The 142,451-nt window shown below is 45.8% G+C and overlaps 14 protein-coding genes and 7 non-coding genes across 21 annotated transcripts; 7 read left to right on the top strand and 14 right to left on the bottom strand.

The window, feature by feature from the left end:
- Nucleotides 1-3,265: 3,265 nt before the first annotated feature.
- LOC148169275 (5S ribosomal RNA) lies at nt 3,266-3,384 on the top strand. The gene has a single exon (XR_015770659.1). It is a non-coding gene; the product is annotated as a 5S ribosomal RNA (ribosomal RNA).
- Nucleotides 3,385-10,635: 7,251 nt separating this feature from the next.
- On the top strand, nt 10,636-10,754 carry LOC148169274 (5S ribosomal RNA). The gene has a single exon (XR_015770691.1). It is a non-coding gene; the product is annotated as a 5S ribosomal RNA (ribosomal RNA).
- An 8,853-nt stretch (nt 10,755-19,607) lies between these two features.
- On the bottom strand, nt 19,608-20,075 carry LOC148169273 (uncharacterized). Its single transcript, XM_088043532.1, has 2 exons — nt 20,065-20,075; nt 19,608-20,022 (listed from the first exon to the last, which is right to left on the bottom strand). Exons 1-2 carry the CDS (start codon nt 20,073-20,075, stop codon nt 19,608-19,610), a joined length of 426 nt encoding a protein of 141 aa, XP_087899658.1.
- A 574-nt stretch (nt 20,076-20,649) lies between these two features.
- LOC148169272 (uncharacterized) lies at nt 20,650-21,414 on the bottom strand. The gene has a single exon (XM_088043531.1). It carries the CDS (start codon nt 21,412-21,414, stop codon nt 20,650-20,652), a length of 765 nt encoding a protein of 254 aa, XP_087899657.1.
- A 1,895-nt stretch (nt 21,415-23,309) lies between these two features.
- Nucleotides 23,310-23,428, top strand: LOC148169271 (5S ribosomal RNA). The gene has a single exon (XR_015770690.1). It is a non-coding gene; the product is annotated as a 5S ribosomal RNA (ribosomal RNA).
- A 3,545-nt stretch (nt 23,429-26,973) lies between these two features.
- On the bottom strand, nt 26,974-27,441 carry LOC148169270 (uncharacterized). Its single transcript, XM_088043530.1, has 2 exons — nt 27,431-27,441; nt 26,974-27,388 (listed from the first exon to the last, which is right to left on the bottom strand). Exons 1-2 carry the CDS (start codon nt 27,439-27,441, stop codon nt 26,974-26,976), a joined length of 426 nt encoding a protein of 141 aa, XP_087899656.1.
- A 575-nt stretch (nt 27,442-28,016) lies between these two features.
- On the bottom strand, nt 28,017-28,781 carry LOC148169269 (uncharacterized). The gene has a single exon (XM_088043529.1). It carries the CDS (start codon nt 28,779-28,781, stop codon nt 28,017-28,019), a length of 765 nt encoding a protein of 254 aa, XP_087899655.1.
- A 6,747-nt stretch (nt 28,782-35,528) lies between these two features.
- Nucleotides 35,529-35,647, top strand: LOC148169268 (5S ribosomal RNA). The gene has a single exon (XR_015770678.1). It is a non-coding gene; the product is annotated as a 5S ribosomal RNA (ribosomal RNA).
- An 8,207-nt stretch (nt 35,648-43,854) lies between these two features.
- On the bottom strand, nt 43,855-44,322 carry LOC148169267 (uncharacterized). The gene is made up of 2 exons (XM_088043528.1): nt 44,312-44,322; nt 43,855-44,269 (listed from the first exon to the last, which is right to left on the bottom strand). The coding sequence occupies exons 1-2, from the start codon at nt 44,320-44,322 to the stop codon at nt 43,855-43,857; spliced, it is 426 nt and encodes a 141-aa protein (XP_087899654.1).
- A 576-nt stretch (nt 44,323-44,898) lies between these two features.
- LOC148169266 (uncharacterized) lies at nt 44,899-45,663 on the bottom strand. The gene has a single exon (XM_088043527.1). The coding sequence runs from the start codon at nt 45,661-45,663 to the stop codon at nt 44,899-44,901; it is 765 nt and encodes a 254-aa protein (XP_087899653.1).
- A 1,901-nt stretch (nt 45,664-47,564) lies between these two features.
- Nucleotides 47,565-47,683, top strand: LOC148169265 (5S ribosomal RNA). The gene has a single exon (XR_015770680.1). It is a non-coding gene; the product is annotated as a 5S ribosomal RNA (ribosomal RNA).
- Nucleotides 47,684-55,906: 8,223 nt separating this feature from the next.
- On the bottom strand, nt 55,907-56,374 carry LOC148169264 (uncharacterized). Its single transcript, XM_088043526.1, has 2 exons — nt 56,364-56,374; nt 55,907-56,321 (listed from the first exon to the last, which is right to left on the bottom strand). The coding sequence occupies exons 1-2, from the start codon at nt 56,372-56,374 to the stop codon at nt 55,907-55,909; spliced, it is 426 nt and encodes a 141-aa protein (XP_087899652.1).
- Nucleotides 56,375-56,948: 574 nt separating this feature from the next.
- LOC148169263 (uncharacterized) lies at nt 56,949-57,713 on the bottom strand. The gene has a single exon (XM_088043525.1). It carries the CDS (start codon nt 57,711-57,713, stop codon nt 56,949-56,951), a length of 765 nt encoding a protein of 254 aa, XP_087899651.1.
- Nucleotides 57,714-59,614: 1,901 nt separating this feature from the next.
- LOC148169262 (5S ribosomal RNA) lies at nt 59,615-59,733 on the top strand. The gene has a single exon (XR_015770669.1). It is a non-coding gene; the product is annotated as a 5S ribosomal RNA (ribosomal RNA).
- Nucleotides 59,734-67,623: 7,890 nt separating this feature from the next.
- On the bottom strand, nt 67,624-75,229 carry LOC148169259 (uncharacterized). Its single transcript, XM_088043522.1, has 2 exons — nt 74,837-75,229; nt 67,624-67,681 (listed from the first exon to the last, which is right to left on the bottom strand). The coding sequence occupies exons 1-2, from the start codon at nt 75,211-75,213 to the stop codon at nt 67,624-67,626; spliced, it is 435 nt and encodes a 144-aa protein (XP_087899648.1). The 5' UTR covers nt 75,214-75,229.
- On the bottom strand, nt 67,687-68,091 carry LOC148169261 (uncharacterized; the record flags this gene model as incomplete). The annotated part of the gene is made up of 2 exons (XM_088043461.1): nt 68,081-68,091; nt 67,687-68,038 (listed from the first exon to the last, which is right to left on the bottom strand). Coding segments are annotated over exons 1-2 (363 nt in total), but the record flags the coding sequence as incomplete, so codon positions are not given.
- On the bottom strand, nt 68,667-69,431 carry LOC148169260 (uncharacterized). Its single transcript, XM_088042649.1, has one exon. The coding sequence runs from the start codon at nt 69,429-69,431 to the stop codon at nt 68,667-68,669; it is 765 nt and encodes a 254-aa protein (XP_087898775.1).
- A 565-nt stretch (nt 75,230-75,794) lies between the features above and the next one.
- Nucleotides 75,795-76,585, bottom strand: LOC148169258 (uncharacterized). The gene has a single exon (XM_088043467.1). It carries the CDS (start codon nt 76,548-76,550, stop codon nt 75,807-75,809), a length of 744 nt encoding a protein of 247 aa, XP_087899593.1. The 5' UTR covers nt 76,551-76,585; the 3' UTR covers nt 75,795-75,806.
- A 13,327-nt stretch (nt 76,586-89,912) lies between these two features.
- LOC148169257 (uncharacterized) lies at nt 89,913-90,677 on the bottom strand. Its single transcript, XM_088043942.1, has one exon. The coding sequence runs from the start codon at nt 90,654-90,656 to the stop codon at nt 89,913-89,915; it is 744 nt and encodes a 247-aa protein (XP_087900068.1). The 5' UTR covers nt 90,657-90,677.
- A 1,944-nt stretch (nt 90,678-92,621) lies between these two features.
- On the top strand, nt 92,622-92,741 carry LOC148169256 (5S ribosomal RNA). The gene has a single exon (XR_015770686.1). It is a non-coding gene; the product is annotated as a 5S ribosomal RNA (ribosomal RNA).
- Nucleotides 92,742-112,561: 19,820 nt separating this feature from the next.
- LOC148169255 (uncharacterized) lies at nt 112,562-114,762 on the bottom strand. Its single transcript, XM_088043520.1, has 2 exons — nt 114,236-114,762; nt 112,562-112,569 (listed from the first exon to the last, which is right to left on the bottom strand). Exons 1-2 carry the CDS (start codon nt 114,624-114,626, stop codon nt 112,562-112,564), a joined length of 399 nt encoding a protein of 132 aa, XP_087899646.1. The 5' UTR covers nt 114,627-114,762.
- Nucleotides 114,763-142,451: the final 27,689 nt, after the last annotated feature.

Raw genomic sequence — 142,451 nt, 5'->3', positions numbered from 1 at the left:
AAGGACAGTGTTCGATACTTGGGTGTGGAATTCCACAGATACGGCTCCCTTTCTTCTCCCGATCTCAAAAACACAATCTCCAAGGTCAGAAAAAGAGTTGGCTTAATTTCCAGGTTAAGGGGTGGACTCAGGGGGTGTTCACCCCCAACCCTCCTCCACACTTACAAGATGTACATCAGACCTCTTTTCGAATTTAAATCAGCCCTTTTAGCCTCTCTTGACCGATCCAGTTTGGAGTCCATCGCGTCGTGCGAAAGAAAAATCTTGAGAAAAATTTTCCGCCTAAGTCCTAGGTACCCTTCAGCCCAGTTGCCCGAGATCACACGGACCCAACCAATCCTGGAACGTCTCATCAAACTCCAGGCGTCGTATGTGCAACGCTCCCTTCGGAGCAACAGCGCATTGGCGAAGAACACGATTTTTGAACACTGGCTTACTCCATTTGCTCCCACAGGTCGCGACCAGAGGAGATTTCCAGTCAAACCAAGGCAGAAGAAAATCCATCTTCCCAGCGCCCTCATTCAGGCACATTCGCTCTTTTTCGAATCTTCTCCAGGTTTAACTAACATCATTGACGAAACTCCACTTTCGTTACGCCCTCCACAAATTTTCGGGGCAAATTTCCCACCGCCCCGAAACAACAACAGCTGAAAGCAAACCTAAGCCGGCCCTGTCCACCTCGGACAACGAACCTTCACCGCTGCTCCGCCAGCGTAATTCCACAACCGCATTCCGATCGTGTGTAATCCAACACTCAATCCAGCGCCAAGTCTCTCTCTCTCTCTGTTCCACGACGCAAGTCTCCCGTCTCACAAATTCAATTTCTCGCCCGATCGCCGCAACGGAAAACAAGTCGACCAAAAACCTCGAAGCTGCACTTCCCATCTTTCCTATTTCTTTCTCCAATTCATACTCTTTTCTCTTCTTTTTTCTGCAGTTTCCATAAACACAAAACCACACACACACACACACACACACAATCTTGTTTTCTGTTTTCTGCCGTTTGTTTTTTGTTCCAGTTGAGATTGCCACGCCGCGCAGGACAACGGCCGCCATCCCCGAAGCCACCCAAGGTCGTCTCGACGTCCAAGGTTGGCAACAGGAAGTGGCGGAGAATGGACAGCGCGACCATCGGCTTCTCGGAACCCACAAACAGCCATTCTTCTCTCAGTTTCCTCATTTCACCTTTCTTCGCTGCATCCGCGAGACGATTCCGACATAGGTTTTCCACGGTTTTCCTATGTACTCTGCGCAAATGCGGGAATCACGTCGATAAGTCGGCCGTGGACGCTTCAGGATGCACCTTCTTCTTCACACGTCACCGAAGACACCAAATACACGCAATCAATCAATTAATTTTTTTTTTTTTTTGTACTCTGATAAACATGTTAATTTTTTTCTTTTTTGTACCAACACAATCACCATGTACACAGCGCTGAAGAGGCACAAGCCTATAGCGGCGCTTTCAGCAGCTTGTTTTTAACATCTTTTGTCAATTTGTATCACATGACTGTACAACTGCTGAATAAACTACATTTTACTACTACTCGAATCCAGCTTTCGCGTGATGGCATCGTTCTCTTTACGCGAAGATCACCGCCTCCGGGTGCGGGAACGTGAGCGATTCGGTCGGCGATGGCCTCCTGGATTACCTCAAGTTTTCCCGGACGACCAGCCGACCTCCAAAAGCGAACGGGGACCGATCGAACGTCGACTCGAACAAAGACCTTCCGAAACAAGGAGATGACATCCAAGTTCGACGTAGACGTTACGCGTTTTCCACGAATAACAGGAAAGTTACGCTTTCGACCAGACAAACTTGGAACCATCCTCTACAAGTTTCACGAACGAAACGGTCGAAAAGTACGTGCGATGTTATCGAAAATCGCCTCGCAAAGAGACGCAGCACGGATCGGAACGACGACCGACGAACGTGCAGAGTGTAGGAAAAAAATTCCCAAAAGGTCGAAGATGACGTCCGAAGAGGTCGAATTTTTTCAAGAACGAAGATAAAACCGTCCCCTTTCGTGTGAGTTGATTTTTGAAAACGATCTTGACGAACAAGTCGGAAAAAAAACGACGTCAATTTCGGACTCGACCATGAGAAACGAATTTATACGACGAACGGACTTTTTCAACGACTTTTTCCGCTAAATCGGCATTTTTTTCTCAAAAATGACCTCACACGACAAAATCCGATCATCGAAGCTTGACCGAAAACAGTTTTGACGGCGAAATTCTCGTCAATTTAACGAAAATAAAGAGAAAATCAGACAGACGACCGTCGAACATCGAGCGACGGGAACGGACGAGATTTTTAATTTTTCTCGGCAATTCATTTCGAAAGAAGCAATTTCTCTCGAAGAAACCATTTTATTATCCAAGAAAAAATACCCAAACACCACAAACCAAAAAAAATACGAAAATCTTGCATTGTTTGCATTTTACCGACACTCCAAACAAAACTACGTCGATGTCGGCGGATTTTCGGTCGGTCGTCGGTCGACAGAAATCGAACGAAATTTTCATTCGTTCTTGACAAAAACGAAAAACATACAAATTCACAAAACATTCCCTCTCAATCGTCGACATTTCGAGTAGAAACGACGTACGACGAACGTTTTTAAATGAAATATGTACTCACTTAAACGTTCTTGTTTAAACGTGACGACGACGACACTTTCGACAACACATCACTATGAATCGAACGTCAGAAAAAGAATGAATCGAAAACAAATCATGAAACAACAACACCTCGCCTCGCCCGACCAGAGTGGTGGGAATTTCGATGAATGAACGGACAAAGAAACCGACCCTGTTATCAGTTCGCAGAAAGAAAGCAGGTAGCGGCGGCGGCGGCGAACCTTCAACCGTACTATTACGGTCAGTTCATGAATTAACCCCGTTCGGGGTTCATTTATCTACGGTCTGTGTCGGCGTTTACATCAAGTGGGTGCCGTTTTCATCTAAGCAAGTAAGTAAAATCAATTTTAAATCAAATTTTAAATTACGTTAATCGCAAGTGATTCGTACAGATCATCGTCAAACGAACAATTTGACGCCTGATACGACGAGTTCTTTCTCGTCATTTCGTCGCAAAAAAAAATACTAGAAAAGCCACTCGCAAAAAAGAAAAAATTTAATTTCTTCTTTTAAATCTTGTATATTTTCTGAAATGCGTACCATCGAAGACTGTCACATTCAAACGATAGAACAATCACAAAAAATCGTCAACGACGACCTACCATATTGGAAAATTTTACCAGGCAACGGCCATACCACGTTGAATGCACCGCTTCTCGTCTGATCAGCGAAGTTAAGCAACGTCGGGCGCGGTCAGTACTTGGATGGGTGACCGCTTGGGAACACCGCGTGCCGTTGTCTCTCCTCTTTTCTTTTTTAATTAACATTTCTGATGTCAAACTTTTTTTAAATATATATATATTTTTTTTTTTTTCCATCGTCGTTTATATTCTCTCTGAGGAACTTATAGTTTATTAAGACAAAAATTTTTAATTCGTTCGAGTTGAATTTGTGGTTCTGAAAAGAACCGATTTTTTTTTTTTTTTTTGTTGTTGTTTTTCCAACCAACTTCCAAGCTGCTCGAGGAGGATTTTTACTTTGAACTGGTGTATTTGGTGACGGCCTTGGTTCCTTCAGAAACGGCGTGCTTCGCCAATTCACCGGGCAAAAGAAGACGCACCGCCGTCTGGATCTCCCTGCTGGTTATGGTCGAACGTTTGTTGTAATGAGCGAGACGACTCGCTTCGGCGGCTATACGTTCGAAGATGTCGTTCACGAAACTGTTCATGATAGACATAGCCTTGCTGGAGATACCGGTATCGGGATGGACCTGCTTCAACACCTTGTAAATGTAGATGGCGTAACTCTCCTTCCTCCTGCGCTTCTTTTTCTTGTCGCTCTTCGAGATGTTCTTTTGAGCTTTTCCGGCCTTCTTGGCCGCCTTACCGCTGGTCTTGGGTGGCATTATATACTTTTTTTCTGGTCGTAGAGTTATAAAAACGTTTAAAAAAACAGAGAAAACGAGACAGACACGACGTGCACGTTATGACGAGTATACTCGATCTAAAACGCCGCACACCTAAAATCCCTCTATTTATAACGAGCGAGCGTCAAACAGACGCTCCACCTTAGTTCGTCGTTCGACCATTGCCTTAACGAGATGGCGCTGTACCGACCATATAAATTTCTAGCCTTCCACGCTTTCGGCATTTATTTGAAGCAGTACGTTTGTCCGTGCGCTTCGTGTCGTCAGTCGCAGTAGGTGTGGTGTTTTGGCTGTTTAACGTAATACAACAAACAACAACATGTCCGGAAGAGGAAAAGGCGGTAAAGTGAAGGGAAAGGCGAAGTCTCGTTCCAGTCGTGCCGGACTTCAGTTCCCCGTCGGCAGAATTCATCGTCTTCTGCGTAAAGGAAACTACGCCGAAAGAGTGGGTGCAGGTGCTCCCGTTTATTTGGCAGCCGTTATGGAATATCTCGCCGCTGAAGTACTCGAATTGGCAGGAAACGCCGCCAGAGATAACAAGAAAACACGTATCATTCCGAGACATCTTCAATTGGCCATAAGGAACGACGAGGAGTTAAACAAGCTCCTTTCCGGCGTGACCATCGCCCAAGGCGGTGTCTTGCCTAACATCCAGGCGGTTTTGTTGCCAAAGAAGACCGAAAAGAAGCCTTAAATTTAATTCGTTCGTCGTCGTCTTCTCAAACGAAAAACAAAAACTTGTATAAAAGACCATCTTCACATCGGCCCTTCTCAGGGCCAAAAATTCAACTCGAACGAATTGATTTTTTCGCCAAAAAAAAAAAAAACAACAACCTACCTATGAGAATCATGTTAATAGTTATTTACAGTCGCGTGTGGTAACTTACATTTTACAGCGCGAAATCAGTTTGAAGCACGACGGCGTAGCCCCGGAGTGCTTTAATCATTGAGCTCTGTAAAATGGTTAACGCACAAGAGTTGTATTAAACTTTTTGGCCGTAAAATTTTAATTTAAATAATTGGATTTTTCAAAATTTATGGGAACTGTCACATCTGACATTTGTAAATTTCATCATCTGTCAATTCTGTCAATTTTGTAGTTGGTGCACAAAAAGTACACAAGATGGCGCTGTATAAAAAACGTTTTAATATTACTTAAAAAATAGAAATATTGTCTTAATTGAGATAATAATTTAGGTAGATTCCACTTTGGTGATCAATCTTCATTATGGGTAAAGTGATTTTAATTTATAAACGCATGTGAAGAGCAGACGATTTGGGCAATTTTTTTACAGCACGGCGTGTGTAAACGTCCAGGGCGCTTGTAAATCTAGTGTTTCCGAAGCTGTCAATTGAATGTTAATTTGACGTTTACAATTCATGAGACCAAAAAAGTCTTTTCGATTTCACTTAGCCAAACGTCGTTAGATTTAATAAAACAAACGCATAAATATCGGAATTTCTGTTACTTTTTTTTTTTTTTTTGATCGAAAGAAAACCTAATAATTTATTCATACTGATTTATCGAAAAAGATCCATTTTAAGAAGTTAAATCGATTAATTAATTAATTCATTATACGAGCGCAGACTGAACGGAAAATTTTCGATTGCGTTCAACCAAGAAAGATGATTTTTACGACTTTTTATCGTAATTTTTAGAAAATTTCAACGCCCGACGAAAGCACGAACTCGACAAAACTATCTATTGATTATTTAATTCAAGAAACATTCCGATTCGTCGTAAATTTTTGCACATTTCCCACATGAAACTGTTAAGAACGCATGCATGCATACAGACACCGATGGTAGCCTATACGTGCTCTCCGTCTCGAACATCCTAATACAATCAATCGTTTTATTTTGTGACGTAGGCGGCTATGAGATTTTGTTTCAAGTCACGTCTGAGAGTAACTTCTACCCCACATTTGACATAACCTCAAATTTACTCATCATGGCAAAAACATTCTTTTTTGAAACCTCAAGCTATTTTAGTGTCTTAATGACCGACCGGATGTAACGATCGTCATTTGATGAGAGGATTTATTTATTACTTGTCAAAGTTTTTCGCTTTTTCCAGGTTCTAACCTAAAACTGTTAAAATTGTCAAGGCCACCTGGATCACAAATTAAAATGATCACTCCGTACGTTTTTTTTTTTTTTTATTATTATTATTTCGAATTAAAGACAAAACACATATGAGCAACATATTTAATTCGCTTGATTTATTTTGTGGTTCTGAAAAGAACCGTTTTTTTTTTGTTTGCCTGCGGGGGGGGGGTTGTTGTTATTCCTCTGAGGGTGCGGATATACACGTCATAAAATGATAAAATTAACCGCCGAAACCGTAAAGGGTACGACCTTGACGTTTCAGGGCGTAGACGACGTCCATGGCGGTGACGGTCTTACGTTTTGCGTGTTCGGTGTAAGTTACGGCGTCACGGATGACGTTCTCGAGGAAGACCTTCAACACACCTCTGGTTTCTTCGTAGATGAGACCGGAAATACGTTTCACACCACCACGACGAGCCAATCTTCTGATCGCCGGTTTCGTTATACCTTGGATGTTATCGCGGAGAACTTTGCGATGACGTTTGGCGCCACCTTTACCCAATCCTTTGCCACCTTTACCACGACCGGTCATCTTGATAAAATTAGGAAATTCTTCGTACAAAACGACGTAGCTTCGACCAAGTTCGTTATGGAACTACCGTCAAAATTTCATTCTAGGAGACTATTTATAAGTTACGGCAGCTCCACCTCGCGTTAAAAACGAATCCACCAATGGCGTCGCCGTATGACTCATCGAGTTTATAAAACGGCCGTTCGAGCGACGCAAATTTTCAGTTGACTTTCGAACGTTCGTACGTACGGTCGGTCGGTCAGGTCAGTCGAAGCTACTACGTTAATTGATAAGTTTCAATTCATCCAAGATGGCGAGAACTAAACAGACGGCTCGTAAATCCACCGGTGGCAAGGCACCTAGGAAACAGTTGGCCACGAAGGCGGCCAGAAAAAGCGCTCCCGCGACAGGAGGTGTCAAGAAACCTCACCGTTACAGGCCCGGCACGGTCGCCCTTCGTGAGATTCGTCGTTATCAAAAGAGCACTGAACTTTTGATCCGCAAGCTGCCTTTCCAACGTCTCGTCCGAGAGATCGCCCAAGATTTCAAGACCGATCTCCGTTTCCAAAGTTCGGCCGTGATGGCACTTCAAGAAGCCAGCGAGGCGTACCTCGTCGGCCTCTTCGAAGACACCAACTTGTGCGCCATCCACGCCAAACGTGTCACGATCATGCCGAAAGACATCCAATTGGCGAGACGCATTCGTGGCGAGAGGGCTTAAATTTCATCCGATGACGATTCGACCACCTGGAATTAACAAATTCTTCATCTACGAAGGTGTTAAAAGGAGAAAAAAAAAAAAAAATCGGTTCTTTTCAGAACCACAATTATTTTCCAACGAATTAAAAATTTATCGTTCGCGCATGCAACTTCTTGAGATAAATATTAAAAAAAAAAAAAAAAAAAAAAGTTAGGTTATGTGATTTATTCACAAAACTCGTACTTACATAAAACGATAAACTTTTGTTTTTCTTTTTTTCTTTTTCATTTCATGAAATGTAATAGAAATGTTGCCAAATTATCACCCAGTTTCTTTTAACTGAGACTATTTGAAACAACATTATTATATTAAGTTTATCATTCTTTGTAAAACACTGTTTGGAATATCGAGTTACGAGGCGGGAAAATTATGAATGAAATAAGTATCTCAAGAATGTATGCATTATTTTAAGCGAATCTTTCGTTCGTTTCTTGAAAATAATTGTGGCCCTGAAAAGGGCCATTTATTTGTTGTATCGATGGTGCCCCTACGTCGATATATACGATCGGAGCACGTTCCCGAAACCACCAGGACGTCGTCGTCGTCGCCGTTGAAAAAATTAAATCATCATCGTCGTCGACTTTTCACTTCTTTCTCTTGGGTGAAGCGGTTTTTTTTGGCTTTGGCGGTGACGGCTTTCGCCGTTTTCGGTTTTGGCGCTTTAGGTTTCTTCGTTGGACCGGCCTTGTTGGATTTCTTCGCTTTCGATGGGGTCTTGGGTTGTTTGACGGGCGATCTGGAGGCGGCGCTGGCTTTCTTTTCGGGAGCGGACGCAGCCTTTCTCGCCTTCGATACGGCGACGCTCTTCTTTTCGGCGGCAGTTTTCTTAGATTTCGCCGAAGCGGCGGGGGCGGTCTTCTTACCGGCCTTAGAGGCGGATCCTTTTTCGGCGGACGTCGGCGCTGACGCGACGGAACGTTTCGCAACGCCCGTCTTTTTGGATTTTGCCGATGACGACGCGGTCGCAGCGGCTGACCTCTTTTTCGTGGCGGACGGAGCCTTAGCTGCACCGGTGACGGCAGAAGCCAACTTGAACGAACCGGAAGCTCCTTTTCCTTTGGTTTGGACCAACGAACCTGAAGCGACGGCCCCCTTAAGGTACTTCTTGATGAAAGGCGCGAATTTTTCCGCGTCGACTTTGTAGTTGGCCGCGACGTATTTCTTGATCGCCTGCAACGAAGAACCGCCGCGTTCCTTCAAACCCTTGATGGCGTTGGTGACCATCTCCGAAGTGGGCGGATGAGAAGGTTTGCTTCTCGGATTTTTGGGCTTTTTCTCTTTCTTCACCGGTGAGGAGCCGGAAGTGGCACCGGCGACCGTCGAAGCTGCTTGATTTTCTACGTCGGCCATATTTTCGTGTTTTTTTTTCTTTTTATTATGGGCAGGTATGTACTTATTCTTCGTGAAAGAACGAATGAACTTTACAGAACGAATTGGGCGCCAAAGTCAAAGTGTTGGCGCGTTCGAAAACGCGCGGACCGCGGACTAAACGAGAGCCTTCTCGTCAAGTTAGAAAATTCAGTGGGCCTCGAATCCAGCTTTCGCGTGATGGCATCGTTCTCTTTACGCGAAGATCACCGCCTCCGGGTGCGGGAACGTGAGCGATTCGGTCGGCGATGGCCTCCTGGATTACCTCAAGTTTTCCCGGACGACCAGCCGACCTCCAAAAGCGAACGGGGACCGATCGAACGTCGACTCGAACAAAGACCTTCCGAAACAAGGAGATGACATCCAAGTTCGACGTAGACGTTACGCGTTTTCCACGAATAACAGGAAAGTTACGCTTTCGACCAGACAAACTTGGAACCATCCTCTACAAGTTTCACGAACGAAACGGTCGAAAAGTACGTGCGATGTTATCGAAAATCGCCTCGCAAAGAGACGCAGCACGGATCGGAACGACGACCGACGAACGTGCAGAGTGTAGGAAAAAAATTCCCAAAAGGTCGAAGATGACGTCCGAAGAGGTCGAATTTTTTCAAGAACGAAGATAAAACCGTCCCCTTTCGTGTGAGTTGATTTTTGAAAACGATCTTGACGAACAAGTCGGAAAAAAAACGACGTCAATTTCGGACTCGACCATGAGAAACGAATTTATACGACGAACGGACTTTTTCAACGACTTTTTCCGCTAAATCGGCATTTTTTTCTCAAAAATGACCTCACACGACAAAATCCGATCATCGAAGCTTGACCGAAAACAGTTTTGACGGCGAAATTCTCGTCAATTTAACGAAAATAAAGAGAAAATCAGACAGACGACCGTCGAACATCGAGCGACGGGAACGGACGAGATTTTTAATTTTTCTCGGCAATTCATTTCGAAAGAAGCAATTTCTCTCGAAGAAACCATTTTATTATCCAAGAAAAAATACCCAAACACCACAAACCAAAAAAAATACGAAAATCTTGCATTGTTTGCATTTTACCGACACTCCAAACAAAACTACGTCGATGTCGGCGGATTTTCGGTCGGTCGTCGGTCGACAGAAATCGAACGAAATTTTCATTCGTTCTTGACAAAAACGAAAAACATACAAATTCACAAAACATTCCCTCTCAATCGTCGACATTTCGAGTAGAAACGACGTACGACGAACGTTTTTAAATGAAATATGTACTCACTTAAACGTTCTTGTTTAAACGTGACGACGACGACACTTTCGACAACACATCACTATGAATCGAACGTCAGAAAAAGAATGAATCGAAAACAAATCATGAAACAACAACACCTCGCCTCGCCCGACCAGAGTGGTGGGAATTTCGATGAATGAACGGACAAAGAAACCGACCCTGTTATCAGTTCGCAGAAAGAAAGCAGGTAGCGGCGGCGGCGGCGAACCTTCAACCGTACTATTACGGTCAGTTCATGAATTAACCCCGTTCGGGGTTCATTTATCTACGGTCTGTGTCGGCGTTTACATCAAGTGGGTGCCGTTTTCATCTAAGCAAGTAAGTAAAATCAATTTTAAATCAAATTTTAAATTACGTTAATCGCAAGTGATTCGTACAGATCATCGTCAAACGAACAATTTGACGCCTGATACGACGAGTTCTTTCTCGTCATTTCGTCGCAAAAAAAAATACTAGAAAAGCCACTCGCAAAAAAGAAAAAATTTAATTTCTTCTTTTAAATCTTGTATATTTTCTGAAATGCGTACCATCGAAGACTGTCACATTCAAACGATAGAACAATCACAAAAAATCGTCAACGACGACCTACCATATTGGAAAATTTTACCAGGCAACGGCCATACCACGTTGAATGCACCGCTTCTCGTCTGATCAGCGAAGTTAAGCAACGTCGGGCGCGGTCAGTACTTGGATGGGTGACCGCTTGGGAACACCGCGTGCCGTTGTCTCTCCTCTTTTCTTTTTTAATTAACATTTCTGATGTCAAACTTTTTTTAAATATATATATATTTTTTTTTTTTCCATCGTCGTTTATATTCTCTCTGAGGAACTTATAGTTTATTAAGACAAAAATTTTTAATTCGTTCGAGTTGAATTTGTGGTTCTGAAAAGAACCGATTTTTTTTTTTTTTTTGTTGTTGTTTTTCCAACCAACTTCCAAGCTGCTCGAGGAGGATTTTTACTTTGAACTGGTGTATTTGGTGACGGCCTTGGTTCCTTCAGAAACGGCGTGCTTCGCCAATTCACCGGGCAAAAGAAGACGCACCGCCGTCTGGATCTCCCTGCTGGTTATGGTCGAACGTTTGTTGTAATGAGCGAGACGACTCGCTTCGGCGGCTATACGTTCGAAGATGTCGTTCACGAAACTGTTCATGATAGACATAGCCTTGCTGGAGATACCGGTATCGGGATGGACCTGCTTCAACACCTTGTAAATGTAGATGGCGTAACTCTCCTTCCTCCTGCGCTTCTTTTTCTTGTCGCTCTTCGAGATGTTCTTTTGAGCTTTTCCGGCCTTCTTGGCCGCCTTACCGCTGGTCTTGGGTGGCATTATATACTTTTTTTCTGGTCGTAGAGTTATAAAAACGTTTAAAAAAACAGAGAAAACGAGACAGACACGACGTGCACGTTACGACGAGTATACTCGATCTAAAACGCCGCACATATATATATATATCGGGCGGAATGAGAATGTGCGGGTAGCTTTTGCTACCCTTATATTCTAATCGGAATGCCTGAGAGAGAACAGAGGGTTCTTTCTCAGTGATTCAAAACTTCACCTAGTGGAATTTGACTACTTCGCAGAAGAAGCCGATTCCCAGCAGGCGGGTTTTGTTTTTCGCGACGCGGACGCGGGGAAAAAACAAGGTCTGCGGGTTACCATGCAAAGCAGGGGAGAGACTTCTGTGGGAGGCGGTGCTCAGAGAAGCTGAGGACTGACTTTCACAGTGTCTTGGCGTGCATTAAAATCTATCATGCATGAAAATTTGCGCAAAGCGCAAGACGAAAAGGTACGCTCAAACCAAATTGGGGGGCTCGTCGGAAGGTGCGGTGGTGTGGATTTCTTCTCCCATCACCTTCTAAGCAGCGCCATCTTGGGCCGCTTGCATCTGGAGGGACCTTCTTCATCGTAATCGATGGCGAGTCGGACGAGTGGGTTGGGGTGATCTTCAGCTTTCCTGAAGGACCGGACCGCAATGTCGTAGAGAAACTCCCCCATGAGGGGGAGATCTGCTTCCCGGTGGAGTTGGGCGTTGCGGACGAACCATGGGGCGTTGAAGGCCTGTCGGAGGAATCGGTTTTGGAGGACCTCCAGCCGAAGCATGTTGGTGCGCGAGGGAGCGTGCGCCCAGGCGACCGATGCGTAGGTGATGGTCGGACGGATGATGGTTCGGAACAGCAGGAGTTTGTTGTTGGTTGACATCTTGCTGCGTCTGCAGATGAGCGAGTGGAGCATTCCTATGGCCATCTTCCCCTTGTCTACGGCGTAGTCAAGGTGATGGCGGAAGTCGAGCTTTTGGTCGATGATGACACCCAGGTACTTCACCCTGTCTCTCCAGGGGATGACTCTGTTGAACATCTCGATCTCACCCTCTGGCTGAACTCTACGTCGCGTCACTAAGAGCGCTGTGCTCTTTTCGGGGTTGACGTCGATCAGCCAGAGCTTGCACCAGTCTTCGAGGCGGCTGACGGCTTCCTGAAGGTATCGGGTTGCCAGCAGCGGTTGCTTCGAGCGGGCGAGAATCGCTGTGTCATCTGCGTAGACGGCCAACGATGTCCTCTGGGTCCTGGGGATGTCCGCGGTGTACACCGCGTACAGGAGAGGGGAGAGGGCGGAGCCTTGAGGGACCCCGGCCTCGATGTCGTGGAGTTCGGAGAGAGAATTGCCGATGCGTGACCGAAATTTTCTGTCCTGGAGGAAGGAGTGGACCAGCTGCACCATCGCCAGCGGAACGCCGTTGGTGTGGAGCTTGTAGACAAGTCCATCGTGCCAAACGGTGTCGAAGGCTTTGGAGACGTCGAGAAAGACTGCACCAGTCACTTGCTTGCGCTCGATCCCGGTGGCGGCGTATTCTACGACTCTTAGCAGCTGATCGGAGGTGGAGTGTTTTGGACGGAAGCCAAATTGCTCATCTGGCAGGATGTGGAAATCTTTGACGATTTTCGCCAGTCGGGAGTGGATGAGTTTTTCCGCGACCTTGCCAACTGCGGACAGCAGGCTGATGGGTCGGTGGTTTTGCGGAAATTTGTGGTCCTTGCCCGGTTTCGGAATGAAGATCACCGTTGCGCACTTCCAACGATCTGGAAAATAACGAAATTTGAATGCGGCATTACAAATGTTCGCTAACGATACAACCGTGTTATCTGGCAGGTGTTTCAGGATCCTGTTGGTGATGTTATCAGGACCTGGTGCTTTTCTGGGTCGAAGTCCCCGGATTAGGAGTCGGATTTCTTCGGGAGAAGTGGGTGGGATGGGAATTTCGGGATCTTCATCGATGATTTCCCGGACGTGGCTTTCCACGTGGTCGAGATGGTCGTCGTCGGCGTTCTCCAGGTTGGTTCTGCATTGCAGTTCCAAGCTGTCTGCAAACGCCGCCGCCTTTTCCTCGTCGGTGTAGACGATTCCATTTCTTCCGTGGATGGGAGGGAGCGGTTTCTTGCTGCTGCGAAGTGCCCTGGTCATCCTCCAGATCGAGTTGTCTTCCGTGGTGAGAGACTCGAGTTTCTCCTCCCATTGTTCATTTCTGAACTCCTGGAGGTCGATCGTGATCTCTCGCTGGAGACGGTTCGCAATCGTTCGGTCCACGGCGAGGCCGCTTCTCCTTGCGATTCTTCTGGCACGGTTTTTCTCCCTGATCATGTCCACGATTCTTTGGGGAATCGTGCGCCGTTTGGTTGGCGGCCGGGAGGAAGTCGTGGTGGATTGGGCGATGGCGGCTTGAATCCGTCTCTCGAATTCTTCGACTGCTGCCTCGATTTGACCTTGGTGTTCGATCTCGGGGAATTCTCTGAACTCATTCTCCGCGTGGGCGATGAAATCCATCCAGTTCACTGTTGACGTGGTGACGACTTCTGGTTCGTTTGCCTCGTTACCGATTTGCATCAGAACGGGGCTGTGATCCGAAGAAAGTTCGTCGATTGTCGTCAGCTCAATCTGGTGGCGCACGTTCTTGACGATGGCGATGTCAAGAGTGTCGGGAAGCCCAGTTCGGTAGTTGTGGTACGTCGGTTGGACCGGCGCACGAACTCCGATGTCGGGGTGTCGTTGCAGAAGAACGTCGAGAGTGAGGCCATTTTGGTTGTTGGTTCGGCTGCCCCAGTTGTTGTGCTTGGCGTTGAAGTCGCCAGCAGCGATGACTGGAGTGTTGCCGTCCATGATGGCCAGAAGGTCAGCTTCGAGGAGCCGGGTGTTGTGCCCCGGTGGGTTGTAGCAAGCTACAAGCCGGAGGGGTCCCCTGGTGGTCGAGATCGTGACGGTCGTCGCTTCCAGATGCTGGAGATCTGGGACGTTCGCAGCGTTGTGCTTGATGGCGCTTCTCACGTAGATGGCGGTGCCACCTCCACGTCCATTCGGCCTATCGGATCGATGAAGTGTGAATCCAGGAATTTTTGGGTCCCGGGACGCCTCTTGAAGCCTCGTCTCGCACAGAAGTACGATGTCCACTTCAAGTCGGTCCATGAATTCCTCAAGCTCATTACGAGCTTGCCGGAGTCCGTTGGCGTTCCAGAACGCAATCTGTAGGGAAGAGGGAGTTAATGAGGAACTACCCATTTAGCACAGGAGCGATACAAACGCTGCCAGTTTCCTGGCGAGATCCTTTGTGTCTTTGGCTTGAGTGATGGCCTCCAGGAGTTGGTTCTTCTGGAGGGCGAAGTTCACTTCTTGCTTCTTCGCCGGAGTTCCTCCTTTGACCATCTCGGCCCATGAGATGGTTCCGGGGGCGGCGGGGGTCCTGGGGGCGGCGGTCCTGGGAGCGGCGGTGGCGGTCCTGGGAGCTGCGGCGGTGGTCCGGGGAGCGGCGGCTGCTTGCGTCCTCTTCGGTGTCGGGGGGTTCCTCGCTGGTTTCGGGAACTTTGTGCACCCCTTGTAGTTGGCAGTGTGAGTGCCACTACAGTTTTCGCACTTGGCGGGGGCGGTTCTGGGTTTCTGGCATTCCCCAGAACGATGTTCGCCTGCACACTTCACGCAGCGCGGCTTGGCAGTGCAGTGCGTCTGTGAGTGGTGGAAGCGTTGGCAGCGGTGGCACTGGCTCGTCGCTTCTTTCTTGTGGGGCTTCTCCACCTTGACGGAGATGGCCTCGAACATCCTGGTCACGCGGTGGATGTTCTCCGTCTGGTTGGCTGGGACCTCAACCAGAACCAGGGGGAGCTTCCTTCCCTGGCGATGCATCCTGCTGGCGCGCAGGGCTGGGATGCCGGTCTTCAACAGGTCCTGGAGGACCTCTTCCGAGGAGATCCCGACTGGGACTCCTCTGATGACGGCTCTTGCCGGTCGGGCTTCGGGGAGCGAGTAGGTGAAGTACTCCACCTTCTCTTGTTCCAGGAGTCGAGTGAGACCCCTGAATTCCTCCGACGAAGCCGTCTGGATCCTCATGCCGCCGTCAGCGGTGGCGGCAGCCTTGTGGATCGCGATGCCGGCGGTTCTCGCTTTCCTCTGGACGGAGAGGAATTTGGTCGAGTCCAACATTGTGATGGGCGGGACTCGAGTTTTCTTCGGTGGCGCTTCGGCGTCGTCACCGTCGGGATGAGTGGAGGAAGATCTTCTTTCTTCCCCGATCTTGTCGCCCTCTTCGCCGACGCCTTCCATGGCGTCGTTGACGAGCTGGTTCGCAATGATGGCGATGCTCGTCTGGGAGGTGGTGGTTCCCCGTGAAGTGGAGGGGACGATGTCGGAGTCGGGGGCGGCTGCAGGGGTCGGCCTGCTTACCGCAACGTCGCGGAACGAGGGGGCAGTTGTCGTCTTTTTGGACTTGGAGCCCTTGGTGGACTTCTTTGATGTCTTCGCGGATTTCTTCGCCTTTTCTGGCACGGGGCGGTCGAGCGGTGCCAGCTTTTGGCTGCTCGGGGCGCTGGGGCGCAGGTTCAAGACTTCCGTCGGGATGGGGGAGGCGTTCCTCGGTGTCGTGAGGCGGCTGCCTTCCTGGCTCGACGAGGGGCGGATCGCAGGGCGGGGTTTGGGTTTTGCCCCCGAAGTGGTCTGGAAGGGGTAGAAATTAAAGCCGGGCTCCGGCGATTTCTTACCCCTGGTCCTCTTGGGGATGGATTGACCGTCCTCGTCCTCGAGGTCGGCCAGGGCAGCAAACTTGTTGCTGGTGGCGAACGGGGCGTCCCTTGTTGGGGACCTGGGGAACGACCTCTTCGAGGAGAATGACATCTCCGAAAAGGCCGGGCTGAAGGACCTCATGGTCCTGGGGGTGGCGGCGGCAGCGGTGGTGGTGAGTTCGCTGATGGCCGCCGTGGTGACGGCCATTTGGAGCTCGAGTCCTCCGAGCCGGGTCGCGAAGTTCTCGGTGAACGCCTCGAACTGCTGCTGCAGGTGTTGCTGCTGCTGCTGGAGGGCCGCCGAGAGGGACTGTTGGAGGGACTGTTGAAGTCCAGCGAAGAGTTCCTCCATCCTGGTGGAACTCATCTTGTCGGGGGTTGAATCGCACTTCACTGAGTGTCCATCAGGGGAAAGGGCGCAGAAACGTCTTTTGTCGTTGCACTGCTTGCAATGCACCGCTCACTTCGCAGCTCACGGGCACTGTTCTCTTGGAAAGATGTGTGGAGCGCAGCAGCGCCGCTTCCCGTCCGGCGTTGGATGGGTGACCGCTACTTGTCGCAGCAACGGTGTCCGCTGTCCGACGTGGATGGGTGGGCACTGGGTCGCACTGGATGCAGGGATGTCGCAGAAAATTCGCTGTCGGGAACGATGCTCTGAAGACACGTCTTCTCGCTTCGAACGCTCGACTCGGAATGAAAACGCCGCACACCTAAAATCCCTCTATTTATAACGAGCGAGCGTCAAACAGACGCTCCACCTTAGTTCGTCGTTCGACCATTGCCTTAACGAGATGGCGCTGTACCGACCATATAAATTTCTAGCCTTCCACGCTTTCGGCATTTATTTGAAGCAGTACGTTTGTCCGTGCGCTTCGTGTCGTCAGTCGCAGTAGGTGTGGTGTTTTGGCTGTTTAACGTAATACAACAAACAACAACATGTCCGGAAGAGGAAAAGGCGGTAAAGTGAAGGGAAAGGCGAAGTCTCGTTCCAGTCGTGCCGGACTTCAGTTCCCCGTCGGCAGAATTCATCGTCTTCTGCGTAAAGGAAACTACGCCGAAAGAGTGGGTGCAGGTGCTCCCGTTTATTTGGCAGCCGTTATGGAATATCTCGCCGCTGAAGTACTCGAATTGGCAGGAAACGCCGCCAGAGATAACAAGAAAACACGTATCATTCCGAGACATCTTCAATTGGCCATAAGGAACGACGAGGAGTTAAACAAGCTCCTTTCCGGCGTGACCATCGCCCAAGGCGGTGTCTTGCCTAACATCCAGGCGGTTTTGTTGCCAAAGAAGACCGAAAAGAAGCCTTAAATTTAATTCGTTCGTCGTCGTCTTCTCAAACGAAAAACAAAAACTTGTATAAAAGACCATCTTCACATCGGCCCTTCTCAGGGCCAAAAATTCAACTCGAACGAATTGATTTTTTCGCCAAAAAAAAAAAAAACAACAACCTACCTATGAGAATCATGTTAATAGTTATTTACAGTCGCGTGTGGTAACTTACATTTTACAGCGCGAAATCAGTTTGAAGCACGACGGCGTAGCCCCGGAGTGCTTTAATCATTGAGCTCTGTAAAATGGTTAACGCACAAGAGTTGTATTAAACTTTTTGGCCGTAAAATTTTAATTTAAATAATTGGATTTTTCAAAATTTATGGGAACTGTCACATCTGACATTTGTAAATTTCATCATCTGTCAATTCTGTCAATTTTGTAGTTGGTGCACAAAAAGTACACAAGATGGCGCTGTATAAAAAACGTTTTAATATTACTTAAAAAATAGAAATATTGTCTTAATTGAGATAATAATTTAGGTAGATTCCACTTTGGTGATCAATCTTCATTATGGGTAAAGTGATTTTAATTTATAAACGCATGTGAAGAGCAGACGATTTGGGCAATTTTTTTACAGCACGGCGTGTGTAAACGTCCAGGGCGCTTGTAAATCTAGTGTTTCCGAAGCTGTCAATTGAATGTTAATTTGACGTTTACAATTCATGAGACCAAAAAAGTCTTTTCGATTTCACTTAGCCAAACGTCGTTAGATTTAATAAAACAAACGCATAAATATCGGAATTTCTGTTACTTTTTTTTTTTTTTTTGATCGAAAGAAAACCTAATAATTTATTCATACTGATTTATCGAAAAAGATCCATTTTAAGAAGTTAAATCGATTAATTAATTAATTCATTATACGAGCGCAGACTGAACGGAAAATTTTCGATTGCGTTCAACCAAGAAAGATGATTTTTACGACTTTTTATCGTAATTTTTAGAAAATTTCAACGCCCGACGAAAGCACGAACTCGACAAAACTATCTATTGATTATTTAATTCAAGAAACATTCCGATTCGTCGTAAATTTTTGCACATTTCCCACATGAAACTGTTAAGAACGCATGCATGCATACAGACACCGATGGTAGCCTATACGTGCTCTCCGTCTCGAACATCCTAATACAATCAATCGTTTTATTTTGTGACGTAGGCGGCTATGAGATTTTGTTTCAAGTCACGTCTGAGAGTAACTTCTACCCCACATTTGACATAACCTCAAATTTACTCATCATGGCAAAAACATTCTTTTTTGAAACCTCAAGCTATTTTAGTGTCTTAATGACCGACCGGATGTAACGATCGTCATTTGATGAGAGGATTTATTTATTACTTGTCAAAGTTTTTCGCTTTTTCCAGGTTCTAACCTAAAACTGTTAAAATTGTCAAGGCCACCTGGATCACAAATTAAAATGATCACTCCGTACGTTTTTTTTTTTTTTTATTATTATTATTTCGAATTAAAGACAAAACACATATGAGCAACATATTTAATTCGCTTGATCTATTTTGTGGTTCTGAAAAGAACCGTTTTTTTTTTGTTTGCCTGCGGGGGGGGGGGTTGTTGTTATTCCTCTGAGGGTGCGGATATACACGTCATAAAATGATAAAATTAACCGCCGAAACCGTAAAGGGTACGACCTTGACGTTTCAGGGCGTAGACGACGTCCATGGCGGTGACGGTCTTAGGTTTTGCGTGTTCGGTGTAAGTTACGGCGTCACGGATGACGTTCTCGAGGAAGACCTTCAACACACCTCTGGTTTCTTCGTAGATGAGACCGGAAATACGTTTCACACCACCACGACGAGCCAATCTTCTGATCGCCGGTTTCGTTATACCTTGGATGTTATCGCGGAGAACTTTGCGATGACGTTTGGCGCCACCTTTACCCAATCCTTTGCCACCTTTACCACGACCGGTCATCTTGATAAAATTAGGAAATTCTTCGTACAAAACGACGTAGCTTCGACCAAGTTCGTTATGGAACTACCGTCAAAATTTCATTCTAGGAGACTATTTATAAGTTACGGCAGCTCCACCTCGCGTTAAAAACGAATCCACCAATGGCGTCGCCGTATGACTCATCGAGTTTATAAAACGGCCGTTCGAGCGACGCAAATTTTCAGTTGACTTTCGAACGTTCGTACGTACGGTCGGTCGGTCAGGTCAGTCGAAGCTACTACGTTAATTGATAAGTTTCAATTCATCCAAGATGGCGAGAACTAAACAGACGGCTCGTAAATCCACCGGTGGCAAGGCACCTAGGAAACAGTTGGCCACGAAGGCGGCCAGAAAAAGCGCTCCCGCGACAGGAGGTGTCAAGAAACCTCACCGTTACAGGCCCGGCACGGTCGCCCTTCGTGAGATTCGTCGTTATCAAAAGAGCACTGAACTTTTGATCCGCAAGCTGCCTTTCCAACGTCTCGTCCGAGAGATCGCCCAAGATTTCAAGACCGATCTCCGTTTCCAAAGTTCGGCCGTGATGGCACTTCAAGAAGCCAGCGAGGCGTACCTCGTCGGCCTCTTCGAAGACACCAACTTGTGCGCCATCCACGCCAAACGTGTCACGATCATGCCGAAAGACATCCAATTGGCGAGACGCATTCGTGGCGAGAGGGCTTAAATTTCATCCGATGACGATTCGACCACCTGGAATTAACAAATTCTTCATCTACGAAGGTGTTAAAAGGAGAAAAAAAAAAAAAAAATCGGTTCTTTTCAGAACCACAATTATTTTCCAACGAATTAAAAATTTATCGTTCGCGCATGCAACTTCTTGAGATAAATATTAAAAAAAAAAAAAAAAAAAAGTTAGGTTATGTGATTTATTCACAAAACTCGTACTTACATAAAACGATAAACTTTTGTTTTTCTTTTTTTCTTTTTCATTTCATGAAATGTAATAGAAATGTTGCCAAATTATCACCCAGTTTCTTTTAACTGAGACTATTTGAAACAACATTATTATATTAAGTTTATCATTCTTTGTAAAACACTGTTTGGAATATCGAGTTACGAGGCGGGAAAATTATGAATGAAATAAGTATCTCAAGAATGTATGCATTATTTTAAGCGAATCTTTCGTTCGTTTCTTGAAAATAATTGTGGCCCTGAAAAGGGCCATTTATTTGTTGTATCGATGGTGCCCCTACGTCGATATATACGATCGGAGCACGTTCCCGAAACCACCAGGACGTCGTCGTCGTCGCCGTTGAAAAAATTAAATCATCATCGTCGTCGACTTTTCACTTCTTTCTCTTGGGTGAAGCGGTTTTTTTGGCTTTGGCGGTGACGGCTTTCGCCGTTTTCGGTTTTGGCGCTTTAGGTTTCTTCGTTGGACCGGCCTTGTTGGATTTCTTCGCTTTCGATGGGGTCTTGGGTTGTTTGACGGGCGATCTGGAGGCGGCGCTGGCTTTCTTTTCGGGAGCGGACGCAGCCTTTCTCGCCTTCGATACGGCGACGCTCTTCTTTTCGGCGGCAGTTTTCTTAGATTTCGCCGAAGCGGCGGGGGCGGTCTTCTTACCGGCCTTAGAGGCGGATCCTTTTTCGGCGGACGTCGGCGCTGACGCGACGGAACGTTTCGCAACGCCCGTCTTTTTGGATTTTGCCGATGACGACGCGGTCGCAGCGGTTGACCTCTTTTTCGTGGCGGACGGAGCCTTAGCTGCACCGGTGACGGCAGAAGCCAACTTGAACGAACCGGAAGCTCCTTTTCCTTTGGTTTGGACCAACGAACCTGAAGCGACGGCCCCCTTAAGGTACTTCTTGATGAAAGGCGCGAATTTTTCCGCGTCGACTTTGTAGTTGGCCGCGACGTATTTCTTGATCGCCTGCAACGAAGAACCGCCGCGTTCCTTCAAACCCTTGATGGCGTTGGTGACCATCTCCGAAGTGGGCGGATGAGAAGGTTTGCTTCTCGGATTTTTGGGCTTTTTCTCTTTCTTCACCGGTGAGGAGCCGGAAGTGGCACCGGCGACCGTCGAATCTGCTTGATTTTCTACGTCGGCCATATTTTCGTGTTTTTTTTTCTTTTTATTATGGGCAGGTATGTACTTATTCTTCGTGAAAGAACGAATGAACTTTACAGAACGAATTGGGCGCCAAAGTCAAAGTGTTGGCGCGTTCGAAAACGCGCGGACCGCGGACTAAACGAGAGCCTTCTCGTCAAGTTAGAAAATTCAGTGGGCCTCGAATCCAGCTTTCGCGTGATGGCATCGTTCTCTTTACGCGAAGATCACCGCCTCCGGGTGCGGGAACGTGAGCGATTCGGTCGGCGATGGCCTCCTGGATTACCTCAAGTTTTCCCGGACGACCAGCCGACCTCCAAAAGCGAACGGGGACCGATCGAACGTCGACTCGAACAAAGACCTTCCGAAACAAGAGATGACATCCAAGTTCGACGTAGACGTTACGCGTTTTCCACGAATAACAGGAAAGTTACGCTTTCGACCAGACAAACTTGGAACCATCCTCTACAAGTTTCACGAACGAAACGGTCGAAAAGTACGTGCGATGTTATCGAAAATCGCCTCGCAAAGAGACGCAGCACGGATCGGAACGACGACCGACGAACGTGCAGAGTGTAGGAAAAAAATTCCCAAAAGGTCGAAGATGACGTCCGAAGAGGTCGAATTTTTTCAAGAACGAAGATAAAACCGTCCCCTTTCGTGTGAGTTGATTTTTGAAAACGATCTTGACGAACAAGTCGGAAAAAAAACGACGTCAATTTCGGACTCGACCATGAGAAACGAATTTATACGACGAACGGACTTTTTCAACGACTTTTTCCGCTAAATCGGCATTTTTTTCTCAAAAATGACCTCACACGACAAAATCCGATCATCGAAGCTTGACCGAAAACAGTTTTGACGGCGAAATTCTCGTCAATTTAACGAAAATAAAGAGAAAATCAGACAGACGACCGTCGAACATCGAGCGACGGGAACGGACGAGATTTTTAATTTTTCTCGGCAATTCATTTCGAAAGAAGCAATTTCTCTCGAAGAAACCATTTTATTATCCAAGAAAAAATACCCAAACACCACAAACCAAAAAAAATACGAAAATCTTGCATTGTTTGCATTTTACCGACACTCCAAACAAAACTACGTCGATGTCGGCGGATTTTCGGTCGGTCGTCGGTCGACAGAAATCGAACGAAATTTTCATTCGTTCTTGACAAAAACGAAAAACATACAAATTCACAAAACATTCCCTCTCAATCGTCGACATTTCGAGTAGAAACGACGTACGACGAACGTTTTTAAATGAAATATGTACTCACTTAAACGTTCTTGTTTAAACGTGACGACGACGACACTTTCGACAACACATCACTATGAATCGAACGTCAGAAAAAGAATGAATCGAAAACAAATCATGAAACAACAACACCTCGCCTCGCCCGACCAGAGTGGTGGGAATTTCGATGAATGAACGGACAAAGAAACCGACCCTGTTATCAGTTCGCAGAAAGAAAGCAGGTAGCGGCGGCGGCGGCGAACCTTCAACCGTACTATTACGGTCAGTTCATGAATTAACCCCGTTCGGGGTTCATTTATCTACGGTCTGTGTCGGCGTTTACATCAAGTGGGTGCCGTTTTCATCTAAGCAAGTAAGTAAAATCAATTTTAAATCAAATTTTAAATTACGTTAATCGCAAGTGATTCGTACAGATCATCGTCAAACGAACAATTTGACGCCTGATACGACGAGTTCTTTCTCGTCATTTCGTCGCAAAAAAAAATACTAGAAAAGCCACTCGCAAAAAAGAAAAAATTTAATTTCTTCTTTTAAATCTTGTATATTTTCTGAAATGCGTACCATCGAAGACTGTCACATTCAAACGATAGAACAATCACAAAAAATCGTCAACGACGACCTACCATATTGGAAAATTTTACCAGGCAACGGCCATACCACGTTGAATGCACCGCTTCTCGTCTGATCAGCGAAGTTAAGCAACGTCGGGCGCGGTCAGTACTTGGATGGGTGACCGCTTGGGAACACCGCGTGCCGTTGTCTCTCCTCTTTTCTTTTTTAATTAACATTTCTGATGTCAAACTTTTTTTAAATATATATATATTTTTTTTTTTTCCATCGTCGTTTATATTCTCTCTGAGGAACTTATAGTTTATTAAGACAAAAATTTTTAATTCGTTCGAGTTGAATTTGTGGTTCTGAAAAGAACCGATTTTTTTTTTTTTTTTGTTGTTGTTTTTCCAACCAACTTCCAAGCTGCTCGAGGAGGATTTTTACTTTGAACTGGTGTATTTGGTGACGGCCTTGGTTCCTTCAGAAACGGCGTGCTTCGCCAATTCACCGGGCAAAAGAAGACGCACCGCCGTCTGGATCTCCCTGCTGGTTATGGTCGAACGTTTGTTGTAATGAGCGAGACGACTCGCTTCGGCGGCTATACGTTCGAAGATGTCGTTCACGAAACTGTTCATGATAGACATAGCCTTGCTGGAGATACCGGTATCGGGATGGACCTGCTTCAACACCTTGTAAATGTAGATGGCGTAACTCTCCTTCCTCCTGCGCTTCTTTTTCTTGTCGCTCTTCGAGATGTTCTTTTGAGCTTTTCCGGCCTTCTTGGCCGCCTTACCGCTGGTCTTGGGTGGCATTATATACTTTTTTTCTGGTCGTAGAGTTATAAAAACGTTTAAAAAAACAGAGAAAACGAGACAGACACGACGTGCACGTTACGACGAGTATACTCGATCTAAAACGCCGCACACCTAAAATCCCTCTATTTATAACGAGCGAGCGTCAAACAGACGCTCCACCTTAGTTCGTCGTTCGACCATTGCCTTAACGAGATGGCGCTGTACCGACCATATAAATTTCTAGCCTTCCACGCTTTCGGCATTTATTTGAAGCAGTACGTTTGTCCGTGCGCTTCGTGTCGTCAGTCGCAGTAGGTGTGGTGTTTTGGCTGTTTAACGTAATACAACAAACAACAACATGTCCGGAAGAGGAAAAGGCGGTAAAGTGAAGGGAAAGGCGAAGTCTCGTTCCAGTCGTGCCGGACTTCAGTTCCCCGTCGGCAGAATTCATCGTCTTCTGCGTAAAGGAAACTACGCCGAAAGAGTGGGTGCAGGTGCTCCCGTTTATTTGGCAGCCGTTATGGAATATCTCGCCGCTGAAGTACTCGAATTGGCAGGAAACGCCGCCAGAGATAACAAGAAAACACGTATCATTCCGAGACATCTTCAATTGGCCATAAGGAACGACGAGGAGTTAAACAAGCTCCTTTCCGGCGTGACCATCGCCCAAGGCGGTGTCTTGCCTAACATCCAGGCGGTTTTGTTGCCAAAGAAGACCGAAAAGAAGCCTTAAATTTAATTCGTTCGTCGTCGTCTTCTCAAACGAAAAACAAAAACTTGTATAAAAGACCATCTTCACATCGGCCCTTCTCAGGGCCAAAAATTCAACTCGAACGAATTGATTTTTTCGCCAAAAAAAAAAAAAACAACAACCTACCTATGAGAATCATGTTAATAGTTATTTACAGTCGCGTGTGGTAACTTACATTTTACAGCGCGAAATCAGTTTGAAGCACGACGGCGTAGCCCCGGAGTGCTTTAATCATTGAGCTCTGTAAAATGGTTAACGCACAAGAGTTGTATTAAACTTTTTGGCCGTAAAATTTTAATTTAAATAATTGGATTTTTCAAAATTTATGGGAACTGTCACATCTGACATTTGTAAATTTCATCATCTGTCAATTCTGTCAATTTTGTAGTTGGTGCACAAAAAGTACACAAGATGGCGCTGTATAAAAAACGTTTTAATATTACTTAAAAAATAGAAATATTGTCTTAATTGAGATAATAATTTAGGTAGATTCCACTTTGGTGATCAATCTTCATTATGGGTAAAGTGATTTTAATTTATAAACGCATGTGAAGAGCAGACGATTTGGGCAATTTTTTTACAGCACGGCGTGTGTAAACGTCCAGGGCGCTTGTAAATCTAGTGTTTCCGAAGCTGTCAATTGAATGTTAATTTGACGTTTACAATTCATGAGACCAAAAAAGTCTTTTCGATTTCACTTAGCCAAACGTCGTTAGATTTAATAAAACAAACGCATAAATATCGGAATTTCTGTTACTTTTTTTTTTTTTTTTTGATCGAAAGAAAACCTAATAATTTATTCATACTGATTTATCGAAAAAGATCCATTTTAAGAAGTTAAATCGATTAATTAATTAATTCATTATACGAGCGCAGACTGAACGGAAAATTTTCGATTGCGTTCAACCAAGAAAGATGATTTTTACGACTTTTTATCGTAATTTTTAGAAAATTTCAACGCCCGACGAAAGCACGAACTCGACAAAACTATCTATTGATTATTTAATTCAAGAAACATTCCGATTCGTCGTAAATTTTTGCACATTTCCCACATGAAACTGTTAAGAACGCATGCATGCATACAGACACCGATGGTAGCCTATACGTGCTCTCCGTCTCGAACATCCTAATACAATCAATCGTTTTATTTTGTGACGTAGGCGGCTATGAGATTTTGTTTCAAGTCACGTCTGAGAGTAACTTCTACCCCACATTTGACATAACCTCAAATTTACTCATCATGGCAAAAACATTCTTTTTTGAAACCTCAAGCTATTTTAGTGTCTTAATGACCGACCGGATGTAACGATCGTCATTTGATGAGAGGATTTATTTATTACTTGTCAAAGTTTTTCGCTTTTTCCAGGTTCTAACCTAAAACTGTTAAAATTGTCAAGGCCACCTGGATCACAAATTAAAATGATCACTCCGTACGTTTTTTTTTTTTTTTATTATTATTATTTCGAATTAAAGACAAAACACATATGAGCAACATATTTAATTCGCTTGATTTATTTTGTGGTTCTGAAAAGAACCGTTTTTTTTTTGTTTGCCTGCGGGGGGGGGGTTGTTGTTATTCCTCTGAGGGTGCGGATATACACGTCATAAAATGATAAAATTAACCGCCGAAACCGTAAAGGGTACGACCTTGACGTTTCAGGGCGTAGACGACGTCCATGGCGGTGACGGTCTTACGTTTTGCGTGTTCGGTGTAAGTTACGGCGTCACGGATGACGTTCTCGAGGAAGACCTTCAACACACCTCTGGTTTCTTCGTAGATGAGACCGGAAATACGTTTCACACCACCACGACGAGCCAATCTTCTGATCGCCGGTTTCGTTATACCTTGGATGTTATCGCGGAGAACTTTGCGATGACGTTTGGCGCCACCTTTACCCAATCCTTTGCCACCTTTACCACGACCGGTCATCTTGATAAAATTAGGAAATTCTTCGTACAAAACGACGTAGCTTCGACCAAGTTCGTTATGGAACTACCGTCAAAATTTCATTCTAGGAGACTATTTATAAGTTACGGCAGCTCCACCTCGCGTTAAAAACGAATCCACCAATGGCGTCGCCGTATGACTCATCGAGTTTATAAAACGGCCGTTCGAGCGACGCAAATTTTCAGTTGACTTTCGAACGTTCGTACGTACGGTCGGTCGGTCAGGTCAGTCGAAGCTACTACGTTAATTGATAAGTTTCAATTCATCCAAGATGGCGAGAACTAAACAGACGGCTCGTAAATCCACCGGTGGCAAGGCACCTAGGAAACAGTTGGCCACGAAGGCGGCCAGAAAAAGCGCTCCCGCGACAGGAGGTGTCAAGAAACCTCACCGTTACAGGCCCGGCACGGTCGCCCTTCGTGAGATTCGTCGTTATCAAAAGAGCACTGAACTTTTGATCCGCAAGCTGCCTTTCCAACGTCTCGTCCGAGAGATCGCCCAAGATTTCAAGACCGATCTCCGTTTCCAAAGTTCGGCCGTGATGGCACTTCAAGAAGCCAGCGAGGCGTACCTCGTCGGCCTCTTCGAAGACACCAACTTGTGCGCCATCCACGCCAAACGTGTCACGATCATGCCGAAAGACATCCAATTGGCGAGACGCATTCGTGGCGAGAGGGCTTAAATTTCATCCGATGACGATTCGACCACCTGGAATTAACAAATTCTTCATCTACGAAGGTGTTAAAAGGAGAAAAAAAAAAAAAAAATCGGTTCTTTTCAGAACCACAATTATTTTCCAACGAATTAAAAATTTATCGTTCGCGCATGCAACTTCTTGAGATAAATATTAAAAAAAAAAAAAAAAAAAAAGTTAGGTTATGTGATTTATTCACAAAACTCGTACTTACATAAAACGATAAACTTTTGTTTTTCTTTTTTTCTTTTTCATTTCATGAAATGTAATAGAAATGTTGCCAAATTATCACCCAGTTTCTTTTAACTGAGACTATTTGAAACAACATTATTATATTAAGTTTATCATTCTTTGTAAAACACTGTTTGGAATATCGAGTTACGAGGCGGGAAAATTATGAATGAAATAAGTATCTCAAGAATGTATGCATTATTTTAAGCGAATCTTTCGTTCGTTTCTTGAAAATAATTGTGGCCCTGAAAAGGGCCATTTATTTGTTGTATCGATGGTGCCCCTACGTCGATATATACGATCGGAGCACGTTCCCGAAACCACCAGGACGTCGTCGTCGTCGCCGTTGAAAAAATTAAATCATCATCGTCGTCGACTTTTCACTTCTTTCTCTTGGGTGAAGCGGTTTTTTTGGCTTTGGCGGTGACGGCTTTCGCCGTTTTCGGTTTTGGCGCTTTAGGTTTCTTCGTTGGACCGGCCTTGTTGGATTTCTTCGCTTTCGATGGGGTCTTGGGTTGTTTGACGGGCGATCTGGAGGCGGCGCTGGCTTTCTTTTCGGGAGCGGACGCAGCCTTTCTCGCCTTCGATACGGCGACGCTCTTCTTTTCGGCGGCAGTTTTCTTAGATTTCGCCGAAGCGGCGGGGGCGGTCTTCTTACCGGCCTTAGAGGCGGATCCTTTTTCGGCGGACGTCGGCGCTGACGCGACGGAACGTTTCGCAACGCCCGTCTTTTTGGATTTTGCCGATGACGACGCGGTCGCAGCGGCTGACCTCTTTTTCGTGGCGGACGGAGCCTTAGCTGCACCGGTGACGGCAGAAGCCAACTTGAACGAACCGGAAGCTCCTTTTCCTTTGGTTTGGACCAACGAACCTGAAGCGACGGCCCCCTTAAGGTACTTCTTGATGAAAGGCGCGAATTTTTCCGCGTCGACTTTGTAGTTGGCCGCGACGTATTTCTTGATCGCCTGCAACGAAGAACCGCCGCGTTCCTTCAAACCCTTGATGGCGTTGGTGACCATCTCCGAAGTGGGCGGATGAGAAGGTTTGCTTCTCGGATTTTTGGGCTTTTTCTCTTTCTTCACCGGTGAGGAGCCGGAAGTGGCACCGGCGACCGTCGAAGCTGCTTGATTTTCTACGTCGGCCATATTTTTGGAGCAACTTGTTGCTTGCAGAGTGTTGGGACGTGCCATGAACTCTTCCGTCTGCTTGATTGTCTGAAACATACAAATGAATTAATATTAAACCAAAACTGATTTGTGCCGAACTTGTTCGGCCTGAGATACAGAGTACCTTACCTCACAAGCGCCATTTTCGGGCGCTTGTGCTTGTGATGAATTTGTTCGTCGTAGTCCACGGCTACGCGAACGAGTGGGTTTCGATGTTGAGCCGCTCTTTGGAAGTACTTTTCTGCTGTTGCCAGCATAAAGTCTTTAAGAGACGGCATTTTTGCTTCTTCATGAAGCTGGGTGTTGCGAACGAACCATGGTGCGTTGAGTGCAATGCGAAGGAACTTGTTCTGAACACTCTGGAGGCGTCTGATGTGCGTCGCTGCAGCGTGACCCCAAGCTGGGGACGCGTACATCATTACCGGTCGGACGATGGTCTTATACATCAAGAGTTTATTGCCAATCGAGAGACGACTGCGTCGCCCAATCATGGAATAAATCTGCGAGATGATGCCATAAGCCTTGTTCCTCACACCAGTGGTGTGAGTTTTGCAGGTCATTCCTCGATCCAGAGTAACACCCAGATATTTGGCTTCGGATCTCCATGGGATTGGGGTATCGAACATGAAGACTTCACCATCTGGGTCTATTACTCTGTTGTCCCTGGTTCGCTTTTTGGTGAAGAGTACCGCGCTGCTTTTGGCAGCGTTAACTTCAATTCTCCAGCGAGTGAACCACTCCTCCAACCTGTCAAGGTTTTCTTGGAGTTTGCGAGTCACGGTCTCAGCGGAACCGCTTCGAACCAAGACTGCTGTGTCGTCAGCGTAGAGTGCCGTTGTGGAGTCGGCGTCTACTGGCTTCGGGACGTCTGACATGAAGATGGCAAACAAGAACGGCGAAAGTATGGACCCCTGAGGTACCCCAGAAGTGATGTCTTTCATTGTCGATCTCGTTGTTCCAATCTTCGCTCGGAATTTCCTGTTTTCCAGGTATGATCGGATGATTTGCACCAAACCGATCGGAAAGCCGGCGTCGAGTAGCTTGTGGAGAAGCCCCTCGTGCCACACTTTGTCGAATGCTTTTGCCACATCCAAGAACACCGCGCCAGTGTGCCGTTTTCGATTGAAACTGTCTGTGACATGTTCCACTACTCGCAGCACTTGGTCGGTGGTAGAATGTCCATCCCTGAATCCGAATTGCTCCGGTGGGATGATGTCGTGTTCTCGTTCGAAGTCCTTTAGTCTCCACAATATCACCTTCTCCGCCATTTTCCCCATGCAGGGAAGTAGACTGATTGGGCGATAATTTTGTGGAAACTGTTGAGCTCCGCCCCCCTTCGGGAGAAAGATCACGTCGGCGATTTTCCATTTCTCGGGGAAATGTACTAATCGCAGCATTCCGTTGTAGATGGCGACAAGATGCATGACCGCGAGATCAGGAAATTGTCGTACCATCTTGTTGCTGATGCCATCAGGACCTGGGGCCTTTCTGACTTTCAGTTTTTTGATCATCGACCGTACTTCTGCTGGAGAAACTGGTCGAATCTCAGGAGCGCGCACTTGGTTGAGACGTCTTTCGACGCATCTTTCGATCAGTTCGACAAAGTCAGGGTCTGCATGCTCCCAATTGGGGCTGCATTGTCGTTCAAGGTTTAGCGCAAAAGCCTCAGCTTTCTCCTCATCTGTGTAGACGACTCCGTCTTCACCGTGAATTGGAGGAAGCGGCTTGCGCTGATTTCGAAGGACTTTGGTCATTCTCCACAATGAACAGTCCTCCGTGGTCAACTCTTCGAGTTTTTGGCACCATTTACTGTTACGGTACTCCTGAAGTCTCCGTCTGACTTCCGCACACAAACGATTCACATCGGCTCGATCTACTGGAGCTAGGGTGCGGCGGTACCGCCTTCTAGCTCGGTTTCGATCTCGCACTAGGTCTCGAATGTCTGGCGGTAGGCCGTCACGACGTGTTCTTAGAGACACCGTGGTCGTAGCGTCAGTTTTCGCCTCTCGGACGCGGCTCTCGAGGTTTTCGATAGCTAGATCGATATCCTCCTTCACCCAAATCCGCGGCACTGGACCGACTCTGGTAGCTAATGACTCCTTGAAAAGTTGCCAGTTAACTTTGTCGTATTCTGCCGGCGGGTCCATCTCGTCTTCACGCCCCAGGTGAAGAATCACCGGGTCATGATCCGAGTCCAACTCGCCGCCGATCACTTGGATTCTCGTCTGGTGGACGACATCTTTCAGGACTGCGATGTCTAGGACGTCAGGTCGGCCGACATGCCCGAAATGGGTCGGCTCCTCCGGTCCAAGAACTACCATGTCCCGCTGATCGACAAATCTGTGCAGCAACCGTCCTTTGACATTTGTGACCCGACTGTTCCAAGTGGGATGCTTGGCATTCAGGTCCCCAGCCAATACGGTAGCGCCGCCGTCATTGTCGAAGATCTCCTCCAGATCAGACTCCAGGAGTCGAGAGGGTGGTGCATAGGCGGCGTACAATTTCAGCGTACCAGCGTTTGCTGTGTGTACGGCGATGCCAGTCACCTCCAATCGTTCCAGTTGCGGAGTCGCAATCTCATTGTGATCGATCGAATTTTTGACGTAAACAGCGGTTCCTCCACCTCCGCCGTTTTGTCTGTCATTTCTGTACAGGACGAAATTTCTCAATTTTGGATTATCTGCTGGTCGCAGATGTGTCTCCGAAATTAAAAGAATATCCGCCTGGACATCCGTTGCGAAACGCTCTAGGTCGTTGCGCTTGTGTCGGAGGCCGTTGGCATTCCAAACGACCACCTGCAGTGACTCCGGCTTAATTTTTCTAACCATGCAATGCCTGGCTTAAAATTTCCATCAGCTGGTCTGTCTGCTTTTTAAAGCGCGTTAACCTGTCGGGACTTGGTTTAGTGGCTGCGAAGTCGCTCCACATCTCGCCAATTGTCCGCGCCACTATCTCCATGGAGTTGGAGTCTGTGGCAGAGGACTGTCCCTTGTGAGCCTTCGGGGGCGGCGTCACCTTGAGTGGACCTGGAGTTCCGCTTTTAACCTGCTTTGCAGCAGATTTAGCGGGTTTCCCGGTCTCCACTTTTGGTTTCGACGCTTCGGGGATGCCCCTTGCTGGTACCGGCTTCTTTGGCGCCGCCACGGTGGGAGTGGCGACTTGGGGTTTGTCCGATCCCGCATTGGGATGCTTGGGACAGCCCCTAAAATTAGCCGGGTGCGAACCTCCGCAATTCGCACATTTCTTTGGGTTTTTGCCATCGCATTCTCGAGAGACATGGGGTCCAGCGCATTTCACGCACCTGGTGGTAGCGTGACAGCCGCGCTGTGAGTGACCCCACTGTTGGCAACGGAAGCACTGGCCGTTAGACCGGCGCTTCTTCAGCGGCTCTGTCGTCACCTGGAGGCCTTGAACCGTCGTTAGGTCGTAAATGTGCCGATGTTCACGTGGAACCTCGACTACGACCATGTCCAGCGGTTTTTTATTCGCCATCATGCGTGAGCATTTGCCCACGGCGAATCCGCGCCCCAGGAGTTCTTGTTCGACCGACTTTATGTCAGCCATTGACGAGACTCCACGTAGGACGACTTTCAACGGTTTTTCGCTTTTCAGCGAAAAGGAGTGGAAAGGCAGCTTTTCCACGTCGAACAATTTCATCATGCGACGGAAATCGTTGACAGTACTTGGCTGGATTCTTATTCCACCCACGACCGCTTTTGCCTTGGTGTAGCTGATGGTGTGACTCCGAAGAAGTGTGGAGACCTCATTCCACGACTTCGTTATTTCGTCCCTGTGGAGAATCACCGGTGGGATTTTCTCCAGACGATCCGAAGTCATGTTTTGGTCGCGAGATTCGGGGACGACCTTTTGGGGCTTTTTAGCCGACTTGAAGTTCCTCGAAAGGGCCTTCGTCGACAATTGCGCCTCGCGTTCGTCGTCCTCCTCGCTCTCTGAAACAACCACTCTTCGTTTTTTGGCCTTTCGGCTTAGAACGGTCGTGAATTGTTCCTCTTCAGGTTCCGATTCCTCCGAAAAGGAGAAAACCAGTTCCATTGACGCGTCGGCCTCTGGGACGCCGCCGCCTACTAACACCTCCTCAGAGGTCTTTTCGGGGAATAGCGGCGTCGAGACGTCAGCGGACGTCGATGGAACAGCTGTCTCAGCCGTTGCTGATTGGCCAGCCGTTTCCATCGGTTCGGGTGCCTGCTTCTTCGGTTTCTTCGATTTCTTCTTCTTCTTCTCCGCTTTTTCTTCGTCCGTTGGTGGAGGAAGGACAGCGGGGGATTGCGGTCGTGCCTGGAGAACCGCATCGATGAGGTCGCGACGGATGTCTGAAAAGACTCCGTTCACCAGCGACTCAAGCAGTTCGGCTCGCAATTTTTCCCCCAAGTCCGCGACGGCTTTCGCCACCGTTTCTTCGAGGGACAGCGTCCCAGCCATCTTCGGGATTGGGCGGACTTCGTGGAATTTTCTTCTGTCCAGGTGCGATGCGAATTTTAATTCGTGTCTCAAATTGGGCGAAAATTAATTTGTGACGGGTGGGCGGAGTCACCCAACATGAATTTTATTTTCATGTGTCGGGACTTTGGGAAGTCAGGAATTTTTTATTAATTGAGCTTTTATCTCATTAATGATTTGCGATGCGCTGAAAAGCACGTCTTTGTGGTGCTGAAAAGCACGATTTGTTTGCGCTGAAAAGCACTGGTTATGCGCTGAAAAGCACGATTTGTTTCGCTGCGAATGCCTCGAATGGAAGTTCTGGATCGCTGAAGGAAACAAGAAGGCGTGACCCTACTCGTTCCGATGCTGGACTCAGAGTGGCCATATTTTCGTGTTTTTTTTTTCTTTTTATTATGGGCAGGTATGTACTTATTCTTCGTGAAAGAACGAATGAACTTTACAGAACGAATTGGGCGCCAAAGTCAAAGTGTTGGCGCGTTCGAAAACGCGCGGACCGCGGACTAAACGAGAGCCTTCTCGTCAAGTTAGAAAATTCAGTGGGCCTCGAATCCAGCTTTCGCGTGATGGCATCGTTCTCTTTACGCGAAGATCACCGCCTCCGGGTGCGGGAACGTGAGCGATTCGGTCGGCGATGGCCTCCTGGATTACCTCAAGTTTTCCCGGACGACCAGCCGACCTCCAAAAGCGAACGGGGACCGATCGAACGTCGACTCGAACAAAGACCTTCCGAAACAAGGAGATGACATCCAAGTTCGACGTAGACGTTACGCGTTTTCCACGAATAACAGGAAAGTTACGCTTTCGACCAGACAAACTTGGAACCATCCTCTACAAGTTTCACGAACGAAACGGTCGAAAAGTACGTGCGATGTTATCGAAAATCGCCTCGCAAAGAGACGCAGCACGGATCGGAACGACGACCGACGAACGTGCAGAGTGTAGGAAAAAAATTCCCAAAAGGTCGAAGATGACGTCCGAAGAGGTCGAATTTTTTCAAGAACGAAGATAAAACCGTCCCCTTTCGTGTGAGTTGATTTTTGAAAACGATCTTGACGAACAAGTCGGAAAAAAAACGACGTCAATTTCGGACTCGACCATGAGAAACGAATTTATACGACGAACGGACTTTTTCAACGACTTTTTCCGCAAAATCGGCATTTTTTTCTCAAAAATGACCTCACACGACAAAATCCGATCATCGAAGCTTGACCGAAAACAGTTTTGACGGCGAAATTCTCGTCAATTTAACGAAAATAAAGAGAAAATCAGACAGACGACCGTCGAACATCGAGCGACGGGAACGGACGAGATTTTTAATTTTTCTCGGCAATTCATTTCGAAAGAAGCAATTTCTCTCGAAGAAACCATTTTATTATCCAAGAAAAAATACCCAAACACCACAAACCAAAAAAAATACGAAAATCTTGCATTGTTTGCATTTTACCGACACTCCAAACAAAACTACGTCGATGTCGGCGGATTTTCGGTCGGTCGTCGGTCGACAGAAATCGAACGAAATTTTCATTCGTTCTTGACAAAAACGAAAAACATACAAATTCACAAAACATTCCCTCTTAATCGTCGACATTTCGAGTAGAAACGACGTACGACGAACGTTTTTAAATGAAATATGTACTCACTTAAACGTTCTTGTTTAAACGTGACGACGACGACACTTTCGACAACACATCACTATGAATCGAACGTCAGAAAAAGAATGAATCGAAAACAAATCATGAAACAACAACACCTCGCCTCGCCCGACCAGAGTGGTGGGAATTTCGATGAATGAACGGACAAAGAAACCGACCCTGTTATCAGTTCGCAGAAAGAAAGAAAGCAGGTAGCGGCGGCGGCGGCGAACCTTCAACCGTAGTATTACGGTCAGTTCATGAATTAACCCCGTTCGGGGTTCATTTATCTACGGTCTGTGTCGGCGTTTACATCAAGTGGGTGCCGTTTTCATCTAAGCAAGTAAGTAAAATCAATTTTAAATCAAATTTTAAATTACGTTAATCGCAAGTGATTCGTACAGATCGTCAAACGAACAACAATTTGACGCCTGATACGACGAGTTCTTTCTCGTCATTTCGTCGCAAAAAAAAATACTAGAAAAGCCACTCGCAAAAAAGAAAAAATTTAATTTCTTCTTTTAAATCTTGTATATTTTCTGAAATGCGTACCATCGAAGACTGTCACATTCAAACGATAGAACAATCACAAAAAATCGTCAACGACGACCTACCATATTGGAAAATTTTACCAGGCAACGGCCATACCACGTTGAATGCACCGCTTCTCGTCTGATCAGCGAAGTTAAGCAACGTCGGGCGCGGTCAGTACTTGGATGGGTGACCGCTTGGGTACACCGCGTGCCGTTGTCTCTCCTCTTTTCTTTTTTAATTAACATTTCTGATGTCAAACTTTTTTTAAATATATATATATTTTTTTTTTTCCATCGTCGTTTATATTCTCTCTGAGGAACTTATAGTTTATTAAGACAAAAATTTTTAATTCGTTCGAGTTGAATTTGTGGTTCTGAAAAGAACCGATTTTTTTTTTTTTTTTGTTGTTGTTTTTCCAACCAACTTCCAAGCTGCTCGAGGAGGATTTTTACTTTGAACTGGTGTATTTGGTGACGGCCTTGGTTCCTTCAGAAACGGCGTGCTTCGCCAATTCACCGGGCAAAAGAAGACGCACCGCCGTCTGGATCTCCCTGCTGGTTATGGTCGAACGTTTGTTGTAATGAGCGAGACGACTCGCTTCGGCGGCTATACGTTCGAAGATGTCGTTCACGAAACTGTTCATGATAGACATAGCCTTGCTGGAGATACCGGTATCGGGATGGACCTGCTTCAACACCTTGTAAATGTAGATGGCGTAACTCTCCTTCCTCCTGCGCTTCTTTTTCTTGTCGCTCTTCGAGATGTTCTTTTGAGCTTTTCCGGCCTTCTTGGCCGCCTTACCGCTGGTCTTGGGTGGCATTATATACTTTTTTTCTGGTCGTAGAGTTATAAAAACGTTTAAAAAAACATAGAAAACGAGACAGACACGACGTGCACGTTACGACGAGTATACTCGATCTAAAACGCCGCACACCTAAAATCCCTCTATTTATAACGAGCGAGCGTCAAACAGACGCTCCACCTTAGTTCGTCGTTCGACCATTGCCTTAACGAGATGGCGCTGTACCGACCATATAAATTTCTAGCCTTCCACGCTTTCGGCATTCTTGAAGTGTTCTCTGAGTACGCATCATCGCGCTCCGTCGATGAGTACTCACAACCTTCGTCCTCGCGCCGTGAAAAGTGCAACCTCGAGTTCAAGTGCCAGTGGTGCAAGTGCCAGTGGTGCAAGCTCATCAAACCATCAAACTGCGTCATCCGGTAAGTCTGATTTTACCGGAAACAAGACCCCAACCCCACCCAACTCTCCTCCTCGGGAGAGAGCATTCTCGTTCTCTTCTAATAACTCCATAATAATGACATCCTCCCAAAATGTGTACCCCTTCAGGTACACAATCCGAAACATCCCTCAGGCTTTCTCCACACAAAAAACCTTCTACGGACTCCTCACAACGTCCCTGCTTGTCAAGGACATTTCCAAACTTGTGGTTAACTGGAACCGCACAGCGCTCCTAGTTACCACCAAAGCCCTTCCGGCAAACTTTCAATCCCATCTCTGCACTGCCACCGCCTGCCCGACCATTTCAATCGTGCAAGTGCACCGAAAGCTTTCAGCACAACCAGCCCCCCCAAATGCCCCCAACATTCCACAAATGTCAATCGTCATTAAAGACATCCAGGACGACATCGACAACGATGAAGTCTTAAACGCCATCCGTGACCTCCATCTCCAATGCTCTAATGTCTGGCGCATCCGTTCCAGACAGACGGGCAACTTTTGTAATCTTCTCCGTGTCCTAACAACCTCCACCTCCACAGTTGACTTCCTCCTCAAGGAAGGAATCATCCTTTTCGGTAAGCGCTATCAGTGCGAGCCTTCCAAAGCCCCCCAAAAACCCGCTCCTCTTCAGTGTACCAAGTGCTTCCAGCTTGGGCACGCCGCCTCCTCCTGCCACAACAAGTTGGCCTGTCCTAAATGCCCCGAAAGCCATCCGTCCAACAAGTGTCCTTCTGACACAATCACCTGTCTCCTCTGCAAAGGAGACCACCCCGCCTGGTCACAAAAATGCCCTAAAATCAAAGACGCGGTCGTCACCTGCGACACGCCCGTCGCCCCAACCATCATCTTGCTGCCCCCACCTGAGTTCGCAGACCCCGAACCCCAATGCATTTCTGTGCGTCAAACCATCACTTTTGTCACCAAAATGCTCTACGACCTGTTCCCGCATCAACGATCCAAAGTCGCAGAACTCGTCGAGTCTGCGTCAAAAACCGTCCTCCGCACCAAAACCCGCATTAACCATGTGGGTCAGCGGATCTACTTCTCCTTTGAGTAGATTCGCCCCCACGTCTCGTCCCAACACCCGTTGCAATGCCTCCCATTGCGACCTCCCCCGTCTTTCCCGGCGGGGGCCCCCTTCCTAACAGCGTGAATATCGCCACGGTTAACGTCTCCGGAATCAACAGAAAACTCAACGCCATCAAACACTTTATTGAATCAGACTCAATCAAAATCTTGTCTATCACCGAAACTCATTCCGACAACGCGATTAAAGTCAAAAATTTTTCTTGTTACCATAAACCGCCAACTAACCGTTTTCACGGCTCCGCGCTTCTTGTTTCAACGGACTTTCAATCAGTAAAACATCAACTTCCTGACAACATATCCTCTTTAGAACTCGTTGCCGCCGACGTCAAGTTAAATAATCACACTATCACCATTTTTTCGTATTATAATCAGCCTAACAACCGCGTCTCTTCTGAACTTTTTAACTATGCTTCACATCTTCCATTTTCAATTATAATGGGCGACTTTAACGCCAGACACGCTGACTTCGGAGACCACGCAACCAACCTTAACGGCAGACTTCTTTCTCAATTAATTAGCGAATTCCCTTTTTACCGTCTTAAAAACCAAAACCCCACTTTCATTTCTCATCAAGGTTGCTCCATTATTGACCACATTCTTATTTCTGAAAACCTAATTCACTTATTCGACAGCGAAACCTCAATAGGCACCACCGTAACTTCAGACCATTTTCCACTAATTGCTAATTTCTTAACTAATGGCCCTCAGCCGGCGCCGGAAATTACCAAAATCTTCAATTACAAAAACGCAAATTGGGAACTTTTCCGTGAAGAACTTAATACTACCCTTCCACTCATTACCGCAGTAAATTCTCAGGTAGAAATCGACCATCAAGTAGAGTCATTAACTTCAGCCATCACTTCAGCCAAACTTAAAGCCATTAAGATTAAATCCATTCCGAAGGACAAAACCCCTCTACCTGCGCGTATTCTAAGACTAATTAAAGAAAAACGTAAAATCTACCGCGACTTTGTCAGAACCCGCGACCCCTTTCTTAAAACCCTTATCAATAAACTCAGTGCCAAAATCCGCCGCGACATCAATCAATCCAAAGAGGAAACTTGGGTCAAAACCTGCGAATCTTTAGATTACCGTGACGGTAAAGCATTTTGGTCAAAATTCAAAGCAATTTCTGGTCAACTTTCTAAACCTAATCAAAATCTAATCGAAGGCCCCAACGTTTACCACTCTTCCCAAGACAAAGCCGAGTGCTTTGCCAATCTTCTCGAACAAATCCATCAAGTCCCCGACGACCCCCATTTCAATCAACCCTTTTTCGAAAAAGTCTCTGCCAACATTCAAACCATGCGCGATATTCCACTAATCGAACCCCTTCCATATCCCCACAACGACGAGCACTTAACCGACCCAGTAACAGTTCGCGAAGTAAAATCAATCATTTTCAATTTAAAAACTACCAAAGCTCCGGGCCCCGATCAGATTAAACCTATCATTTTGAAAAATTTACCAGACTCTGGCTTTCTTGCATTAACCGCCATTTTTAACAATTGTTTAACTAATCTTTATTTTCCAACCGCGTGGAAACTAGCGAATACGATCATGATTTTAAAACCGGGAAAACCTATTTCAGACCCTAAGTCATATCGCCCTATTTCACTACTTAATATCCTAGGCAAAATCTTTGAACGCGTTTTAACTAACAGACTTAAAATCATTCTCGAAACTCATAACTTGCTTCCGCAACAACAATTCGGCTTTAGATCAGAACGTAGCACTCAAAATCCTTTAGTAGACTTGCAAACCGACATCATCAGACACGCCAACCTTGGAGAGTGCACCGTAGGTGCCTTTTTGGACATCGAAAGAGCATTTGACAAGGTCTGGCACGACGGTCTGGTGCAAAAACTCATCAATCTCGGAATCAATCTTAAATTCACAAAGCTCATCGTCTCCTATCTCACCAACCGATCCTGCAGGATCAAATTCAACGACGCCTTTTCTAACACCTTTACACTAAAGGCCGGAGTCCCACAAGGCTCCGTCCTGTCACCTTTGTTGTACATTATATACTGCAGTGATTTTCCAATTTCAGATTCCCTTCGGACCAAAACGAGGTTGTTTGCTGACGATTCGGCAATCTGGTCTAGCCACCGGAGCGCTGAAAAGGCTTCAGACATCCTCCAGAAAGAACTTCATCGAGTCGAAAAATGGACAAACACCTGGAGAGTGAAAACCAACCCCACCAAATGCCAATCCATCTGCTTCACCTACCCCAAAGCCCAGAAACAACGTCTCAACTTTAAACTCAACACACGGCTAACTATAAACAATCAATCTCTTACTCAAACTAATTCTCTCACTTACTTAGGTATCACTTTCTCTTCTACTTGTACCCTTAACGAGGACCTGAAAAGGACGATGAAGAAAGCACGCAATCGATCAAACCTTTTGTATCGCATTCGCGGCCGGATTCGGGGTTGCAGCTCAGAAACTCTACACCACACGTACAAACTTTTCATACGCCCTATCTTTGAATACAGATCTCTGCTTTACGCCTCGCTCTCTAACCGCATGCTCTTTAAAGTTTCTTCCTTCGAACGCCACACACTTAGACTAATCTTCCGACTTGACCGCGAATTTTCATCTAACGACTTGCATGAACACACTAAAACTACTCCCATCACTAATCGATTCACTAAACTCCGCACTCGCTACATAACACGCACGCTTGCTAGTAACAATAACCCTCTTGCCATTCAAACTTTGCACACATCTTACAAGCTTCCTACTAAAAACCGCATGATCAACGCTATTCCCAAAAAACCTGCTGTCAAGCAGAAACACCTTCCCACAGCACTTCTCTCAGCATCATTCCCTAACCTACCCGCAGCTCTCCAGGAGCTGGTCGAAGACACACCCATCTCGATGAGATGAAGAGGTCCTTTCCCAGGACGAGACCACTTCCCTCCTTCTCTTTCTCTTCCAGGTTTCTCTTTCAGCCTCGAAGTCCTCAGATGATCATCAGGTTACCCACGAAGAGTTCCAGGATTCCCATGAAAAGCTCAAGGATACCCACGAAGAGTCCCAGGATTTCCACAGACTCCCAGGACACCCATGAAGAGTTCCAGGAACCCCATGAAAAATCCCAGGAAACCCACGAAGAGTTCACTTTCTTCTTCTGCTTCTCTACCTTTTTCAAATTTCCATTTATTTTTAATTCCTAGTTATTTTTCAAATACATTTTGTAGTCATATTTAAGAACCAATTTTATATAGAATAAGTCTTAGAATTGTTCATTAAAATACCAGGTCCGCCGAAAAGGCCAAAAGCCTCACCAGCGGCCAAATAAACTGTAATATCTTAAGTACTCGATGTAAATACCATTACTATACTGAATAAAATGTATTTTGACTTGACTTGACTTGACGCTTTCGGCATTTATTTGAAGCAGTACGTTTGTCCGTGCGCTTCGTGTCGTCAGTCGCAGTAGGTGTGGTGTTTTGGCTGTTTAACGTAATACAACAAACAACAACATGTCCGGAAGAGGAAAAGGCGGTAAAGTGAAGGGAAAGGCGAAGTCTCGTTCCAGTCGTGCCGGACTTCAGTTCCCCGTCGGCAGAATTCATCGTCTTCTGCGTAAAGGAAACTACGCCGAAAGAGTGGGTGCAGGTGCTCCCGTTTATTTGGCAGCCGTTATGGAATATCTCGCCGCTGAAGTACTCGAATTGGCAGGAAACGCCGCCAGAGATAACAAGAAAACACGTATCATTCCGAGACATCTTCAATTGGCCATAAGGAACGACGAGGAGTTAAACAAGCTCCTTTCCGGCGTGACCATCGCCCAAGGCGGTGTCTTGCCTAACATCCAGGCGGTTTTGTTGCCAAAGAAGACCGAAAAGAAGCCTTAAATTTAATTCGTTCGTCGTCGTCTTCTCAAACGAAAAACAAAAACTTGTATAAAAGACCATCTTCACATCGGCCCTTCTCAGGGCCAAAAATTCAACTCGAACGAATTGATTTTTTCGCCAAAAAAAAAAAAAACAACAACCTACCTATGAGAATCATGTTAATAGTTATTTACAGTCGCGTGTGGTAACTTACATTTTACAGCGCGAAATCAGTTTGAAGCACGACGGCGTAGCCCCGGAGTGCTTTAATCATTGAGCTCTGTAAAATGGTTAACGCACAAGAGTTGTATTAAACTTTTTGGCCGTAAAATTTTAATTTAAATAATTGGATTTTTCAAAATTTATGGGAACTGTCACATCTGACATTTGTAAATTTCATCATCTGTCAATTCTGTCAATTTTGTAGTTGGTGCACAAAAAGTACACAAGATGGCGCTGTATAAAAAACGTTTTAATATTACTTAAAAAATAGAAATATTGTCTTAATTGAGATAATAATTTAGGTAGATTCCACTTTGGTGATCAATCTTCATTATGGGTAAAGTGATTTTAATTTATAAACGCATGTGAAGAGCAGACGATTTGGGCAATTTTTTTACAGCACGGCGTGTGTAAACGTCCAGGGCGCTTGTAAATCTAGTGTTTCCGAAGCTGTCAATTGAATGTTAATTTGACGTTTACAATTCATGAGACCAAAAAAGTCTTTTCGATTTCACTTAGCCAAACGTCGTTAGATTTAATAAAACAAACGCATAAATATCGGAATTTCTGTTACTTTTTTTTTTTTTTTTGATCGAAAGAAAACCTAATAATTTATTCATACTGATTTATCGAAAAAGATCCATTTTAAGAAGTTAAATCGATTAATTAATTAATTCATTATACGAGCGCAGACTGAACGGAAAATTTTCGATTGCGTTCAACCAAGAAAGATGATTTTTACGACTTTTTATCGTAATTTTTAGAAAATTTCAACGCCCGACGAAAGCACGAACTCGACAAAACTATCTATTGATTATTTAATTCAAGAAACATTCCGATTCGTCGTAAATTTTTGCACATTTCCCACATGAAACTGTTAAGAACGCATGCATGCATACAGACACCGATGGTAGCCTATACGTGCTCTCCGTCTCGAACATCCTAATACAATCAATCGTTTTATTTTGTGACGTAGGCGGCTATGAGATTTTGTTTCAAGTCACGTCTGAGAGTAACTTCTACCCCACATTTGACATAACCTCAAATTTACTCATCATGGCAAAAACATTCTTTTTTGAAACCTCAAGCTATTTTAGTGTCTTAATGACCGACCGGATGTAACGATCGTCATTTGATGAGAGGATTTATTTATTACTTGTCAAAGTTTTTCGCTTTTTCCAGGTTCTAACCTAAAACTGTTAAAATTGTCAAGGCCACCTGGATCACAAATTAAAATGATCACTCCGTACGTTTTTTTTTTTTTTTATTATTATTATTTCGAATTAAAGACAAAACACATATGAGCAACATATTTAATTCGCTTGATTTATTTTGTGGTTCTGAAAAGAACCGTTTTTTTTTTGTTTGCCTGCGGGGGGGGGGGTTGTTGTTATTCCTCTGAGGGTGCGGATATACACGTCATAAAATGATAAAATTAACCGCCGAAACCGTAAAGGGTACGACCTTGACGTTTCAGGGCGTAGACGACGTCCATGGCGGTGACGGTCTTACGTTTTGCGTGTTCGGTGTAAGTTACGGCGTCACGGATGACGTTCTCGAGGAAGACCTTCAACACACCTCTGGTTTCTTCGTAGATGAGACCGGAAATACGTTTCACACCACCACGACGAGCCAATCTTCTGATCGCCGGTTTCGTTATACCTTGGATGTTATCGCGGAGAACTTTGCGATGACGTTTGGCGCCACCTTTACCCAATCCTTTGCCACCTTTACCACGACCGGTCATCTTGATAAAATTAGGAAATTCTTCGTACAAAACGACGTAGCTTCGACCAAGTTCGTTATGGAACTACCGTCAAAATTTCATTCTAGGAGACTATTTATAAGTTACGGCAGCTCCACCTCGCGTTAAAAACGAATCCACCAATGGCGTCGCCGTATGACTCATCGAGTTTATAAAACGGCCGTTCGAGCGACGCAAATTTTCAGTTGACTTTCGAACGTTCGTACGTACGGTCGGTCGGTCAGGTCAGTCGAAGCTACTACGTTAATTGATAAGTTTCAATTCATCCAAGATGGCGAGAACTAAACAGACGGCTCGTAAATCCACCGGTGGCAAGGCACCTAGGAAACAGTTGGCCACGAAGGCGGCCAGAAAAAGCGCTCCCGCGACAGGAGGTGTCAAGAAACCTCACCGTTACAGGCCCGGCACGGTCGCCCTTCGTGAGATTCGTCGTTATCAAAAGAGCACTGAACTTTTGATCCGCAAGCTGCCTTTCCAACGTCTCGTCCGAGAGATCGCCCAAGATTTCAAGACCGATCTCCGTTTCCAAAGTTCGGCCGTGATGGCACTTCAAGAAGCCAGCGAGGCGTACCTCGTCGGCCTCTTCGAAGACACCAACTTGTGCGCCATCCACGCCAAACGTGTCACGATCATGCCGAAAGACATCCAATTGGCGAGACGCATTCGTGGCGAGAGGGCTTAAATTTCATCCGATGACGATTCGACCACCTGGAATTAACAAATTCTTCATCTACGAAGGTGTTAAAAGGAGAAAAAAAAAAAAAAAATCGGTTCTTTTCAGAACCACAATTATTTTCCAACGAATTAAAAATTTATCGTTCGCGCATGCAACTTCTTGAGATAAATATTAAAAAAAAAAAAAAAAAAAAAAGTTAGGTTATGTGATTTATTCACAAAACTCGTACTTACATAAAACGATAAACTTTTGTTTTTCTTTTTTTCTTTTTCATTTCATGAAATGTAATAGAAATGTTGCCAAATTATCACCCAGTTTCTTTTAACTGAGACTATTTGAAACAACATTATTATATTAAGTTTATCATTCTTTGTAAAACACTGTTTGGAATATCGAGTTACGAGGCGGGAAAATTATGAATGAAATAAGTATCTCAAGAATGTATGCATTATTTTAAGCGAATCTTTCGTTCGTTTCTTGAAAATAATTGTGGCCCTGAAAAGGGCCATTTATTTGTTGTATCGATGGTGCCCCTACGTCGATATATACGATCGGAGCACGTTCCCGAAACCACCAGGACGTCGTCGTCGTCGCCGTTGAAAAAATTAAATCATCATCGTCGTCGACTTTTCACTTCTTTCTCTTGGGTGAAGCGGTTTTTTTGGCTTTGGCGGTGACGGCTTTCGCCGTTTTCGGTTTTGGCGCTTTAGGTTTCTTCGTTGGACCGGCCTTGTTGGATTTCTTCGCTTTCGATGGGGTCTTGGGTTGTTTGACGGGCGATCTGGAGGCGGCGCTGGCTTTCTTTTCGGGAGCGGACGCAGCCTTTCTCGCCTTCGATACGGCGACGCTCTTCTTTTCGGCGGCAGTTTTCTTAGATTTCGCCGAAGCGGCGGGGGCGGTCTTCTTACCGGCCTTAGAGGCGGATCCTTTTTCGGCGGACGTCGGCGCTGACGCGACGGAACGTTTCGCAACGCCCGTCTTTTTGGATTTTGCCGATGACGACGCGGTCGCAGCGGCTGACCTCTTTTTCGTGGCGGACGGAGCCTTAGCTGCACCGGTGACGGCAGAAGCCAACTTGAACGAACCGGAAGCTCCTTTTCCTTTGGTTTGGACCAACGAACCTGAAGCGACGGCTCCCTTAAGGTACTTCTTGATGAAAGGCGCGAATTTTTCCGCGTCGACTTTGTAGTTGGCCGCGACGTATTTCTTGATCGCCTGCAACGAAGAACCGCCGCGTTCCTTCAAACCCTTGATGGCGTTGGTGACCATCTCCGAAGTGGGCGGATGAGAAGGTTTGCTTCTCGGATTTTTGGGCTTTTTCTCTTTCTTCACCGGTGAGGAGCCGGAAGTGGCACCGGCGACCGTCGAAGCTGCTTGATTTTCTACGTCGGCCATATTTTCGTGTTTTTTTTTCTTTTTATTATGGGCAGGTATGTACTTATTCTTCGTGAAAGAACGAATGAACTTTACAGAACGAATTGGGCGCCAAAGTCAAAGTGTTGGCGCGTTCGAAAACGCGCGGACCGCGGACTAAACGAGAGCCTTCTCGTCAAGTTAGAAAATTCAGTGGGCCTCGAATCCAGCTTTCGCGTGATGGCATCGTTCTCTTTACGCGAAGATCACCGCCTCCGGGTGCGGGAACGTGAGCGATTCGGTCGGCGATGGCCTCCTGGATTACCTCAAGTTTTCCCGGACGACCAGCCGACCTCCAAAAGCGAACGGGGACCGATCGAACGTCGACTCGAACAAAGACCTTCCGAAACAAGGAGATGACATCCAAGTTCGACGTAGACGTTACGCGTTTTCCACGAATAACAGGAAAGTTACGCTTTCGACCAGACAAACTTGGAACCATCCTCTACAAGTTTCACGAACGAAACGGTCGAAAAGTACGTGCGATGTTATCGAAAATCGCCTCGCAAAGAGACGCAGCATGGATCGGAACGACGACCGACGAACGTGCAGAGTGTAGGAAAAAAATTCCCAAAAGGTCGAAGATGACGTCCGAAGAGGTCGAATTTTTTCAAGAACGAAGATAAAACCGTCCCCTTTCGTGTGAGTTGATTTTTGAAAACGATCTTGACGAACAAGTCGGAAAAAAAACGACGTCAATTTCGGACTCGACCATGAGAAACGAATTTATACGACGAACGGACTTTTTCAACGACTTTTTCCGCAAAATCGGCATTTTTTTCTCAAAAATGACCTCACACGACAAAATCCGATCATCGAAGCTTGACCGAAAACAGTTTTGACGGCGAAATTCTCGTCAATTTAACGAAAATAAAGAGAAAATCAGACAGACGACCGTCGAACATCGAGCGACGGGAACGGACGAGATTTTTAATTTTTCTCGGCAATTCATTTCGAAAGAAGCAATTTCTCTCGAAGAAACCATTTTATTATCCAAGAAAAAATACCCAAACACCACAAACCAAAAAAAATACGAAAATCTTGCATTGTTTGCATTTTACCGACACTCCAAACAAAACTACGTCGATGTCGGCGGATTTTCGGTCGGTCGTCGGTCGACAGAAATCGAACGAAATTTTCATTCGTTCTTGACAAAAACGAAAAACATACAAATTCACAAAACATTCCCTCTTAATCGTCGACATTTCGAGTAGAAACGACGTACGACGAACGTTTTTAAATGAAATATGTACTCACTTAAACGTTCTTGTTTAAACGTGACGACGACGACACTTTCGACAACACATCACTATGAATCGAACGTCAGAAAAAGAATGAATCGAAAACAAATCATGAAACAACAACACCTCGCCTCGCCCGACCAGAGTGGTGGGAATTTCGATGAATGAACGGACAAAGAAACCGACCCTGTTATCAGTTCGCAGAAAGAAAGAAAGCAGGTAGCGGCGGCGGCGGCGAACCTTCAACCGTAGTATTACGGTCAGTTCATGAATTAACCCCGTTCGGGGTTCATTTATCTACGGTCTGTGTCGGCGTTTACATCAAGTGGGTGCCGTTTTCATCTAAGCAAGTAAGTAAAATCAATTTTAAATCAAATTTTAAATTACGTTAATCGCAAGTGATTCGTACAGATCGTCAAACGAACAACAATTTGACGCCTGATACGACGAGTTCTTTCTCGTCATTTCGTCGCAAAAAAAAATACTAGAAAAGCCACTCGCAAAAAAGAAAAAATTTAATTTCTTCTTTTAAATCTTGTATATTTTCTGAAATGCGTACCATCGAAGACTGTCACATTCAAACGATAGAACAATCACAAAAAAATCGTCAACGACGACCTACCATATTGGAAAATTTTACCAGGCAACGGCCATACCACGTTGAATGCACCGCTTCTCGTCTGATCAGCGAAGTTAAGCAACGTCGGGCGCGGTCAGTACTTGGATGGGTGACCGCTTGGGAACACCGCGTGCCGTTGTCTCTCCTCTTTTCTTTTTTAATTAACATTTCTGATGTCAAACTTTTTTTAAATATATATATATTTTTTTTTTTCCATCGTCGTTTATATTCTCTCTGAGGAACTTATAGTTTATTAAGACAAAAATTTTTAATTCGTTCGAGTTGAATTTGTGGTTCTGAAAAGAACCGATTTTTTTTTTTTTTTTTTTTGTTGTTGTTTTTCCAACCAACTTCCAAGCTGCTCGAGGAGGATTTTTACTTTGAACTGGTGTATTTGGTGACGGCCTTGGTTCCTTCAGAAACGGCGTGCTTCGCCAATTCACCGGGCAAAAGAAGACGCACCGCCGTCTGGATCTCCCTGCTGGTTATGGTCGAACGTTTGTTGTAATGAGCGAGACGACTCGCTTCGGCGGCTATACGTTCGAAGATGTCGTTCACGAAACTGTTCATGATAGACATAGCCTTGCTGGAGATACCGGTATCGGGATGGACCTGCTTCAACACCTTGTAAATGTAGATGGCGTAACTCTCCTTCCTCCTGCGCTTCTTTTTCTTGTCGCTCTTCGAGATGTTCTTTTGAGCTTTTCCGGCCTTCTTGGCCGCCTTACCGCTGGTCTTGGGTGGCATTATATACTTTTTTTCTGGTCGTAGAGTTATAAAAACGTTTAAAAAAACAGAGAAAACGAGACAGACACGACGTGCACGTTACGACGAGTATACTCGATCTAAAACGCCGCACACCTAAAATCCCTCTATTTATAACGAGCGAGCGTCAAACAGACGCTCCACCTTAGTTCGTCGTTCGACCATTGCCTTAACGAGATGGCGCTGTACCGACCATATAAATTTCTAGCCTTCCACGCTTTCGGCATTCTTGAAGTGTTCTCTGAGTACGCATCATCGCGCTCCGTCGATGAGTACTCACAACCTTCGTCCTCGCGCCGTGAAAAGTGCAACCTCGAGTTCAAGTGCCAGTGGTGCAAGTGCCAGCGGTGCAAGTGCCAGTGGTGCAAGTTCATCAAACCAGCAAACAGCGTCATCCGGTAAGTCTGATTTTACCGGAAACAGAACCCCTACTCCACCCAGCTCTCCTCCTCGGGAGAGAGCATTCTCTTTCTCTTCTAATAACTCCATCAAAATGACATCCTCCCAAAATGTGTACCCTTTTCGGTACACAATCAGAAACATCCCTCAGGCCTTCTCCACACAAAAAACCTTCTACGGACTCCTAACAACGTCCCTGCTTGTCAAGGACATTTCCAAACTTGTGGTTAACTGGAACCGCACTGCGCTCCTAGTTACCACCAAAGCCCTTCCGGCAAACTTCCAATCTCATCTCTGCACTGCCACCGCCTGCCCGACCATTTCAATCGTGCAAGTGCATCGAAAGCCTTCAGCACAACCAGCCCCTCCAAATGCCCCCAAAATTCCGCAAATGTCAATCGTCATTAAAGACATCCAAGACGACATCGACAACGATGAAGTCTTAGACGCCATCCGTGACCTCCATCTCCAATGCTCCAATGTCTGGCGCATCCGTTCCAGACAGACGGGCAACTTTTGTAATCTTCTCCGTGTCCTAACAACCTCCACCGCCACAGTTGACTTCCTCCTCAAGGAAGGAATCATCCTTTTCGGTAAGCGCTACATGTGCGAGCCTTCCAAAGCCCCCCAAAAACCCGCTCCTCTTCAGTGTACCAAGTGCTTCCAGCTTGGGCACGCCGCCTCCTCCTGCCACAACAAGTTGGCCTGTCCTAAATGCCCCGAAAGCCATCCGTCCAACAAGTGTCCTTCTGACACAATTACCTGTCTCCTTTGCAAAGGAGACCACCCCGCCTGGTCACAAAAGTGCCCAAAAATCAAAGACGCAGTCGTCACCAGCGACACGCCCGTCGCCCCAACCATCATCTTGCTGCCCCCACCTGAGTTCGCAGACCCCGAACCCCAACCCATTTCTGTGCGTCAAACCATCACTTTTGTCACCAAAATGCTCTACGACCTGTTCCCTCATCAACGATCCAAAGTCGCAGAACTCGTCGAGTCTGCGTCAAAAACCGTCCTCCGCACCAAAACCCGCATTAACCATGTGGGTCAGCGGATCTACTTCTCCTTTGAGTAGATTCGCCCCCACGTCTCGTCCCAACACCCGTTGCAATGCCTCCCATTGCGACCTCCCCCGTCTTTCCCGGCGGGGGCCCCCTTCCTAACAGCGTGAATATCGCCACGGTTAACGTCTCCGGAATCAACAGAAAACTCAACGCCGTCAAACACTTTATTGAATCAGACTCAATCAAAATCTTGTCCATCACCGAAACTCATTCCGATTACGCGATTAAAGTCAAAAATTTTTCTTGTTACCATAAACCGCCAACAAACCGTTTTCACGGCTCCGCGCTTCTTGTTTCTACGGACTTTCAATCAGTAAAACATCAACTTCCTGACAACCTATCTTCTTTAGAACTCGTTGCCGCCGACGTCAAGTTAAATAATCACATTATCACTATTTTTTCGTATTATAATCAGCCTAACAACCGCGTCTCTTCTGAACTTTTTAACTATGCTTCTCATCTTCCATTTTCAATTATAATGGGCGACTTTAACGCCAGACACGCAGACTTCGGAGACCACGCAACCAACCTTAACGGCAGACTTCTTTCCCAATTAATTAGCGAATTCCCTTTTTACCGTCTTAAAAACCAAAACCCCACTTTTATTTCTCATCAAGGTTGCTCTATTATTGACCACATTCTTATTTCTGAAAACCTAATTCACTTATTCGACAGCGAAACCTCAATAGGCACCACCGTAACTTCAGACCATTTTCCACTAATTGCTAATTTCTTTACTAATGGCCCTCAGCCGGCGCCGGAAATTACCAAAATCTTCAATTACAAAAACGCGAATTGGGAACTTTTCCGAGAAGAACTTAATACTACCCTTCCACTCATTACCGCAGTAAATTCTCAGGTAGAAATCGACCATCAAGTAGAGTCATTAACTTCAGCCATCACTTCAGCCAAACTTAAAGCCATTAAGATTAAATCCATTCCGAAGGACAAAACCCCTCTACCTGCGCGTATTCTAAGACTAATTAAAGAAAAACGTAAAATCTACCGCGACTTTGTCAGAACCCGCGACCCCTTTCTTAAAACCCTTATCAATAAACTCAGTGCCAAAATCCGCCGCGACATCAATCAATTCAAAGAGGAAACTTGGGTCAAAACCTGCGAATCTTTAGATTACCGTGACGGTAAAGCATTTTGGTCAAAATTCAAAGCAATTTCTGGTCAACTTTCTAAACCTAATCAAAATCTAATCGAAGGCCCCAACGTTTACCACTCTTCCCAGGACAAAGCCGAGTGCTTTGCCAATCTTCTCGAACAAATCCATCAAGTCCCCGACGACCCCCATTTCAATCAACCCTTTTTCGAAAAAGTCTCTGCCAACATTCAAACCATGCGCGATATTCCACTAATCGAACCCCTTCCATATCCCCACAACGATGAGCACTTAACCGACCCAGTAACAGTTCGCGAAGTAAAATCAATCATTTTCAATTTAAAAACAACCAAAGCTCCGGGCCCCGATCAGATTAAACCTATCATTTTGAAAAATTTACCAGACTCTGGCTTTCATGCATTAACCGCTATTTTTAACAATTGTTTAACTAACCTTTATTTTCCAACCGCGTGGAAATTAGCGAATACGATCATGATTTTAAAACCGGGAAAACCTATTTCAGACCCTAAGTCATATCGCCCTATTTCACTACTTAATATCCTAGGCAAAATCTTTGAACGCGTTTTAACTAACAGACTTAAAATCATTCTCGAAACTCATAACTTGCTTCCGCAACAACAATTCGGCTTTAGATCAGAACGTAGCACTCAAAATCCTTTAGTAGACTTGCAAACCGACATCATCAGACACGCCAACCTTGGAGAGTGCACCGTAGGTGCCTTTTTAGACATCGAAAGAGCATTTGACAAGGTCTGGCACGACGGTCTGGGGCAAAAACTCATCAATCTCGGAATCAATCTTAAATTCACAAAGCTCATCGTCTCCTTTCTCACCAACCGATCCTGCAGGATCAAATTCAACGACGCCTTCTCTAACACCTTTACACTAAAGGCCGGAGTCCCACAAGGCTCCGTCCTGTCACCTTTGTTGTACATTATATACTGCAGTGATTTTCCAATTTCAGATTCCCTCCGGACCAAAACGAGGTTGTTTGCTGACGATTCGGCAATCTGGTCTAGCCACCGGAGCGCCGAAAAGGCTTCAGACATCCTCCAGAAAGAACTTCATCGAGTCGAAAAATGGACAAACACCTGGAGAGTGAAAACCAACCCTACCAAATGCCAATCCATCTGCTTCACCTACCCCAAAGCCCAGAAACAACGTCTCAACTTTAAACTCAACACACGGCTAACTATAAACAATCAATCTCTTACTCAAACTAATTCTCTCACTTACTTAGGTATCACTTTCTCTTCTACTTGTACCCTTAACGAGGACCTGAAAAGGACGATGAAGAAAGCACGCAATCGATCAAACCTTTTGTATCGCATTCGCGGCCGGATTCGGGGTTGCAGCTCAGAAACTCTACACCACACGTACAAACTTTTCATACGCCCTATCTTTGAATACAGATCTCTGCTTTACGCCTCGCTCTCTAACCGCATGCTCTTTAAAGTTTCTTCTTTCGAACGCCACACACTTAGACAAATCTTCCGACTTGACCGCGAATTTCCATCTAACGACTTGCATGAACACACTAAAACTACTCCCATTACTGATCGATTCACTAAACTCCGCACTCGCTACATAACACGCACGCTTGCTAGTAACAATAACCGTCTTGCCATTCAAACTTTGCACACATCTTACAAGCTTCCTACTAAAAACCGCATGATCAACGCTATTCCCAAAAAACCTGCTGTCAAGCAGAAACACCTTCCCACAGCACTTCTCTCAGCATCATTCCCTAACCTACCCGCAGCTCTCCAGGAGCTGGTCGAAGACACACCCATCTCGATGAGATGAAGAGGTCCTTTCCCAGGACGAGACCACTTCCCTCCTTCTCTTTCTCTTCCAGGTTTCTCTTTCAGCCTCGAAGTCCTCAGATGATCATCAGGTTACCCACGAAGAGTTCCAGGATTCCCATGAAAAGCTCAAGGATACCCACGAAGAGTCCCAGGATTTCCACAGACTCCCAGGACACCCATGAAGAGTTCCAGGAACCCCATGAAAAATCCCAGGAAACCCACGAAGAGTTCACTTTCTTCTTCTGCTTCTCTACCTTTTTCAAATTTCCATTTATTTTTAATTCCTAGTTATTTTTCAAATACATTTTGTAGTCATATTTAAGAACCAATTTTATATAGAATAAGTCTTAGAATTGTTCATTAAAATACCAGGTCCGCCGAAAAGGCCAAAAGCCTCACCAGCGGCCAAATAAACTGTAATATCTTAAGTACTCGATGTAAATACCATTACTATACTGAATAAAATGTATTTTGACTTGACTTGACTTGACGCTTTCGGCATTTATTTGAAGCAGTACGTTTGTCCGTGCGCTTCGTGTCGTCAGTCGCAGTAGGTGTGGTGTTTTGGCTGTTTAACGTAATACAACAAACAACAACATGTCCGGAAGAGGAAAAGGCGGTAAAGTGAAGGGAAAGGCGAAGTCTCGTTCCAGTCGTGCCGGACTTCAGTTCCCCGTCGGCAGAATTCATCGTCTTCTGCGTAAAGGAAACTACGCCGAAAGAGTGGGTGCAGGTGCTCCCGTTTATTTGGCAGCCGTTATGGAATATCTCGCCGCTGAAGTACTCGAATTGGCAGGAAACGCCGCCAGAGATAACAAGAAAACACGTATCATTCCGAGACATCTTCAATTGGCCATAAGGAACGACGAGGAGTTAAACAAGCTCCTTTCCGGCGTGACCATCGCCCAAGGCGGTGTCTTGCCTAACATCCAGGCGGTTTTGTTGCCAAAGAAGACCGAAAAGAAGCCTTAAATTTAATTCGTTCGTCGTCGTCTTCTCAAACGAAAAACAAAAACTTGTATAAAAGACCATCTTCACATCGGCCCTTCTCAGGGCCAAAAATTCAACTCGAACGAATTGATTTTTTCGCCAAAAAAAAAAAAACAACAACCTACCTATGAGAATCATGTTAATAGTTATTTACAGTCGCGTGTGGTAACTTACATTTTACAGCGCGAAATCAGTTTGAAGCACGACGGCGTAGCCCCGGAGTGCTTTAATCATTGAGCTCTGTAAAATGGTTAACGCACAAGAGTTGTATTAAACTTTTTGGCCGTAAAATTTTAATTTAAATAATTGGATTTTTCAAAATTTATGGGAACTGTCACATCTGACATTTGTAAATTTCATCATCTGTCAATTCTGTCAATTTTGTAGTTGGTGCACAAAAAGTACACAAGATGGCGCTGTATAAAAAACGTTTTAATATTACTTAAAAAATAGAAATATTGTCTTAATTGAGATAATAATTTAGGTAGATTCCACTTTGGTGATCAATCTTCATTATGGGTAAAGTGATTTTAATTTATAAACGCATGTGAAGAGCAGACGATTTGGGCAATTTTTTTACAGCACGGCGTGTGTAAACGTCCAGGGCGCTTGTAAATCTAGTGTTTCCGAAGCTGTCAATTGAATGTTAATTTGACGTTTACAATTCATGAGACCAAAAAAGTCTTTTCGATTTCACTTAGCCAAACGTCGTTAGATTTAATAAAACAAACGCATAAATATCGGAATTTCTGTTACTTTTTTTTTTTTTTTTGATCGAAAGAAAACCTAATAATTTATTCATACTGATTTATCGAAAAAGATCCATTTTAAGAAGTTAAATCGATTAATTAATTAATTCATTATACGAGCGCAGACTGAACGGAAAATTTTCGATTGCGTTCAACCAAGAAAGATGATTTTTACGACTTTTTATCGTAATTTTTAGAAAATTTCAACGCCCGACGAAAGCACGAACTCGACAAAACTATCTATTGATTATTTAATTCAAGAAACATTCCGATTCGTCGTAAATTTTTGCACATTTCCCACATGAAACTGTTAAGAACGCATGCATGCATACAGACACCGATGGTAGCCTATACGTGCTCTCCGTCTCGAACATCCTAATACAATCAATCGTTTTATTTTGTGACGTAGGCGGCTATGAGATTTTGTTTCAAGTCACGTCTGAGAGTAACTTCTACCCCACATTTGACATAACCTCAAATTTACTCATCATGGCAAAAACATTCTTTTTTGAAACCTCAAGCTATTTTAGTGTCTTAATGACCGACCGGATGTAACGATCGTCATTTGATGAGAGGATTTATTTATTACTTGTCAAAGTTTTTCGCTTTTTCCAGGTTCTAACCTAAAACTGTTAAAATTGTCAAGGCCACCTGGATCACAAATTAAAATGATCACTCCGTACGTTTTTTTTTTTTTTTATTATTATTATTTCGAATTAAAGACAAAACACATATGAGCAACATATTTAATTCGCTTGATTTATTTTGTGGTTCTGAAAAGAACCGTTTTTTTTTTGTTTGCCTGCGGGGGGGGGTTGTTGTTATTCCTCTGAGGGTGCGGATATACACGTCATAAAATGATAAAATTAACCGCCGAAACCGTAAAGGGTACGACCTTGACGTTTCAGGGCGTAGACGACGTCCATGGCGGTGACGGTCTTACGTTTTGCGTGTTCGGTGTAAGTTACGGCGTCACGGATGACGTTCTCGAGGAAGACCTTCAACACACCTCTGGTTTCTTCGTAGATGAGACCGGAAATACGTTTCACACCACCACGACGAGCCAATCTTCTGATCGCCGGTTTCGTTATACCTTGGATGTTATCGCGGAGAACTTTGCGATGACGTTTGGCGCCACCTTTACCCAATCCTTTGCCACCTTTACCACGACCGGTCATCTTGATAAAATTAGGAAATTCTTCGTACAAAACGACGTAGCTTCGACCAAGTTCGTTATGGAACTACCGTCAAAATTTCATTCTAGGAGACTATTTATAAGTTACGGCAGCTCCACCTCGCGTTAAAAACGAATCCACCAATGGCGTCGCCGTATGACTCATCGAGTTTATAAAACGGCCGTTCGAGCGACGCAAATTTTCAGTTGACTTTCGAACGTTCGTACGTACGGTCGGTCGGTCAGGTCAGTCGAAGCTACTACGTTAATTGATAAGTTTCAATTCATCCAAGATGGCGAGAACTAAACAGACGGCTCGTAAATCCACCGGTGGCAAGGCACCTAGGAAACAGTTGGCCACGAAGGCGGCCAGAAAAAGCGCTCCCGCGACAGGAGGTGTCAAGAAACCTCACCGTTACAGGCCCGGCACGGTCGCCCTTCGTGAGATTCGTCGTTATCAAAAGAGCACTGAACTTTTGATCCGCAAGCTGCCTTTCCAACGTCTCGTCCGAGAGATCGCCCAAGATTTCAAGACCGATCTCCGTTTCCAAAGTTCGGCCGTGATGGCACTTCAAGAAGCCAGCGAGGCGTACCTCGTCGGCCTCTTCGAAGACACCAACTTGTGCGCCATCCACGCCAAACGTGTCACGATCATGCCGAAAGACATCCAATTGGCGAGACGCATTCGTGGCGAGAGGGCTTAAATTTCATCCGATGACGATTCGACCACCTGGAATTAACAAATTCTTCATCTACGAAGGTGTTAAAAGGAGAAAAAAAAAAAAAAAATCGGTTCTTTTCAGAACCACAATTATTTTCCAACGAATTAAAAATTTATCGTTCGCGCATGCAACTTCTTGAGATAAATATTAAAAAAAAAAAAAAAAAAAAGTTAGGTTATGTGATTTATTCACAAAACTCGTACTTACATAAAACGATAAACTTTTGTTTTTCTTTTTTTCTTTTTCATTTCATGAAATGTAATAGAAATGTTGCCAAATTATCACCCAGTTTCTTTTAACTGAGACTATTTGAAACAACATTATTATATTAAGTTTATCATTCTTTGTAAAACACTGTTTGGAATATCGAGTTACGAGGCGGGAAAATTATGAATGAAATAAGTATCTCAAGAATGTATGCATTATTTTAAGCGAATCTTTCGTTCGTTTCTTGAAAATAATTGTGGCCCTGAAAAGGGCCATTTATTTGTTGTATCGATGGTGCCCCTACGTCGATATATACGATCGGAGCACGTTCCCGAAACCACCAGGACGTCGTCGTCGTCGCCGTTGAAAAAATTAAATCATCATCGTCGTCGACTTTTCACTTCTTTCTCTTGGGTGAAGCGGTTTTTTTGGCTTTGGCGGTGACGGCTTTCGCCGTTTTCGGTTTTGGCGCTTTAGGTTTCTTCGTTGGACCGGCCTTGTTGGATTTCTTCGCTTTCGATGGGGTCTTGGGTTGTTTGACGGGCGATCTGGAGGCGGCGCTGGCTTTCTTTTCGGGAGCGGACGCAGCCTTTCTCGCCTTCGATACGGCGACGCTCTTCTTTTCGGCGGCAGTTTTCTTAGATTTCGCCGAAGCGGCGGGGGCGGTCTTCTTACCGGCCTTAGAGGCGGATCCTTTTTCGGCGGACGTCGGCGCTGACGCGACGGAACGTTTCGCAACGCCCGTCTTTTTGGATTTTGCCGATGACGACGCGGTCGCAGCGGCTGACCTCTTTTTCGTGGCGGACGGAGCCTTAGCTGCACCGGTGACGGCAGAAGCCAACTTGAACGAACCGGAAGCTCCTTTTCCTTTGGTTTGGACCAACGAACCTGAAGCGACGGCTCCCTTAAGGTACTTCTTGATGAAAGGCGCGAATTTTTCCGCGTCGACTTTGTAGTTGGCCGCGACGTATTTCTTGATCGCCTGCAACGAAGAACCGCCGCGTTCCTTCAAACCCTTGATGGCGTTGGTGACCATCTCCGAAGTGGGCGGATGAGAAGGTTTGCTTCTCGGATTTTTGGGCTTTTTCTCTTTCTTCACCGGTGAGGAGCCGGAAGTGGCACCGGCGACCGTCGAAGCTGCTTGATTTTCTACGTCGGCCATATTTTCGTGTTTTTTTTTCTTTTTATTATGGGCAGGTATGTACTTATTCTTCGTGAAAGAACGAATGAACTTTACAGAACGAATTGGGCGCCAAAGTCAAAGTGTTGGCGCGTTCGAAAACGCGCGGACCGCGGACTAAACGAGAGCCTTCTCGTCAAGTTAGAAAATTCAGTGGGCCTCGAATCCAGCTTTCGCGTGATGGCATCGTTCTCTTTACGCGAAGATCACCGCCTCCGGGTGCGGGAACGTGAGCGATTCGGTCGGCGATGGCCTCCTGGATTACCTCAAGTTTTCCCGGACGACCAGCCGACCTCCAAAAGCGAACGGGGACCGATCGAACGTCGACTCGAACAAAGACCTTCCGAAACAAGGAGATGACATCCAAGTTCGACGTAGACGTTACGCGTTTTCCACGAATAACAGGAAAGTTACGCTTTCGACCAGACAAACTTGGAACCATCCTCTACAAGTTTCACGAACGAAACGGTCGAAAAGTACGTGCGATGTTATCGAAAATCGCCTCGCAAAGAGACGCAGCACGGATCGGAACGACGACCGACGAACGTGCAGAGTGTAGGAAAAAAATTCCCAAAAGGTCGAAGATGACGTCCGAAGAGGTCGAATTTTTTCAAGAACGAAGATAAAACCGTCCCCTTTCGTGTGAGTTGATTTTTGAAAACGATCTTGACGAACAAGTCGGAAAAAAAACGACGTCAATTTCGGACTCGACCATGAGAAACGAATTTATACGACGAACGGACTTTTTCAACGACTTTTTCCGCAAAATCGGCATTTTTTTCTCAAAAATGACCTCACACGACAAAATCCGATCATCGAAGCTTGACCGAAAACAGTTTTGACGGCGAAATTCTCGTCAATTTAACGAAAATAAAGAGAAAATCAGACAGACGACCGTCGAACATCGAGCGACGGGAACGGACGAGATTTTTAATTTTTCTCGGCAATTCATTTCGAAAGAAGCAATTTCTCTCGAAGAAACCATTTTATTATCCAAGAAAAAATACCCAAACACCACAAACCAAAAAAAATACGAAAATCTTGCATTGTTTGCATTTTACCGACACTCCAAACAAAACTACGTCGATGTCGGCGGATTTTCGGTCGGTCGTCGGTCGACAGAAATCGAACGAAATTTTCATTCGTTCTTGACAAAAACGAAAAACATACAAATTCACAAAACATTCCCTCTTAATCGTCGACATTTCGAGTAGAAACGACGTACGACGAACGTTTTTAAATGAAATATGTACTCACTTAAACGTTCTTGTTTAAACGTGACGACGACGACACTTTCGACAACACATCACTATGAATCGAACGTCAGAAAAAGAATGAATCGAAAACAAATCATGAAACAACAACACCTCGCCTCGCCCGACCAGAGTGGTGGGAATTTCGATGAATGAACGGACAAAGAAACCGACCCTGTTATCAGTTCGCAGAAAGAAAGAAAGCAGGTAGCGGCGGCGGCGGCGAACCTTCAACCGTAGTATTACGGTCAGTTCATGAATTAACCCCGTTCGGGGTTCATTTATCTACGGTCTGTGTCGGCGTTTACATCAAGTGGGTGCCGTTTTCATCTAAGCAAGTAAGTAAAATCAATTTTAAATCAAATTTTAAATTACGTTAATCGCAAGTGATTCGTACAGATCGTCAAACGAACAACAATTTGACGCCTGATACGACGAGTTCTTTCTCGTCATTTCGTCGCAAAAAAAAATACTAGAAAAGCCACTCGCAAAAAAGAAAAAATTTAATTTCTTCTTTTAAATCTTGTATATTTTCTGAAATGCGTACCATCGAAGACTGTCACATTCAAACGATAGAACAATCACAAAAAAATCGTCAACGACGACCTACCATATTGGAAAATTTTACCAGGCAACGGCCATACCACGTTGAATGCACCGCTTCTCGTCTGATCAGCGAAGTTAAGCAACGTCGGGCGCGGTCAGTACTTGGATGGGTGACCGCTTGGGAACACCGCGTGCCGTTGTCTCTCCTCTTTTCTTTTTTAATTAACATTTCTGATGTCAAACTTTTTTTAAATATATATATATTTTTTTTTTTCCATCGTCGTTTATATTCTCTCTGAGGAACTTATAGTTTATTAAGACAAAAATTTTTAATTCGTTCGAGTTGAATTTGTGGTTCTGAAAAGAACCGATTTTTTTTTTTTTTTTGTTGTTGTTTTTCCAACCAACTTCCAAGCTGCTCGAGGAGGATTTTTACTTTGAACTGGTGTATTTGGTGACGGCCTTGGTTCCTTCAGAAACGGCGTGCTTCGCCAATTCACCGGGCAAAAGAAGACGCACCGCCGTCTGGATCTCCCTGCTGGTTATGGTCGAACGTTTGTTGTAATGAGCGAGACGACTCGCTTCGGCGGCTATACGTTCGAAGATGTCGTTCACGAAACTGTTCATGATAGACATAGCCTTGCTGGAGATACCGGTATCGGGATGGACCTGCTTCAACACCTTGTAAATGTAGATGGCGTAACTCTCCTTCCTCCTGCGCTTCTTTTTCTTGTCGCTCTTCGAGATGTTCTTTTGAGCTTTTCCGGCCTTCTTGGCCGCCTTACCGCTGGTCTTGGGTGGCATTATATACTTTTTTTCTGGTCGTAGAGTTATAAAAACGTTTAAAAAAACAGAGAAAACGAGACAGACACGACGTGCACGTTACGACGAGTATACTCGATCTAAAACGCCGCACATCATCATTTGGTCTGTGGTTACTTTTTCGTGGTCTCACGATCTTCGTGTTCTTCCACAGTCATGGATCCTTTTCTTCGGTGGTTTTCTTCTTTCTTCTTGTTTTCTTCGGTGGCCTATTGTTTCGGTGGTTTTTCTTCTTTCTTCTTCGGTGGGTCTTGTGTTTCCAGTGTGGGACCTTTTCTTCTTCTTCTTCTTCTTTCTTCTATTCTTCTTCCATTGCGAGTCTTGGCCTCTTGAATCTTCTCGTGGTGGTTTCCTCTGTTTGCTTCCGAATTGTTGGGTTGTCATGTTCTGCTGCCTTCTCGAAGTGCCTCCTGGCGATCTTCTGGATGACATCTTCAATGGGTGGAATCTTCAGGTCGTTGTGGATTTGTTCGTTGGTCATGAACCATGGGGCGTCGATGGCGTTCCTCAGGGTCCTGTTCTGCACGATTTGGAGTTTCTTCTTTCTTCTTTCGTCTGCTTGGTTCCAGGTTGGTGCTCCGTACGTCATGGTGGGCCTAATAACAGAAGTGTAAATACGTATTTTGTTTTCAATACTTACCTTACTCCTCCGGTTGAGGAGTGGGTAGAGTTCCTGGTTGATCCTTTTCGCCTTGATTTCCGCTTCGTTGATGTGCTTCTGGAAGTCAAGTTTTTGGTCCATGGTGATTCCAAGGTACTTGACTTCCGTCTTCCATGGGATGTCTTCTTCGCTGAACTTGATGCTTCTTATTGGTTTGTGCTTCTTTGGTCTCTTCGTGAAGATGATTCCGTTGCTCTTCTTCCCGTTGACTTTGATCTTCCATTTTTCTGTCCATTTTTCGATTTCCTCCAGGTGGGTGTTGATCTTCTTGGCGAGTCCTGCGGTGTGTCTTCCTTGGGCCAGGATGGCCGTGTCGTCCGCGAACGTAGCGATGACGGTGTCATCCGTCGTTGGAACGTCCGCGGTGTAGAGCAAATACAGGAGCGGCCCTAGGACAGAACCCTGAGGGACTCCTGCTTTGCTCCACTTCTTGGTGGATTCCTCTTCGTTGACTTTGACCTGAAAACAGCGATTAGTAAGGTACGAGTGGATTAACTTACCGTAGGCCAACGGGATCCGGAAATCGATAAGTTTCCGGACGAGTCCTTGGTGCCAGACTCTGTCGAAGGCCTTTTCGATGTCCAAAAAGACTCCTGTTGTCACTTTTGAGACGTTGAATCCTTGGATGATGAAGTCTGTGATCCTTGTTGTTTGGTGGATGGTTCCGTGTCTTCTTCTGAATCCGTGTTGTTCTTCCGGGATGATTTTTCTTTCTTCAATTACTTCGAGAATTCTTCTTTGGATGACTCGTTCGGCTACCTTGCTCAGACTGGAGAGCAGACTGATGGGTCGGTAGCTGGCGGGGTCCTTCTTCTTCTTTCCTGGTTTGTGGATCATGATGATTCTTGCTTCCTTCCATGCTTCCGGGAACTTCCGGAGACCTAAAATTGCATTGGTTATTTTCAGTAGTGCTTGTTTACCTACCTGTGGCAATTTTTGGATTGCCGTGTTGGTGATTCCGTCCTTTCCCGGAGCTTTCTTCGGGTTGAGGTCCTTGATGATTCTTTCGATTTCTTCTTCGGTTGCTTCATCCATCCTGTACCCTTCTGGTACCTGGAGGTGATGCTGGACGTTCTGGTCGGTTTCCATCTCGAAGTTCCTGTCCTGTGAGGGGTTGTTGGTGAATTGTTCTTCCATCTTCTCCGCGAAAACTTCTGCCTTCTCCCTGTCTTCGTACGCCGTTCCGGTTTCCGTTTCGAGGGGGGGGATTTCTTCTCTTTTCTTCCTCAGTGCTCTTGCCATTCTCCATGGTGGATGATCTTCTTCGTTAAGTTCTTCCATTTTTCTTTCCCACTTCCGGTTTTCTTCTTCCCTGAGAATCCGGCTGAGTTCGTGGTTCCATCTGTTGAGTTCGCTCTTGTCCTGTGGTGCGAGGGTTCTCTGAAACACTTTTTTAGCTTTTCTTTTTTTCTTGACGATCTCTTTGATCTCGTCGCGAACTTTCTCTGGTATTTCATATTGAATCTTACTCGTTTTGGATTTTTCCATCGCTGATTGAATGGCTCCTTCAAGTTTCTTCGTTGCTTCTTCTAGTTCTTCTCCGTTGTTGATGTCGATTTCTTCGATGGTGAAGTTTTCTTCGTACTTGTTCCAGTTGACCTTCTCGATTATCCTTGGTTCTCGCTTTCGGCTTCCGTCCAGCGTCAGCACGATCGGGTTGTGATCGGAACTGAGCTCGTCTTCCACTTCCAGCTTGAACCTTTTGTTGATGTCCTTGATGATTCCGATGTCCAGGATGTCCGGCTGTCCACAGTTTCCAGGCGGGTATCTTGTCGGCTCATCTGTGGAAATAACGGTGAGTGTTCGATTTTCTACGTACCTTAAAAGTTTTCTTCCTTGCGTGTTGGTGATTTTGCTGTTCCAGACGATGTGTTTGGCGTTGAAGTCGCCCATTGCGATCGTCGGTTCCCTCCTTTTGAAGATTTCGTCGAGTTCCTCTTCGTCGATTGGTGCTCCTGGCGGCGAGTAAACCGCGAACATCGCGAGTTTACCGCTCTTCGTGGAGACCACGATTCCGGTTTGTTCCACGTTTTCATTGGCGGCTGTGTTGTTGAGTGGGTGGTGCTGGATGTTCTTCCTGATGAGAATGGCCACACCCCCTCCTTGTCTGTTTTCTCTGTCTTTTCTAAAACAATAAAAATGTTGAAATTTTAAACTGTCCTTACCTGATAGATGGGTCTCATTTAAGAGGGCCACATCTATTTCCTTCTCCTTGAGGAAGAGCTCCAGCTCTTGCTTCTTATTCTTGATCCCATCTGCGTTCCAGGCGGCGATTTTCAAACCGTCCGCCAGTTGTTTCTTCATTTTTTCTTTTTTTCTTACTCCCACTCAAAGTGTTCTTCTTAATTCGCGGTCATCCTGATGATGCGACCGATGGTTTTGTGGAATTGGAGGATTTCCTCATCCGTTGGATTTTTAGCCTGAAATTGAATCAATAGAGATGACAGTTCTTCAGCTAACTTACCTGTGTCCGTTTTTGGGGCGGACTTTGATTCCGATTTTTTGGAGGAGTGTGGTTTCTCCTCTTCTTTTTTCTTCCTTTCCTCCTGCTGAATTTCCTTGAGTGTTGGTTGCGGCTCCTTCGGGATTTCGGCCCACTTCTTCGGTTCCCTTGACTTCTCCATTCCTGGCCGCTCGGGACACCTTCTCCAGGCGGAGATGTGCTCTCCCCCGCAGTTGGCGCACTTCGCGGCCGTTGTCCTTTGCTTCGTGCACTCGTGTGTGCTGTGATTGCCGGCGCACTTCATGCAGCGGTATTCTGCAAAGCAGTTCCGCTGCACGTGCCCGAACAATTGGCACCGGTGGCACTGCAGTGCCTCCGTGCGCGCCCTCAGCGCCTCGACGGTGACGCACAGACCTAAAATGTTCCTTTTATTATATATCGACTTGTAATCCTTACCAATCTCCACGATGACACACTGTCGTGGTTTCCCTTCTCGATTTTTCATCCGACGGACCATTTCCGCCGGATATCCTTCTTGATGCAATTCTTCTTTGATTTCTTCCTCTGTGACTTCTTGCGGGACTCCTTTGATCACCACCTTCAGTCGCCTTTCTTCCCTGAGTTGGTGAGTGTGGAATTCCTGGCCTTCTTCCTTCAGGAACCGGTACATTGCCCGGTAATCCTGTACCGTTTCCGGCTGGATTTTGATTCCTTCCCTCGTTGACGTTGCCTTCGTCCAGTTTATGTGCTTCCTTTTGAGAGCGGCGCAAACTCTCGTCCACTTCGTTCGGTCTCTTAAAATGATCGGTGTAGTATTTTGTCCAGAATTATCACCTACCTTATTCCGGCGCGGTTCGTCCTCTTTTGTTTCCTTTTCTTCGGTCTTCTCGTTTTCCGGTTCGTCTTGATGGTCGTCGTTGCGGAGTTTTTCGAAGATGTTCTTCGTCTCCACGGGTTTGGGGGATTTCGGAGTCGATCTTTTCGACGTTCTTTTGGGGTTTTCGTACCCTTCTTCTTGTTCTTCCTTCGATTGTCTCTTCTTTCCTTTCTTCTTGGCTTCACCCTCTTCGCGGACTTCCACGTCCATTTCCGGGTCGGAGTCGATGGGGGCCGAATTGGGTTGGGGCTCAGACGTTGACGGGGCACCCATTGCGACGAGAAATTCCCGACGCATGGCGATCACTTCCATCAAGCGATCCAAGGTGTCCACCGTCATGGTGTTGAGGTCCCAGGTACCAGATGCGGCCATTTCGAAAAAGCTTTGGAGATTTGTGGCTTCGAGCGAATTCACAAGTGATGTTCTCAGCACGACAGGTCGTCAGAGAATCAACGCCGCACACCTAAAATCCCTCTATTTATAACGAGCGAGCGTCAAACAGACGCTCCACCTTAGTTCGTCGTTCGACCATTGCCTTAACGAGATGGCGCTGTACCGACCATATAAATTTCTAGCCTTCCACGCTTTCGGCATTTATTTGAAGCAGTACGTTTGTCCGTGCGCTTCGTGTCGTCAGTCGCAGTAGGTGTGGTGTTTTGGCTGTTTAACGTAATACAACAAACAACAACATGTCCGGAAGAGGAAAAGGCGGTAAAGTGAAGGGAAAGGCGAAGTCTCGTTCCAGTCGTGCCGGACTTCAGTTCCCCGTCGGCAGAATTCATCGTCTTCTGCGTAAAGGAAACTACGCCGAAAGAGTGGGTGCAGGTGCTCCCGTTTATTTGGCAGCCGTTATGGAATATCTCGCCGCTGAAGTACTCGAATTGGCAGGAAACGCCGCCAGAGATAACAAGAAAACACGTATCATTCCGAGACATCTTCAATTGGCCATAAGGAACGACGAGGAGTTAAACAAGCTCCTTTCCGGCGTGACCATCGCCCAAGGCGGTGTCTTGCCTAACATCCAGGCGGTTTTGTTGCCAAAGAAGACCGAAAAGAAGCCTTAAATTTAATTCGTTCGTCGTCGTCTTCTCAAACGAAAAACAAAAACTTGTATAAAAGACCATCTTCACATCGGCCCTTCTCAGGGCCAAAAATTCAACTCGAACGAATTGATTTTTTCGCCAAAAAAAAAAAAAACAACAACCTACCTATGAGAATCATGTTAATAGTTATTTACAGTCGCGTGTGGTAACTTACATTTTACAGCGCGAAATCAGTTTGAAGCACGACGGCGTAGCCCCGGAGTGCTTTAATCATTGAGCTCTGTAAAATGGTTAACGCACAAGAGTTGTATTAAACTTTTTGGCCGTAAAATTTTAATTTAAATAATTGGATTTTTCAAAATTTATGGGAACTGTCACATCTGACATTTGTAAATTTCATCATCTGTCAATTCTGTCAATTTTGTAGTTGGTGCACAAAAAGTACACAAGATGGCGCTGTATAAAAAACGTTTTAATATTACTTAAAAAATAGAAATATTGTCTTAATTGAGATAATAATTTAGGTAGATTCCACTTTGGTGATCAATCTTCATTATGGGTAAAGTGATTTTAATTTATAAACGCATGTGAAGAGCAGACGATTTGGGCAATTTTTTTACAGCACGGCGTGTGTAAACGTCCAGGGCGCTTGTAAATCTAGTGTTTCCGAAGCTGTCAATTGAATGTTAATTTGACGTTTACAATTCATGAGACCAAAAAAGTCTTTTCGATTTCACTTAGCCAAACGTCGTTAGATTTAATAAAACAAACGCATAAATATCGGAATTTCTGTTACTTTTTTTTTTTTTTTGATCGAAAGAAAACCTAATAATTTATTCATACTGATTTATCGAAAAAGATCCATTTTAAGAAGTTAAATCGATTAATTAATTAATTCATTATACGAGCGCAGACTGAACGGAAAATTTTCGATTGCGTTCAACCAAGAAAGATGATTTTTACGACTTTTTATCGTAATTTTTAGAAAATTTCAACGCCCGACGAAAGCACGAACTCGACAAAACTATCTATTGATTATTTAATTCAAGAAACATTCCGATTCGTCGTAAATTTTTGCACATTTCCCACATGAAACTGTTAAGAACGCATGCATGCATACAGACACCGATGGTAGCCTATACGTGCTCTCCGTCTCGAACATCCTAATACAATCAATCGTTTTATTTTGTGACGTAGGCGGCTATGAGATTTTGTTTCAAGTCACGTCTGAGAGTAACTTCTACCCCACATTTGACATAACCTCAAATTTACTCATCATGGCAAAAACATTCTTTTTTGAAACCTCAAGCTATTTTAGTGTCTTAATGACCGACCGGATGTAACGATCGTCATTTGATGAGAGGATTTATTTATTACTTGTCAAAGTTTTTCGCTTTTTCCAGGTTCTAACCTAAAACTGTTAAAATTGTCAAGGCCACCTGGATCACAAATTAAAATGATCACTCCGTACGTTTTTTTTTTTTTTTATTATTATTATTTCGAATTAAAGACAAAACACATATGAGCAACATATTTAATTCGCTTGATTTATTTTGTGGTTCTGAAAAGAACCGTTTTTTTTTTGTTTGCCTGCGGGGGGGGGGTTGTTGTTATTCCTCTGAGGGTGCGGATATACACGTCATAAAATGATAAAATTAACCGCCGAAACCGTAAAGGGTACGACCTTGACGTTTCAGGGCGTAGACGACGTCCATGGCGGTGACGGTCTTACGTTTTGCGTGTTCGGTGTAAGTTACGGCGTCACGGATGACGTTCTCGAGGAAGACCTTCAACACACCTCTGGTTTCTTCGTAGATGAGACCGGAAATACGTTTCACACCACCACGACGAGCCAATCTTCTGATCGCCGGTTTCGTTATACCTTGGATGTTATCGCGGAGAACTTTGCGATGACGTTTGGCGCCACCTTTACCCAATCCTTTGCCACCTTTACCACGACCGGTCATCTTGATAAAATTAGGAAATTCTTCGTACAAAACGACGTAGCTTCGACCAAGTTCGTTATGGAACTACCGTCAAAATTTCATTCTAGGAGACTATTTATAAGTTACGGCAGCTCCACCTCGCGTTAAAAACGAATCCACCAATGGCGTCGCCGTATGACTCATCGAGTTTATAAAACGGCCGTTCGAGCGACGCAAATTTTCAGTTGACTTTCGAACGTTCGTACGTACGGTCGGTCGGTCAGGTCAGTCGAAGCTACTACGTTAATTGATAAGTTTCAATTCATCCAAGATGGCGAGAACTAAACAGACGGCTCGTAAATCCACCGGTGGCAAGGCACCTAGGAAACAGTTGGCCACGAAGGCGGCCAGAAAAAGCGCTCCCGCGACAGGAGGTGTCAAGAAACCTCACCGTTACAGGCCCGGCACGGTCGCCCTTCGTGAGATTCGTCGTTATCAAAAGAGCACTGAACTTTTGATCCACAAGCTGCCTTTCCAACGTCTCGTCCGAGAGATCGCCCAAGATTTCAAGACCGATCTCCGTTTCCAAAGTTCGGCCGTGATGGCACTTCAAGAAGCCAGCGAGGCGTACCTCGTCGGCCTCTTCGAAGACACCAACTTGTGCGCCATCCACGCCAAACGTGTCACGATCATGCCGAAAGACATCCAATTGGCGAGACGCATTCGTGGCGAGAGGGCTTAAATTTCATCCGATGACGATTCGACCACCTGGAATTAACAAATTCTTCATCTACGAAGGTGTTAAAAGGAGAAAAAAAAAAAAAAAATCGGTTCTTTTCAGAACCACAATTATTTTCCAACGAATTAAAAATTTATCGTTCGCGCATGCAACTTCTTGAGATAAATATTAAAAAAAAAAAAAAAAAAAAAGTTAGGTTATGTGATTTATTCACAAAACTCGTACTTACATAAAACGATAAACTTTTGTTTTTCTTTTTTTCTTTTTCATTTCATGAAATGTAATAGAAATGTTGCCAAATTATCACCCAGTTTCTTTTAACTGAGACTATTTGAAACAACATTATTATATTAAGTTTATCATTCTTTGTAAAACACTGTTTGGAATATCGAGTTACGAGGCGGGAAAATTATGAATGAAATAAGTATCTCAAGAATGTATGCATTATTTTAAGCGAATCTTTCGTTCGTTTCTTGAAAATAATTGTGGCCCTGAAAAGGGCCATTTATTTGTTGTATCGATGGTGCCCCTACGTCGATATATACGATCGGAGCACGTTCCCGAAACCACCAGGACGTCGTCGTCGTCGCCGTTGAAAAAATTAAATCATCATCGTCGTCGACTTTTCACTTCTTTCTCTTGGGTGAAGCGGTTTTTTTGGCTTTGGCGGTGACGGCTTTCGCCGTTTTCGGTTTTGGCGCTTTAGGTTTCTTCGTTGGACCGGCCTTGTTGGATTTCTTCGCTTTCGATGGGGTCTTGGGTTGTTTGACGGGCGATCTGGAGGCGGCGCTGGCTTTCTTTTCGGGAGCGGACGCAGCCTTTCTCGCCTTCGATACGGCGACGCTCTTCTTTTCGGCGGCAGTTTTCTTAGATTTCGCCGAAGCGGCGGGGGCGGTCTTCTTACCGGCCTTAGAGGCGGATCCTTTTTCGGCGGACGTCGGCGCTGACGCGACGGAACGTTTCGCAACGCCCGTCTTTTTGGATTTTGCCGATGACGACGCGGTCGCAGCGGCTGACCTCTTTTTCGTGGCGGACGGAGCCTTAGCTGCACCGGTGACGGCAGAAGCCAACTTGAACGAACCGGAAGCTCCTTTTCCTTTGGTTTGGACCAACGAACCTGAAGCGACGGCTCCCTTAAGGTACTTCTTGATGAAAGGCGCGAATTTTTCCGCGTCGACTTTGTAGTTGGCCGCGACGTATTTCTTGATCGCCTGCAACGAAGAACCGCCGCGTTCCTTCAAACCCTTGATGGCGTTGGTGACCATCTCCGAAGTGGGCGGATGAGAAGGTTTGCTTCTCGGATTTTTGGGCTTTTTCTCTTTCTTCACCGGTGAGGAGCCGGAAGTGGCACCGGCGACCGTCGAAGCTGCTTGATTTTCTACGTCGGCCATATTTTCGTGTTTTTTTTTCTTTTTATTATGGGCAGGTATGTACTTATTCTTCGTGAAAGAACGAATGAACTTTACAGAACGAATTGGGCGCCAAAGTCAAAGTGTTGGCGCGTTCGAAAACGCGCGGACCGCGGACTAAACGAGAGCCTTCTCGTCAAGTTAGAAAATTCAGTGGGCCTCGAATCCAGCTTTCGCGTGATGGCATCGTTCTCTTTACGCGAAGATCACCGCCTCCGGGTGCGGGAACGTGAGCGATTCGGTCGGCGATGGCCTCCTGGATTACCTCAAGTTTTCCCGGACGACCAGCCGACCTCCAAAAGCGAACGGGGACCGATCGAACGTCGACTCGAACAAAGACCTTCCGAAACAAGGAGATGACATCCAAGTTCGACGTAGACGTTACGCGTTTTCCACGAATAACAGGAAAGTTACGCTTTCGACCAGACAAACTTGGAACCATCCTCTACAAGTTTCACGAACGAAACGGTCGAAAAGTACGTGCGATGTTATCGAAAATCGCCTCGCAAAGAGACGCAGCACGGATCGGAACGACGACCGACGAACGTGCAGAGTGTAGGAAAAAAATTCCCAAAAGGTCGAAGATGACGTCCGAAGAGGTCGAATTTTTTCAAGAACGAAGATAAAACCGTCCCCTTTCGTGTGAGTTGATTTTTGAAAACGATCTTGACGAACAAGTCGGAAAAAAAACGACGTCAATTTCGGACTCGACCATGAGAAACGAATTTATACGACGAACGGACTTTTTCAACGACTTTTTCCGCTAAATCGGCATTTTTTTCTCAAAAATGACCTCACACGACAAAATCCGATCATCGAAGCTTGACCGAAAACAGTTTTGACGGCGAAATTCTCGTCAATTTAACGAAAATAAAGAGAAAATCAGACAGACGACCGTCGAACATCGAGCGACGGGAACGGACGAGATTTTTAATTTTTCTCGGCAATTCATTTCGAAAGAAGCAATTTCTCTCGAAGAAACCATTTTATTATCCAAGAAAAAATACCCAAACACCACAAACCAAAAAAAATACGAAAATCTTGCATTGTTTGCATTTTACCGACACTCCAAACAAAACTACGTCGATGTCGGCGGATTTTCGGTCGGTCGTCGGTCGACAGAAATCGAACGAAATTTTCATTCGTTCTTGACAAAAACGAAAAACATACAAATTCACAAAACATTCCCTCTTAATCGTCGACATTTCGAGTAGAAACGACGTACGACGAACGTTTTTAAATGAAATATGTACTCACTTAAACGTTCTTGTTTAAACGTGACGACGACGACACTTTCGACAACACATCACTATGAATCGAACGTCAGAAAAAGAATGAATCGAAAACAAATCATGAAACAACAACACCTCGCCTCGCCCGACCAGAGTGGTGGGAATTTCGATGAATGAACGGACAAAGAAACCGACCCTGTTATCAGTTCGCAGAAAGAAAGAAAGCAGGTAGCGGCGGCGGCGGCGAACCTTCAACCGTAGTATTACGGTCAGTTCATGAATTAACCCCGTTCGGGGTTCATTTATCTACGGTCTGTGTCGGCGTTTACATCAAGTGGGTGCCGTTTTCATCTAAGCAAGTAAGTAAAATCAATTTTAAATCAAATTTTAAATTACGTTAATCGCAAGTGATTCGTACAGATCATCGTCAAACGAACAATTTGACGCCTGATACGACGAGTTCTTTCTCGTCATTTCGTCGCAAAAAAAAATACTAGAAAAGCCACTCGCAAAAAAGAAAAAATTTAATTTCTTCTTTTAAATCTTGTATATTTTCTGAAATGCGTACCATCGAAGACTAAGGAAACTACGCCGAAAGAGTGGGTGCAGGTGCTCCCGTTTATTTGGCGGCCGTAATGGAATATCTAGCCGCCGAAGTTCTCGAATTGGCAGGAAACGCCGCCAGAGATAACAAGAAAACCCGTATCATTCCGAGACATCTTCAATTGGCTATAAGGAACGACGAGGAGTTAAACAAGCTCCTTTCCGGCGTTACCATCGCCCAAGGCGGTGTCTTGCCCAACATCCAGGCGGTGTTGTTGCCCAAGAAGACCGAAAAGAAGCCTTAAATTTAATTCTTCGCCGCCGTCATCTCGAACGAAAAACAAAAACTTTTCTAAAAACCATCTTCACATCGGCCCTTCTCAGGGCCAAAAATTCAACTCGAACGAATTGATTTTTTCGCCAAAATACAACAACCTATGAGAATCATGTTAAAAAGTCTTTTAGATATTTTAAAGTTAAACCGATCAACTAATTCATTAAACGAACGTAGACTGAACGGAAGATTTTCGATTACATTCAACCAAGAAAGATGATTTTTACGACTTTTCATCGTAATTTTTAGAAAAATTCAATGCCCGACTAAAGCACGAACTCGACAACTCTATCTATAATAATTTATTGATTATCTAATTCAAGAAACATTCCGATTCGTCGTAAATTTCTTCACATTTCGCACATTAATCTGTTAAGAACATACACACACACACACCGGTCGCCTATACGTGCTCTCCGTCTCGATAATTTCTTGCAGCAGCAGTCGTCAGCGGTGAGCCGTAATACTACAATCAATCGTTTTATTTGCTATGAGATTTTGTTTCAAGTCACGTCTGAGGAGAGTAACTCTACCCCATATTGGACATAACCTCAAATATACTCTTCGTGGCAAAAACGTTCTTTTAACGATGGTCATTCTAACCTAAAACTGCTGTCAAAATTGTCAAAGTCGCCGCCTGGATCACAAATTAAAATGATCACTCACTCCGTACGATTTTCATTTCGATTTGAAGACAAACACACAATTGAGCAACATATTTAATTCGTTTGATTTATTTTGTGGTTCTGAAAAGAACCGTTTTTTTTTGTTTGTTTGTTTGCTTGCCTGCGGGGGGTTTGTTGTTATTCCTCTGAGGATGCGGATACACGTCATAAAATGATAAAATTAACCGCCGAAACCGTAAAGGGTACGACCTTGACGTTTCAGGGCGTAGACGACGTCCATGGCGGTGACGGTCTTACGTTTTGCGTGTTCGGTGTAAGTTACGGCGTCACGGATGACGTTCTCGAGGAAGACCTTCAACACACCTCTGGTTTCTTCGTAGATGAGACCGGAAATACGTTTCACACCACCACGACGAGCCAATCTTCTGATCGCCGGTTTCGTTATACCTTGGATGTTATCGCGTAGAACTTTGCGATGACGTTTGGCGCCACCTTTTCCCAATCCTTTGCCACCTTTACCACGACCGGTCATCTTGATAAAATTAGGAAATTCTTCGTACAAAACGACGTAGCTTCGACCAAGTTCGTTATGGAACTAACGTCAAAATTTCATTCCGCGGGACTATTTATAAGTTACGGCAGCTCCACCTCGCGTTAAAAACGAATCCACCAATGGCGTCGCCGTATGACTCATCGAGTTTATAAAACGGCCGTTGGCGCGACGAAAATTTTCACGGAGGACTGTTCATTGTGGAGAATGACCAAAGTCCTTCGAAATCAGCGCAAGCCGCTTCCTCCAATTCACGGTGAAGACGGAGTCGTCTACACAGATGAGGAGAAAGCTGAGGCTTTTGCGCTAAATCTTGAACGACAATGCAGCCCCAATTGGGAGCATGCAGACCCTGACTTTGTCGAACTGATCGAAAGATGCGTCGAAAGACGTCTCAACCAAGTGCGCGCTCCTGAGATTCGACCAGTTTCTCCAGCAGAAGTACGGTCGATGGCATCAGCAACAAGATGGTACGACAATTTCCTGATCTCGCGGTCATGCATCTTGTCGCCATCTACAACGGAATGCTGCGATTAGTACATTTCCCCGAGAAATGGAAAATCGCCGACGTGATCTTTCTCCCGAAGGGGGGCGGAGCTCAACAGTTTCCACAAAATTATCGCCCAATCAGTCTACTTCCCTGCATGGGGAAAATGGCGGAGAAGGTGATATTGTGGAGACTAAAGGACTTCGAACGAGAACACGACATCATCCCACCGGAGCAATTCGGATTCAGGGATGGACATTCTACCACCGACCAAGTGCTGCGAGTAGTGGAACATGTCACAGACAGTTTCAATCGAAAACGGCACACTGGCGCGGTGTTCTTGGATGTAGCAAAAGCATTCGACAAAGTGTGGCACGAGGGGCTTCTCCACAAGCTACTCGACGCCGGCTTTCCGATCGGATTGGTGCAAATCATCCGATCATACCTGGAAAACAGGAAATTCCGAGCGAAGATTGGAACAACGAGATCGACAATGAAAGACATCACTTCTGGGGTACCTCAGGGGTCCATACTTTCGCCGTTCTTGTTTGCCATCTTCATGTCAGACGTCCCGAAGCCAGTAGACGCCGATTCCACAACGGCACTCTACGCTGACGACACAGCAGTCTTGGTTCGAAGCGGTTCCGCTGAGACCGTGACTCGCAAACTCCAAGAAAACCTTGACAGGTTGGAGGAGTGGTTCACTCGCTGGAGAATTGAAGTTAACGCTGCCAAAAGCAGCGCGGTACTCTTCACCAAAAAGCGAACCAGGGACAACAGAGTAATAGACCCAGATGGCGAAGTCTTCATGTTCGATACCCCAATCCCATGGAGATCCGAAGCCAAATATCTGGGTGTTACTCTGGATCGAGGAATGACCTGCAAAACTCACACCACTGGTGTGAGGAACAAGGCTTATGGCATCATCTCGCAGATTTATTCCATGATTGGGCGACGCAGTCGTCTCTCGATTGGCAATAAACTCTTGATGTATAAGACCATCGTCCGACCGGTAATGATGTACGCGTCCCCAGCTTGGGGTCACGCTGCAGCGACGCACATCAGACGCCTCCAGAGGGTTCAGAACAAGTTCCTTCGCATTGCACTCAACGCACCATGGTTCGTTCGCAACACCCAGCTTCATGAAGAAGCAAAAATGCCGTCTCTTAAAGACTTTATGCTGGCAACAGCAGAAAAGTACTTCCAAAGAGCGGCTCAACATCGAAACCCACTCGTTCGCGTAGCCGTGGACTACGACGAACAAATTCATCACAAGCACAAGCGCCCGAAAATGGCGCTTGTGAGGTAAGGTACTCTGTATCTCAGGCCGAACAAGTTCGGCACAAATCAGTTTTGGATTAATATTAATTCATTTGTATGTTTCAGACAATCAAGCAGACGGAAGAGTTCATGGCACGTCCCAACACTCCGCAAGCAACAAGTTGCTCCAAGGCGAAAATTTTCAGTTGACTTTCGAACGTTCGTACGTACGGTCGGTCGTTCGGTCGAAGCAAGCAAGCTACTACCTACGTTAATTCTTTTCATTTGATTCATCCGATATCCGAGATGGCGAGAACTAAACAGACGGCTCGTAAATCTACCGGTGGCAAGGCACCTAGAAAACAGTTGGCCACGAAGGCGGCCAGAAAAAGCGCTCCCGCCACCGGAGGTGTCAAGAAACCTCACCGTTACAGGCCCGGTACGGTCGCCCTTCGTGAGATTCGTCGTTATCAAAAGAGCACTGAACTTTTGATCCGCAAGCTGCCTTTCCAACGTCTCGTCCGAGAGATCGCCCAAGATTTCAAGACCGATCTCCGTTTCCAAAGTTCGGCCGTGATGGCACTTCAAGAAGCCAGCGAGGCTTATCTCGTCGGCCTCTTCGAAGACACCAACTTGTGCGCCATCCACGCCAAACGTGTCACCATCATGCCGAAAGACATCCAATTGGCGAGACGCATTCGTGGCGAGAGGGCTTAAATTTCCTCCATCCATCCGATCCGACCATCTAGAATTAACAAATTCTTCATCTTCGAAGGTGTTAAAAGAAGAAAAAAAAAATCGGTTCTTTTCAGAACCACAATTATTTTCCAACGAATTGAAAATTTATCGTTCGCGCATGCAACTTTTTGAGATTAAAAAAAAAAAAAGTTAGGTTCTGTGATTTATTCACAAAATTCGTACTTACATAAAACGATAAACTTTTGCTTTTTTCTTTCACATTAAATTTTTGTCTTTTTCATTTCATGAAATGTATAAAAAATATTGCCAAATTATCGCCAGTTTCTTTTAACTGAGACTATTTGAAACATTATTATATAATAAAGTTTATCATTCTTTGTAATAACACTGTTTCGACAGTCAAATGAATAGACAAGAAAATCAAATGAAAGTATGTATCTCCTCAACAGAATGTGCATTGTCCAAGCGAATCTTTCGTTCGTTTCTTGAAAATAATTGTGGCCCTGAAAAGGGCCATTTATTTGTATCGATGGTGCCCCTACGTCGATATATACGATCGGAGCACGTTCCCGAAACCACCAGGACGTCGTCGTCGTTGAAAAAATTAAATCATCGTCGTCGACTTTTCACTTCTTTCTCTTGGGTGAAGCGGTTTTTTTCGCTTTGGCGGTGACGGCTTTGGCCGTTTTCGGTTTCGGCGCTTTCGGTTTCTTGGTTGGACCGGCCTTGTTGGATTTCTTCGCTTTCGATGGCGTCTTGGGTTTGACGGGCGATCTGGAGGCGGCGCTGGCTTTCTTTTCGGGAGCGGACGCAGCCTTTCTAGCCTTCGATACGGCGGCAGTTTTCTTAGACTTGGCCGAAGCGGCGGGGGCGGCCTTCTTACCGGCTTTTGAGGCGGATCCTTTTTCGGCGGACGTCGGCGCTGACGCGACGGAACGTTTAGCAACGCCCGTCTTCTTGGATTTCGCCGATGACGACGCGGTCGCAGCGGCAGATCTCTTTTTCGTGGCGGACGGAGCCTTAGCTGCACCGGTGACGGCAGAAGCCAACTTGAACGAACCGGAAGCTCCTTTTCCTTTGGTTTGGACCAACGAACCGGATGCGACGGCGCCCTTAAGGTACTTCTTGATGAAAGGCGCAAATTTTTCCGCGTCGACTTTGTAGTTGGCCGCGACATATTTCTTGATCGCCTGCAACGAAGAACCGCCGCGTTCCTTCAAGCCTTTGATGGCGTTGGTGACCATCTCCGAAGTGGGCGGATGAGAAGGTTTGCTTCTCGGATTTTTGGGCTTCTTCTCCTTCTTCACCGGTGAGGAGCCGGAAGTGGCACCGGCGACCGTCGAAGCTGCTTGATTTTCTACGTCGGCCATATTTTCGTCTATCGCGCGCGCGTTTTTTTCTTTTTATTATAGGTAGGCTTATTCTTCGGTGAAAGAACGAATGAACTTTACAGAACGAATTGGGCGCCAAAGTCAAAGTGTTGGCGCGTTCGAAAACGCGCGGACCGCGGACTAAACGAGAGCCTTCTCGTCGAGTTAGAAAATTCAGTGGGCCTCGAATACAGCTTTCGCGTGATGGCATCGTTCTCTTTACGCGAAGATCACCGCCTCCGGGTGCGGGAACATGAGCGATTCGGTCGGCGATGGCCTCCTGAATAACCTCAAGTTTTCCCGGACGACCAGCCGACCTCCAAAAGCGAACAAGGACCGATCGAACGTCGACTCGAACAAAGACCCTCCGAAACAAGGAGATGACATCCAAGTTCGACGCCGACGTTACGCGTTTTCCACGAATAACAGGAAAGTTCCGCTTTCGACCAGACAAACTTGGAAGCATCCTCTACAAGTTTCACGAACGAATCGGTCGAAAAGTACGTGCGATCTTTTCGAAAATCGCCTCGCAAAGAGACGCAGCACGGATCGGAGCGACGACCGACGAACCTGCAGAGTGTAGGAAAAAAATTCACAAACGGTCGAAGATGACGTCCGAGAAGGTCGAATTTTTTCAAGAACGAAGATAAAACCTTCCCCTTTCGTAGGAGTTGATTTTTGAAAACGATCTTGACGAACAGGTCGGAAAAAAAACGATGTCAATTTCGGACTCGACCATGAGAAACGAATTTGTACGACGAACGGACTTTTCGAACGACTTTTTTCGCAAAATCGACATTTTTTCCTCAAAAATTACCTCACACGACGAAATCCCATCATCGAAACATCACCGAAAACAGTTTTGACGGCGAAATTCTCGTCAATTTAACGAAAATAAAGGGAAAATCAGACGGACCACCGTCGAACATCCAGCGACGGGAACGGACGAGTTTTTTAATTTTTCTTGCCAATTCATTGCGAAAGAAGCAATTTTTCTCGACGAAACCATTTTATAATCATCCAAAAAATACCCAAACACCACAAACCAACAAAAATACGGAAATCTTGCATTGTTTGCATTTTTCAGACACTCTAAATAAAACTACGTCGATGTCGGCGGATTTTCAGTTGGTCGTCGGTCGACAGAAATCCAACGAAATTTTCATTTGTTCTTCTCAAAAACGAAAAACAAACAAATCAACAAAACATTCCCTACTATTAGTCGACATTTCGAGCAGAAACTACGAACGTCGAAAGATTTAAAAAATGAAATATGTAGGTGTGCGTGCGTGCGTACTTACTTGAAACTTTTTTCTTGTTTCATCGTCGCACTGGAACAAATTAAATTTTAATGCAATGTAAACGCGACCACACTTTCGACGAAAACATCTCTATGAATCGAACGACGTCGGAAAAAGAATAAATCGAGAAGAGAACAAATCATGAAACAACACACACCCACCCCGCCCGGCCCGGCCAGAGTGGTGGGAATTTCGATGAATGAACGGACAAAGAAACCAACTCTGTTATCAGTTCTAAGAAAGAAAGCAGGTAGCGGCGGCGGCGAACCTTCGACCGTACTACGGTCAGTTCATGAATTAACCCCGTCCGTTCGGAGTTTATTCATCTCCGGTCCGTGTCGGCGTTTACTTCAAGTGGGTGCTATTTCCATCTAAGCAAGCAAGTGAGTAAGTAAGTTCTCAAATTTTAAATTACGTTAATCGCAAGTGACTCGTTGAGATCGTCAAACGAACAATTTAATTTAACGCCTCATACGAGTTTTTTTTTTTCGTCATTTCGTCGCAAAAAAAAAACTAAAAAACGACTCGCAACGACTCAAAACGTCAACGTTCGTAATCAAGGGGCTGGACAACAACCCTGAGCCCGAATCCGTTCTTGCAGAGCTCAAGAGCTCCAAGATTGAAGCTACCAATGTGAGAAAAATGGGGCCCAACACCAAGAGGCCCCATTACATCGTAACAGTGGCCGACAGCGAGACTGTCGAGTCACTGAACAAAAAGTGTCGGGCGATTCTCAACGTCCGGGTGCGTTTCGAGAAATACCTCAATAAGAAGAAGATGACACAGTGCCACCGGTGCCAGGCATGGGGCCACGGCACGAGGAACTGCAACCTCGAACCGACGTGCGTAAGATGCTCCCAGTACCACTGGACCCGCGACTGCCCCCATAAGCCCGACCCGACGTACATTCCCAAATGTGCCAACTGCGGGAAACAAGGACACGCTGCCTCGCAAACCACGTGCGAGGTCTACATCGCCAAGGTAACCCGCATCGAGGAACTCCAAGAAGAAAGACGTCAGAAGGTCGCCAACAAGAGGGCTAAATTAGCCCCTGCGCCGATCCCAAAGGTCAATCCGTGGACCCAGCCAAGGAAACCAACAGGTGAGTCCATTGTTTTTACCAACAAATCATTTCCGCCTCTGCCGACGCCTTCAACGAGCGCAGCAAATTCGCCAATTTTAACAAGGCAAACACCAACCAAAACGAAAATTCCAGAAACAAGCAGCATGACAGAATTTTGTAAAATAAACGCCGAAATTTCCAGGCTGAACAAAAATGTAAATATGAAAAACTTGCTCATAATACTTAAAGAACTGAACAATGCACTTGAAAAATGCCAGTCTCAACAAGAAAAGCTGTTCGTCTGCATAGACGTTCTATCCAAAATGGGAGACGCTGGCTATGAGCTGTAAATTGACGATAGTTCACTGGAACGCAAACGGTCTGCATGAAAAAGCTGCGGAATTATTGAATTTTATTAAAAATGGTGGAATTCACATTATGGCAATTAGCGAAACGCGTCTCAAAAGTAAAGATCGGCTTAAATTCACCAATTACACGGTTCTCAGAAAGGACAGAACGGATGTCATTAGGGGAGGTGGGGTTGCTCTCCTAATCCGTAATGACGTCCCCTTTGAACACATTCCCACCCCAAATGTAAGATTCCTCGAAACCCTAACGATTAAGATCGAGAACAACATTTTCATAACATCAGTTTACAACCGACCAATCAACTCAATTAGGGACGCGGATTTAGACATAATTAATAATCTGGGAAGAAAGCAATTAATTCTCGGGGACTTCAATGCGAGACACACAAGCTGGGGTTGTCACGCAAACAATAGTAACGGGTTCAGGCTCTACAATTACGTAGAAAACACAAGCTTGATAATTAACAGAACTGCTGATCCAACTCATTTCCCAATTAACGGCATGACACCTACCTACATTGACTTGACAATCACGAAAAACATGGTAATCTCAGAACCCAGATCAGTGACCGCACTCAACTCGGATCACAATCCTGTGATTCTTGAGATTCCTGACATGACAATCAAAGACAAAACAATCCAAATCAATTCCTATAAACAAACCAACTGGCCCCTCTTCCGCAAAACCCTTGACAGACATGTTGAACTGACGGAAATCATTGGCACGAAAGATGATCTTGATAAACAGATTGAACTGTTCATTAAGGCCATCCAGAAGGCCAAAGACCAAGTCACGACGACGAAAACAATAAATCCTTTTCGAGACGAAATTCCGAAAGCAACCATAGAGAAAATAAAACTCAAGAACCGAATCAGAAAACTGTACCAAAGAACACGAGACCCATTTTTCAAAAACCAAGCATCTGAATTAACCAGAGAAATTAAACAAGAAATTAAAGAATTCAGACAGAACAAATGGGAAACAAAACTTGGCAAATTAAATCCGCACGATAATTCTCTATGGAAAATGACAAAAGCTCTCAAAAGACGATTTACCCCCATCTCTATCCTTAAATCCAATAACAACACAGCATTTAATAATGTGGAAAAAGCAAACACACTGGCAACATATTATGAAACGATCCACACAAGTGATAATCACAACACACCCGAACAAACAGAAATAATTGAAACAGTAAACTCTTTCAATAGTGACAATTCCCAGATAGACGCGCCTACGGCCGTCAAACCCACAGAAATCGCAAAAATCATAAGCACTTTACCGAATAACAAAGCCCCGGGAAATGACGGCATAGAAAACAGAATACTGAAAAATCTTACAGCGAAAGCTGTAAAACAACTAACGAATATAATAAATGCCATGCTTAATCTTTGTATCTTCCCGGAAAAACTTAAAGTAGCAGATGTCATCCCCATTTTGAAACCGGGGAAAAACCCCAATGCACCAAACGCATACAGACCAATTAGCCTTCTACCAACAATTTCAAAAGTTGCGGAAAAGGTAATCTAAAAACGAATTAATAAGCACATTAAAGAAAACAAAATTTTACCGCCAGAGCAATTTGGTTTTCGGGAACGACATAATACCACACAGCAAGTCCTCAGACTAATAAATGACATAACCAATAATTACAACACGAAAAGCATAACAGCAATGACATGTCTTGATATTGAAAAAGCATTTGATAAAGTCTGGACAAAAGGACTAATTTACAAAATGATTCAATTGAAGTTCCCGACGCACATTACTAAATTAATAAACTCGTACTTAACAGAGAGAAAGTTCAGAGTAAAGGTAGAAGGCGAAAAGTCGGAAATGAAATCAATAAATGCGGGAGTCCCACAAGGCTCAGTGCTTGGGCCAATACTATTTAATATTTACATTCATGACATCACTAAATTCGCACAAACCAATTTAGCTTTGTACGCGGACGACACCGCCATCTACGCTAAGTCTCATTCGGGTCAGGTCGCACTCAAACAAGTTCAGATCCACATTAATCAACTCGAGAAATTCTACGCGAAATGGAAGATTAAACTCAACGCGGACAAAACGGAAACGGTCATTTTTGCAAAAAGATTCACCGGGCTAAAGATCAATAAAAAACTAAAGGTAGGGGACAGTGAAATTGAAATTAAGAACTCTGTGAAATATCTAGGAGTCACCCTAGACAAAAGGCTAAACCTAAATGAACACATAAAGAAAACGAGACAAAAATGTGAAGCCGTCCTCAAGCAATTGTACCCATTGTTGGTCAAAAACAACTATCTAAACACGAAAAATAAATTGCTTCTGTACAAATGCATCTTACGCCCCATCATAACATACGCAGCGCCCATCTACCGGCACAAACCACACACTCCACTAATTCCTTTGCAAAGATTTCAAAATAAATGCTTAAGACTTGCCCTTAACGCAGACAGATACACTCCGCTCCGTCAACTTCATCAGGACGCGAATCTTCCACTCCTACACCATTACATCCATTCCCTTTCCGATAAATTCTACGAGAAGCAGGTGCGGCACGTACCTCTTCTCAAACAATCCCTCAAACACCCAGCAGGAACTCACAAGTTCCCGCACTCGGGTGTCCCCAATCTAGACCGGATAATCCGCTGAATTTTGTTACAGGCAAAAGGCAGCGGAAGAAGAACCGTAAACGGCAATCGACCAGCCACTGACCATATCGGAACAGGAGTCCAGGAGCCCCCTGGAACATCAATCCGAGGATCAGGAGTCCCCGGAGCCCCCTGAAATCTCACCACTAGACCATACCGCACCAGGAGCCCAGGAGCTCCCTGGAAACAGAAACCGGACCGGAAGTCCCAAGACCTCTTTGAGGTCAACACTGTAAATAGTTTTTTAAATATCCTTTGTACATAGTAGATAATAAGGTTAGGGTTTTTACTAAAATTTCATTTTCCCTAAATTAAGGTAACCGATAAGTAGGCTAAACACCACAAATGTATGCAACCAAGGTTGCCGGTGAGCCATAAAATAAATGTAATATCTTAGATTGTAGAATAAATGTAGGCTAGGTTAAGGCATCAGCGCCACACATTAGCATAAGTTAATCTTAAGTGTGATATGTATTATCTTAGTGATTGCATGCGTAACTTCAACCGAATAAAAATCCTGTTGAATTTGAATTTGGTTCTCGTCCGATCACCGAAGTCAAGCAACGTCGGGCGCGGTCAGTACTTGGATGGGTGACCGCTTGGGAACACCGCGTGCCGTTGTCTCTACTCTTTTCTTTTTTTATTAACATTTCTGATGTCAAACTTTTTTTAAATATATTTTTCACTATTTATATTTTCTCTCAGGAACTTATATAGTATGAAGACGAAAATTTTTAATTCGTTCGAGTTGAATTTGTGGTTCTGAAAAGAACCGATTTTTTTTCTTTTTTTTCCAACCAACTTCCAAGCTGCTCGAGGAGGATTTATTTTGAACTGGTGTATTTGGTGACGGCCTTGGTTCCTTCAGAAACGGCGTGCTTCGCCAATTCACCGGGCAAAAGAAGACGCACCGCCGTCTGGATCTCCCTGCTGGTTATGGTCGAACGTTTGTTGTAATGAGCGAGGCGACTGGCTTCAGCAGCTATACGTTCGAAGATGTCGTTCACGAAACTGTTCATGATAGACATAGCCTTGCTGGAGATACCGGTATCGGGATGGACCTGCTTCAACACCTTGTAAATGTAGATGGCGTAACTCTCCTTCCTCCTGCGCTTCTTTTTCTTGTCGCTCTTCGAGATGTTCTTTTGAGCTTTTCCGGCCTTCTTGGCCGCCTTACCGCTGGTCTTGGGTGGCATTCTCTTCTAGTCGTCGAGTTAAAAAAACGTTTAAAAACAGAAAACGAGACAGACACGACGTGCACGTTACGACGAGTATACTCGATCTAAAACGCCGCACACCTAAAATCCCTCTATTTATAACGAGCGAGCGACAAACAGGCGCTCCGCCTTAGTTCGTCGTTCGACCATTGCCCTAACGAGATGGCGCTGTACCGACCATATAAATTTCTAGCCTTCGCCGCGTTCGGCATTCTTGAAGTGTTCTCTGAGTACGCATCATCGCGCTCCGTCGATGAGTACTCACAACCTTCGTCCTCGCGCCGTGAAAAGTGCAACCTCGAGTGCAAGTGCCAGTGGTGCAAGTGCCAGTGGTGCAAGCTCATCAAACCATCAAACTGCGTCATCCGGTAAGTCTGATTTTACCGGAAACAAGACCCCAACCCCACCCAGCTCTCCTCCTCGGGAGAGAGCATTCTCGTTCTCTTCAAATAACTCCATAATAATGACATCCTCCCAAAATGTGTACCCCTTCAGGTACACAATCCGAAACATCCCTCAGGCTTTCTCCACACAAAAAACCTTCTACGGACTCCTCACAACGTCCCTGCTTGTCAAGGACATTTCCAAACTTGTGGTTAACTGGAACCGCACAGCGCTCCTAGTTACCACCAAAGCCCTTCCGGCAAACTTCCAATCCCATCTCTGCACTGCCACCGCCTGCCCGACCATTTCAATCGTGCAAGTGCACCGAAAGCTTTCAGCACAACCAGCCCCCCCAAATGCCCCCAAAATTCCGCAAATGTCAATCGTCATTAAAGACATCCAGGACGACATCGACAACGATGAAGTCTTAAACGCCATCCGTGACCTCCATCTCCAATGCTCTAATGTCTGGCGCATCCGTTCCAGACAGACGGGCAACTTTTGTAATCTTCTCCGTGTCCTAACAACCTCCACCGCCACAGTTGACTTCCTCCTCAAGGAAGGAATCATCCTTTTCGGTAAGCGCTATCAGTGCGAGCCTTCCAAAGCCCCCCAAAAACCCGCTCCTCTTCAGTGTACCAAGTGCTTCCAGCTTGGGCACGCCGCCTCCTCCTGCCACAACAAGTTGGCCTGTCCTAAATGCCCCGAAAGCCATCCGTCCAACAAGTGTCCTTCTGACACAATCACCTGTCTCCTCTGCAAAGGAGACCACCCCGCCTGGTCACAAAAATGCCCTAAAATCAAAGACGCGGTCGTCACCTGCGACACGCCCGTCGCCCCAACCATCATCTTGCTGCCCCCACCTGAGTTCGCAGTTCACAACGACGAGCACTTAACCGACCCAGTAACAGTTCGCGAAGTAAAATCAATCATTTTCAATTTAAAAACCACCAAAGCTCCGGGCCCCGATCAGATTAAACCTATCATTTTGAAAAATTTACCAGACTCTGGCTTTCTTGCATTAACCGCCATTTTTAACAATTGTTTAACTAATCTTTATTTTCCAACCGCGTGGAAACTAGCGAATACCATCATGATTTTAAAACCGGGAAAACCTATTTCAGACCCTAAGTCATATCGCCCTATTTCACTACTTAATATCCTAGGCAAAATCTTTGAACGCGTTTTAACTAACAGACTTAAAATCATTCTCGAAACTCATAACTTGCTTCCGCAACAACAATTCGGCTTTAGATCAGAACGTAGCACTCAAAATCCTTTAGTAGACTTGCAAACCGACATCATCAGACACGCCAACCTTGGAGAGTGCACCGTAGGTGCCTTTTTGGACATCGAAAGAGCATTTGACAAGGTCTGGCACGACGGTCTGGTGCAAAAACTCATCAATCTCGGAATCAATCTTAAATTCACAAAGCTCATCGTCTCCTATCTCACCAACCGATCCTGCAGGATCAAATTCAACGACGCCTTTTCTAACACCTTTACACTAAAGGCCGGAGTCCCACAAGGCTCCGTCCTGTCACCTTTGTTGTACATTATATACTGCAGTGATTTTCCAATTTCAGATTCCCTTCGGACCAAAACGAGGTTGTTTGCTGACGATTCGGCAATCTGGTCTAGCCACCGGAGCGCTGAAAAGGCTTCAGACATCCTCCAGAAAGAACTTCATCGAGTCGAAAAATGGACAAACACCTGGAGAGTGAAAACCAACCCTACCAAATGTCAATCCATCTGCTTCACCTACCCCAAAGCCCAGAAACAACGTCTCAACTTTAAACTCAACACACGGCTAACTATAAACAATCAATCTCTTACTCAAACTAATTCTCTCACTTACTTAGGTATCACTTTCTCTTCTACTTGTACCCTTAACGAGGACCTGAAAAGGACGATGAAGAAAGCACGCAATCGATCAAACCTTTTGTATCGCATTCGCGGCCGGATTCGGGGTTGCAGCTCAGAAACTCTACACCACACGTACAAACTTTTCATACGCCCTATCTTTGAATACAGATCTCTGCTTTACGCCTCGCTCTCTAACCGCATGCTCTTTAAAGTTTCTTCCTTCGAACGCCACACACTTAGACTAATCTTCCGACTTGACCGCGAATTTTCATCTAACGACTTGCATGAACACACAAAAACTACTCCCATTACTGATCGATTCACTAAACTCCGCACTCGCTACATAACACGCACGCTTGCTAGTAACAATAACCCTCTTGCCATTCAAACTTTGCACACATCTTACAAGCTTCCTACTAAAAACCGCATGATCAACGCTATTCCCAAAAAACCTGCTGTCAAGCAGAAACACCTTCCCACAGCACTTCTCTCAGCATCATTCCCTAACCTACCCGCAGCTCTCCAGGAGCTGGTCGAAGACACACCCATCTCGATGAGATGAAGAGGTCCTTTCCTAGGACGAGACCACTTCCCTCCTTCTCTTTCTCTTCCAGGTTTCTCTTTCAGTTTCGAAATCCTCAGATGATCATCAGGTTACCCACGAAGAGTTCCAGGATTCCCATGAAAAGCTCAAGGATACCCACGAAGAGTCCCAGGATTTCCACAGACTCCCAGGACACCCATGAAAAGCTCCAGGAACCCCATGAAAAATCCCAGGAAACCCACGAAGAGTTCACTTTCTTCTTCTGCTTCTCTACCCTTTCAAATTTCCATTTATTTTTAATTCCTAGTTATTTTTCAAATACATTTTGTAGTCATATTTAAGAACCAATTTTATATAAAATAAGTCTTAGTATTGTTCATTAAAATACCAGGTCCGCCGAAAAGGCCAAAAGCCTCACCAGCGGCCAAATAAACTGTAATATCTTAAGTACTCGATGTAAATACCATTACTATACTTGAATAAAATGTATTTTGACTTGACGCGTTCGGCATTTATTTCAAGCCGTACGTTTGTCAGTGCGCTTCGTGTCAGTCGCAGTAGGTGTTTTGCTGTTTATATCGTATAACAACATGTCCGGAAGAGGAAAAGGAGGTAAAGTGAAGGGAAAGGCGAAGTCTCGTTCCAGTCGTGCCGGACTTCAGTTTCCCGTCGGCAGAATTCATCGTCTTCTGCGTAAAGGAAACTACGCCGAAAGAGTGGGTGCAGGTGCTCCCGTTTATTTGGCGGCCGTAATGGAATATCTAGCCGCCGAAGTTCTCGAATTGGCAGGAAACGCCGCCAGAGATAACAAGAAAACCCGTATCATTCCGAGACATCTTCAATTGGCTATAAGGAACGACGAGGAGTTAAACAAGCTCCTTTCCGGCGTTACCATCGCCCAAGGCGGTGTCTTGCCCAACATCCAGGCGGTGTTGTTGCCCAAGAAGACCGAAAAGAAGCCTTAAATTTAATTCTTCGCCGCCGTCATCTCGAACGAAAAACAAAAACTTTTCTAAAAACCATCTTCACATCGGCTCTTCTCAGGGCCAAAAATTCAACTCGAACGAATTGATTTTTTCGCCAAAATAAAACAACCTATGAGAATCATGTTAAAAAGTCTTTTAGATATTTTAAAATTAAACCGATCAACTAATTCATTAAACGAACGTAGACTGAACGGAAGATTTTCGATTACATTCAACCAAGAAAGATGATTTTTACGACTTTTCATCGTAATTTTTAGAAAAATTCAATGCCCGACTAAAGCACGAACTCGACAACTCTATCTATAATAATTTATTGATTATCTAATTCAAGAAACATTCCGATTCGTCGTAAATTTCTTCACATTTCGCACATTAATCTGTTAAGAACATACACACACACACACCGGTCGCCTATACGTGCTCTCCGTCTCGATAATTTCTTGCAGCAGCAGTCGTCAGCGGTGAGCCGTAATACTACAATCAATCGTTTTATTTGCTATGAGATTTTGTTTCAAGTCACGTCTGAGGAGAGTAACTCTACCCCATATTGGACATAACCTCAAATATACTCTTCGTGGCAAAAACGTTCTTTTAACGATGGTCATTCTAACCTAAAACTGCTGTCAAAATTGTCAAAGTCGCCGCCTGGATCACAAATTAAAATGATCACTCACTCCGTACGATTTTCATTTCGATTTGAAGACAAACACACAATTGAGCAACATATTTAATTCGTTTGATTTATTTTGTGGTTCTGAAAAGAACCGTTTTTTTTTTTTTTTGTTTGTTTGTTTGTTTGCTTGCCTGCGGGGGGTTTGTTGTTATTCCTCTGAGGATGCGGATACACGTCATAAAATGATAAAATTAACCGCCGAAACCGTAAAGGGTACGACCTTGACGTTTCAGGGCGTAGACGACGTCCATGGCGGTGACGGTCTTACGTTTTGCGTGTTCGGTGTAAGTTACGGCGTCACGGATGACGTTCTCGAGGAAGACCTTCAACACACCTCTGGTTTCTTCGTAGATGAGACCGGAAATACGTTTCACACCACCACGACGAGCCAATCTTCTGATCGCCGGTTTCGTTATACCTTGGATGTTATCGCGTAGAACTTTGCGATGACGTTTGGCGCCACCTTTTCCCAATCCTTTGCCACCTTTACCACGACGACCAAGTTCGTTATGGAACTAACGTCAAAATTTCATTCCGCGGGACTATTTATAAGTTACGGCAGCTCCACCTCGCGTTAAAAACGAATCCACCAATGGCGTCGCCGTATGACTCATCGAGTTTATAAAACGGCCGTTGGCGCGACGAAAATTTTCATGGCATCATCTCGCAGATTTATTCCATGATTGGGCGACGCAGTCGTCTCTCGATTGGCAATAAACTCTTGATGTATAAGACCATCGTCCGACCGGTAATGATGTACGCGTCCCCAGCTTGGGGTCACGCTGCAGCGACGCACATCAGACGCCTCCAGAGGGTTCAGAACAAGTTCCTTCGCATTGCACTCAACGCACCATGGTTCGTTCGCAACACCCAGCTTCATGAAGAAGCAAAAATGCCGTCTCTTAAAGACTTTATGCTGGCAACAGCAGAAAAGTACTTCCAAAGAGCGGCTCAACATCGAAACCCACTCGTTCGCGTAGCCGTGGACTACGACGAACAAATTCATCACAAGCACAAGCGCCCGAAAATGGCGCTTGTGAGGTAAGGTACTCTGTATCTCAGGCCGAACAAGTTCGGCACAAATCAGTTTTGGTTTAATATTAATTCATTTGTATGTTTCAGACAATCAAGCAGACGGAAGAGTTCATGGCACGTCCCAACACTCTGCAAGCAACAAGTTGCTCCAAGGCGAAAATTTTCAGTTGACTTTCGAACGTTCGTACGTACGGTCGGTCGTTCGGTCGAAGCAAGCAAGCTACTACCTACGTTAATTCTTTTCATTTGATTCATCCGATATCCGAGATGGCGAGAACTAAACAGACGGCTCGTAAATCTACCGGTGGCAAGGCACCTAGAAAACAGTTGGCCACGAAGGCGGCCAGAAAAAGCGCTCCCGCCACCGGAGGTGTCAAGAAACCTCACCGTTACAGGCCCGGTACGGTCGCCCTTCGTGAGATTCGTCGTTATCAAAAGAGCACTGAACTTTTGATCCGCAAGCTGCCTTTCCAACGTCTCGTCCGAGAGATCGCCCAAGATTTCAAGACCGATCTCCGTTTCCAAAGTTCGGCCGTGATGGCACTTCAAGAAGCCAGCGAGGCTTATCTCGTCGGCCTCTTCGAAGACACCAACTTGTGCGCCATCCACGCCAAACGTGTCACCATCATGCCGAAAGACATCCAATTGGCGAGACGCATTCGTGGCGAGAGGGCTTAAATTTCCTCCATCCATCCGATCCGACCATCTAGAATTAACAAATTCTTCATCTTCGAAGGTGTTAAAAGAAGAAAAAAAAAATCGGTTCTTTTCAGAACCACAATTATTTTCCAACGAATTGAAAATTTATCGTTCGCGCATGCAACTTTTTGAGATTAAAAAAAAAAAAGTTAGGTTCTGTGATTTATTCACAAAATTCGTACTTACATAAAACGATAAACTTTTGCTTTTTTCTTTCACATTAAATTTTTGTCTTTTTCATTTCATGAAATGTATAAAAAATATTGCCAAATTATCGCCAGTTTCTTTTAACTGAGACTATTTGAAACATTATTATATAATAAAGTTTATCATTCTTTGTAATAACACTGTTTCGACAGTCAAATGAATAGACAAGAAAATCAAATGAAAGTATGTATCTCCTCAACAGAATGTGCATTGTCCAAGCGAATCTTTCGTTCGTTTCTTGAAAATAATTGTGGCCCTGAAAAGGGCCATTTATTTGTATCGATGGTGCCCCTACGTCGATATATACGATCGGAGCACGTTCCCGAAACCACCAGGACGTCGTCGTCGTTGAAAAAATTAAATCATCGTCGTCGACTTTTCACTTCTTTCTCTTGGGTGAAGCGGTTTTTTTCGCTTTGGCGGTGACGGTTTTGGCCGTTTTCGGTTTCGGCGCTTTCGGTTTCTTGGTTGGACCGGCCTTGTTGGATTTCTTCGCTTTCGATGGCGTCTTGGGTTTGACGGGCGATCTGGAGGCGGCGCTGGCTTTCTTTGCGGGAGCGGACGCAGCCTTTCTAGCCTTCGATACGGCGGCAGTTTTCTTAGACTTGGCCGAAGCGGCGGGGGCGGCCTTCTTACCGGCTTTTGAGGCGGATCCTTTTTCGGCGGACGTCGGCGCTGACGCGACGGAACGTTTAGCAACGCCCGTCTTCTTGGATTTCGCCGATGACGACGCGGTCGCAGCGGCAGATCTCTTTTTCGTGGCGGACGGAGCCTTAGCTGCACCGGTGACGGCAGAAGCCAACTTGAACGAACCGGAAGCTCCTTTTCCTTTGGTTTGGACCAACGAACCGGATGCGACGGCGCCCTTAAGGTACTTCTTGATGAAAGGCGCAAATTTTTCCGCGTCGACTTTGTAGTTGGCCGCGACATATTTCTTGATCGCCTGCAACGAAGAACCGCCGCGTTCCTTCAAGCCTTTGATGGCGTTGGTGACCATCTCCGAAGTGGGCGGATGAGAAGGTTTGCTTCTCGGATTTTTGGGCTTCTTCTCCTTCTTCACCGGTGAGGAGCCGGAAGTGGCACCGGCGACCGTCGAAGCTGCTTGATTTTCTACGTCGGCCATATTTTCGTCTATCGCGCGCGCGTTTTTTTCTTTTTATTATAGGTAGGCTTATTCTTCGGTGAAAGAACGAATGAACTTTACAGAACGAATTGGGCGCCAAAGTCAAAGTGTTGGCGCGTTCGAAAACGCGCGGACCGCGGACTAAACGAGAGCCTTCTCGTCGAGTTAGAAAATTCAGTGGGCCTCGAATACAGCTTTCGCGTGATGGCATCGTTCTCTTTACGCGAAGATCACCGCCTCCGGGTGCGGGAACATGAGCGATTCGGTCGGCGATGGCCTCCTGAATAACCTCAAGTTTTCCCGGACGACCAGCCGACCTCCAAAAGCGAACAAGGACCGATCGAACGTCGACTCGAACAAAGACCCTCCGAAACAAGGAGATGACATCCAAGTTCGACGCCGACGTTACGCGTTTTCCACGAATAACAGGAAAGTTCCGCTTTCGACCAGACAAACTTGGAAGCATCCTCTACAAGTTTCACGAACGAATCGGTCGAAAAGTACGTGCGATCTTTTCGAAAATCGCCTCGCAAAGAGACGCAGCACGGATCGGAGCGACGACCGACGAACCTGCAGAGTGTAGGAAAAAAATTCACAAACGGTCGAAGATGACGTCCGAGAAGGTCGAATTTTTTCAAGAACGAAGATAAAACCTTCCCCTTTCGTAGGAGTTGATTTTTGAAAACGATCTTGACGAACAGGTCGGAAAAAAAACGATGTCAATTTCGGACTCGACCATGAGAAACGAATTTGTACGACGAACGGACTTTTCGAACGACTTTTTTCGCAAGATCGACATTTTTTCCTCAAAAATTACCTCACACGACGAAATCCCATCATCGAAACATCACCGAAAACAGTTTTGACGGCGAAATTCTCGTCAATTTAACGAAAATAAAGGGAAAATCAGACGGACCACCGTCGAACATCCAGCGACGGGAACGGACGAGTTTTTTAATTTTTCTTGCCAATTCATTGCGAAAGAAGCAATTTTTCTCGACGAAACCATTTTATAATCATCCAAAAAATACCCAAACACCACAAACCAACAAAAATACGGAAATCTTGCATTGTTTGCATTTTTCAGACACTCTAAATAAAACTACGTCGATGTCGGCGGATTTTCAGTTGGTCGTCGGTCGACAGAAATCCAACGAAATTTTCATTTGTTCTTCTCAAAAACGAAAAACAAACAAATCAACAAAACATTCCCTACTATTAGTCGACATTTCGAGCAGAAACTACGAACGTCGAAAGATTTAAAAAATGAAATATGTAGGTGTGCGTGCGTGCGTACTTACTTGAAACTTTTTTCTTGTTTCATCGTCGCACTGGAACAAATTAAATTTTAATGCAATGTAAACGCGACCACACTTTCGACGAAAACATCTCTATGAATCGAACGACGTCGGAAAAAGAATAAATCGAGAAGAGAACAAATCATGAAACAACACACACCCACCCCGCCCGGCCCGGCCAGAGTGGTGGGAATTTCGATGAATGAACGGACAAAGAAACCAACTCTGTTATCAGTTCTAAGAAAGAAAGCAGGTAGCGGCGGCGGCGAACCTTCGACCGTACTACGGTCAGTTCATGAATTAACCCCGTCCGTTCGGAGTTTATTCATCTCCGGTCCGTGTCGGCGTTTACTTCAAGTGGGTGCTATTTCCATCTAAGCAAGCAAGTGAGTAAGTAAGTTCTCAAATTTTAAATTACGTTAATCGCAAGTGACTCGTTGAGATCGTCAAACGAACAATTTAATTTAACGCCTCATACGAGTTTTTTTTTTTCGTCATTTCGTCGCAAAAAAAAAACTAAAAAACGACTCGCAAAAAAAAATTTTTTTTTTTTTCTTCTTTTAAATCTTGTACATTTTCTGACATGTGTACCATCGAAAAATGTCACATCCAAACGATCGAACAATCACAAAAAATCGTCAACGTACCATCTTGGAAAATTTTACCAGGCAACGACCATACCACGTTGAAAACTACCGGTTCTCGTCCGATCACCGAAGTCAAGCAACGTCGGGCGCGGTCAGTACTTGGATGGGTGACCGCTTGGGAACACCGCGTGCCGTTGTCTCTACTCTTTTCTTTTTTTATTAACATTTCTGATGTCAAACTTTTTTTAAATATATTTTTCACTATTTATATTTTCTCTCAGGAACTTATATAGTATGAAGACGAAAATTTTTAATTCGTTCGAGTTGAATTTGTGGTTCTGAAAAGAACCGATTTTTTTTCTTTTTTTTCCAACCAACTTCCAAGCTGCTCGAGGAGGATTTATTTTGAACTGGTGTATTTGGTGACGGCCTTGGTTCCTTCAGAAACGGCGTGCTTCGCCAATTCACCGGGCAAAAGAAGACGCACCGCCGTCTGGATCTCCCTGCTGGTTATGGTCGAACGTTTGTTGTAATGAGCGAGGCGACTGGCTTCAGCAGCTATACGTTCGAAGATGTCGTTCACGAAACTGTTCATGATAGACATAGCCTTGCTGGAGATACCGGTATCGGGATGGACCTGCTTCAACACCTTGTAAATGTAGATGGCGTAACTCTCCTTCCTCCTGCGCTTCTTTTTCTTGTCGCTCTTCGAGATGTTCTTTTGAGCTTTTCCGGCCTTCTTGGCCGCCTTACCGCTGGTCTTGGGTGGCATTCTCTTCTAGTCGTCGAGTTAAAAAAACGTTTAAAAACAGAAAACGAGACAGACACGACGTGCACGTTACGACGAGTATACTCGATCTAAAACGCCGCACATCATCATTTGGTCTGTGGTTACTTTTTCGTGGTCTCACGATCTTCGTGTTCTTCCACAGTCATGGATCCTTTTCTTCGGTGGTTTTCTTCTTTCTTCTTGTTTTCTTCGGTGGCCTATTGTTTCGGTGGTTTTTCTTCTTTCTTCTTCGGTGGGTCTTGTGTTTCCAGTGTGGGACCTTTTCTTCTTCTTCTTCTTCTTTCTTCTATTCTTCTTCCATTGCGAGTCTTGGCCTCTTGAATCTTCTCGTGGTGGTTTCCTCTGTTTGCTTCCGAATTGTTGGGTTGTCATGTTCTGCTGCCTTCTCGAAGTGCCTCCTGGCGATCTTCTGGATGACATCTTCAATGGGTGGAATCTTCAGGTCGTTGTGGATTTGTTCGTTGGTCATGAACCATGGGGCGTCGATGGCGTTCCTCAGGGTCCTGTTCTGCACGATTTGGAGTTTCTTCTTTCTTCTTTCGTCTGCTTGGTTCCAGGTTGGTGCTCCGTACGTCATGGTGGGCCTAATAACAGAAGTGTAAATACGTATTTTGTTTTCAATACTTACCTTACTCCTCCGGTTGAGGAGTGGGTAGAGTTCCTGGTTGATCCTTTTCGCCTTGATTTCCGCTTCGTTGATGTGCTTCTGGAAGTCAAGTTTTTGGTCCATGGTGATTCCAAGGTACTTGACTTCCGTCTTCCATGGGATGTCTTCTTCGCTGAACTTGATGCTTCTTATTGGTTTGTGCTTCATTGGTCTCTTCGTGAAGATGATTCCGTTGCTCTTCTTCCCGTTGACTTTGATCTTCCATTTTTCTGTCCATTTTTCGATTTCCTCCAGGTGGGTGTTGATCTTCTTGGCGAGTCCTGCGGTGTGTCTTCCTTGGGCCAGGATGGCCGTGTCGTCCGCGAACGTAGCGATGACGGTGTCATCCGTCGTTGGAACGTCCGCGGTGTAGAGCAAATACAGGAGCGGCCCTAGGACAGAACCCTGAGGGACTCCTGCTTTGCTCCACTTCTTGGTGGATTCCTCTTCGTTGACTTTGACCTGAAAACAGCGATTAGTAAGGTACGAGTGGATTAACTTACCGTAGGCCAACGGGATCCGGAAATCGATAAGTTTCCGGACGAGTCCTTGGTGCCAGACTCTGTCGAAGGCCTTTTCGATGTCCAAAAAGACTCCTGTTGTCACTTTTGGGACGTTGAATCCTTGGATGATGAAGTCTGTGATCCTTGTTGTTTGGTGGATGGTTCCGTGTCTTCTTCTGAATCCGTGTTGTTCTTCCGGGATGATTTTTCTTTCTTCAATTACTTCGAGAATTCTTCTTTGGATGACTCGTTCGGCTACCTTGCTCAGACTGGAGAGCAGACTGATGGGTCGGTAGCTGGCGGGGTCCTTCTTCTTCTTTCCTGGTTTGTGGATCATGATGATTCTTGCTTCCTTCCATGCTTCCGGGAACTTCCGGAGACCTAAAATTGCATTGGTTATTTTCAGTAGTGCTTGTTTACCTACCTGTGGCAATTTTTGGATTGCCGTGTTGGTGATTCCGTCCTTTCCCGGAGCTTTCTTCGGGTTGAGGTCCTTGATGATTCTTTCGATTTCTTCTTCGGTTGCTTCATCCATCCTGTACCCTTCTGGTACCTGGAGGTGATGCTGGACGTTCTGGTCGGTTTCCATCTCGAAGTTCCTGTCCTGTGAGGGGTTGTTGGTGAATTGTTCTTCCATCTTCTCCGCGAAAACTTCTGCCTTCTCCCTGTCTTCGTACGCCGTTCCGGTTTCCGTTTCGAGGGGGGGGATTTCTTCTCTTTTCTTCCTCAGTGCTCTTGCCATTCTCCATGGTGGATGATCTTCTTCGTTGAGTTCTTCCATTTTTCTTTCCCACTTCCGGTTTTCTTCTTCCCTGAGAATCCGGCTGAGTTCGTGGTTCCATCTGTTGAGTTCGCTCTTGTCCTGTGGTGCGAGGGTTCTCTGAAACACTTTTTTAGCTTTTCTTTTTTTCTTGACGATCTCTTTGATCTCGTCGCGAACTTTCTCTGGTATTTCATATTGAATCTTACTCGTTTTGGATTTTTCCATCGCTGATTGAATGGCTCCTTCAAGTTTCTTCGTTGCTTCTTCTAGTTCTTCTCCGTTGTTGATGTCGATTTCTTCGATGGTGAAGTTTTCTTCGTACTTGTTCCAGTTGACCTTCTCGATGATCCTTGGTTCTCGCTTTCGGCTTCCGTCCAGCGTCAGCACGATCGGGTTGTGATCGGAACTGAGCTCGTCTTCCACTTCCAGCTTGAACCTTTTGTTGATGTCCTTGATGATTCCGATGTCCAGGATGTCCGGCTGTCCACAGTTTCCAGGCGGGTATCTTGTCGGCTCATCTGTGGAAATAACGGTGAGTGTTCGATTTTCTACGTACCTTAAAAGTTTTCTTCCTTGCGTGTTGGTGATTTTGCTGTTCCAGACGATGTGTTTGGCGTTGAAGTCGCCCATTGCGATCGTCGGTTCCCTCCTTTTGAAGATTTCGTCGAGTTGCTCTTCGTCGATTGGTGCTCCTGGCGGCGAGTAAACCGCGAACAACGCGAGTTTACCGCTCTTCGTGGAGACCACGATTCCGGTTTGTTCCACGTTTTCATTGGCGGCTGTGTTGTTGAGTGGGTGGTGCTGGATGTTCTTCCTGATGAGAATGGCCACACCCCCTCCTTGTCTGTTTTCTCTGTCTTTTCTAAAACAATAAAAATGTTGAAATTTTAAACTGTCCTTACCTGATAGATGGGTCTCATTTAAGAGGGCCACATCTATTTCCTTCTCCTTGAGGAAGAGCTCCAGCTCTTGCTTCTTATTCTTGATCCCATCTGCGTTCCAGGCGGCGATTTTCAAACCGTCCGCCAGTTGTTTCTTCATTTTTTCTTTTTTCTTACTCCCACTCAAAGTGTTCTTCTTAATTCGCGGTCATCCTGATGATGCGACCGATGGTTTTGTGGAATTGGAGGATTTCCTCATCCGTTGGATTTTTAGCCTGAAATTGAATCAATAGAGATGACAGTTCTTCAGCTAACTTACCTGTGTCCGTTTTTGGGGCGGACTTTGATTCCGATTTTTTGGAGGAGTGTGGTTTCTCCTCTTCTTTTTTCTTCCTTTCCTCCTGCTGAATTTCCTTGAGTGTTGGTTGCGGCTTCTTCGGGATTTCGGCCCACTTCTTCGGTTCCCTTGACTTCTCCATTCCTGGCCGCTCGGGACACCTTCTCCAGGCGGAGATGTGCTCTCCCCCGCAGTTGGCGCACTTCGCGGCCGTTGTCCTTTGCTTCGTGCACTCGTGTGTGCTGTGATTGCCGGCGCACTTCATGCAGCGGTATTCTGCAAAGCAGTTCCGCTGCACGTGCCCGAACAATTGGCACCGGTGGCACTGCAGTGCCTCCGTGCGCGCCCTCAGCGCCTCGACGGTGACGCACAGACCTAAAATGTTCCTTTATTATATATCGACTTGTAATCCTTACCAATCTCCACGATGACACACTGTCGTGGTTTCCCTTCTCGATTTTTCATCCGACGGACCATTTCCGCCGGATATCCTTCTTGATGCAATTCTTCTTTGATTTCTTCCTCTGTGACTTCTTGCGGGACTCCTTTGATCACCACCTTCAGTCGCCTTTCTTCCCTGAGTTGGTGAGTGTGGAATTCCTGGCCTTCTTCCTTCAGGAACCGGTACATTGCCCGGTAATCCTGTACCGTTTCCGGCTGGATTTTGATTCCTTCCCTCGTTGACGTTGCCTTCGTCCAGTTTATGTGCTTCCTTTTGAGAGCGGCGCAAACTCTCGTCCACTTCGTTCGGTCTCTTAAAATGATCGGTGTAGTATTTTGTCCAGAATTATCACCTACCTTATTCCGGCGCGGTTCGTCCTCTTTTGTTTCCTTTTCTTCGGTCTTCTCGTTTTCCGGTTCGTCTTGATGGTCGTCGTTGCGGAGTTTTTCGAAGATGTTCTTCGTCTCCACGGGTTTGGGGGTTTTCGGAGTCGATCTTTTCGACGTTCTTTTGGGGTTTTCGTACCCTTCTTCTTGTTCTTCCTTCGATTGTCTCTTCTTTCCTTTCTTCTTGGCTTCACCCTCTTCGCGGACTTCCACGTCCATTTCCGGGTCGGAGTCGATGGGGGCCGAATTGGGTTGGGGCTCAGACGTTGACGGGGCACCCATTGCGACGAGAAATTCCCGACGCATGGCGATCACTTCCATCAAGCGATCCAAGGTGTCCACCGTCATGGTGTTGAGGTCCCAGGTACCAGATGCGGCCATTTCGAAAAAGCTTTGGAGATTTGTGGCTTCGAGCGAATTCACAAGTGATGTTCTCAGCACGACAGGTCGTCAGAGAATAACGCCGCACACCTAAAATCCCTCTATTTATAACGAGCGAGCGACAAACAGGCGCTCCGCCTTAGTTCGTCGTTCGACCATTGCCCTAACGAGATGGCGCTGTACCGACCATATAAATTTCTAGCCTTCTCCGCGTTCGGCATTCTTGAAGTGTTCTCTGAGTACGCATCATCGCGCTCCGTCGATGAGTACTCACAACCTTCGTCCTCGCGCCGTGAAAAGTGCAACCTCGAGTTCAAGTGCCAGTGGTGCAAGTGCCAGTGGTGCAAGTTCAACAAACCATCAAACATCATCCGGTAAGTCTGATTTTACCGGAAACAAGACCCCAACCCCACCCAGCTCTCCTCCTCGGGAGAGAGCATTCTCGTTCTCTTCTAATAACTCCATAATAATGTCATCCTCCCAAAATGTGTACCCCTTCAGGTACACAATCCGAAACATCCCTCAGGCTTTCTCCACACAAAAAACCTTCTACGGACTCCTCACAACGTCCCTGCTTGTCAAGGACATTTCCAAACTTGTGGTTAACTGGAACCGCACAGCGCTCCTAGTTACCACCAAAGCCCTTCCGGCAAACTTCCAATCCCATCTCTGCACTGCCACCGCCTGCCCGACCATTTCAATCGTGCAAGTGCACCGAAAGCTTTCAGCACAACCAGCCCCCCCAAATGCCCCCAAAATTCCGCAAATGTCAATCGTCATTAAAGACATCCAGGACGACATCGACAACGATGAAGTCTTAAACGCCATCCGTGACCTCCATCTCCAATGCTCTAATGTCTGGCGCATCCGTTCCAGACAGACGGGCAACTTTTGTAATCTTCTCCGTGTCCTAACAACCTCCACCGCCACAGTTGACTTCCTCCTCAAGGAAGGAATCATCCTTTTCGGTAAGCGCTATCAGTGCGAGCCTTCCAAAGCCCCCCAAAAACCCGCTCCTCTTCAGTGTACCAAGTGCTTCCAGCTTGGGCACGCCGCCTCCTCCTGCCACAACAAGTTGGCCTGTCCTAAATGCCCCGAAAGCCATCCGTCCAACAAGTGTCCTTCTGACACAATCACCTGTCTCCTCTGCAAAGGAGACCACCCCGCCTGGTCACAAAAATGCCCTAAAATCAAAGACGCGGTCGTCACCTGCGACACGCCCGTCGCCCCAACCATCATCTTGCTGCCCCCACCTGAGTTCGCAGACCCCGAACCCCAATGCATTTCTGTGCGTCAAACCATCACTTTTGTCACCAAAATGCTCTACGACCTGTTTCCGCATCAACGATCCAAAGTCGCAGAACTCGTCGAGTCTGCGTCAAAAACCGTCCTCCGCACCAAAACCCGCATTAACCATGTGGGTCAGCGGATCTACTTCTCCTTTGAGTAGATTCGCCCCCACGTCTCGTCCCAACACCCGTTGCAATGCCTCCCATTGCGACCTCCCCCGTCTTTCCCGGCGGGGGCCCCCTTCCTAACAGCGTGAATATCGCCACGGTTAACGTCTCCGGAATCAACAGAAAACTCAACGCCGTCAAACACTTTATTGAATCAGACTCAATCAAAATCTTGTCTATCACCGAAACTCATTCCGACAACGCGATTAAAGTCAAAAAATTTTCTTGTTACCATAAACCGCCAACTAACCGTTTTCACGGCTCCGCGCTTCTTGTTTCAACGGACTTTCAATCAGTAAAACATCAACTTCCTGACAACCTATCCTCTTTAGAACTCGTTGCCGCCGACGTCAAGTTAAATAATCACACTATCACCATTTTTTCGTATTATAATCAGCCTAACAACCGCGTCTCTTCTGAACTTTTTAACTATGCTTCACATCTTCCATTTTCAATTATAAGGGGCGACTTTAACGCCAGACACACAGACTTCGGAGACCACGCAACCAACCTTAACGGCAGACTTCTTTCTCAATTAATTAGCGAATTCCCTTTTTACCGTCTCAAAAATCAAAACCCCACTTTCATTTCTCATCAAGGTTGCTCCATTATTGACCACATTCTTATTTCTGAAAACCTAATTCACTTATTCGACAGCGAAACCTCAATAGGCACCACCGTAACTTCAGACCATTTTCCACTAATTGCTAATTTCTTAACTAATGGCCCTCAGCCGGCGCCGGAAATTACCAAAATCTTCAATTACAAAAACGCAAATTGGGAACTTTTCCGAGCAGAACTTAATACTACCCTTCCACTCATTACCGCAGTAAATTCTCAGGTAGAAATCGACCATCAAGTAGAGTCATTAACTTCAGCCATCACTTCAGCCAAACTTAAAGCCATTAAGATTAAATCCATTCCGAAGGACAAAACCCCTCTACCTGCGCGTATTCTAAGACTAATTAAAGAAAAACGTAAAATCTACCGCGACTTTGTCAGAACCCGCGACCCCTTTCTTAAAACCCTTATCAATAAACTCAGTGCCAAAATCCGCCGCGACATCAATCAATTCAAAGAGGAAACTTGGGTCAAAACCTGCGAATCTTTAGATTACCGTGACGGTAAAGCATTTTGGTCAAAATTCAAAGCAATTTCTGGTCAACTTTCTAAACCTAATCAAAATCTAATCGAAGGCCCCAACGTTTACCACTCTTCCCAAGACAAAGCCGAGTGCTTTGCCAATCTTCTCGAACAAATCCATCAAGTCCCCGACGACCCCCATTTCAATCAACCCTTTTTCGAAAAAGTCTCTGCCAACATTCAAACCATGCGCGATATTCCACTAATCGAACCCCTTCCATATCCCCACAACGACGAGCACTTAACCGACCCAGTAACAGTTCGCGAAGTAAAATCGATCATTTTCAATTTAAAAACCACCAAAGCTCCGGGCCCCGATCAGATTAAACCTATCATTTTGAAAAATTTACCAGACTCTGGCTTTCTTGCATTAACCGCCATTTTTAACAATTGTTTAACTAATCTTTATTTTCCAACCGCGTGGAAACTAGCGAATACGATCATGATTTTAAAACCGGGAAAACCTATTTCAGACCCTAAGTCATATCGCCCTATTTCACTACTTAATATCCTAGGCAAAATCTTTGAACGCGTTTTAACTAACAGACTTAAAATCATTCTCGAAACTCATAACTTGCTTCCGCAACAACAATTCGGCTTTAGATCAGAACGTAGCACTCAAAATCCTTTAGTAGACTTGCAAACCGACATCATCAGACACGCCAACCTTGGAGAGTGCACCGTAGGTGCCTTTTTGGACATCGAAAGAGCATTTGACAAGGTCTGGCACGACGGTCTGGTGCAAAAACTCATCAATCTCGGAATCAATCTTAAATTCACAAAGCTCATCGTCTCCTATCTCACCAACCGATCCTGCAGGATCAAATTCAACGACGCCTTTTCTAACACCTTTACACTAAAGGCCGGAGTCCCACAAGGCTCCGTCCTGTCACCTTTGTTGTACATTATATACTGCAGTGATTTTCCAATTTCAGATTCCCTCCGGACCAAAACGAGGTTGTTTGCTGACGATTCGGCAATCTGGTCTAGCCACCGGAGCGCTGAAAAGGCTTCAGACATCCTCCAGAAAGAACTTCATCGAGTCGAAAAATGGACAAACACCTGGAGAGTGAAAACCAACCCTACCAAATGTCAATCCATCTGCTTCACCTACCCCAAAGCCCAGAAACAACGTCTCAACTTTAAACTCAACACACGGCTAACTATAAACAATCAATCTCTTACTCAAACTAATTCTCTCACTTACTTAGGTATCACTTTCTCTTCTACTTGTACCCTTAACGAGGACCTGAAAAGGACGATGAAGAAAGCACGCAATCGATCAAACCTTTTGTATCGCATTCGCGGCCGGATTCGGGGCTGCAGCTCAGAAACTCTACACCACACGTACAAACTTTTCATACGCCCTATCTTTGAATACAGATCTCTGCTTTACGCCTCGCTCTCTAACCGCATGCTCTTTAAAGTTTCTTCCTTCGAACGCCACACACTTAGACTAATCTTCCGACTTGACCGCGAATTTTCATCTAACGACTTGCATAAACACACTAAAACTACTCCCATTACTGATCGTTTCACTAAACTCCGCATTCGCTACATAACACGCACGCTTGCTAGTAACAATAACCCTCTTGCCATTCAAACTTTGCACACATCTTACAAGCTTCCTACTAAAAACCGCATGATTAACGCTATTCCCAAAAAACCTGCTGTCAAGCAGAAACACCTTCCCACAGCACTTCTCTCAGCATCTTTCCCTAACCTACCCGCAGCTCTCCAGGAGCTGGTCGAAGACACACCCATCTCGATGAGATGAAGAGGTCCTTTCCTAGGACGAGACCACTTCCCTCCTTCTCTTTCTCTTCCAGGTTTCTCTTTCAGTTTCGAAATCCTCAGATGATCATCAGGTTACCCACGAAGAGTTCCAGGATTCCCATGAAAAGCTCAAGGATACCCACGAAGAGTCCCAGGATTTCCACAGACTCCCAGGACACCCATGAAAAGCTCCAGGAACCCCATGAAAAATCCCAGGAAACCCACGAAGAGTTCACTTTCTTCTTCTGCTTCTCTACCTTTTCAAATTTCCATTTATTTTTAATTCCTAGTTATTTTTCAAATACATTTTGTAGTCATATTTAAGAACCAATTTTATATAAAATAAGTCTTAGTATTGTTCACTAAAATACCAGGTCCGCCGAAAAGGCCAACAGCCTCACCAGCGGCCAAATAAACTGTAATATCTTAAGTACTCGATGTAAATACCATTACTATACTTGAATAAAATGTATTTTGACTTGACGCGTTCGGCATTTATTTCAAGCCGTACGTTTGTCAGTGCGCTTCGTGTCAGTCGCAGTAGGTGTTTTGCTGTTTATATCGTATAACAACATGTCCGGAAGAGGAAAAGGAGGTAAAGTGAAGGGAAAGGCGAAGTCTCGTTCCAGTCGTGCCGGACTTCAGTTTCCCGTCGGCAGAATTCATCGTCTTCTGCGTAAAGGAAACTACGCCGAAAGAGTGGGTGCAGGTGCTCCCGTTTATTTGGCGGCCGTAATGGAATATCTAGCCGCCGAAGTTCTCGAATTGGCAGGAAACGCCGCCAGAGATAACAAGAAAACCCGTATCATTCCGAGACATCTTCAATTGGCTATAAGGAACGACGAGGAGTTAAACAAGCTCCTTTCCGGCGTTACCATCGCCCAAGGCGGTGTCTTGCCCAACATCCAGGCGGTGTTGTTGCCCAAGAAGACCGAAAAGAAGCCTTAAATTTAATTCTTCGCCGCCGTCATCTCGAACGAAAAACAAAAACTTTTCTAAAAACCATCTTCACATCGGCCCTTCTCAGGGCCAAAAATTCAACTCGAACGAATTGATTTTTTCGCCAAAATACAACAACCTATGAGAATCATGTTAAAAAGTCTTTTAGATATTTTAAAGTTAAACCGATCAACTAATTCATTAAACGAACGTAGACTGAACGGAAGATTTTCGATTACATTCAACCAAGAAAGATGATTTTTACGACTTTTCATCGTAATTTTTAGAAAAATTCAATGCCCGACTAAAGCACGAACTCGACAACTCTATCTATAATAATTTATTGATTATCTAATTCAAGAAACATTCCGATTCGTCGTAAATTTCTTCACATTTCGCACATTAATCTGTTAAGAACATACACACACACACACCGGTCGCCTATACGTGCTCTCCGTCTCGATAATTTCTTGCAGCAGCAGTCGTCAGCGGTGAGCCGTAATACTACAATCAATCGTTTTATTTGCTATGAGATTTTGTTTCAAGTCACGTCTGAGGAGAGTAACTCTACCCCATATTGGACATAACCTCAAATATACTCTTCGTGGCAAAAACGTTCTTTTAACGATGGTCATTCTAACCTAAAACTGCTGTCAAAATTGTCAAAGTCGCCGCCTGGATCACAAATTAAAATGATCACTCACTCCGTACGATTTTCATTTCGATTTGAAGACAAACACACAATTGAGCAACATATTTAATTCGTTTGATTTATTTTGTGGTTCTGAAAAGAACCGTTTTTTTTTGTTTGTTTGTTTGCTTGCCTGCGGGGGGTTTGTTGTTATTCCTCTGAGGATGCGGATACACGTCATAAAATGATAAAATTAACCGCCGAAACCGTAAAGGGTACGACCTTGACGTTTCAGGGCGTAGACGACGTCCATGGCGGTGACGGTCTTACGTTTTGCGTGTTCGGTGTAAGTTACGGCGTCACGGATGACGTTCTCGAGGAAGACCTTCAACACACCTCTGGTTTCTTCGTAGATGAGACCGGAAATACGTTTCACACCACCACGACGAGCCAATCTTCTGATCGCCGGTTTCGTTATACCTTGGATGTTATCGCGTAGAACTTTGCGATGACGTTTGGCGCCACCTTTTCCCAATCCTTTGCCACCTTTACCACGACCGGTCATCTTGATAAAATTAGGAAATTCTTCGTACAAAACGACGTAGCTTCGACCAAGTTCGTTATGGAACTAACGTCAAAATTTCATTCCGCGGGACTATTTATAAGTTACGGCAGCTCCACCTCGCGTTAAAAACGAATCCACCAATGGCGTCACCGTATGACTCATCGAGTTTATAAAACGGCCGTTGGCGCGACGAAAATTTTCACTCTGAGTCCAGCATCGGAACGAGTAGGGTCACGCCTTCTTGTTTCCTTCAGCGATCCAGAACTTCCATTCGAGGCATTCGCAGCGAAACAAATCGTGCTTTTCAGCGCATAACCAGTGCTTTTCAGCGCAAACAAATCGTGCTTTTCAGCACCACAAAGACGTGCTTTTCAGCGCATCGCAAATCATTAATGAGATAAAAGCTCAATTAATAAAAAATTCCTGACTTCCCAAAGTCCCGACACATGAAAATAAAATTCATGTTGGGTGACTCCGCCCACCCGTCACAAATTAATTTTCGCCCAATTTGAGACACGAATTAAAATTCGCATCGCACCTGGACAGAAGAAAATTCCACGAAGTCCGCCCAATCCCGAAGATGGCTGGGACGCTGTCCCTCGAAGAAACGGTGGCGAAAGCCGTCGCGGACTTGGGGGAAAAATTGCGAGCCGAACTGCTTGAGTCGCTGGTGAACGGAGTCTTTTCAGACATCCGTCGCGACCTCATCGATGCGGTTCTCCAGGCACGACCGCAATCCCCCGCTGTCCTTCCTCCACCAACGGACGAAGAAAAAGCGGAGAAGAAGAAGAAGAAATCGAAGAAATCGAAGAAACCGAAGAAGCAGGCACCCGAACCGATGGAAACGGCTGGCCAATCAGCAACGGCTGAGACAGCTGTTCCATCGACGTCCGCTGACGTCTCGACGCCGCTATTCCCCGAAAAGACCTCTGAGGAGGTGTTAGTAGGCGGCGGCGTCCCAGAGGCCGACGCGTCAATGGAACTGGTTTTCTCCTTTTCGGAGGAATCGGAACCTGAAGAGGAACAATTCACGACCGTTCTAAGCCGAAAGGCCAAAAAACGAAGAGTGGTTGTTTCAGAGAGCGAGGAGGACGACGAACGCGAGGCGCAATTGTCGACGAAGGCCCTTTCTAGGAACTTCAAGTCGGCTAAAAAGCCCCAAAAGGTCGTCCCCGAATCTCGCGACCAAAACATGACTTCGGATCGTCTGGAGAAAATCCCACCGGTGATTCTCCACAGGGACGAAATAACGAAGTCGTGGAATGAGGTCTCCACACTTCTTCGGAGTCACACCATCAGCTACACCAAGGCAAAAGCGGTCGTGGGTGGAATAAGAATCCAGCCAAGTACTGTCAACGATTTCCGTCGCATGACGAAATTGTTCGACGTGGAAAAGCTGCCTTTCCACTCCTTTTCGCTGAAAAGCGAAAAACCGTTGAAAGTCGTCCTACGTGGAGTCTCGTCAATGGCTGACATAAAGTCGGTCGAACAAGAACTCCTGGGGCGCGGATTCGCCGTGGGCAAATGCTCACGCATGATGGCGAATAAAAAACCGCTGGACATGGTCGTAGTCGAGGTTCCACGTGAACATCGGCACATTTACGACCTAACGACGGTTCAAGGCCTCCAGGTGACGACAGAGCCGCTGAAGAAGCGCCGGTCTAACGGCCAGTGCTTCCGTTGCCAGCAGTGGGGTCACTCACAGCGCGGCTGTCACGCTACCACCAGGTGCGTGAAATGCGCTGGACCCCATGTCTCTCGAGAATGCGATGGCAAAAACCCAAAGAAATGTGCGAATTGCGGAGGTTCGCACCCGGCTAATTTTAGGGGCTGTCCCAAGCATCCCAATGCGGGATCGGACAAACCCCAAGTCGCCACTCCCACCGTGGCGGCGCCAAAGAAGCCGGTACCAGCAAGGGGCATCCCCGAAGCGTCGAAACCAAAAGTGGAGACCGGGAAACCCGCTAAATCTGCTGCAAAGCAGGTTAAAAGCGGAACTCCAGGTCCACTCAAGGTGACGCCGCCCCCGAAGGCTCACAAGGGACAGTCCTCTGCCACAGACTCCAACTCCATGGAGATAGTGGCGCGGACAATTGGCGAGATGTGGAGCGACTTCGCAGCCACTAAACCAAGTCCCGACAGGTTAACGCGCTTTAAAAAGCAGACAGACCAGCTGATGGAAATTTTAAGCCAGGCATTGCATGGTTAGAAAAATTAAGCCGGAGTCACTGCAGGTGGTCGTTTGGAATGCCAACGGCCTCCGACACAAGCGCAACGACCTAGAGCGTTTCGCAACGGATGTCCAGGCGGATATTCTTTTAATTTCGGAGACACATCTGCGACCAGCAGATAATCCAAAATTGAGAAATTTCGTCCTGTACAGAAATGACAGACAAAACGGCGGAGGTGGAGGAACCGCTGTTTACGTCAAAAATTCGATCGATCACAATGAGATTGCGACTCCGCAACTGGAACGATTGGAGGTGACTGGCATCGCCGTACACACAGCAAACGCTGGTACGCTGAAATTGTACGCCGCCTATGCACCACCCTCTCGACTCCTGGAGTCTGATCTGGAGGAGATCTTCGACAATGACGGCGGCGCTACCGTATTGGCTGGGGACCTGAATGCCAAGCATCCCACTTGGAACAGTCGGGTCACAAATGTCAAAGGACGGTTGCTGCACAGATTTGTCGATCAGCGGGACATGGTAGTTCTTGGACCGGAGGAGCCGACCCATTTCGGGCATGTCGGCCGACCTGACGTCCTAGACATCGCAGTCCTGAAAGATGTCGTCCACCAGACGAGAATCCAAGTGATCGGCGGCGAGTTGGACTCGGATCATGACCCGGTGATTCTTCACCTGGGGCGTGAAGACGAGATGGACCCGCCGGCAGAATACGACAAAGTTAACTGGCAACTTTTCAAGGAGTCATTAGCTACCAGAGTCGGTCCAGTGCCGCGGATTTGGGTGAAGGAGGATATCGATCTAGCTATCGAAAACCTCGAGAGCCGCGTCCGAGAGGCGAAAACTGACGCTACGACCACGGTGTCTCTAAGAACACGTCGTGACGGCCTACCGCCAGACATTCGAGACCTAGTGCGAAATCGAAACCGAGCTAGAAGGCGGTACCGCCGCACCCTAGCTCCAGTAGATCGAGCCGATGTGAATCGTTTGTGTGCGGAAGTCAGACGGAGACTTCAGGAGTACCGTAACAGTAAATGGTGCCAAAAACTCGAAGAGTTGACCACGGAGGACTGTTCATTGTGGAGAATGACCAAAGTCCTTCGAAATCAGCGCAAGCCGCTTCCTCCAATTCACGGTGAAGACGGAGTCGTCTACACAGATGAGGAGAAAGCTGAGGCTTTTGCGCTAAATCTTGAACGACAATGCAGCCCCAATTGGGAGCATGCAGACCCTGACTTTGTCGAACTGATCGAAAGATGCGTCGAAAGACGTCTCAACCAAGTGCGCGCTCCTGAGATTCGACCAGTTTCTCCAGCAGAAGTACGGTCGATGATCAAAAAACTGAAAGTCAGAAAGGCCCCAGGTCCTGATGGCATCAGCAACAAGATGGTACGACAATTTCCTGATCTCGCGGTCATGCATCTTGTCGCCATCTACAACGGAATGCTGCGATTAGTACATTTCCCCGAGAAATGGAAAATCGCCGACGTGATCTTTCTCCCGAAGGGGGGCGGAGCTCAACAGTTTCCACAAAATTATCGCCCAATCAGTCTACTTCCCTGCATGGGGAAAATGGCGGAGAAGGTGATATTGTGGAGACTAAAGGACTTCGAACAAGAACACGACATCATCCCACCGGAGCAATTCGGATTCAGGGATGGACATTCTACCACCGACCAAGTGCTGCGAGTAGTGGAACATGTCACAGACAGTTTCAATCGAAAACGGCACACTGGCGCGGTGTTCTTGGATGTAGCAAAAGCATTCGACAAAGTGTGGCACGAGGGGCTTCTCCACAAGCTACTCGACGCCGGCTTTCCGATCGGTTTGGTGCAAATCATCCGATCATACCTGGAAAACAGGAAATTCCGAGCGAAGATTGGAACAACGAGATCGACAATGAAAGACATCACTTCTGGGGTACCTCAGGGGTCCATACTTTCGCCGTTCTTGTTTGCCATCTTCATGTCAGACGTCCCGAAGCCAGTAGACGCCGATTCCACAACGGCACTCTACGCTGACGACACAGCAGTCTTGGTTCGAAGCGGTTCCGCTGAGACCGTGACTCGCAAACTCCAAGAAAACCTTGACAGGTTGGAGGAGTGGTTCACTCGCTGGAGAATTGAAGTTAACGCTGCCAAAAGCAGCGCGGTACTCTTCACCAAAAAGCGAACCAGGGACAACAGAGTAATAGACCCAGATGGTGAAGTCTTCATGTTCGATACCCCAATCCCATGGAGATCCGAAGCCAAATATCTGGGTGTTACTCTGGATCGAGGAATGACCTGCAAAACTCACACCACTGGTGTGAGGAACAAGGCTTATGGCATCATCTCGCAGATTTATTCCATGATTGGGCGACGCAGTCGTCTCTCGATTGGCAATAAACTCTTGATGTATAAGACCATCGTCCGACCGGTAATGATGTACGCGTCCCCAGCTTGGGGTCACGCTGCAGCGACGCACATCAGACGCCTCCAGAGGGTTCAGAACAAGTTCCTTCGCATTGCACTCAACGCACCATGGTTCGTTCGCAACACCCAGCTTCATGAAGAAGCAAAAATGCCGTCTCTTAAAGACTTTATGCTGGCAACAGCAGAAAAGTACTTCCAAAGAGCGGCTCAACATCGAAACCCACTCGTTCGCGTAGCCGTGGACTACGACGAACAAATTCATCACAAGCACAAGCGCCCGAAAATGGCGCTTGTGAGGTAAGGTACTCTGTATCTCAGGCCGAACAAGTTCGGCACAAATCAGTTTTGGTTTAATATTAATTCATTTGTATGTTTCAGACAATCAAGCAGACGGAAGAGTTCATGGCACGTCCCAACACTCTGCAAGCAACAAGTTGCTCCAAGGCGAAAATTTTCACTCTGAGTCCAGCATCGGAACGAGTAGGGTCACGCCTTCTTGTTTCCTTCAGCGATCCAGAACTTCCATTCGAGGCATTCGCAGCGAAACAAATCGTGCTTTTCAGCGCATAACCAGTGCTTTTCAGCGCAAACAAATCGTGCTTTTCAGCACCACAAAGACGTGCTTTTCAGCGCATCGCAAATCATTAATGAGATAAAAGCTCAATTAATAAAAAATTCCTGACTTCCCAAAGTCCCGACACATGAAAATAAAATTCATGTTGGGTGACTCCGCCCACCCGTCACAAATTAATTTTCGCCCAATTTGAGACACGAATTAAAATTCGCATCGCACCTGGACAGAAGAAAATTCCACGAAGTCCGCCCAATCCCGAAGATGGCTGGGACGCTGTCCCTCGAAGAAACGGTGGCGAAAGCCGTCGCGGACTTGGGGGAAAAATTGCGAGCCGAACTGCTTGAGTCGCTGGTGAACGGAGTCTTTTCAGACATCCGTCGCGACCTCATCGATGCGGTTCTCCAGGCACGACCGCAATCCCCCGCTGTCCTTCCTCCACCAACGGACGAAGAAAAAGCGGAGAAGAAGAAGAAGAAATCGAAGAAATCGAAGAAACCGAAGAAGCAGGCACCCGAACCGATGGAAACAGCTGGCCAATCAGCAACGGCTGAGACAGCTGTTCCATCGACGTCCGCTGACGTCTCGACGCCGCTATTCCCCGAAAAGACCTCTGAGGAGGTGTTAGTAGGCGGCGGCGTCCCAGAGGCCGACGCGTCAATGGAACTGGTTTTCTCCTTTTCGGAGGAATCGGAACCTGAAGAGGAACAATTCACGACCGTTCTAAGCCGAAAGGCCAAAAAACGAAGAGTGGTTGTTTCCGAGAGCGAGGAGGACGACGAACGCGAGGCGCAATTGTCGACGAAGGCCCTTTCGAGGAACTTCAAGTCGGCTAAAAAGCCCCAAAAGGTCGTCCCCGAATCTCGCGACCAAAACACGACTTCGGATCGTCTGGAGAAAATCCCACCGGTGATTCTCCACAGGGACGAAATAACGAAGTCGTGGAATGAGGTCTCCACACTTCTTCGGAGTCACACCATCAGCTACACCAAGGCAAAAGCGGTCGTGGGTGGAATAAGAATCCAGCCAAGTACTGTCAACGATTTCCGTCGCATGACGAAATTGTTCGACGTGGAAAAGCTGCCTTTCCACTCCTTTTCGCTGAAAAGCGAAAAACCGTTGAAAGTCGTCCTACGTGGAGTCTCGTCAATGGCTGACATAAAGTCGGTCGAACAAGAACTCCTGGGGCGCGGATTCGCCGTGGGCAAATGCTCACGCATGATGGCGAATAAAAAACCGCTGGACATGGTCGTAGTCGAGGTTCCACGTGAACATCGGCACATTTACGACCTAACGACGGTTCAAGGCCTCCAGGTGACGACAGAGCCGCTGAAGAAGCGCCGGTCTAACGGCCAGTGCTTCCGTTGCCAGCAGTGGGGTCACTCACAGCGCGGCTGTCACGCTACCACCAGGTGCGTGAAATGCGCTGGACCCCATGTCTCTCGAGAATGCGATGGCAAAAACCCAAAGAAATGTGCGAATTGCGGAGGTTCGCACCCGGCTAATTTTAGGGGCTGTCCCAAGCATCCCAATGCGGGATCGGACAAACCCCAAGTCGCCACTCCCACCGTGGCGGCGCCAAAGAAGCCGGTACCAGCAAGGGGCATCCCCGAAGCGTCGAAACCAAAAGTGGAGACCGGGAAACCCGCTAAATCTGCTGCAAAGCAGGTTAATAGCGGAACTCCAGGTCCACTCAAGGTGACGCCGCCCCCGAAGGCTCACAAGGGACAGTCCTCTGCCACAGACTCCAACTCCATGGAGATAGTGGCGCGGACAATTGGCGAGATGTGGAGCGACTTCGCAGCCACTAAACCAAGTCCCGACAGGTTAACGCGCTTTAAAAAGCAGACAGACCAGCTGATGGAAATTTTAAGCCAGGCATTGCATGGTTAGAAAAATTAAGCCGGAGTCACTGCAGGTGGTCGTTTGGAATGCCAACGGCCTCCGACACAAGCGCAACGACCTAGAGCGTTTCGCAACGGATGTCCAGGCGGATATTCTTTTAATTTCGGAGACACATCTGCGACCAGCAGATAATCCAAAATTGAGAAATTTCGTCCTGTACAGAAATGACAGACAAAACGGCGGAGGTGGAGGAACCGCTGTTTACGTCAAAAATTCGATCGATCACAATGAGATTGCGACTCCGCAACTGGAACGATTGGAGGTGACTGGCATCGCCGTACACACAGCAAACGCTGGTACGCTGAAATTGTACGCCGCCTATGCACCACCCTCTCGACTCCTGGAGTCTGATCTGGAGGAGATCTTCGACAATGACGGCGGCGCTACCGTATTGGCTGGGGACCTGAATGCCAAGCATCCCACTTGGAACAGTCGGGTCACAAATGTCAAAGGACGGTTGCTGCACAGATTTGTCGATCAGCGGGACATGGTAGTTCTTGGACCGGAGGAGCCGACCCATTTCGGGCATGTCGGCCGACCTGACGTCCTAGACATCGCAGTCCTGAAAGATGTCGTCCACCAGACGAGAATCCAAGTGATCGGCGGCGAGTTGGACTCGGATCATGACCCGGTGATTCTTCACCTGGGGCGTGAAGACGAGATGGACCCGCCGGCAGAATACGACAAAGTTAACTGGCAACTTTTCAAGGAGTCATTAGCTACCAGAGTCGGTCCAGTGCCGCGGATTTGGGTGAAGGAGGATATCGATCTAGCTATCGAAAACCTCGAGAGCCGCGTCCGAGAGGCGAAAACTGACGCTACGACCACGGTGTCTCTAAGAACACGTCGTGACGGCCTACCGCCAGACATTCGAGACCTAGTGCGAGATCGAAACCGAGCTAGAAGGCGGTACCGCCGCACCCTAGCTCCAGTAGATCGAGCCGATGTGAATCGTTTGTGTGCGGAAGTCAGACGGAGACTTCAGGAGTACCGTAACAGTAAATGGTGCCAAAAACTCGAAGAGTTGACCACGGAGGACTGTTCATTGTGGAGAATGACCAAAGTCCTTCGAAATCAGCGCAAGCCGCTTCCTCCAATTCACGGTGAAGACGGAGTCGTCTACACAGATGAGGAGAAAGCTGAGGCTTTTGCGCTAAATCTTGAACGACAATGCAGCCCCAATTGAGAGCATGCAGACCCTGACTTTGTCGAACTGATCGAAAGATGCGTCGAAAGACGTCTCAACCAATTGCGCGCTCCTGAGATTCGACCAGTTTCTCCAGCAGAAGTACGGTCGATGATCAAAAAACTGAAAGTCAGAAAGGCCCCAGGTCCTGATGGCATCAGCAACAAGATGGTACGACAATTTCCTGATCTCGCGGTCATGCATCTTGTCGCCATCTACAACGGAATGCTGCGATTAGTACATTTCCCCGAGAAATGGAAAATCGCCGACGTGATCTTTCTCCCGAAGGGGGGCGGAGCTCAACAGTTTCCACAAAATTATCGCCCAATCAGTCTACTTCCCTGCATGGGGAAAATGGCGGAGAAGGTGATATTGTGGAGACTAAAGGACTTCGAACGAGAACACGACATCATCCCACCGGAGCAATTCGGATTCAGGGATGGACATTCTACCACCGACCAAGTGCTGCGAGTAGTGGAACATGTCACAGACAGTTTCAATCGAAAACGGCACACTGGCGCGGTGTTCTTGGATGTGGCAAAAGCATTCGACAAAGTGTGGCACGAGGGGCTTCTCCACAAGCTACTCGACGCCGGCTTTCCGATCGGTTTGGTGCAAATCATCCGATCATACCTGGAAAACAGGAAATTCCGAGCGAAGATTGGAACAACGAGATCGACAATGAAAGACATCACTTCTGGGGTACCTCAGGGGTCCATACTTTCGCCGTTCTTGTTTGCCATCTTCATGTCAGACGTCCCGAAGCCAGTAGACGCCGATTCCACAACGGCACTCTACGCTGACGACACAGCAGTCTTGGTTCGAAGCGGTTCCGCTGAGACCGTGACTCGCAAACTCCAAGAAAACCTTGACAGGTTGGAGGAGTGGTTCACTCGCTGGAGAATTGAAGTTAACGCTGCCAAAAGCAGCGCGGTACTCTTCACCAAAAAGCGAACCAGGGACAACAGAGTAATAGACCCAGATGGCGAAGTCTTCATGTTCGATACCCCAATCCCATGGAGATCCGAAGCCAAATATCTGGGTGTTACTCTGGATCGAGGAATGACCTGCAAAACTCACACCACTGGTGTGAGGAACAAGGCTTATGGCATCATCTCGCAGATTTATTCCATGATTGGGCGACGCAGTCGTCTCTCGATTGGCAATAAACTCTTGATGTATAAGACCATCGTCCGACCGGTAATGATGTACGCGTCCCCAGCTTGGGGTCACGCTGCAGCGACGCACATCAGACGCCTCCAGAGGGTTCAGAACAAGTTCCTTCGCATTGCACTCAACGCACCATGGTTCGTTCGCAACACCCAGCTTCATGAAGAAGCAAAAATGCCGTCTCTTAAAGACTTTATGCTGGCAACAGCAGAAAAGTACTTCCAAAGAGCGGCTCAACATCGAAACCCACTCGTTCGCGTAGCCGTGGACTACGACGAACAAATTCATCACAAGCACAAGCGCCCGAAAATGGCGCTTGTGAGGTAAGGTACTCTGTATCTCAGGCCGAACAAGTTCGGCACAAATCAGATTTGGTTTAATATTAATTCATTTGTATGTTTCAGACAATCAAGCAGACGGAAGAGTTCATGGCACGTCCCAACACTCTGCAAGCAACAAGTTGCTCCAAGGCGAAAATTTTCAGTTGACTTTCGAACGTTCGTACGTACGGTCGGTCGTTCGGTCGAAGCAAGCAAGCTACTACCTACGTTAATTCTTTTCATTTGATTCATCCGATATCCGAGATGGCGAGAACTAAACAGACGGCTCGTAAATCTACCGGTGGCAAGGCACCTAGAAAACAGTTGGCCACGAAGGCGGCCAGAAAAAGCGCTCCCGCCACCGGAGGTGTCAAGAAACCTCACCGTTACAGGCCCGGTACGGTCGCCCTTCGTGAGATTCGTCGTTATCAAAAGAGCACTGAACTTTTGATCCGCAAGCTGCCTTTCCAACGTCTCGTCCGAGAGATCGCCCAAGATTTCAAGACCGATCTCCGTTTCCAAAGTTCGGCCGTGATGGCACTTCAAGAAGCCAGCGAGGCTTATCTCGTCGGCCTCTTCGAAGACACCAACTTGTGCGCCATCCACGCCAAACGTGTCACCATCATGCCGAAAGACATCCAATTGGCGAGACGCATTCGTGGCGAGAGGGCTTAAATTTCCTCCATCCATCCGATCCGACCATCTAGAATTAACAAATTCTTCATCTTCGAAGGTGTTAAAAGAAGAAAAAAAAAAATCGGTTCTTTTCAGAACCACAATTATTTTCCAACGAATTGAAAATTTATCGTTCGCGCATGCAACTTTTTGAGATTAAAAAAAAAAAAAGTTAGGTTCTGTGATTTATTCACAAAATTCGTACTTACATAAAACGATAAACTTTTGCTTTTTTCTTTCACATTAAATTTTTGTCTTTTTCATTTCATGAAATGTATAAAAAATATTGCCAAATTATCGCCAGTTTCTTTTAACTGAGACTATTTGAAACATTATTATATAATAAAGTTTATCATTCTTTGTAATAACACTGTTTCGACAGTCAAATGAATAGACAAGAAAATCAAATGAAAGTATGTATCTCCTCAACAGAATGTGCATTGTCCAAGCGAATCTTTCGTTCGTTTCTTGAAAATAATTGTGGCCCTGAAAAGGGCCATTTATTTGTATCGATGGTGCCCCTACGTCGATATATACGATCGGAGCACGTTCCCGAAACCACCAGGACGTCGTCGTCGTTGAAAAAATTAAATCATCGTCGTCGACTTTTCACTTCTTTCTCTTGGGTGAAGCGGTTTTTTTCGCTTTGGCGGTGACGGCTTTGGCCGTTTTCGGTTTCGGCGCTTTCGGTTTCTTGGTTGGACCGGCCTTGTTGGATTTCTTCGCTTTCGATGGCGTCTTGGGTTTGACGGGCGATCTGGAGGCGGCGCTGGCTTTCTTTTCGGGAGCGGACGCAGCCTTTCTAGCCTTCGATACGGCGGCAGTTTTCTTAGACTTGGCCGAAGCGGCGGGGGCGGCCTTCTTACCGGCTTTTGAGGCGGATCCTTTTTCGGCGGACGTCGGCGCTGACGCGACGGAACGTTTAGCAACGCCCGTCTTCTTGGATTTCGCCGATGACGACGCGGTCGCAGCGGCAGATCTCTTTTTCGTGGCGGACGGAGCCTTAGCTGCACCGGTGACGGCAGAAGCCAACTTGAACGAACCGGAAGCTCCTTTTCCTTTGGTTTGGACCAACGAACCGGATGCGACGGCGCCCTTAAGGTACTTCTTGATGAAAGGCGCAAATTTTTCCGCGTCGACTTTGTAGTTGGCCGCGACATATTTCTTGATCGCCTGCAACGAAGAACCGCCGCGTTCCTTCAAGCCTTTGATGGCGTTGGTGACCATCTCCGAAGTGGGCGGATGAGAAGGTTTGCTTCTCGGATTTTTGGGCTTCTTCTCCTTCTTCACCGGTGAGGAGCCGGAAGTGGCACCGGCGACCGTCGAAGCTGCTTGATTTTCTACGTCGGCCATATTTTCGTCTATCGCGCGCGCGTTTTTTTCTTTTTATTATAGGTAGGCTTATTCTTCGGTGAAAGAACGAATGAACTTTACAGAACGAATTGGGCGCCAAAGTCAAAGTGTTGGCGCGTTCGAAAACGCGCGGACCGCGGACTAAACGAGAGCCTTCTCGTCGAGTTAGAAAATTCAGTGGGCCTCGAATACAGCTTTCGCGTGATGGCATCGTTCTCTTTACGCGAAGATCACCGCCTCCGGGTGCGGGAACATGAGCGATTCGGTCGGCGATGGCCTCCTGAATAACCTCAAGTTTTCCCGGACGACCAGCCGACCTCCAAAAGCGAACAAGGACCGATCGAACGTCGACTCGAACAAAGACCCTCCGAAACAAGGAGATGACATCCAAGTTCGACGCCGACGTTACGCGTTTTCCACGAATAACAGGAAAGTTCCGCTTTCGACCAGACAAACTTGGAAGCATCCTCTACAAGTTTCACGAACGAATCGGTCGAAAAGTACGTGCGATCTTTTCGAAAATCGCCTCGCAAAGAGACGCAGCACGGATCGGAGCGACGACCGACGAACCTGCAGAGTGTAGGAAAAAAATTCACAAACGGTCGAAGATGACGTCCGAGAAGGTCGAATTTTTTCAAGAACGAAGATAAAACCTTCCCCTTTCGTAGGAGTTGATTTTTGAAAACGATCTTGACGAACAGGTCGGAAAAAAAACGATGTCAATTTCGGACTCGACCATGAGAAACGAATTTGTACGACGAACGGACTTTTCGAACGACTTTTTTCGCAAAATCGACATTTTTTCCTCAAAAATTACCTCACACGACGAAATCCCATCATCGAAACATCACCGAAAACAGTTTTGACGGCGAAATTCTCGTCAATTTAACGAAAATAAAGGGAAAATCAGACGGACCACCGTCGAACATCCAGCGACGGGAACGGACGAGTTTTTTAATTTTTCTTGCCAATTCATTGCGAAAGAAGCAATTTTTCTCGACGAAACCATTTTATAATCATTCAAAAAATACCCAAACACCACAAACCAACAAAAATACGGAAATCTTGCATTGTTTGCATTTTTCAGACACTCTAAATAAAACTACGTCGATGTCGGCGGATTTTCAGTTGGTCGTCGGTCGACAGAAATCCAACGAAATTTTCATTTGTTCTTCTCAAAAACGAAAAACAAACAAATCAACAAAACATTCCCTACTATTAGTCGACATTTCGAGCAGAAACTACGAACGTCGAAAGATTTAAAAAATGAAATATGTAGGTGTGCGTGCGTGCGTACTTACTTGAAACTTTTTTCTTGTTTCATCGTCGCACTGGAACAAATTAAATTTTAATGCAATGTAAACGCGACCACACTTTCGACGAAAACATCTCTATGAATCGAACGACGTCGGAAAAAGAATAAATCGAGAAGAGAACAAATCATGAAACAACACACACCCACCCCGCCCGGCCCGGCCAGAGTGGTGGGAATTTCGATGAATGAACGGACAAAGAAACCAACTCTGTTATCAGTTCTAAGAAAGAAAGCAGGTAGCGGCGGCGGCGAACCTTCGACCGTACTACGGTCAGTTCATGAATTAACCCCGTCCGTTCGGAGTTTATTCATCTCCGGTCCGTGTCGGCGTTTACTTCAAGTGGGTGCTATTTCCATCTAAGCAAGCAAGTGAGTAAGTAAGTTCTCAAATTTTAAATTACGTTAATCGCAAGTGACTCGTTGAGATCGTCAAACGAACAATTTAATTTAACGCCTCATACGAGTTTTTTTTTTTCGTCATTTCGTCGCAAAAAAAAAACTAAAAAACGACTCGCAAAAAAAAATTTTTTTTTTTTTTCTTCTTTTAAATCTTGTACATTTTCTGACATGTGTACCATCGAAAAATGTCACATCCAAACGATCGAACAATCACAAAAAATCGTCAACGTACCATCTTGGAAAATTTTACCAGGCAACGACCATACCACGTTGAAAACTACCGGTTCTCGTCCAGTCTTGTCCGAGCGCTCGTAGCGAACGGACGTGCGATAGAGAGCTCCCCCTCTCAGTGTTTAAGTTGTGACCACAGTGCAAAGTGCCACGTGCCTTGAATAAAGTGAATCGTGTCCCAATTGTTGTTTTAACAACAAGAGGAATTAAACCAAGTTCGATACAGCGCAGGCTGGTTAAGCCTGCACTGACCACCGAAAACATGGCCAGTTCGAGCCTCAACTGGCTGAAGCCGAAGAAAACGGTGAAAAAAGTGAAACAAAAGGTGAGGTACGTGCCAGTACCAATCGACGCTAACCGATATCAACCAATCTCTTCTGATGAAGAGGATGAAGAAGACAACATGGAGACGGAGGAAACATCCTCCAGGACAAAAACCACCGCGACCGCGAACGAAAGGAGACCGCCGCCGATCATCATCCACGGCCGGAACATAACGCACAACCGTCTCAAAGAATTGTTCGCGGATTGCGACAACGGTTACCAGGTCCGTTACACAAGGGAGAAGACCCTTGTGTACCCCAACACAACAGACATCCACACGAAGATGAGAAACAACCTCACGACTGGAAAAGTAGAGTTCCACACGTTCACACCAAAAGGACTCAAAACGTCAACGTTCGTCATTAAGGGTTTGGACAACAACCCTGAGCCCGAATCCGTTCTTGCAGAGCTCAAGAACTGCAAGATCGAAGCCACCAATGTGAGGAAAATGGGGCCCAACACCAAGAGGCCCCATTACATCGCAACAGTGACCGACAGCGAGACTGCCGAGTCACTCAACAAGAAATGTCGGGCGATTCTCAACGTCAGGGTGCGTTTCGAGAAATACCTCAATAAGAAGAAGATGACACAGTGCCACCGGTGCCAGGCATGGGGCCACGGCACGAGGAACTGTAACCTCGAACCGACGTGCGTAAGATGCTCCCAGTACCACTGGACCCGCGACTGCCCCCATAAGCCCGACCCGACGTACATTCCCAAATGTGCCAACTGCGGGAAACAAGGACACGCTGCCTCGCAAACCACGTGCGAGGTCTACATCGCCAAGGTAACCCGCATCGAGGAACTCCAAGAAGAAAGGCGTCAGAAGGTCGCCAACAAGAGGGCTAAATTAGCCCCCGCGCCGATCCCAAAGGTCAATCCGTGGACCCAGCCAAAGAAACCAACAGGTGAGTCCATTGTTTTTACTAATAAATCATTTCCGCCTCTGCCGACGCCTTCAACGAGCGCAGCAAATTCGCCAATTTTAACAAGGCAAACACCAACCAAAACGAAAATTCCAGAAACAAGCAGCATGACAGAATTTTGTAAAATAAACGCCGAAATTTCCAGGCTGAACAAAAATGTAAATATGAAAAATTTGCTCATAATACTTAAAGAACTGAACAATGCACTTGAAAAATGCCAGTCTCAACAAGAAAAGCTGTTCGTCTGCATAGACGTTCTATCCAAAATGGGAGACGCTGGCTATGAGCTGTAAATTGACGATAGTTCACTGGAACGCAAACGGTCTGCATGAAAAAGCTGCGGAATTATTGAATTTTATTAAAAATGGTGGAATTCACATTATGGCAATTAGCGAAACGCGTCTCAAAAGTAAAGATCGGCTTAAATTCACCAATTACACGGTTCTCAGAAAGGACAGAACGGATGTCATTAGGGGAGGTGGGGTTGCTCTCCTAATCCGTAATGACGTCCCCTTTGAACACATTCCCACCCCAAATGTAAGATTCCTCGAAACCCTAACGATTAAGATCGAGAACAACATTTTCATAACATCAGTTTACAACCGACCAATCAACTCAATTAGGGACGCGGATTTAGACATAATCAATAATCTGGGAAGAAAGCAATTAATTCTCGGGGACTTCAATGCGAGACACACAAGCTGGGGTTGTCACGCAAACAATAGTAACGGGTTCAGGCTCTACAATTACGTAGAAAACACAAGCTTGATAATTAACAGAACTGCTGATCCAACTCATTTCCCAATTAACGGCATGACACCTACCTACATTGACTTGACAATCACGAAAAACATGGTAATCTCAGAACCCAGATCAGTGACCGCACTCAACTCGGATCACAATCCTGTGATTCTTGAGATTCCTGACATGACAATCAAAGACAAAACAATCCAAATCAATTCCTATAAACAAACCAACTGGCCCCTCTTCCGCAAAACCCTTGACAGACATGTTGAACTGACGGAAATCATTGGCACGAAAGATGATCTTGATAAACAGATTGAACTGTTCATTAAGGCCATCCAGAAGGCCAAAGACCAAGTCACGACGACGAAAACAATAAATCCTTTTCGAGACGAAATTCCGAAAGCAACCATAGAGAAAATAAAACTCAAGAACCGAATCAGAAAACTGTACCAAAGAACACGAGACCCATTTTTCAAAAACCAAGCATCTGAATTAACCAGAGAAATTAAACAAGAAATAAAAGAATTCAGACAGAACAAATGGGAAACAAAACTTGGCAAATTAAATCCGCACGATAATTCTCTATGGAAAATGACAAAAGCTCTCAAAAGACGATTTACCCCCATCTCTATCCTTAAATCCAATAACAACACAGCATTTAATAATGTGGAAAAAGCAAACACACTGGCAACATATTATGAAACGATCCACACAAGTGATAATCACAACACACCCGAACAAACAGAAATAATTGAAACAGTAAACTCTTTCAATAGTGACAATTCCCAGATAGACGCGCCTACGGCCGTCAAACCCACAGAAATCGCAAAAATCATAAGCACTTTACCGAATAACAAAGCCCCGGGAAATGACGGCATTGAAAACAGAATACTGAAAAATCTTACAGCGAAAGCTGTAAAACAACTAACGAATATAATAAATGCCATGCTTAATCTTTGTATCTTCCCGGAAAAACTTAAAGTAGCAGATGTCATCCCCATTTTGAAACCGGGGAAAAACCCCAATGCACCAAACGCATACAGACCAATTAGCCTTCTACCAACAATATCAAAAGTTGCGGAAAAGGTAATCCAAAAACGAATTAATAAGCACATTAAAGAAAACAAAATTTTACCGCCAGAGCAATTTGGTTTTCGGGAACGACATAATACCACACAGCAAGTCCTCAGACTAATAAATGACATAACCAATAATTACAACACGAAAAGCATAACAGCAATGACATGTCTTGATATTGAAAAAGCATTTGATAAAGTCTGGACAAAAGGACTAATTTACAAAATGATTCAATTGAAGTTCCCGACGCACATTACTAAATTAATAAACTCGTACTTAACAGAGAGAAAGTTCAGAGTAAAGGTAGAAGGCGAAAAGTCGGAAATGAAATCAATAAATGCGGGAGTCCCACAAGGCTCAGTGCTTGGGCCAATACTATTTAATATTTACATTCATGACATCACTAAATTCGCACAAACCAATTTAGCTTTGTACGCGGACGACACCGCCATCTACGCTAAGTCTCATTCGGGTCAGGTCGCACTCAAACAAGTTCAGATCCACATTAATCAACTCGAGAAATTCTACGCGAAATGGAAGATTAAACTCAACGCGGACAAAACGGAAACGGTCATTTTTGCAAAAAGATTCACCGGGCTAAAGATCAATAAAAAACTAAAGGTAGGGGACAGTGAAATTGAAATTAAGAACTCTGTGAAATATCTAGGAGTCACCCTAGACAAAAGGCTAAACCTAAATGAACACATAAAGAAAACGAGACAAAAAGGTGAAGCCGTCCTCAAGCAATTGTACCCATTGTTGGTCAAAAACAACTATCTAAACACGAAAAATAAGTTGCTTCTGTACAAATGCATCTTACGCCCCATCATAACATACGCAGCGCCCATCTACCGGCACAAACCACACACTCCACTAATTCCTTTGCAAAGATTTCAAAATAAATGCTTAAGACTTGCCCTTAACGCAGACAGATACACTCCGCTCCGTCAACTTCATCAGGACGCGAATCTTCCACTCCTACACCATTACACCCATTCCCTTTCCGATAAATTCTACGAGAAGCAGGTGCGGCACGTACCTCTTCTCAAACAATCCCTCAAACACCCAGCAGGAACTCACAAGTTCCCGCACTCGGGTGTCCCCAATCTAGACCGGATAATCCGCTGAATTCTGTTACAGGCAAAAGGCAGCGGAAGAAGAACCGTAAACGGCAATCGACCAGCCACTGACCATATCGGAACAGGAGTCCAGGAGCCCCCTGGAACATCAATCCGAGGATCAGGAGTCCCCGGAGCCCCCTGAAACCTCACCACTAGACCATACCGAACCAGGAGCCCAGGAGCTCCCTGGAAACAGAAACCGGACCGGAAGTCCCAAGACCTCTTTGAGGTCAACACTGTAAATAGTTTTTTTAAATATCCTTTGTACATAGTAGATAATAAGGTTAGGGTTTTTACTAAAATTTCATTTTCCCTAAATTAAGGTAACCGATAAGTAGGCTAAACACCACAAATGTATGCAACCAAGGTTGCCGGTGAGCCATAAAATAAATGTAATATCTTAGATTGTATAATAAATGTAGGCTAGGTTAAGGCATCAGCGCCACACATTAGCATAAGTTAATCTTAAGTGTGATATGTATTATCTTAGTGATTGCATGCGTAACTTCAACCGAATAAAAATCCTGTTGAATTTGAATTTGGTTCTCGTCCGATCACCGAAGTCAAGCAACGTCGGGCGCGGTCAGTACTTGGATGGGTGACCGCTTGGGAACACCGCGTGCCGTTGTCTCTACTCTTTTCTTTTTTTATTAACATTTCTGATGTCAAACTTTTTTTAAATATATTTTTCACTATTTATATTTTCTCTCAGGAACTTATATAGTATGAAGACGAAAATTTTTAATTCGTTCGAGTTGAATTTGTGGTTCTGAAAAGAACCGATTTTTTTTCTTTTTTTTCCAACCAACTTCCAAGCTGCTCGAGGAGGATTTATTTTGAACTGGTGTATTTGGTGACGGCCTTGGTTCCTTCAGAAACGGCGTGCTTCGCCAATTCACCGGGCAAAAGAAGACGCACCGCCGTCTGGATCTCCCTGCTGGTTATGGTCGAACGTTTGTTGTAATGAGCGAGGCGACTGGCTTCAGCAGCTATACGTTCGAAGATGTCGTTCACGAAACTGTTCATGATAGACATAGCCTTGCTGGAGATACCGGTATCGGGATGGACCTGCTTCAACACCTTGTAAATGTAGATGGCGTAACTCTCCTTCCTCCTGCGCTTCTTTTTCTTGTCGCTCTTCGAGATGTTCTTTTGAGCTTTTCCGGCCTTCTTGGCCGCCTTACCGCTGGTCTTGGGTGGCATTCTCTTCTAGTCGTCGAGTTAAAAAAACGTTTAAAAACAGAAAACGAGACAGACACGACGTGCACGTTACGACGAGTATACTCGATCTAAAACGCCGCACACCTAAAATCCCTCTATTTATAACGAGCGAGCGACAAACAGGCGCTCCGCCTTAGTTCGTCGTTCGACCATTGCCCTAACGAGATGGCGCTGTACCGACCATATAAATTTCTAGCCTTCTCCGCGTTCGGCATTTATTTCAAGCCGTACGTTTGTCAGTGCGCTTCGTGTCAGTCGCAGTAGGTGTTTTGCTGTTTATATCGTATAACAACATGTCCGGAAGAGGAAAAGGAGGTAAAGTGAAGGGAAAGGCGAAGTCTCGTTCCAGTCGTGCCGGACTTCAGTTTCCCGTCGGCAGAATTCATCGTCTTCTGCGTAAAGGAAACTACGCCGAAAGAGTGGGTGCAGGTGCTCCCGTTTATTTGGCGGCCGTAATGGAATATCTAGCCGCCGAAGTTCTCGAATTGGCAGGAAACGCCGCCAGAGATAACAAGAAAACCCGTATCATTCCGAGACATCTTCAATTGGCTATAAGGAACGACGAGGAGTTAAACAAGCTCCTTTCCGGCGTTACCATCGCCCAAGGTGGTGTCTTGCCCAACATCCAGGCGGTGTTGTTGCCCAAGAAGACCGAAAAGAAGCCTTAAATTTAATTCTTCGCCGCCGTCATCTCGAACGAAAAACAAAAACTTTTCTAAAAACCATCTTCACATCGGCCCTTCTCAGGGCCAAAAATTCAACTCGAACGAATTGATTTTTTCGCCAAAATACAACAACCTATGAGAATCATGTTAAAAAGTCTTTTAGATATTTTAAAGTTAAACCGATCAACTAATTCATTAAACGAACGTAGACTGAACGGAAGATTTTCGATTACATTCAACCAAGAAAGATGATTTTTACGACTTTTCATCGTAATTTTTAGAAAAATTCAATGCCCGACTAAAGCACGAACTCGACAACTCTATCTATAATAATTTATTGATTATCTAATTCAAGAAACATTCCGATTCGTCGTAAATTTCTTCACATTTCGCACATTAATCTGTTAAGAACATACACACACACACACCGGTCGCCTATACGTGCTCTCCGTCTCGATAATTTCTTGCAGCAGCAGTCGTCAGCGGTGAGCCGTAATACTACAATCAATCGTTTTATTTGCTATGAGATTTTGTTTCAAGTCACGTCTGAGGAGAGTAACTCTACCCCATATTGGACATAACCTCAAATATACTCTTCGTGGCAAAAACGTTCTTTTAACGATGGTCATTCTAACCTAAAACTGCTGTCAAAATTGTCAAAGTCGCCGCCTGGATCACAAATTAAAATGATCACTCACTCCGTACGATTTTCATTTCGATTTGAAGACAAACACACAATTGAGCAACATATTTAATTCGTTTGATTTATTTTGTGGTTCTGAAAAGAACCGTTTTTTTTTGTTTGTTTGTTTGCTTGCCTGCGGGGGGTTTGTTGTTATTCCTCTGAGGATGCGGATACACGTCATAAAATGATAAAATTAACCGCCGAAACCGTAAAGGGTACGACCTTGACGTTTCAGGGCGTAGACGACGTCCATGGCGGTGACGGTCTTACGTTTTGCGTGTTCGGTGTAAGTTACGGCGTCACGGATGACGTTCTCGAGGAAGACCTTCAACACACCTCTGGTTTCTTCGTAGATGAGACCGGAAATACGTTTCACACCACCACGACGAGCCAATCTTCTGATCGCCGGTTTCGTTATACCTTGGATGTTATCGCGTAGAACTTTGCGATGACGTTTGGCGCCACCTTTTCCCAATCCTTTGCCACCTTTACCACGACCGGTCATCTTGATAAAATTAGGAAATTCTTCGTACAAAACGACGTAGCTTCGACCAAGTTCGTTATGGAACTAACGTCAAAATTTCATTCCGCGGGACTATTTATAAGTTACGGCAGCTCCACCTCGCGTTAAAAACGAATCCACCAATGGCGTCGCCGTATGACTCATCGAGTTTATAAAACGGCCGTTGGCGCGACGAAAATTTTCACTCTGAGTCCAGCATCGGAACGAGTAGGGTCACGCCTTCTTGTTTCCTTCAGCGATCCAGAACTTCCACTCGAGGCATTCGCAGCGAAACAAATCGTGCTTTTCAGCGCATAACCAGTGCTTTTCAGCGCAAACAAATCGTGCTTTTCAGCACCACAAAGACGTGCTTTTCAGCGCATCGCAAATCATTAATGAGATAAAAGCTCAATTAATAAAAAAATTCCTGACTTCCCAAAGTCCCGACACATGAAAATAAAATTCATGTTGGGTGACTCCGCCCACCCGTCACAAATTAATTTTCGCCCAATTTGAGACACGAATTAAAATTCGCATCGCACCTGGACAGAAGAAAATTCCACGAAGTCCGCCCAATCCCGAAGATGGCTGGGACGCTGTCCCTCGAAGAAACGGTGGCGAAAGCCGTCGCGGACTTGGGGGAAAAATTGCGAGCCGAACTGCTTGAGTCGCTGGTGAACGGAGTCTTTTCAGACATCCGTCGCGACCTCATCGATGCGGTTCTCCAGGCACGACCGCAATCCCCCGCTGTCCTTCCTCCACCAACGGACGAAGAAAAAGCGGAGAAGAAGAAGAAGAAATCGAAGAAATCGAAGAAACCGAAGAAGCAGGCACCCGAACCGATGGAAACGGCTGGCCAATCAGCAACGGCTGAGACAGCTGTTCCATCGACGTCCGCTGACGTCTCGACGCCGCTATTCCCCGAAAAGACCTCTGAGGAGGTGTTAGTAGGCGGCGGCGTCCCAGAGGCCGACGCGTCAATGGAACTGGTTTTCTCCTTTTCGGAGGAATCGGAACCTGAAGAGGAACAATTCACGACCGTTCTAAGCCGAAAGGCCAAAAAACGAAGAGTGGTTGTTTCCGAGAGCGAGGAGGACGACGAACGCGAGGCGCAATTGTCGACGAAGGCCCTTTCGAGGAACTTCAAGTCGGCTAAAAAGCCCCAAAAGGTCGTCCCCGAATCTCGCGACCAAAACACGACTTCGGATCGTCTGGAGAAAATCCCACCGGTGATTCTCCACAGGGACGAAATAACGAAGTCGTGGAATGAGGTCTCCACACTTCTTCGGAGTCACACCATCAGCTACACCAAGGCAAAAGCGGTCGTGGGTGGAATAAGAATCCAGCCAAGTACTGTCAACGATTTCCGTCGCATGACGAAATTGTTCGACGTGGAAAAGCTGCCTTTCCACTCCTTTTCGCTGAAAAGCGAAAAACCGTTGAAAGTCGTCCTACGTGGAGTCTCGTCAATGGCTGACATAAAGTCGGTCGAACAAGAACTCCTGGGGCGCGGATTCGCCGTGGGCAAATGCTCACGCATGATGGCGAATAAAAAACCGCTGGACATGGTCGTAGTCGAGGTTCCACGTGAACATCGGCACATTTACGACCTAACGACGGTTCAAGGCCTCCAGGTGACGACAGAGCCGCTGAAGAAGCGCCGGTCTAACGGCCAGTGCTTCCGTTGCCAGCAGTGGGGTCACTCACAGCGCGGCTGTCACGCTACCACCAGGTGCGTGAAATGCGCTGGACCCCATGTCTCTCGAGAATGCGATGGCAAAAACCCAAAGAAATGTGCGAATTGCGGAGGTTCGCACCCGGCTAATTTTAGGGGCTGTCCCAAGCATCCCAATGCGGGATCGGACAAACCCCAAGTCGCCACTCCCACCGTGGCGGCGCCAAAGAAGCCGGTACCAGCAAGGGGCATCCCCGAAGCGTCGAAACCAAAAGTGGAGACCGGGAAACCCGCTAAATCTGCTGCAAAGCAGGTTAATAGCGGAACTCCAGGTCCACTCAAGGTGACGCCGCCCCCGAAGGCTCACAAGGGACAGTCCTCTGCCACAGACTCCAACTCCATGGAGATAGTGGCGCGGACAATTGGCGAGATGTGGAGCGACTTCGCAGCCACTAAACCAAGTCCCGACAGGTTAACGCGCTTTAAAAAGCAGACAGACCAGCTGATGGAAATTTTAAGCCAGGCATTGCATGGTTAGAAAAATTAAGCCGGAGTCACTGCAGGTGGTCGTTTGGAATGCCAACGGCCTCCGACACAAGCGCAACGACCTAGAGCGTTTCGCAACGGATGTCCAGGCGGATATTCTTTTAATTTCGGAGACACATCTGCGACCAGCAGATAATCCAAAATTGAGAAATTTCGTCCTGTACAGAAATGACAGACAAAACGGCGGAGGTGGAGGAACCGCTGTTTACGTCAAAAATTCGATCGATCACAATGAGATTGCGACTCCGCAACTGGAACGATTGGAGGTGACTGGCATCGCCGTACACACAGCAAACGCTGGTACGCTGAAATTGTACGCCGCCTATGCACCACCCTCTCGACTCCTGGAGTCTGATCTGGAGGAGATCTTCGACAATGACGGCGGCGCTACCGTATTGGCTGGGGACCTGAATGCCAAGCATCCCACTTGGAACAGTCGGGTCACAAATGTCAAAGGACGGTTGCTGCACAGATTTGTCGATCAGCGGGACATGGTAGTTCTTGGACCGGAGGAGCCGACCCATTTCGGGCATGTCGGCCGACCTGACGTCCTAGACATCGCAGTCCTGAAAGATGTCGTCCACCAGACGAGAATCCAAGTGATCGGCGGCGAGTTGGACTCGGATCATGACCCGGTGATTCTTCACCTGGGGCGTGAAGACGAGATGGACCCGCCGGCAGAATACGACAAAGTTAACTGGCAACTTTTCAAGGAGTCATTAGCTACCAGAGTCGGTCCAGTGCCGCGGATTTGGGTGAAGGAGGATATCGATCTAGCTATCGAAAACCTCGAGAGCCGCGTCCGAGAGGCGAAAACTGACGCTACGACCACGGTGTCTCTAAGAACACGTCGTGACGGCCTACCGCCAGACATTCGAGACCTAGTGCGAGATCGAAACCGAGCTAGAAGGCGGTACCGCCGCACCCTAGCTCCAGTAGATCGAGCCGATGTGAATCGTTTGTGTGCGGAAGTCAGACGGAGACTTCAGGAGTACCGTAACAGTAAATGGTGCCAAAAACTCGAAGAGTTGACCACGGAGGACTGTTCATTGTGGAGAATGACCAAAGTCCTTCGAAATCAGCGCAAGCCGCTTCCTCCAATTCACGGTGAAGACGGAGTCGTCTACACAGATGAGGAGAAAGCTGAGGCTTTTGCGCTAAATCTTGAACGACAATGCAGCCCCAATTGGGAGCATGCAGACCCTGACTTTGTCGAACTGATCGAAAGATGCGTCGAAAGACGTCTCAACCAATTGCGCGCTCCTGAGATTCGACCAGTTTCTCCAGCAGAAGTACGGTCGATGATCAAAAAACTGAAAGTCAGAAAGGCCCCAGGTCCTGATGGCATCAGCAACAAGATGGTACGACAATTTCCTGATCTCGCGGTCATGCATCTTGTCGCCATCTACAACGGAATGCTGCGATTAGTACATTTCCCCGAGAAATGGAAAATCGCCGACGTGATCTTTCTCCCGAAGGGGGGCGGAGCTCAACAGTTTCCACAAAATTATCGCCCAATCAGTCTACTTCCCTGCATGGGGAAAATGGCGGAGAAGGTGATATTGTGGAGACTAAAGGACTTCGAACGAGAACACGACATCATCCCACCGGAGCAATTCGGATTCAGGGATGGACATTCTACCACCGACCAAGTGCTGCGAGTAGTGGAACATGTCACAGACAGTTTCAATCGAAAACGGCACACTGGCGCGGTGTTCTTGGATGTGGCAAAAGCATTCGACAAAGTGTGGCACGAGGGGCTTCTCCACAAGCTACTCGACGCCGGCTTTCCGATCGGTTTGGTGCAAATCATCCGATCATACCTGGAAAACAGGAAATTCCGAGCGAAGATTGGAACAACGAGATCGACAATGAAAGACATCACTTCTGGGGTACCTCAGGGGTCCATACTTTCGCCGTTCTTGTTTGCCATCTTCATGTCAGACGTCCCGAAGCCAGTAGACGCCGATTCCACAACGGCACTCTACGCTGACGACACAGCAGTCTTGGTTCGAAGCGGTTCCGCTGAGACCGTGACTCGCAAACTCCAAGAAAACCTTGACAGGTTGGAGGAGTGGTTCACTCGCTGGAGAATTGAAGTTAACGCTGCCAAAAGCAGCGCGGTACTCTTCACCAAAAAGCGAACCAGGGACAACAGAGTAATAGACCCAGATGGCGAAGTCTTCATGTTCGATACCCCAATCCCATGGAGATCCGAAGCCAAATATCTGGGTGTTACTCTGGATCGAGGAATGACCTGCAAAACTCACACCACTGGTGTGAGGAACAAGGCTTATGGCATCATCTCGCAGATTTATTCCATGATTGGGCGACGCAGTCGTCTCTCGATTGGCAATAAACTCTTGATGTATAAGACCATCGTCCGACCGGTAATGATGTACGCGTCCCCAGCTTGGGGTCACGCTGCAGCGACGCACATCAGACGCCTCCAGAGGGTTCAGAACAAGTTCCTTCGCATTGCACTCAACGCACCATGGTTCGTTCGCAACACCCAGCTTCATGAAGAAGCAAAAATGCCGTCTCTTAAAGACTTTATGCTGGCAACAGCAGAAAAGTACTTCCAAAGAGCGGCTCAACATCGAAACCCACTCGTTCGCGTAGCCGTGGACTACGACGAACAAATTCATCACAAGCACAAGCGCCCGAAAATGGCGCTTGTGAGGTAAGGTACTCTGTATCTCAGGCCGAACAAGTTCGGCACAAATCAGATTTGGTTTAATATTAATTCATTTGTATGTTTCAGACAATCAAGCAGACGGAAGAGTTCATGGCACGTCCCAACACTCTGCAAGCAACAAGTTGCTCCAAGGCGAAAATTTTCAGTTGACTTTCGAACGTTCGTACGTACGGTCGGTCGTTCGGTCGAAGCAAGCAAGCTACTACCTACGTTAATTCTTTTCATTTGATTCATCCGATATCCGAGATGGCGAGAACTAAACAGACGGCTCGTAAATCTACCGGTGGCAAGGCACCTAGAAAACAGTTGGCCACGAAGGCGGCCAGAAAAAGCGCTCCCGCCACCGGAGGTGTCAAGAAACCTCACCGTTACAGGCCCGGTACGGTCGCCCTTCGTGAGATTCGTCGTTATCAAAAGAGCACTGAACTTTTGATCCGCAAGCTGCCTTTCCAACGTCTCGTCCGAGAGATCGCCCAAGATTTCAAGACCGATCTCCGTTTCCAAAGTTCGGCCGTGATGGCACTTCAAGAAGCCAGCGAGGCTTATCTCGTCGGCCTCTTCGAAGACACCAACTTGTGCGCCATCCACGCCAAACGTGTCACCATCATGCCGAAAGACATCCAATTGGCGAGACGCATTCGTGGCGAGAGGGCTTAAATTTCCTCCATCCATCCGATCCGACCATCTAGAATTAACAAATTCTTCATCTTCGAAGGTGTTAAAAGAAGAAAAAAAAAATCGGTTCTTTTCAGAACCACAATTATTTTCCAACGAATTGAAAATTTATCGTTCGCGCATGCAACTTTTTGAGATTAAAAAAAAAAAAAGTTAGGTTCTGTGATTTATTCACAAAATTCGTACTTACATAAAACGATAAACTTTTGCTTTTTTCTTTCACATTAAATTTTTGTCTTTTTCATTTCATGAAATGTATAAAAAATATTGCCAAATTATCGCCAGTTTCTTTTAACTGAGACTATTTGAAACATTATTATATAATAAAGTTTATCATTCTTTGTAATAACACTGTTTCGACAGTCAAATGAATAGACAAGAAAATCAAATGAAAGTATGTATCTCCTCAACAGAATGTGCATTGTCCAAGCGAATCTTTCGTTCGTTTCTTGAAAATAATTGTGGCCCTGAAAAGGGCCATTTATTTGTATCGATGGTGCCCCTACGTCGATATATACGATCGGAGCACGTTCCCGAAACCACCAGGACGTCGTCGTCGTTGAAAAAATTAAATCATCGTCGTCGACTTTTCACTTCTTTCTCTTGGGTGAAGCGGTTTTTTTCGCTTTGGCGGTGACGGCTTTGGCCGTTTTCGGTTTCGGCGCTTTCGGTTTCTTGGTTGGACCGGCCTTGTTGGATTTCTTCGCTTTCGATGGCGTCTTGGGTTTGACGGGCGATCTGGAGGCGGCGCTGGCTTTCTTTTCGGGAGCGGACGCAGCCTTTCTAGCCTTCGATACGGCGGCAGTTTTCTTAGACTTGGCCGAAGCGGCGGGGGCGGCCTTCTTACCGGCTTTTGAGGCGGATCCTTTTTCGGCGGACGTCGGCGCTGACGCGACGGAACGTTTAGCAACGCCCGTCTTCTTGGATTTCGCCGATGACGACGCGGTCGCAGCGGCAGATCTCTTTTTCGTGGCGGACGGAGCCTTAGCTGCACCGGTGACGGCAGAAGCCAACTTGAACGAACCGGAAGCTCCTTTTCCTTTGGTTTGGACCAACGAACCGGATGCGACGGCGCCCTTAAGGTACTTCTTGATGAAAGGCGCAAATTTTTCCGCGTCGACTTTGTAGTTGGCCGCGACATATTTCTTGATCGCCTGCAACGAAGAACCGCCGCGTTCCTTCAAGCCTTTGATGGCGTTGGTGACCATCTCCGAAGTGGGCGGATGAGAAGGTTTGCTTCTCGGATTTTTGGGCTTCTTCTCCTTCTTCACCGGTGAGGAGCCGGAAGTGGCACCGGCGACCGTCGAAGCTGCTTGATTTTCTACGTCGGCCATATTTTCGTCTATCGCGCGCGCGTTTTTTTCTTTTTATTATAGGTAGGCTTATTCTTCGGTGAAAGAACGAATGAACTTTACAGAACGAATTGGGCGCCAAAGTCAAAGTGTTGGCGCGTTCGAAAACGCGCGGACCGCGGACTAAACGAGAGCCTTCTCGTCGAGTTAGAAAATTCAGTGGGCCTCGAATACAGCTTTCGCGTGATGGCATCGTTCTCTTTACGCGAAGATCACCGCCTCCGGGTGCGGGAACATGAGCGATTCGGTCGGCGATGGCCTCCTGAATAACCTCAAGTTTTCCCGGACGACCAGCCGACCTCCAAAAGCGAACAAGGACCGATCGAACGTCGACTCGAACAAAGACCCTCCGAAACAAGGAGATGACATCCAAGTTCGACGCCGACGTTACGCGTTTTCCACGAATAACAGGAAAGTTCCGCTTTCGACCAGACAAACTTGGAAGCATCCTCTACAAGTTTCACGAACGAATCGGTCGAAAAGTACGTGCGATCTTTTCGAAAATCGCCTCGCAAAGAGACGCAGCACGGATCGGAGCGACGACCGACGAACCTGCAGAGTGTAGGAAAAAAATTCACAAACGGTCGAAGATGACGTCCGAGAAGGTCGAATTTTTTCAAGAACGAAGATAAAACCTTCCCCTTTCGTAGGAGTTGATTTTTGAAAACGATCTTGACGAACAGGTCGGAAAAAAAACGATGTCAATTTCGGACTCGACCATGAGAAACGAATTTGTACGACGAACGGACTTTTCGAACGACTTTTTTCGCAAAATCGACATTTTTTCCTCAAAAATTACCTCACACGACGAAATCCCATCATCGAAACATCACCGAAAACAGTTTTGACGGCGAAATTCTCGTCAATTTAACGAAAATAAAGGGAAAATCAGACGGACCACCGTCGAACATCCAGCGACGGGAACGGACGAGTTTTTTAATTTTTCTTGCCAATTCATTGCGAAAGAAGCAATTTTTCTCGACGAAACCATTTTATAATCATCCAAAAAATACCCAAACACCACAAACCAACAAAAATACGGAAATCTTGCATTGTTTGCATTTTTCAGACACTCTAAATAAAACTACGTCGATGTCGGCGGATTTTCAGTTGGTCGTCGGTCGACAGAAATCCAACGAAATTTTCATTTGTTCTTCTCAAAAACGAAAAACAAACAAATCAACAAAACATTCCCTACTATTAGTCGACATTTCGAGCAGAAACTACGAACGTCGAAAGATTTAAAAAATGAAATATGTAGGTGTGCGTGCGTGCGTACTTACTTGAAACTTTTTTCTTGTTTCATCGTCGCACTGGAACAAATTAAATTTTAATGCAATGTAAACGCGACCACACTTTCGACGAAAACATCTCTATGAATCGAACGACGTCGGAAAAAGAATAAATCGAGAAGAGAACAAATCATGAAACAACACACACCCACCCCGCCCGGCCCGGCCAGAGTGGTGGGAATTTCGATGAATGAACGGACAAAGAAACCAACTCTGTTATCAGTTCTAAGAAAGAAAGCAGGTAGCGGCGGCGGCGAACCTTCGACCGTACTACGGTCAGTTCATGAATTAACCCCGTCCGTTCGGAGTTTATTCATCTCCGGTCCGTGTCGGCGTTTACTTCAAGTGGGTGCTATTTCCATCTAAGCAAGCAAGTGAGTAAGTAAGTTCTCAAATTTTAAATTACGTTAATCGCAAGTGACTCGTTGAGATCGTCAAACGAACAATTTAATTTAACGCCTCATACGAGTTTTTTTTTTTCGTCATTTCGTCGCAAAAAAAAAACTAAAAAACGACTCGCAAAAAAAAATTTTTTTTTTTTTTCTTTTAAATCTTGTACATTTTCTGACATGTGTACCATCGAAAAATGTCACATCCAAACGATCGAACAATCACAAAAAATCGTCAACGTACCATCTTGGAAAATTTTACCAGGCAACGACCATACCACGTTGAAAACTACCGGTTCTCGTCCAGTCTTGTCCGAGCGCTCGTAGCGAACGGACGTGCGATAGAGAGCTCCCCCTCTCAGTGTTTAAGTTGTGACCACAGTGCAAAGTGCCACGTGCCTTGAACAAAGTGAATCGTGTCCCAATTGTTGTTTTAACAACAAGAGGAATTAAACCAAGTTCGATACAGCGCAGGCTGGTTAAGCCTGCACTGACCACCGAAAACATGGCCAGTTCGAGCCTCAACTGGCTGAAGCCGAAGAAAACGGTGAAAAAAGTGAAACAAAAGGTGAGGTACGTGCCAGTACCAATCGACGCTAACCGATTTCAACCAATCTCTTCTGATGAAGAGGATGAAGAAGACAACATGGAGACGGAGGAAACATCCTCCAGGACAAAAACCACCGCGACCGCGAACGAAAGGAGACCGCCGCCGATCATCATCCACGGCCGGAACATAACGCACAACCGTCTCAGAGAATTGTTCGCCGATTGCGACAACGGTTACCAAGTGCGTTACACAAGGGAGAAAACCCTTGTGTACCCCAACACGACAGACATCCACACGACGATGAAAAACAAACTCACGGCAGGAAAAGTGGAATTCCACACGTTCACCCCAAAAGGACTCAAAACGTCAACGTTTGTAATCAAGGGGCTGGACAACAACCCTGAGCCCGAATCCGTTCTTGCAGAGCTCAAGAGCTGCAAGATTGAAGCTACCAATGTGAGAAAAATGGGGCCCAACACCAAGAGGCCCCATTACATCGTAACAGTGGCCGACAGCGAGACTGTCGAGTCACTGAACAAAAAGTGTCGGGCGATTCTCAACGTCAGGGTGCGTTTCGAGAAATACCTCAATAAGAAGAAGATGACACAGTGTCACCGGTGCCAGGCATGGGGCCACGGCACGAGGAACTGCAACCTCGAACCGACGTGCGTAAGATGCTCTCAGTACCACTGGACCCGCGACTGCCCCCATAAGCCCGACCCGACGTACATTCCCAAATGTGCCAACTGCGGGAAACAAGGACACGCTGCCTCGCAAACCACGTGCGAGGTCTACATCGCCAAGGTAACCCGCATCGAGGAACTCCAAGAAGAAAGACGTCAGAAGGTCGCCAACAAGAGGGCTAAATTAGCCCCCGCGCCGATCCCAAAGGTCAATCCGTGGACCCAGCCAAAGAAACCAACAGGTGAGTCCATTGTTTTTACCGATAAATCATTTCCGCCTCTGCCGACGCCTTCAACGAGCGCAGCAAATTCGCCAATTTTAACAAGGCAAACACCAACCAAAACGAAAATTCCAGAAACAAGCAGCATGACAGAATTTTGTAAAATAAACGCCGAAATTTCCAGGCTGAACAAAAATGTAAATATGAAAAATTTGCTCATAATACTTAAAGAACTGAACAATGCACTTGAAAAATGCCAGTCTCAACAAGAAAAGCTGTTCGTCTGCATAGACGTTCTATCCAAAATGGGAGACGCTGGCTATGAGCTGTAAATTGACGATAGTTCACTGGAACGCAAACGGTCTGCATGAAAAAGCTGCGGAATTATTGAACTTTATTAAAAATGGTGGAATTCACATTATGGCAATTAGCGAAACGCGTCTCAAAAGTAAAGATCGGCTTAAATTCACCAATTACACGGTTCTCAGAAAGGACAGAACGGATGTCATTAGGGGAGGTGGGGTTGCTCTCCTAATCCGAAATGACGTCCCCTTTGAACACATTCCCACCCCAAATGTAAGATTCCTCGAAACCCTAACGATTAAGATCGAGAACAACATTTTCATAACATCAGTTTACAACCGACCAATCAACTCAATTAGGGACGCGGATTTAGACATAATTAATAATCTGGGAAGAAAGCAATTAATTCTCGGGGACTTCAATGCGAGACACACAAGCTGGGGTTGTCACGCAAACAATAGTAACGGGTTCAGGCTCTACAATTACGTAGAAAACACAAGCTTGATAATTAACAGAACTGCTGATCCAACTCATTTCCCAATTAACGGCATGACACCTACCTACATTGACTTGACAATCACGAAAAACATGGTAATCTCAGAACCCAGATCAGCGACCGCACTCAACTCGGATCACAATCCTGTGATTCTTGAGATTCCTGACATGACAATCAAAGACAAAACAATCCAAATCAATTCCTATAAACAAACCAACTGGCCCCTCTTCCGCAAAACCCTTGACAGACATGTTGAACTGACGGAAATCATTGGCACGAAAGATGATCTTGATAAACAGATTGAACTGTTCATTATGGCCATCCAGAAGGCCAAAGACCAAGTCACGACGACGAAAACAATAAATCCTTTTCGAGACGAAATTCCGAAAGCAACCATAGAGAAAATAAAACTCAAGAACCAAATCAGAAAACTGTACCAAAGAACACGAGACCCATTTTTCAAAAACCAAGCATCTGAATTAACCAGAGAAATTAAACAAGAAATAAAAGAATTCAGACAGAACAAATGGGAAACAAAACTTGGCAAATTAAATCCGCACGATAATTCTCTATGGAAAATGACAAAAGCTCTCAAAAGACGATTTACCCCCATCTCTATCCTTAAATCCAATAACAACACAGCATTTAATAATGTGGAAAAAGCAAACACACTGGCAACATATTATGAAACGATCCACACAAGTGATAATCACAACACACCCGAACAAACAGAAATAATTGAAACAGTAAACTCTTTCAATAGTGACAATTCCCAGATAGACGCGCCTACGGCCGTCAAACCCACAGAAATCGCAAAAATCATAAGCACTTTACCGAATAACAAAGCCCCGGGAAATGACGGCATAGAAAACAGAATACTGAAAAATCTTACAGCGAAAGCTGTAAAACAACTAACGAATATAATAAATGCCATGCTTAATCTTTGTATCTTCCCGGAAAAACTTAAAGTAGCAGATGTCATCCCCATTTTGAAACCGGGGAAAAACCCTAATGCACCAAACGCATACAGACCAATTAGCCTTCTACCAACAATATCAAAAGTTGCGGAAAAGGTAATCCAAAAACGAATTAATAAGCACATTAAAGAAAACAAAATTTTACCACCAGAGCAATTTGGTTTTCGGGAACGACATAATACCACACAGCAAGTCCTCAGACTAATAAATGACATAACCAATAATTACAACACGAAAAGCATAACAGCAATGACATGTCTTGATATTGAAAAAGCATTTGATAAAGTCTGGACAAAAGGACTAATTTACAAAATGATTCAATTGAAGTTCCCGACGCACATTACTAAATTAATAAACTCGTACTTAACAGAGAGAAAGTTCAGAGTAAAGGTAGAAGGCGAAAAGTCGGAAATGAAATCAATAAATGCGGGAGTCCCACAAGGCTCAGTGCTTGGGCCAATACTATTTAATATTTACATTCATGACATCACTAAATTCGCACAAACCAATTTAGCTTTGTACGCGGACGACACCGCCATCTACGCTAAGTCTCATTCGGGTCAGGTCGCACTCAAACAAGTTCAGATCCACATTAATCAACTCGAGAAATTCTACGCGAAATGGAAGATTAAACTCAACGCGGACAAAACGGAAACGGTCATTTTTGCAAAAAGATTCACCGGGCTAAAGATCAATAAAAAACTAAAGGTAGGGGACAGTGAAATTGAAATTAAGAACTCTGTGAAATATCTAGGAGTCACCCTAGACAAAAGGCTAAACCTAAATGAACACATAAAGAAAACGAGACAAAAAGGTGAAGCCGTCCTCAAGCAATTGTACCCATTGTTGGTCAAAAACAACTATCTAAACACGAAAAATAAGTTGCTTCTGTACAAATGCATCTTACGCCCCATCATAACATACGCAGCGCCCATCTACCGGCACAAACCACACACTCCACTAATTCCTTTGCAAAGATTTCAAAATAAATGCTTAAGACTTGCCCTTAACGCAGACAGATACACTCCGCTCCGTCAACTTCATCAGGACGCGAATCTTCCACTCCTACACCATTACATCCATTCCCTTTCCGATAAATTCTACGAGAAGCAGGTGCGGCACGTACCTCTTCTCAAACAATCCCTCAAACACCCAGCAGGAACTCACAAGTTCCCGCACTCGGGTGTCCCCAATCTAGACCGGATAATCCGCTGAATTTTGTTACAGGCAAAAGGCAGCGGAAGAAGAACCGTAAACGGTAATCGACCAGCCACTGACCATATCGGAACAGGAGTCCAGGAGCCCCCTGGAACATCAATCCGAGGATCAGGAGTCCCCGGAGCCCCCTGAAACCTCACCACTAGACCATACCGCACCAGGAGCCCAGGAGCTCCCTGGAAACAGAAACCGGACCGGAAGTCCCAAGACCTCTTTGAGGTCAACACTGTAAATAGTTTTTTAAATATCCTTTGTACATAGTAGATAATAAGGTTAGGGTTTTTACTAAAATTTCATTTTCCCTAAATTAAGGTAACCGATAAGTAGGCTAAACACCACAAATGTATGCAACCAAGGTTGCCGGTGAGCCATAAAATAAATGTAATATCTTAGATTGTATAATAAATGTAGGCTAGGTTAAGGCATCAGCGCCACACATTAGCATAAGTTAATCTTAAGTGTGATATGTATTATCTTAGTGATTGCATGCGTAACTTCAACCGAATAAAAATCCTGTTGAATTTGAATTTGAATTTGGTTCTCGTCCGATCACCGAAGTCAAGCAACGTCGGGCGCGGTCAGTACTTGGATGGGTGACCGCTTGGGAACACCGCGTGCCGTTGTCTCTACTCTTTTCTTTTTTTATTAACATTTCTGATGTCAAACTTTTTTTAAATATATTTTTCACTATTTATATTTTCTCTCAGGAACTTATATAGTATGAAGACGAAAATTTTTAATTCGTTCGAGTTGAATTTGTGGTTCTGAAAAGAACCGATTTTTTTTCTTTTTTTTCCAACCAACTTCCAAGCTGCTCGAGGAGGATTTATTTTGAACTGGTGTATTTGGTGACGGCCTTGGTTCCTTCAGAAACGGCGTGCTTCGCCAATTCACCGGGCAAAAGAAGACGCACCGCCGTCTGGATCTCCCTGCTGGTTATGGTCGAACGTTTGTTGTAATGAGCGAGGCGACTGGCTTCAGCAGCTATACGTTCGAAGATGTCGTTCACGAAACTGTTCATGATAGACATAGCCTTGCTGGAGATACCGGTATCGGGATGGACCTGCTTCAACACCTTGTAAATGTAGATGGCGTAACTCTCCTTCCTCCTGCGCTTCTTTTTCTTGTCGCTCTTCGAGATGTTCTTTTGAGCTTTTCCGGCCTTCTTGGCCGCCTTACCGCTGGTCTTGGGTGGCATTCTCTTCTAGTCGTCGAGTTAAAAAAACGTTTAAAAACAGAAAACGAGACAGACACGACGTGCACGTTACGACGAGTATACTCGATCTAAAACGCCGCACATCATCATTCATCATTTGGTCTGTGGTTACTTTTTCGTGGTCTCACGATCTTCGTGTTCTTCCACAGTCATGGATCCTTTTCTTCGGTGGTTTTCTTCTTTCTTCTTGTTTTCTTCGGTGGCCTATTGTTTCGGTGGTTTTTCTTCTTTCTTCTTCGGTGGGTCTTGTGTTTCCAGTGTGGGACCTTTTCTTCTTCTTCTTCTTCTTCTTTCTTCTATTCTTCTTCCATTGCGAGTCTTGGCCTCTTGAATCTTCTCGTGGTGGTTTCCTCTGTTTGCTTCCGAATTGTTGGGTTGTCATGTTCTGCTGCCTTCTCGAAGTGCCTCCTGGCGATCTTCTGGATGACATCTTCAATGGGTGGAATCTTCAGGTCGTTGTGGATTTGTTCGTTGGTCATGAACCATGGGGCGTCGATGGCGTTCCTCAGGGTCCTGTTCTGCACGATTTGGAGTTTCTTCTTTCTTCTTTCGTCTGCTTGGTTCCAGGTTGGTGCTCCGTACGTCATGGTGGGCCTAATAACAGAAGTGTAAATACGTATTTTGTTTTCAATACTTACCTTACTCCTCCGGTTGAGGAGTGGGTAGAGTTCCTGGTTGATCCTTTTCGCCTTGATTTCCGCTTCGTTGATGTGCTTCTGGAAGTCAAGTTTTTGGTCCATGGTGATTCCAAGGTACTTGACTTCCGTCTTCCATGGGATGTCTTCTTCGCTGAACTTGATGCTTCTTATTGGTTTGTGCTTCTTTGGTCTCTTCGTGAAGATGATTCCGTTGCTCTTCTTCCCGTTGACTTTGATCTTCCATTTTTCTGTCCATTTTTCGATTTCCTCCAGGTGGGTGTTGATCTTCTTGGCGAGTCCTGCGGTGTGTCTTCCTTGGGCCAGGATGGCCGTGTCGTCCGCGAACGTAGCGATGACGGTGTCATCCGTCGTTGGAACGTCCGCGGTGTAGAGCAAATACAGGAGCGGCCCTAGGACAGAACCCTGAGGGACTCCTGCTTTGCTCCACTTCTTGGTGGATTCCTCTTCGTTGACTTTGACCTGAAAACAGCGATTAGTAAGGTACGAGTGGATTAACTTACCGTAGGCCAACGGGATCCGGAAATCGATAAGTTTCCGGACGAGTCCTTGGTGCCAGACTCTGTCGAAGGCCTTTTCGATGTCCAAAAAGACTCCTGTTGTCACTTTTGAGACGTTGAATCCTTGGATGATGAAGTCTGTGATCCTTGTTGTTTGGTGGATGGTTCCGTGTCTTCTTCTGAATCCGTGTTGTTCTTCCGGGATGATTTTTCTTTCTTCAATTACTTCGAGAATTCTTCTTTGGATGACTCGTTCGGCTACCTTGCTCAGACTGGAGAGCAGACTGATGGGTCGGTAGCTGGCGGGGTCCTTACGCCGCACACCTAAAATCCCTCTATTTATAACGAGCGAGCGACAAACAGGCGCTCCGCCTTAGTTCGTCGTTCGACCATTGCCCTAACGAGATGGCGCTGTACCGACCATATAAATTTCTAGCCTTCTCCGCGTTCGGCATTTATTTCAAGCCGTACGTTTGTCAGTGCGCTTCGTGTCAGTCGCAGTAGGTGTTTTGCTGTTTATATCGTATAACAACATGTCCGGAAGAGGAAAAGGAGGTAAAGTGAAGGGAAAGGCGAAGTCTCGTTCCAGTCGTGCCGGACTTCAGTTTCCCGTCGGCAGAATTTATCGTCTTCTGCGTAAAGGAAACTACGCCGAAAGAGTGGGTGCAGGTGCTCCCGTTTATTTGGCGGCCGTAATGGAATATCTAGCCGCCGAAGTTCTCGAATTGGCAGGAAACGCCGCCAGAGATAACAAGAAAACCCGTATCATTCCGAGACATCTTCAATTGGCTATAAGGAACGACGAGGAGTTAAACAAGCTCCTTTCCGGCGTTACCATCGCCCAAGGCGGTGTCTTGCCCAACATCCAGGCGGTGTTGTTGCCCAAGAAGACCGAAAAGAAGCCTTAAATTTAATTCTTCGCCGCCGTCATCTCGAACGAAAAACAAAAACTTTTCTAAAAACCATCTTCACATCGGCCCTTCTCAGGGCCAAAAATTCAACTCGAACGAATTGATTTTTTCGCCAAAATACAACAACCTATGAGAATCATGTTAAAAAGTCTTTTAGATATTTTAAAGTTAAACCGATCAACTAATTCATTAAACGAACGTAGACTGAACGGAAGATTTTCGATTACATTCAACCAAGAAAGATGATTTTTACGACTTTTCATCGTAATTTTTAGAAAAATTCAATGCCCGACTAAAGCACGAACTCGACAACTCTATCTATAATAATTTATTGATTATCTAATTCAAGAAACATTCCGATTCGTCGTAAATTTCTTCACATTTCGCACATTAATCTGTTAAGAACATACACACACACACACCGGTCGCCTATACGTGCTCTCCGTCTCGATAATTTCTTGCAGCAGCAGTCGTCAGCGGTGAGCCGTAATACTACAATCAATCGTTTTATTTGCTATGAGATTTTGTTTCAAGTCACGTCTGAGGAGAGTAACTCTACCCCATATTGGACATAACCTCAAATATACTCTTCGTGGCAAAAACGTTCTTTTAACGATGGTCATTCTAACCTAAAACTGCTGTCAAAATTGTCAAAGTCGCCGCCTGGATCACAAATTAAAATGATCACTCACTCCGTACGATTTTCATTTCGATTTGAAGACAAACACACAATTGAGCAACATATTTAATTCGTTTGATTTATTTTGTGGTTCTGAAAAGAACCGTTTTTTTTTGTTTGTTTGTTTGCTTGCCTGCGGGGGGTTTGTTGTTATTCCTCTGAGGATGCGGATACACGTCATAAAATGATAAAATTAACCGCCGAAACCGTAAAGGGTACGACCTTGACGTTTCAGGG

This window comes from Gnatocerus cornutus, chromosome 8, assembly GCF_029298725.1.
Source record: "Gnatocerus cornutus isolate USDA-ARS CGAHR chromosome 8, icGnaCorn1.1, whole genome shotgun sequence".
In the NCBI taxonomy this organism is placed as follows: Eukaryota; Metazoa; Arthropoda; class Insecta; order Coleoptera; family Tenebrionidae; genus Gnatocerus; species Gnatocerus cornutus.
The sequence above is the reverse complement of the archived record's forward strand: the minus strand, read 5'-3'. Positions and strand labels throughout refer to the sequence as shown.

What these genes read in the sequence shown, in the direction of transcription:
- LOC148169255 (XM_088043520.1), bottom strand. Translation starts at nt 114,626, where the DNA reads ATGGATGGAGGAAATTTAAGCCCTCTCGCCACGAATGCGTCTCGCCAA.
- LOC148169260 (XM_088042649.1), bottom strand. Translation starts at nt 69,431, where the DNA reads ATGGCCGACGTAGAAAATCAAGCAGCTTCGACGGTCGCCGGTGCCACT.
- LOC148169266 (XM_088043527.1), bottom strand. Translation starts at nt 45,663, where the DNA reads ATGGCCGACGTAGAAAATCAAGCAGCTTCGACGGTCGCCGGTGCCACT.
- LOC148169258 (XM_088043467.1), bottom strand. Translation starts at nt 76,550, where the DNA reads ATGGCCGACGTAGAAAATCAAGCAGCTTCGACGGTCGCCGGTGCCACT.
- LOC148169263 (XM_088043525.1), bottom strand. Translation starts at nt 57,713, where the DNA reads ATGGCCGACGTAGAAAATCAAGCAGCTTCGACGGTCGCCGGTGCCACT.
- LOC148169272 (XM_088043531.1), bottom strand. Translation starts at nt 21,414, where the DNA reads ATGGCCGACGTAGAAAATCAAGCAGATTCGACGGTCGCCGGTGCCACT.
- LOC148169269 (XM_088043529.1), bottom strand. Translation starts at nt 28,781, where the DNA reads ATGGCCGACGTAGAAAATCAAGCAGCTTCGACGGTCGCCGGTGCCACT.
- LOC148169257 (XM_088043942.1), bottom strand. Translation starts at nt 90,656, where the DNA reads ATGGCCGACGTAGAAAATCAAGCAGCTTCGACGGTCGCCGGTGCCACT.
- LOC148169259 (XM_088043522.1), bottom strand. Translation starts at nt 75,213, where the DNA reads ATGGATGGAGGAAATTTAAGCCCTCTCGCCACGAATGCGTCTCGCCAA. An exon ending in CGTGGCCAACTGTTTTCTAG is followed by an intron (nt 67,682 to 74,836) that starts GTGCCTTGCCAC and finishes ACTGTTTCCTAG; the next exon opens with GTGCCTTGCCACCGGTGGAT.